Source organism: Equus caballus, chromosome 10 (genome assembly GCF_041296265.1).
Source record: "Equus caballus isolate H_3958 breed thoroughbred chromosome 10, TB-T2T, whole genome shotgun sequence".
Lineage (NCBI taxonomy): Eukaryota > Metazoa > Chordata > Mammalia > Perissodactyla > Equidae > Equus > Equus caballus.
Window position 1 is genome coordinate 3,865,258 of NC_091693.1, and position 121,896 is coordinate 3,987,153.

Sequence of the window (121,896 nt, forward strand, 5' to 3'; positions counted from 1 at the left end):
GAACCAGACTGTCAGCTGGAACAGAGCATACAGTAGGCACTTAATAAATGTTTGACTGGATGAATGAGAACCAAAGCACAGATACTGAAGAAAGGCAGTAACTTTTTCCCGGATGCGAGAGAAGAGGTCTATCGATAAAGACATAATAAAAACCTACATGATTTCTAACAAAATGCCAAGAGTTCCCGGGCAGGAACAAGGGCTAATATTCCAAATATTCCGCTGTTCCTCTGAGGGTCATTCCCCATAAAGGAGCTTCTGCGGTTCTTGTCTAAATTCATTTCCCTAACCCCAGTTGTTTAACTTTTTGGATTTCCATATTATTTTCCTACTGCATTTATTTGTAGATTCACATAGTGTGGCCACAGCAACCTACCCAATGTCATAAATGTGCAAAAGGCAGCCACAATCATATCAAAGGAATTTAAGAAACAAAATAAAATGTCAAAAATGTGACTTCTTAGACACAAGGGAAAAAAGGCGTCACAGACACGGCAAGATTCCGTAGAAACTGCTTCGGCTGAATTTAGACACTCAGTTAGGCACTTTTATCCTGAAGCTTCATTGATGTGATATTGGAAGCGGCCCCATCCCTTAGAATCAAATGGAAGATACGGGTCAGCTCCCAGGAGGAGCCGGGAGGCAGAGCTGATGCGAAAGGCAGGTCGCATTCAGTCAGCAGTTCAGGGCCCCCTCCTGCGGTCCTAGCCCCACCTCTTATTGCACAAACATTTTCCCCTCTCAAATCTGGATTTGAAATGTGGTTTTCTTCTAGGACTCCAAGCAATCACTCTGCACGGCCCCACTGTAAGGATGTCAACCTTCAGCGACGGCTGACCCCTCTCAGACCTCCAAGGGGCCACCATCCCAGCTGCCCTCATCAGCTGCTCCAAGTGGAACTCTGACTGATGGAGTTGGCAGCGTCCACGCCCCGCCTCATTAAGACCTGGTCCGCGGGCAGCCGGCTCCAGGTCCCTGCCCCGGTGTCACATTACAGGATAATTACGCTCAGATTAGTTTCTCACACCCTCTGGACAGAGACATGCTAATGTGGATTCTTAGACATTAAAATCTTATAAAGTTCTCTAGTGATTTTCAGTCCAGTTTCTTAATTTGGGTGCCCTAATGGAGAGGAAAAGATGTGGCTCTCGGCTTCCTACAAAGAGCCGATTCCTCAAATGACTTTCATCAGAAGCTCCTCAGGGGCGGGATGTCGCATCTCACACCAGATTCAGCGCCTTATTTTAAAATGTCCGTAACCTAATTACTGACCTTCTTACCACCAGCTCAACAGTCTTCACCTTCACAGCCCCAAACACTCGCGACCCCGGTGGCAACAAGAACCGGAGATCGATCAGTCACCTGGGTCAATCATTTATTCTTTCATCCTCGCCACCATCAGAAGCATAAGAGAACCGTCCAAAGGAGCCCTGAATAACTCACAGGTGTTGTGACACATCAGGCATCTCTCTTTGTCCAGAGCCTGTTAACAGCTCAGGCTCCGGGGCTGCAGCGCGATCTCCATCAGGAGGCGCTCAACCTCTGTGGACTCCACTTCCTCATCTGGAAGATGGGGCTGCGTGGGACTGAAAGGAAAGTGCCTGAGGCACACAGCACCGCGCCTGCCCCAGAGCCTTCCAGCAACGCTAGTTATTGTCAATGAAGACAGAAAAAGAAAAGGAGAAAGTACATAGATTGAATCATTCTAAAGCAGTAAAATGTATATTATATAATAATAGCATATATATATATATATAAATATGGTAATATACAAATATATATTATATAATAATATATAATATATAGTATTTCTTTCTTTTTCTTTTTTCTTTCACCACTTTAGAATGGTTCAACAGATAGCGACACTTCCATTAAATTCTCTGCCTTGTAGGCATTCTTGTCAACTCTTGCCTTTCCCTCGCTTGATGGAGTCTCTCGATGTCTGTGTCGCTGTCTGTCTCTCTGTCTCTGTCCCTCAGCCTTTCTCTCCGGGAACTCCCATAAGCTGAGCTTATTCCCTGAGGACACCAGCTCATCGCACCTCCACCTCCCCTGCTCTTTCCCAGGCCTTCCCAAACTTCCTGGCCTGGGTCCCTTCTCTGTGCAGATCCCACAGTCAAGCCCAAGGTTTCCCCTGCAGTGGCGCCCCCTCTGGCATCCCCAGGGCCCTGCATCAGTCTCACAGCCCACCTGCCCCAGTCCTACACCTGCCACGCTGCCAAGTCCTGCCCTGCGAGCCACACACCCCACAGGCTGGCCGGCGCTAGAAGCCCAGGGCCTCCGCCCCAGGTGGGCTTCAAGACACACAGCTCTTCCTCTGTCATTCACGATGCCAGTGGCGGCAGACTGTGGGTCTTGGTATCTGTGGTTAGTCAAAACTGTTTCAGGATAAAATTTTCTCACAAAAAATGTCTAAACGTTAACCCTGAAAGTCAGGTGATGGTGGTAGGACAGCAGTTCACAGAACTGCAAGCATCGCAGTGCCATCAGTTAGCGAGCAGACTCCGGACAACCAGATAGGTCCAGAGCCCCCTCCCTTTCAAGCTGGAATTCCGCACGTGGTTTGTGATGAAAATGGTCGACTCAATTGTCTTTAAACTACATGAAGTTCCACAAAGTACCAGTAACAAGCCTAAGGAATCTTGGTACCCAATTGTCTGTGGTCAGAACAAAGAGCTATGAAGGACAGGGCATTCTGTTCTTGCGCTTGTTGTCCTTCCAGCAAAAATTCACTCTTAGAGAAGAGTCTCTTTTAACAAACATTTTCTCAATAGACTCTTTAAAAATACTCCAGAAAAACAAAGAAGTTCAGAAATGGAGGATGCAGGGGGGCAGTGCAGGAAAAGGGTGGAGCGAATTTTGAGGTTGTCTTGTGAGGCCTCATAGAGATGACTGGCACTAAGACAGAGGCTGGAAGGCACTGGTTTGACATGGTAGAATCTTCAGGCCTTGGTGACTGATCTATCAAGAAAAAGGGTAAAGGAGAAAATGGAACTTAAGAAACTGTTACCCCACAAAAAGGGGGTTGTCTGCCCAATGCACATAAAAAAAGAAAATTATGCCACTGGCTTTTGCGAAAAGAAATGGCTTTATTTTGAGGTCAACCAGCAAGGGGACAGGAGGCACAGCTCGCAAATCTGTCTCCTTGATCCAGGGCTTGGGACAAAATATATGGGATGAAGGGCAGGACAGTCTGAAGTGTGGACATGATGATTGGAGGTAAGCAGAAGTGAGTTAATAGACACTCTGTGCAAGTGTGGTCCAGCTTCATGGCTCTTCACAGGATGCATGGTCACAACATTGGGGCGTCAGCATGATCTGAGGGTAGAGTTTTCAGCCCCCTGTGGTGAAAGGGTCACCTATCAGGCATTCAAGCAGGCCCAGTTGATGGGTTGGTGTTCTCAACTGGCCTGAACTGGACAAGGAGTCAACTCTCAGCTCCTGAAAAACAACTCTTAATTAGTCTGTTGATAAGACGGGGTCAATTTGAACTGGGCGTAGTGGGCCCTTGGTTACAGTATGCCCCCCATCACACTTGAGGGAAAGTGGATGTGATATTGTGATTTATAAGTAATGTATTCTGTCACAGAGCTCCTAAAACCCTTGGAATTGCCTCAGCAATGAGAGCAATAAAGGTGTCTTTTGTTATGTTAATGAGGTGGCTTTTGTGAAGCTCCTGGTAACCTAAGGATGGGAGCTGGTTGTCAGGAGAACCAACCTCGAGATTAGAGGGTTAGAACTTTCAGTCCCACCCCCTGATCTCAGGAAGGGGAGCGGGGCTGGAGGTTGAATCAATTGCCAATGGCCGGTGAGTGAATCAATCATGCCTCTGTAATGAAGCCCCATAAAAAACCTAAAAGGACAGGGTTTGGAGAGCTTCCATGTTGGTAAACACGTGGAGATGTTATCGGGTCCTAGTTACTATCAGCCCTGACATTGGTTCCCCTACATGAACCCAGCATATATGGGTCAAAACTAAAAACACACGTTCCCAGTTCCCTGGGTCTCTGGTTACACTCACATGTAAATGTTTGTTTCTTTAACCTCTGACTCCTTGAGCTTCACAAACAAACAGAAGTTACAAATTGTTAAAGTCCAGATGGCCTCCCGCTGGGCTCCCACTAAAGTTGTGGCTAATCCCAGGACCTTGAAGTTCTTTCGCAGAGAAACTCACGTCCACAGACCATCAAGAAACCGAAGCTTCCCAGGCTCAGCTCCTCAGCTTCCTGATGTCAGAGTCCACCTTCCACCATGGAGATAAACAGCCGAGGACACACATCTGAGAAATCCTTTGTCTCCTCTGCTGGAAGCAGCCCCAGACACAGGCTGATGGGAAAATGCTGACCAAGAGGACCACGGCCCCCCTCCCCTACCTAAAACCCCAAAGAAAAACCCTACCCATTTCTTCACGGGGAGCTAGCAATTCTTGGGGCACTAGCCCTTGCTTTGCTCCCTCTGCCGGGCAAAGTAAAGCCTTGCCTTTTTCACTCAACACTGCTCTCGTTATTTGGATTGACATCGGGATCAGAGCCCGAACTTTTGGTAATAGAGATGCGGGGTAAACAGCACGCTCAGAAAGCACAGACTGTCTGAGCCCCTTTCCCCATACCTCGCCCAACACATCTCGTCCATCTTGCTGTTCCTGAGTTATATCCCTTTATAATAAGCCAGTAATCTAGTAAGTCAAATGTTTCCCTGCATTCTGTGAGCTGCTCTAGCAAATTCAAACCCAAGGAGGGGCCCATTCGAACATCCACCCTATAGCCCACTGGACAGAAGCACAAGTGGCAACCCGGGATTTCGATTCCCCCCTGAAAGGGGCAAGTGCGGGGGGGGCAGTCTTGTAGGACTGAGCCCCTAACCTGTCGGATCTGATGCCATCTCCACGTAGCTGGTGTCAGAATTGAGTTGAATTTTAGGACACCCAGCTGGTGTCACAGAATTGCTTGGTGGTGGAAAAAAACACATTGGAATTGGTGTCAGAATTGCAGTAGACAAGGAGTTTGGTTTTAGACTTGAAGGATTTGAGACACCTGCACAAGGCCCAGGTGGAGAGAAATCCTATAGACAACTGGATCTCCAGCGGGGAGCTCAGGAGCAACACGGGGCTAGAGACACAGGTTTGGGAGCCATCAGCATCACAGGTGATACACAAAACCCTGGGAAGAAATGAAATTGTCCAAGGAGGTCAGGAAGAGAAGAAGGTGGCTAAGAACAGAGATGGGAGGCAGGGTCTGAGCCTGGGTATACTGGTTATGGGAAAGCGGTGGAGAAAAGCCCACCAAGAGACTGAGAAGAAGCCAAGAAGAAAGGGAAGGAGGCCCCAGTGCTGCAGAATGGAGAGTGGAGAGAGCGGTCGGCGGGGCCTCAGATCTCACCTCTTCAGTAAGGTGAGACAGACCCCACTGCGTTTGGCAACCAAGAGTCATTGGTGACCTCAGCCTGAGCCATTTGTTAGCTCAAGCCCAGAAAGCATCCTTAATTTCTCCTCATCCTTCACGCTCCACATTGAACCCATCAGTGGTTTTACTTTCAAAATGTAATTCACCGACTTCTCCCATTACCACCACTGCCGCCCGGCTCCTAAACCGCCGTCATCTCCAGCCTCAACTTAGCCCTCTAGAAGAAACTCTACAACCAGCATCTAATGGGAAATCAGTTTGAATTCTCTGACTAGATTTCCAACCATGTGATTTGTTTTCATATCAGTGAACCTAAGGAGAAAATTATAATCATTTCCATAAAAGCTAAAAAGAAATATTCAATACCATTCTTAATAAACATTAAAATAAGGAAATATCTATCTATTTACAATAAGATTAAAAAAAACCCTCAACCCCAAAGCCAGCATCAACACAGTGGGGATTCACTCGGGACATTCCCACCCCAGTCATAAAGAAAACAAGGAAGCCCTGTCACTCCTGTTACATAGTATTGTCTTGGTTGTGCTAGCCAATACAATTAGTAGATAGAAAGAAATTAGAAGTATAAAAATAGTAAAAGAAGAAGTATACCATCATTATCGGTAGGTGATGTGTTAGAAAATTCAAGAGAATAAACTAAAAACTATAAAAATCCAATAAGAATTCAACAAGTACTTACCAGATATGTGAGTGAGGTCATCTTAGACCATCCAGCCCCAGGTGAACCACCAGATAACTACAGCCACTTGAGTGACCCCAGGTGAGACCAGCAGAAGAACCACCCAGCTGAGGCCAGCCTGAATGCCTGATCCACAGCATCACGAACAAATGAAAGCCTTGGTGTTCTGAGCCACTGTGTTAGGGTGGTTGGTTATGGAGCAACAGACAAGAGATTCACCAAGGAAATCGGATAAGATGTTATGTTAACTGTGCCACTAAGCACAATTGCTTATGATAAGAGTGACCCCTGGTGGCTAAATTGCGTCTGAACTGGGAAGAACTAGCAGTGCACGCTAGTCTCCTGATAGGAAGCTAGACCTTCGGACTCCCAGCGGGCCGACTCTTGCTTTTGGCCTATCCCTCGCAAGAACCCTGACGTATGCCCATGGAGCTGTTACAAAAGATTTTGAGCCTTACGAGGCGTGAGGCTTCTGAGCCAGGGTAGATGACTGATGAAAACGTATTTATTTCCTTGTACCTGAACTGTCACCTGAGGGACCAAAGAAGAGTCCTCGCGTGTCAGATGGAGTCTCGCCTGAACTGCTATGACGACTCCCACTGAAGAGGAGCACCGGATGCTGCCCTGTCTCTGTCCTGTGTCCTTCTGAGTAGCCTAATGCCGCGTGGTCATCTTCTGAGTCCAACTGTTTAGTTAGATCCAAGAAGACCCCCGGTGGGCGTTTCACTCCCCTGGGATAGGCTGCCTGCTCTGAACCAATGACTGTCACATAGAGATGCTCTTTGTGCCCCATCCGGATTCCATTCCTTGAGTGTAATTCCTGTGAATGCTGGCCGCTAACCACTGGTCACTCACTTTTCTCCGAAGAGTGACCTCAACCAAACAGAAGCTGCCTTGCCTGAAGGGTTGTATCTTGCTCCCTCACTCCCGCCCTTGAGACTGCCAATGGCAGGACTGAGTGACATGGGGCACACGAGGCCAGCCTGTCACGTCTAGGTAGGTCCAATCCTGCGCTGCTATTTGAGCTCCAGAGTCTCCTGAGCAACCGGGCTAGGCCAGAGTCCCTCCAAGACCCCACCCTTGCTTGGCTTTCCACTGCTGCCCTGTCCCTCAGACCCTCCTCCTGAGAGTCATCCCTCAACTCAGCACTTCCACGATAATCCCCAGCACAGGCTCTGCTTCTAGGGAACCCAACATAAATGTGTTTCTCCCCCAGCCAGGAGTCACGGGTCCAGGAATCAAGGGCTCCACTCACCACACTGCTAGTGACCCGCCAGCCAAATGTTTGCCTCCCGTTCCCGCGACTTTGCCTCTGCTGGTTTGGAGGTCTCAGGCCCAAGGGAGGAATGCTTCCACCAGGGCACCCACAATGGTTCCCTCCCCCTGGAGACAGGACGCTGCCAACCCTCATATTGCTGAGCCAACAGGCAATGAGGAAGGTTACTGTGCTGGTGCAGGGATTGGTCCCGACCCTCACGGGGAAGTGGGCGCTGTGCACAGCAGGGGCGGGGGGAGGACATCTGGCACCCAGGAGAGTCTCCATAGCACCTCTTAGCGTGCCCTCGTTCTGCAGTAAAAATGTGTGAAAACTACCACAACCCAGTTCTGGCATGACTGTGAATGGTCCAGACCCTTCAGGAATGAAGGTTTGGGTCAGCCACAAGACTGGAAGTCGCAACCAGCTGAGGTCCTTGCTGAGGGCAAGGGGAGTGGAAAGGGCAGCAGCAGAAGTTATGTCAGTGCCACCTACATCCACATGACCAGTGGTTTGGAAAAAAAAAAAAAAAAGGCCCAGAGTTGGTATGTTTTCCTTGCAAGATATAACCCTTAGGTATGAATATATTTGTATTCATGTACATAAATTTCCCTTATCCCATTCCCCCACTATCTGACATAAAATGCTTGTGTCCCACTGAAATTGATGTGTTGAAGCCTAATCTCTAAGGTGACAGTATTTGGAGGCGGGGGCTTGGGAAGAATTAGGTCCTGAGGGTGGAGCCCTCATGAATAGGATTATAAGAAGAGACAGAAGAGAGCTCTCTCTGTCTTGCTCTGTCTGTCTCTCTACACACTCTCCAGATACAGCAAGAAGGTGTCCGCGGCAAACCAGGAAGAAGGTTCTCTCCAGGAAACAGATCTGCCAGTGCTTTGGTCTTGGACTCCCAGCCTCCATTATTACGAGAAATAAATGTCTGGTTTTTAAGCCGCCCAGTCTCGGGTGTTCCGTTATGGCCGCTTAAAACGCCTAAAACAGTAGTTAACCCTCCATCTCAGTATGTAGGTTACGGGGTATCCAACAAAGGGGGATTGTGACTTGGGTAGGAGAGGGATAAACATCACCGAAAGATGAGTAAAGCGACAAGCAGGATTGTGTGCCCTCTTTTGAGGAAAAGAGAGTGCACGCTTTGGTTCTGTGAGGGGTAGCTGCATCCTGCTTGGTGAAAGGTGATTCTCTTACCGTCTTTATTTGAAACTTCAGTACAGTGTGGGTAAAGGATGTGAGTATGGATGACAAAGGGGTGGAGTATACTAGATTTTTTCCACTTGGCACCACCACTCCGGTCTAAGGCTGGGAAACTAGTTTTCTGCATGGTCTTGGGGTAGAGCTGGCCAAGAAAGGCACACATGTGACACGCAAAAGGATAGAAGTGAAGCAGAAGCCTTATTCCTGGCAGATCTTGGGAGACACCTCCTGACTTCCAGCGCCATTACCAGCAGCGGGCGGCACACTGCAGGGTGCTAGACTGCTGCTCCTGCGCAGCACGGCTTACACAGACCTCCCCTTTCACACACCCAGCTTCAGGGATCTTCCCACAGGCTCTGACCTGCCCACCTGCACCAGTGTTTCTGGCTGTCCTGACTGGACAGACTTTTGACATTCCTATTCCAAACCTTTAATTTCCCACATTTGTGTAAGCTCTTAATTCCTCTAGTGAAGCCCTGTTCCCATACACTATAACAGCACAAAAACCTCAGAGAGACATGCAGCCACAAGATGGAGGGTGGAGAGGCTGAAGCCTCCCTCGGAGGAGCTGGAGCAGGGTAAGAGAGAACTTCGCTCCCTCCCCTAAAGACTGCGGGTGCTGCCAGGGAGGATCCATGAGGGAAGGAATCAGGGAGGGGTCGCATGTCCGCAGGATCACCCAGGATTAGCTAGGGCCCTTGCAGCCTAGAGGGAAGCTCTCTAACGGGGCAAAAGCTTGCACCCAGATGACCTCATCAGGCCAAGGCCCCAGGAGGCCAGATAGTGAGAGCGGATCAGCAAACCCGGGACTGCATGCAGGAGAAAGCGCCCCTCCCCTGACCCAGGCCAAGCCATCTCAGCTGAAGGCAGAGGGCTCAGAACATGCAGCTCTAGACCCCCATCCAGTGGCGATAGGCTGTAACTGCAACTGAATAATATCACAATGGGAACGTCCCATCCTTCCAACATCAGACACTACATCAAATCTCCAGACGACAGAGAAAACGACAGGCACCCAGAACTCAGTCCTGAGGACACAGAAATATGTAAGCTGAACGACAATGAATTCAAAATAGCTATCATCAAAAAACTCAATGAGGTAAAAGAGAATATAGAGAAACAGTTCATGAGTTCAGGAGCTACTTCACAAAAGAGATTGAAACTATAAAGAAGAATCAATCAGAAATGTTAGAGATGAAAGACACAATGGAAGAGATAAAACAAAATACGGATTCCCTGAATGCTTGAGTGGACACCATAGAGGAGTGAATCAGCATAATCAAAGATAGACATGTTCAATGGCTCCAGACAGAGGAGGAGAGAGAACTGAGACAAAAGAAATGAAGAAGGTCTCCGAGAAATATCCGACTCAATGAGGAAATGCAACATAAGAATTATAGGTATTCAAGAAGATGAAGACAAGGAGAATGGAGCAGAAAGTGTTTTTAAAGAAATGATAGCAGAGAACTTCCCAAATCTAGGGAATGAGAGGGAAATATGTGTGGAGGAAGATTCCAGATCTCCTAGATTTGTCAATGTAAAAAGACCTACTGCAAGGCATATAGTAGTAAAACTGGCAAAAATGAATGACAAAGAAAGAATACTCAGGGCGGCAAGGCAGAATAAAATAACCTACAAAGGAACCCCTATCAGGCTTTCAGCAGATTTCTCTGCAGAAACCTTGCAAGCTAGGAGAGAATGGAACAACATATTCAAAACTTTAAAAGATAAAAATCTTCAGCCAAGAATACTCTATCCAGCAAAAATATCCTTCAGATATGAGGGAGAAATTAAATCTTTCCCAGACAAACAAAAGCTAAGGGACATCATAGCCATGAGACCCCCCCCCCCCCCCCCCCCCCCCGCCCAAGAAATCCTCAAGAAGGCTGTCATACCTGAAAAAAGAAAAAAAGGGAGAAAGGGCCACAAAACACAGAGTAAGGCGAATCAGAATAGGAGAGCAGATATTCAACTATAGCATTAGGCTAAAGGGAAGGAAAACACCAAAAACAAAGACAATCCTGTCACTTTAACCACAAACTCACAACACAAGTTGGAATAAGCTATGAGAAAAATAACTTAGGAGGGGAGGAGGAAAGGGACTGAATCAGTTTAGACTAAGGAAATGAGACCATCAGAAAATGGACTATGTTATACACGAGATTCGGAATACAAACTTCAGTGTAGCCACTAAACTAAAAAGCAGAACAGAGACACAAAAAATAAATAAGGAAAAAACAAAGAAACACATCATAAAAAACTACATAATTCAACGGGTAGACCAAAACACACAGGATGAGAAACAAAGGAAATGCAGGACAACCAGAAAACGAGTGACAGAACGACAGCATTAAGCCCTCATGCATCAATATCACCCTCAATGTAAACGGATTGAACTCTCCAATAAAAAGACACAGAGTGGCAAGATGGATTATACAACAAGATGCAACAATTTGCTGCCTCCAGGAAACACATCTCAGCTCCAATGACAAACACAGGCTCAGAGTGAAGGGGTGAAAGATGATACTCCAAGCTAATGGCAAACAAAAGAAAGCAGGTGTCACAATACTTCTATCAGACAAAGTAGATTTCAAGATAAGGCAGGTAAAGAGAGACATAGAGGGCCAATATATAATGATCAATGGGACACTTTATCAAGAAGAAATAACACTTATAAATATCTATGCACCCAACACAGGAGCACCAAAGTTCATAAAACAGCTATTAACAAATCTAAAAGAAGATATTAAAAATAACACAATAATAGTAGGAGACTTCAACACCCCACTCACATCAATGGACAGATCATCCAGACAGAAAATCAACAAGGAAAGAGTAGAATTAAATGAAAAGCTAAAACAGTTGGACTTAATAGACATATATAGAACACTCCATCCAAAAACAGCAGAATACACATTCTTCTCAAATGCACATGGAACATTCTCAAGGATAGACAATATATTGGGGAACAAGGCAAGCCTCTATAAATTTTGAAAAATTGAAATGATAACAAGTATCTTCTCCAATCATAGTGCTATAAAGCTAGAAATTAATTACAAGAAAAAAACTGAGAAAGGGACAAAGATGTGGAGACTAAACAATATGCTATTGAACAAGCAATGGATCATTGAAGAAATTAACGGAGAAATAAAAAAAATATCTGGAGACAAATGAAAATGTAACACACCATACCAACTCATATGGGTTGCAGCAAAAGCCATATTAAGAGAGAAATTTATTGCAATACAGGCACACCTTAACAAACAAGAAAAATCCCAAATAAGCAATCTCAAATTACACCTAACTGAATTAGAAAAAGAAGAACAAAGCCCAAAGTCAGCAGAAGGAGCTAAATAATAAAAATCAGAGCAGAAATAAATGCTATTGAAACAAAAAAGGCAGTAGAAAGGATTAATGAAACACAGATCTGGTTCTTTGAGAAGATAAATAAAATTGACAAACCCCTAGACAGACTTACAAAGAAAAAAAGAGAGAAAGCTCAAATAAACAAAATCAGAAATGAAAGAGGAGAAATAACAACAGACTCCACAGAAATACAACAGATTATAAGAGAATACTATGAAAAACTATATGCCAACAAAATGGACAACCTAGAGGAAATGGATAAATTCTTAGACTCTTACAGCCTCCCAAAGCGGAGTCAAGAAGAAACAGACAATCTGAGGAGACCAATCACAAGGAAAGAGATTGAAACAGGCATCAAAAACATCCCAAAGAATAAAACCCCAGGACCATATGGCTTTCCTGGGAAATTCTACCAAACTTTCAGAGAGGATTTAATATCCATCCTTTTCAATCTATCCAAAAAAATTAGGGAGGATGGAACACTTCCTAACACATTCTATGAGGCCAACGTCACGCTGATACCAAAGCCTGGCAAGGACAGCACAAAAAAGGAGAACTACAGGCCAGTATTGCTGATGAACATAGATGCAAAAATCCTCAACAAAATGTTGGCAACCCGAATTCAGCAAAAGGATCATACATCATGATCAAGTGGGATTCATACCAGGGACACAGGGATGGTTCAACATCCGCAAATCAATCAACGTGATACACCACATCAACAAATTGAGGAACAAAAACCACATGATCATCTCAATAGATGCAGAGAAAGCATGTGACAAGATCCAACAGCCATTTATGATAAAAACTCTTAACAAAATGGGGATAGAAGGAAATTACCTCAACATAATAAAGGCCATATATGACAAACCCACATCCAACATCATACTCAATGGGCAAAAAACGAGTGCCATCCACCTGAAAACAGGAACGAGACAAGGATGCCCACTATCACCACTCTTATTCAACATAGTGCTGGCGGTTTTGGCCACAGCAATTAGGCAAGCAAAGGAATAAAAGGAATCCAAATAGGGAGGGAAGAAGTGAAACTCTCTCTGTTTGCAGACGACATGATCTTATATGTAGAAAACCCCCAAAAATCCATCGGAAAACTAATAGAAATAATTTAAAACTATAATAAAGTTGCAGGGTACAGAATCAACTTACAAAAATCAGTTGCTTTTCTATACTCCAATAACGAACTTACAGAAAGAGAACTCAAGAATATAATTCCATTTGCAATCGCAACTAAAAGAATAAGTACCTAGGAATAAATTTAACCAAGGAGGTGAAGGACTTATAGTTTTCATTGTATAAGACATTACTGAGAGAAATTGATAATGATTTAAAGAGATGGAAAGAGATTCCTTGCTCATGGATTGGAAGAATAAACATAGTTAAAATGTCCATACTACCCAAAGCAATCTACAGATTCAGTGCAATCCCTATCAGAATCCCAAAGACATTCTTCAGGGAAATAGAGGAAAGAATAATAAAATTCATGTGGGGCAACCAAAGACCCCGAATTGCTAAGGCAATCCTGAGAAAAAAGAACAAAGCTGGAGGCATCACAATCCCTGACTTCAAAATGTACTACAAAGCCATAGTGACCAAAACGGCATGGTACTGGTAGAAAAACAGACACACAGATCAATGGAACAGAACTGAAAGCCCAGAAATAAAACCACACATCTATGGACAGCTAATCTTCGACAAAGGTGCCAAGAACATACAATGGAGAAAAGATAGTCTCTTCAATAAATGGTGTTGGGAAAACTGGACAGTTACATGCAAAAGAATGAAGGTAGACCACTATCTCACACTATACACAAAAATAAGCTCAAAATGGATCAAAGACTTGAAGACACAGCGTGAAACTACAAAACTCCTGCAAGATAATATTGGTAGTACACTCTTTGACATCGAACTGAAAAGCATCTTTTCAAATACCATGTCCTCTCAGACAAGGGAAACAAAAGAAAAAATAAGTGGGAATTCATCAGATTAAGGAGCTTCTGCAACGCAAAAGAAACTAGGATCAAAACAAAGAGACAACCCACCAACTTGGAGAAAACATTTGCAAATCATATATCTGACAAGGGGTTAATCTCCATAATATATAAGGAACTCACACAGCTGAATAATAAGAAAGCAAACAACCCGATCAAAAAGTGGGCAGAGGAGATAAACAGACATTTTTCCAAAGAAGATATACAGATGGCCAATAAATACATGAAAAGATGCTCAACATCACTAATCATCAGGGAAATGTAAATCAAAACTACACTAAGATACCACTTTACGCCTGTTAAAATGCCTATAATCACCAAGACTGAAAACAGCAAATGTTGGAGAGGGTGTAAAGCAAAGGGAACCCTCATCCACTGCTGGTGGGAATACAAACTGGTGCAACCACCATGGAAAACAGTATGGAAATTCCTCAAAAATCTAAAAATAGAACTACCATATGCCCCAGCCATCCCACTACTAGGTATCTACTCAAACAATTTGAAATCAACAATCCAAAGTAACATATGCACCCCTATGTTCCTTGCAGCACTATTCACAACAGCCAAGACATGGAAGCAATAGAAATGCCCATTGATCAATGATTGGATAAAGAAGATGTGGTATATATAGATATACAATGGAATACTACTCAGCCAGAAAAAAAGACAAAATTGTCCCATTTGCAATAACATGGAAGGACCTGGAGGGAATTACGCTAAGCGAAATAAGCCAGTCTGAGAAAGACAAACACCAGATGATTTCACTCATATGTGGAATATAAACAAATACATGGACAAAGGAAACAGCTCAGTGGTTCCCAGGGGAAGGAGGGTGGGGGGTGCACAGGGGGTGAAGGGGAGCACTTATGTGGTGACAGTCAAGAAATAATGCACAACTGAAATCTCACATTGATGTAAACTATTATGAACTCAATAAAAAAAAAAGAAATTTAACTTTACTCTGAGCTATTCAACAGCCTGTGTTTAAATTTCCCAGATTCTTCCAGTTGTGCCCTTTATACTTGACTTTTTTTATCCAAGATCCAGCCAATGATCACACGTTGCATTTAGTTGTTACGTCTCTTTAGTCTGTTTTAATCCAGAACGGTTCCTCAAGTCTCTCCTGGTCTTTCTTGCCACTGACATCTTTGAAGAATCCTGGCCTGTTGTTTTGCAGAAAGTCTCTAAATTTGGATTTTCCAGTTGATTCCTCATGACCAGACTCAGGTTAAACATTACTGGCAAGGACACTGCAGGCGATGCTGTGCCCGTCATCAGAAGACCCATGGTGTCAGCTGGTCCCGTTCCTGGTGATGAAGTTGGATCACTTGGTTGAAGTGGCATCCACCAGATTTCTCCATTGTAATGACTCTCCTTCCACTCTGTAACTAATAAGTCTTGTGGTGTAATACTTTGAGACTGTGTGACTATCCTATTCCGACAACATATTACTCAATGGTTTAGCATCCACTGGGAAGTTTTATCCAAATCAATTACAAGAAAATTTGTTGCAAAAAGTGCTTTTCTAGTTTTACCATTTCTTCTACCTTTATTAATTGCTCTTCTTTTTTATGGGGGAGGGTATGAGGGGCAGTATTATCATGACTCAAACTATTTTTTATTCAGTGTGTTACAATCCATTACTGTCATCATTCTTTATGCTCAAATTGTCCCAGATTTTCCCAGTGGGGTTGCCTCTGAGCTAGCCCCTATGTCCTTTTGCCATGTTCCCATCAATCTTGGAACACATCCTTGCATTTGGGAATAAGATGTTTCAGCCTCAGTTTGCACATCTTCTGCTCCAGACCTGGAATCCACTATTTTCCACGAAGCCTGGTTTACTTTCAGTGGGGGATGGTATTTAGAGACCACAATCTGGGTGCTAGGGGTTTTCATTGCTCCCAGGCCCTTCTTACTCACTCTGCTGAAGAACTAGTCTTTGCTGTTTAATCACCTCTCAACCATTTGTCTACCCCACTCTCATTTTCTTTTCCTTTTTCTTTGGCATCAAATCCTTGACAAAATGTTGGAGGCTCTGAAGACTAGAAACTGTGGACCTAAATGGTACAACATTTGAAGGGAGACAACTTCTTCACTTCTTTCCCAGTATATCCCCTCAAGCTGAGATGGGTTATGACTGAGCTATTTTAAGGACTATGTATAAAGAAAGGAGCCCCCAGCAGCAGTTTCCCATTCAGATCTTTTTCTGCTTGGGGATAAAGAAGGGGAGGAATTTCATCTAATACAAATATGATTTGAATTTTAAAAGTATGTGTCTAATTACTACTTATGACTATAGTAAAAATTGATTTTATACACTGTAATTGTATGATTTGAATATGTAATCAGAAATGCAAAGCTTGATGCCTTTGATTTTAATTTCCATAACCAATGCCTCTCAGTTCGCATATTTCAGTGGTTTCTAGGCGGAAGCACCTTTTTCTAATTAGCAATCAAGATATGCATAGTAGTTCAAGATCTTCTCAGGTTTAGACCACCCTGCATAATGCATTTTATTCCACATCATGATTATGCTTGGCCCTTTATTGAACTGGCCATTACCTTGACCATAGAAAGACATCCTACAGGGAGTCAGGTCTTGAATTCTTAAGTAGCCTAAGATTTGCATCACCCTAGCAGGTAAAAGTGTCCGATTTAACCATGAACTAGCAAACATTTTCGGAAGACAAAACAATAAATTATAGTTTGCAACAACTGGAGCTGTGCCCCAAGGTTTTAATAAAAAGTGCTTCACTCATGATGAACATGAGTTCTCTGAGGACACCACAGCAATCACCATGTGATTCCATGAGCCCAAGGACAACCCATGAGGTCCCTGTCACGGAAACTAAACTCTGGCCACCCCCACACCTTTGTTCAAGATCAGCCTTTGCTGTGCTGTATGTCGAAGTTCATAAGGTGTATCAACTGACACCAGGAACTCAAAGCAAAATGGCTCAGCCACAAATGGGAACCTTCAAGTTCACTGGGAAGCCTAGTGGTGACTCAGATTTAAACTGCTTTTGTGGTGTAAGGGCTCAAGCAGCAACCTTTCCCCTCTGGCCAGAGGCAAGCCTGCCCAGGCTTTAAGCCAGTTCTGCAGGCCCAGAGCCCACCCTAGCCCAGAGGCTCCCCCTCCCGACCCCCCTCCCACAGCCGTCCTCATCTCCATCACTCTCTGGTTCACAACTTTTTGCTGCTTCCCCTATTTTCCCTTCTATCTTTGCTATGTTACTTTTGTCTCCCCAAGTCAATCATGTAGGTCCATCGCCAACAAAGATGTGCATCATATTGTCCTCAGTATTTCTGACATTCTTTGAAAACAGCACTCTTGTTTCTGTGGCTGTGGGCATTGGTAAGGATATGAAACACAGATAGCTTGTGTTTGAGTTTTTCACGTGTCTCCTCTCTACTCCAGAGTTGTTTTTCCCCTCCCAAGATTAAGTGATTACAATGAAAATCATGATTTATTGATTTATTTCAACTCCTCCTCACTCGACATAATGCCCCCCAACTCTGCCTGCCATGAGAATCCTGTAGGAAAGTGCCAGGATACACTAGACAAGTAGAGAAAGCAACAGAGTGGACATAGGACGTTTGAACAATGTAAACCTATAAATCTATCAATTCTGCATTTTTTAAACAGAAAAAATACAATCTTTTCAAATGTTCATGGTGCATATGCAAACAATAATCACAAACCTTGCTACAAATAAAACCTAAATTAATTCACAAAATAAGAGGGCACATACTCTTACCACCATGAAAAAATAATAATAATAGTGAAATGATTGGTTAAACAACAACGACAACAAGTCTAATAACTTGTAAACCGAAAGTCACTCTCCTGGTCAAACTGAAAATCAACAGAAGTCGCCATCTATAAATAAATGACAGTAAGAGCAACACATGTCAAAATTTATCAGATAGGACATAGCTATGTTAGCAAAAGTCTGATCCCTGATCCTGATGCCAGTCCAAATAACGAGAGCAGTCTTGAGTGAAAAAGGCAAGGCTGTACTTTGCCAGGCAGAGGGAGCAAAGCAAGGGCTAGTGCCCCAGGAATTGCTCGCTCCCCGTGGAGAAGTGGGCAGGGGTTTTTATTTGGGATTTTAGGTAACGGAGGGGGCCGTGGTCTTCTTGGTTAGCACTTTCCCATCAGCCTGCATCTGGGGCTGCTTCCAGCAGAGGAGACAAAGGATTTCTCAGATGTGTGCCCTCGGCTATTTACCTCCATGGTGGAAGGTGGACTCTGACATCAGGAAGCTGAGGAGCTGAGCTTGGGAAGTTTCGGTTTATTGATGGTCTGTGGACGTTAGTTTCTCTGTGAAAGAACTTCAAGGTCCTGGGATTAGCCACAACTTTAGTGGGAGCCCAGCGGGAGGCCATCTGGACTTTAACAATTTGTAACTTCTATTTGTTTGTGAAGCTCATGGAGTCAGAGGTTAAAGAAACAAACATTTATATGTGAGTGTAACCAGAGACCCAGGGAACTGGGATCGTGTGTTTTTAGTTTTGACCCATATACCCTGGGTTGACGGTAGGGGAACCAATGTCAGGGATGACATTAAATAAGAGCCAGTAACAGCTATACTCAGAAAAACAGCTGCCTAGACTGAAGAACAGAGCCATGATATTGTATACGTCCTCCTATTAAGAGGCAGAGTTTGCTTTCTCAGCCCTTGAGCCTGGACTATCCTCCATTTACTTCAGATGATAGAATGCGTGGAAGGGACGTTGTGTGAATTTCTGAGCACAGCAGTTTCCATTTTTGCTCTCTTGCAATGTTCCCTCAACACTGCCACTTAAGGAAAAGTCTAGCCGACCCACGTGAGAGGCCATGTGGAGGAGAACGCAGGGGCCCGCAGAAGCGCCTGACACCTGAGTGAAGCCATCTTGGACCTCCCTGCCCAGCGGACCCACCAGCTGAATACAGCTCCGTAAAGGATCCAAGTGAAATCATCAGAGGAACCACCCAGCCAACCTAACAACTTGTGGGGCACGATAAACCGTCGAGGTTTCCAGCTGTAAGTTTTAGGATGATTTGTTATGCAGCAATGGTTATGAAATGATAACTCTGTTTTATGATAAATCATGGAATTTGGAACTAATCATAAATAAATGAAGCTATTGTTGTGGTCATTCGCTGTTTTGGCCAGTAACCCAAGTTGGTCCAATCAGTGAATCCCGGCAGTTTTCTGGACGCTCCGGCGCTGGCTCCACCTGGCGGCGGGAAGGCTGCGGCACGCCCAGCCCGCCCAAGTTCAGGCAGAGGACAACCTCACGTCCCTCCGTGGCTCCAGGTGGGTCCCGGGAGATGAAGACCCGCTGACTCCTCCGCCCGGGCCCCGGGCGTCGCTGGAGTTGGGAGCGGGGCTCTCAGCACGTGAAACGTGCACAGTCCGCATCAAGTATTATTGTCTATATTATTCCTGTTACCCGGGAACACTTTGCTGGTTTCCCAGGAAACAAAGAGGCACTCTTCAACTGTCCCTGACTTTCCCCTCTGGGGGCCGGGACACAGGACTTACTTGATGTCCCAAGAGGTGAGGGGCATCGCTCCATTTCGGCTAAAATAATGATTTCAGGACAAATATCTGCTAGCTCTAAAATGCAGATTTACTGGGGGAAATACTTTTCTTTTTCCTTCTGAAAAGTATGTTTATGTAGCTATCAAGCAGCCAAAGGCTTCCTCTCTGCGGGGGGCTCCTTACAGACAACCCTGCGCCGCAGACGGCGGGGCCCCTGCGGAGTTCTGCAGCGAATAGAGCGGGAAGATGCCAGATCGACAGGGGCCGCGGCGTCCTCTCAGCTCTGACTCTCCCTACCTGCCCGACCGCAGGAGCCGCCCGGAGGAGAAGAAGCCATGCCTGCGAGGGCAACCCGGAAACAAGGGCTTGGCCAGAGGAAGGCTACCCCGCTGTTACAGAGAGCCCTCGACGTTTCTGTGCGGCCCCAGCCTCTCCTCCCCATCACCGGGGAGAACCGCGGCTGCTGCGCCCAGGACGCAGTCGCGGTGGCGCCCTCATTCCCCCGGCTTGTTGAACTGGGGCCCCTGCTGAGGGGAGCGGGCCCTGGCCGAGCCCCTGACCCTGCACGCGGCGGGAGGGGGGCGCGTCGCCGGCGGTCCCGAGATCCGAGCTCGGAGCGCGCGTCTGCCAGGGCTCCTTTCTGTGGCCTCCGGCAGCCGCCCAGCCCTTCCGAGCCGACGACCGCGGGGAGGGGAAGTGCTGCGGGAACCCGATGTGGTTTCTGCTGTGCCCATGCCCCTGCTGCAAATTGATCCCATAAGTGGTTGGAAAAGGGAAGTGCTGGTCGCGGTTCCTGGGAAGTGGCGCCGGTGCTTGCAGTCCCCGCGCGACCCGGGGGGCCCGCGGCCGCCCCAGTCCCGGCGCTTCCGCCGCATCCCGACAGCCTCCGACACAGGGCTGGAGGCCCCAGCCCCCGCTTCCTCCAGGCCTTGTCAGGGCCTAGACTGTGGCGAGGAGGCTACCCAAATGCGGTGGGCAGAGTCCAGGGCAAGGCCAGGCGCTACCCCTGCCTGACTGGCGCAGGTGACATGTCGCCGCTGGGGGCAGGGGTCCTTGCTGCAAAGGGAAAGCCTGAACCCTGCAGCGGGGTCTCTGGCCTGGCCCACTCTGGGCTCTTCTGTCCGGTGCCTGGAACGCAGGAGAGCTAAGGATCTAAGAACTCTCGTCCCTCATCCTGCGCTGGCTTCACTGCCCTAAGGGGCTGGGAGGTGAAGGGAAGACAGGTGTGGGGTCGCCAGGCAGAGGCAGGCAGTGAGAAGGACTGGGGGGACCCCTCCCACAGCAGTCCGGCTCAAGCCTTGGGCTGTGTAGGCCACCTGCTCCCCCTGGAGGCCCTGGAGAGAGGGGCAGGCAGGAGAGCCACACCAGAGGTCAGCACTGCAAGCTCAGACCAGGTTCTGGAGCACGGGGGCATGTGGATGAGTAGGTGTCCTTCCAAACCGATATTCTTTGACTTTCAAAAAACATATAAAATATATAAAAATATAGAAATAAGTTCATGTCTATTTCCAAACTTCTGGAACGTTTGGAGGCTTATTATACTAATTAAAATGTAGATTATTAACTCATTTGTTTCCAGTGAAGCAGGCCCAGTCCAGCAGGATCCAGGTTGAGCGCAGGTGTCAGCCGGCCTCCGTGGGCTGTGCACCTGTAGCTCTGCTGCTTGTCCTGAATGTCAGAGACACCCCTCGGACCTGTGAGCGAGAAAAGGGCCTTCCACGGCTACTGCCAGCTTCCGTCCACCTGTGCAGGAGCGGGACTGCTGGGTGGGAACTGGCCCTGGTACAACGGCAGCCTCACAGGGCACTTCCAGGCAGCCCGTCCCAGAGGTGACAGCAGAAAGGCTCACAGACCGAATTAAGATGCTTGATTCATACCGTTGGTGGGAACAACAGAAAGGAGAGCTGGAAGCAAAGGGGGAGAGATGGGGCAGGTCAGCACACATAGAACAGGGCACGGAAGTGGGTGGAAGGACCAGCTGCCTGAACCCCGGCTCATTCTCAGCGGCATCGGCCTTCCCCGCTGACGGGGACCAGACGTGAGGGTGAGCAGCGGGGCAGGCAGCAGGTGCCTGGGGCCCACGCACACTTGCCCTTGAGGGAGCTACAGGGGAGGATGCGTGGCCTAGACTGAGCTGGCCAACAACTCGCTGAGCAGCCGTGGCTTTTATCTGCATATCTCAGGCAGGGGGCGCACTGTGCCAGAATCAATGTCACCAATGAAGAAGGTCAATGCTTCCAACACAAAGCACAGGAGATAACTGAACACGTGTTGGCTGACACCAAAGAGGGACTTTGGCCTTGAAAAGACAATTCGAGTCCATGGAAAAGAAACACAATGCCTGTAACCACATCTTCTGGACACAAGTCTCACCCTAGGACTGAATGGACCTGTGTGTTGTGGGTGGATTGTCTAAAGATGTCAGATTCCCGCAGTGGGCTGTAATTTTCATGATTTATAGTCTTCAACTTAACTAGGAGATGCATTCAAATGAGAGAATTGAATACCTAGGAGTGGATCGTAAGGGTGTTGCTGCGTTATTGAGAATACTCAGTTCTGCTGTATAGAACAAGAGAAACAAACGAGTAGAGAGAAAACTCCTAGTGTTGGTAAATTAGTAATCTGTGAGATACAGGAGAGGAAGAACAGAGCATCTGTGCCGTGAGCTTGGAAGGAGAGGATGGAACCAACCAGTGCTACCTTTATAGAGAAAGGGATGAAGGGCCGAGCGAGCCTCACTTATCCATGAGGCACAGATCATGTCAGCTCCTTATTGAGCTCTGTCAACTGTGCATCAGCCCCCACTGGTGACACCCACTCTGGCCCCATGAGTCCCCTGCCTGCGACATGCAGGCAAAAGTCATGGGTGCAGCAGATCACCTGTGAGCAAGAGCTATGGCCATGCCCCTCCCTTCTTCCAAGAGGACAGGTGTGTGTTGACCCCAGGCACCTTCCATCTATTGGGCCCCTTCTCTGTTCTGTCTTATTTCTTGCTGCATGTTTTAAATTGATTCAATAAAATGGACATAACAAGCATCTGAATTTGGCCTGTGAGCCTTTCGGTTCAGTCACTTCCGGGGTAGCCTGGCTGGTAGTGAAAGGGGAGCTACCATTGCATCAGGTAAATTCCCACCATGCAGAGTTGAGTGTAGAAACCTGAGCTGACTGGCATCACATTTCTGGTGTGTTTCAGTGATATTGCAGCATCCCCTCCAGACTGGTGCCCAGGGAAGCTGCCTGGCTGTCCCATCCCTTCATCTAGTTCTTCTCCTGGGATGCCTCTCTCCAGCATCTTCCACATGGGCTTTCTGAGAACATCAGCCCAGCATCCTGGGCACACTGGGCACTGACTTCATGAGCTTGGGAACTATAACAAAGGGTAAGCACGTTCTGGAGCTTCTACTGTGGCAGACAGGAAGGGCTCCAGGTGATACACGTGAAGTGTCTCTCCTGGAAGATTTTATCAGTTAACATGTTCAAATGGTTGGACATCCAATGACCTCAGGCCATCTGAGAGCCGGCTCTCCTGCTAGGCTGAGTTTCTGGAATAAGACTCTGAGCCTATCAGAAAAATATAGGACAAAGGAAGACAAGCCTGGGCGTAGTCCCAGTGCCCTGGTTCATCTGAGAATATTCTGGTTCTTCTTTGTGATAGTCCACTTACATTCATCTTGCTCAGAAACAGATAAAGGAACAAAAGAATTGGATTCCATCCAAGAAACTGCTGCCTTCAGGAAAGGGGCGGATGAAAAGAGAGAGGCTCCACTTTGCTGGAAAGTCAGCTCTTTATAATCAGTCTTATCAAGCAAGATTCTTGAAATCAGGGAACTGGTCTCACACACATAAACAGAATTTAACACGATGCTTTACAAACATTATTGCCATAAACAAAGATGCTGTGCTTAATGAAAACACACAAAGGTGAATCTGACTCTCAGTTTTCTTACTGTCACCAAAGTCTTATTCTAGAACCTAGCAACAAGTAGTTGGAAAACAAAAATTTTAAATACCATTTTAAGTAGCATCAAAGATAATCTATAGTGATAGAAATCAGATAAAAAAAAACATGAAATACTTGGGAATATGTTTAAGTAAATTTGTGCCAGACATCTATACTGAAAACTACAAAATGTTGCTGAGAGAAATTTAAGAAGATCTAAATAAACGGAGAAATGTTAATGAATTAGAAGACTCAACGTTCGTTAAGATGTCCATCCTGCCCAAATGGATGCATAGAGTGGATGCAGTCCAAGTCGAAATCCCAGCAGGCTTCTATGTAGAAATTTACAAGCTGATTCTAAACTTCATGTAGAAATTCAAAGCATTTAGAATAGCCAAAATAATTTTGAAAAAGAACACATTTGGAGGACATATGATCCTGATTTTAAGACTTACTATAAGCTACAGTATTGGCATGAAGATAGATGTGTAGATACATGGAACATAATAGGGATCCAGAAATACACCCACACACATATGGTTGATTGATTTTTTACAAAGGCACCATGATAATTCAAAGGAGGAAAGAAGAGTCTTTTCAACAAATGATGTTGGTAAAACTGGATATCTGTATGCAGAAAAATGAACCCCAATCCCTACCTCACACTGTACGTAGAAATTAACTTGAAATGCGTAAGAGACCTAAATGTAAGACATGAAACTATAAAATTCCTAGAAGAAAACATAGGAAGAATATTTATGACCTGGAGTAGGCAAAGATTTCTTAGACACAAAACTAAAAGCACTAAATATAAAAGAAAAAATTGATGTTAGACTTCATCAAAATTAAAAGCTTCTGCTCTCCAAAAGACACCGACAAATTACTTGTATCCAGAATACACAAAGAACTTCTACAAATCACTAATAAAAAGCTAACAACTCATGCTTAACAGTTTCATTGAGATATAATTCACATGCCATACAATTCACTCATTTAAAATGTACAATTCAATGGCTTTTAGTATATTTACAGAGCTGTGCATCCATCCCCACAATTTTAGAGCATTTTTATCACTTCAAAAGGAAACCTTGCTCATTTTACCTGTCCCTCTCTAACCTACCCACCCCCCAGGCCAGGCAACCACTAATCTATTTACAATCTCCATAGTTTTGTACGTTCTGGACATTTCATGTAAATAGCATCATACACTACGTGACCTTTTGTGTCTGGATTCTTTCACTTGGCACATTTTTGAGCTTCATCCATGCTGCAGCATATATTAATACTGTATTCCTTTTTATTACCACGTAATATTCCATTGTATGGATCAGATTGCATCTATCACATTGTATTTATCCATTTATCAGGTGATGAACATTTGGGTTGTCTCCACAACTCACTTTTTTAAAAAAAATGTGCAAGAGACTTGAACAGACACTTCACTGAGGAAAATATACAAATGGCCCATAAACACAAGAGAAGGTGCTCAGCATCATTCGTCACTGGAAACATTAAAATTATAATCACAATGCGATACCTCTACACACCTACTCAAATGGTTAAAATTTTAAAAGACTGGCAATTCCAAGTGTTACTGAGAATACTGACCAAATGGAACGAGCTCTCAACCTGCCTTTGGGAAAGCAGAATAGTGCGACCACTGTGGAAGACAACTTAGCAGTTTTTGTAAAGTTAAAGGTACACTTACAGTATGACCCCAGCAATTCCATTCCTGCGTATTTAGCTAAGAGAAATGAAAACATGTCCACACAAAGAATTGTACACAAATGTTCATCACACCTTTACGTATAATAGCTCTAAACTGGAAACAACCCAAATGTCCCTCAACAGATGAATGGATAAATAAACTGGAATATTCACACAACGGAATACTCAGCAAAAAAAGAGAACAAACTACCCAATCACACATTATGAAAATGTTATGTTAAGCAAAATAATTGAGGCAAAAAAGAGTTCATGCGCTATGATTCTATTTAGATGAAGTTCAAGGACTAACAATACTAATCTGTAGAGACAGAAATCAGGTGGAAGGTTGCCTAGAGCTGAGAGTGGGAGTGAGGATGGTTGGGAACGGAGAACTGGAGAAGCTTCCTGCTGGCTCACAAGGGCCAACTGTTAAATTCTCAGGAGTGTGGGGAACCAGTTGTTAAACACAGCCATTGTTTAAAAATCAAGTTAGATAAACTTACAATTAAATGTCATATTAAAAACAAAGATAATTAATACTCAAATCTTCTCTCTTCCCAATCTTTTTACTCTATTTTGCTGTTTTCTATGCTCTTGAAGTTATTTATAGCTACTGTATATACTAGAAATGTTCTAGAATGGTGTGCCTCTCTTCCCAACTCCACATTCAGTCACATCCCGTTGGCAGCTTGAAATCAGCTACGGTGGGAGTATTAGAAATTGGCAAACACGACGAATCAGGCCTTGATTTATTTTTTTTAATTGTCTAGACTGAAGAAAGTGTTGAAAAAATGTTAATAATGCCAATTAAACTTAAAAGTGAGTGGTATGTAGAGCTGTTACATTGTGAGTAGCGCAAAAAATTAAGAATATTCTTCCGGTATTCAAAAGCTATTATCTGACTCAGCAAAGGAGTTGCTATGTCTCCAACAAGCAAGTGACATTCCAACAGACATCTTGTTTCGCTTTTGTCTCACTCCTTAAAGTAAACGAAAATAAACAAGCAACAGCTACGTCAGAATTACACTAGTTAGTTGCAACCATTGGTTGGCTACAGATACAAGACTCCAGCAAAAACCAGTGAAAACATTAGGTGATAATCAGTTGACTATATGGAATTTACAATAAGGAATATCATACTTTTTTATTATTTATAAAGTACATAATAAACATCCCTCATATCAGTAAAATTTATAATACTTTTAATACATTAAACTACTAACATGGTAAATAAATAGATGTTAAATAGATGACATTTTTCCCCAGAGATCATGCTGTTAAATACTTACCAGCATACTTCTGGGCACAAGAGAATATTGTGAGTGATGGAAGTACATACTGATTGAAGTGATGGTTTCATGGTGTAAACAGTTGTCAAAACTCATTGAACCGTATACTTAAAATGTGTGCATTTTATTGCATGTGACTTATACTTCAATAAATTTGATTTTTTAAAAAAAAAACAGGGGCTGGCCCAGTTGCATAGTGGTTAGGTTCGTGTGCTCTGCTTTGGCGGCCCAGGGTTTGCAGGTTTGGATCCTGGGCACAGACCTACGCACTGCTCACTAAGCCATGCTGTGGCAGCATCCCACACACAAAAAATGGAGGAAGACTGGCATAGACGTTAGCTCAGGGCAATCTTCCTCACTGCAAAAAGAAAACCAACATAAAATTGAAGCTAACTGACTGATAAGCTAAGGAAGACCTCAGTGAATTCCACAGCAGCTGGGCCTTGAAAAAACATTTTGGGGGCCCAGCACAGTTTGTTTGGGTTTTTTTTAACTTTAAGCCCAGACAACACAGAAGTTGAAACTGTCCTCTAACCACCAGCCAATTCCCGAGCCTGCACATTGCTGGAACCGGGGTCCTCTGTCCTGGGCCGGCACACCTTTGTCTCTGCCTGAAAACATCCCGGCCTCACTCGTCTGTTAAAGGAACGTCTGAGATGAATAGCCTTTGCAGTCACCATCAGCTGGGAGTGAAGGAAATGTGCGTTTTGCACGTTTCAAAGCCTCTTTTCTCTAAGTCTTTGATGAGCTCCCCAGAGAGCGCCCCTCAGCCCCAGCCCTCTGTACAAGGGTGAAGGGAACGACCCCATTCACACGGAGGCTCAGCTCAGTCACCGCTCGGAAGGGAAAGCCAAGTCCAAAAGCTAAAGTAACTAAGGTGAGGGAAAAGTCAGGGATCTTCATGAAGCCCAAAGCTCACAAGGTGTTTGCAAACAGCCCGCCAGCCCACTGACGCTTTTGTTTTGTCGTCCAGATATTTCAGTCACATAACCTCTGTCATACACGTACGTATGTATGTGATCTATATGTCACATACATATGCACATAAACACAGATATGATACAGATTATATCTGCAAGCTTTTATATCAAGATAAATGCCTGTTGTGAAAAAAGACAAATTGGTTTTGCCCGTTATCGTTGTGAGTTAAAATCCTATAGCCGGTCTTGCCTTCAGCAGCCCAAGTTGAGTGTTGAGGTTTAATATCAGTCAATCAATGAGCCGCATTTATAGAGAAGTGCCTGCATGTTTGTGAGGCCTTCCTGGAAAGATGGGCACTTATTGCCTCGTGCTTCTTTAATTGACCCGGGTAATCCCAGCTCGCTCTTTCCATCATACTCCTCTTCTAGATCCAGCAGAGGAAGAATGTGCCTTGAAATTGTCACTTTATTGCTATTACTACATACTGGCTAGGACTATTTTGTTTGATATATTTTAATTACACCTTTGATCTTTGGATTTTCATTCTGAAATGATCCTATCACAGAAAGAATCTTTATATATATATATATATTTTTTTTTTAAAGATTGGCACCTGGGCTAACAACTGTTGCCAATCTTTTTTTTTTTTTTTTCCTGCTTTATTTCTCAAACTTCCCTCCCGTACATAGTTGTATATCTTAGTTGCAGGTCCTTCTAGTTGTGGGATGTGGGACGCCGCCTCAACGTCGTGCCCTGACGAGCAGTGCCATGTCCGCGCCCAGGATCCGAACCCTGGGCTGCCGCAGCAGAGCGCGCGAGCTTAACCACTCGGCCACGGAGCCGGCCCCATATATTTTTAATTAATAATAATAATTCAAGTAATAAATCATATTAATGGTGAATTTTGGTGATTTCCCAACAGTAGTGGATTGTAGCAAATGCACTATTATTTAAGGAATAAGGGATACATTTCTCATAAATCAAAAAAACAGATGTGGGTGACCTGCAGGGAGGACGTTCAGCCCAGAAGTCACCCTGCTCTGTAGCGTCACACAGGAGAGATGTGGGCCCCCTGGCACAGAGTTTTGCTGTTCTTTGTTGTTCAAAACTAATCCTGGTCACAGTGCCCCATGTGCTCCCCAGTCCAGGAAGGTCACTTAGGCCCCAGAGAAAGCCCGGGCACGTCAGGGTGCTGTAGCCTGGGGTCCAGGCATGGCAAGTGGATGGAGGTGTGCACCTGGAGCGTCCACCTAGAACCACCAGGACATGTACAGTCAGGGCATGGAGCCTGGGCTTAGGCTGTCCAGGAATAAGGCTGTGGCCACGGAATTTGGAAGAAAAAGGAGCTGTGTCACAGCGCTGGCCCTCATTCCCGCTGGAGCCCTCCAGGTGGCTGTGCGTTTGTTCATGCCCACACGCTCTCAAAGACTGGGCTCATTCGCTCACCACGCCTGCCCCTTTTGCTGTATCTACACACCATGCTATTCTACCCAGAGGACTGATACCCACGCTGTGGGCTGGACCAGCTCCTACTGCCTCACAAGAGGCAATTTTGAAGTTTTTTGAAATTCTGCAAGCTAGTTGTTAAACTTAGTCACTATTAAAAATTAAATTATATGAGCTTACAAGTAAATAAATTGCATTAAAATACAAAGACAGTAAATACCCAAAACATCATTCCTACCTATTTTACGTTTTACTCCCCTCTTTGTTCTTGAGGTTGTCTACGTCTGCTGGCTCTCGATGTCGGGAATGGTGGTGTCCTGCTGGACGTCTCTTCTCAGTTCAACTCCATGTTCAATGTCCTCACCATTAGCCTGAAATTGGCCATGATGGGAACATTTACACCACAGAAGTGGCAAACGTGAAAAATGTTTGTTTTATTTTCTTTGTGTGAGGAGCCCGTTACACGTCCACCAGCCCGCCGCTGGGTGGTGGCACCTCCCTCAGTCCCAGTGGGACTGGAGCAGGTTGAGCAGCGGGTGGGCTGGTGAACGGCAGAAGAGTGGGTGGTCTGAACAGATGCCCAGCGGCAGCAAAGGGCCAGCCCGTGAGCTTTGCAGGACCTGAGCACTGCCCAGGGGTCAGGAAGATGAGGACAGAATGTGCCCTGGAGCCCGGCTAGACGAGACGAAGTGAAGCCCCCACTATCGTCCTCCCCCAGGAAAGAACAGACTGGAAGCTCGAGAGAGAAAAATCACTGTGGCTGAGGAAACAGTGCCCCTAACCCTACCCCTTCACCCCCAACTAAATCCCCAAACCCCGCTGATCTGTCTACACCCGGAGGAAGCAGTTTGAGGAGAAGTGAGGCTGAGGAGGTCATGGGTAAATGCACAGTGGGGTCACCCTTCAGCAGGAGCTCCCACCAGATGGGAGGGCTTGGCCGAGGGTCTCCTTCTGTTGGGAGAAATCCAAGGGAGACTTCCAGGCCTCCTTCTGGGCCGCTGTCTGAGTTTGCGGGGCCACCATAACAGGGTGTCACAGGCTTGGGAGTTAGACACCAGATCTGTATTTTCTCACCGTTCTGCAGGCCGGAAGTCCAAATTCAGGGTGTTGGCAAGACGGCTCTCTCCCGGGTTACAGATGCCGTCTCCTCGGAGCGTCTTCACACGGCCCTCCCTCCACGTGTGTGTGTGTCCTAATCCGCTTCCATAAGGACAGGCTCACGCCGGATGAGGGCCCACCCCTGGCCTCACTCAGCCTTAACCGCCTCTTCGAAGGCCCCGTCTCCGAGAGCAACCACGGTCTGAGATGCTGGGTTAGGACTGCGACACATGGACTTTTGGAGGACATAGCTCAGCTCAGAGGAGCTGGAACGTCTGAGGAGGGTCTGGAGGCAAGGGTGGGGTCCTGGGAGGCCGGCCGAGAGCAGCCAGCCCTGACGGAGGGAGGAGCCAGGCGCTGTCTCTCCTCTGCCTCTGTTTCCCGAATGCCCAGCACTGTGCCTGGCACTTGGTGGGCTTTCAACACAATGTTTCTTGAATGAATGAATGAGCATGTTGCTAGAAAGAGAAGAAGAATCCCCATCTCAGTGCTCATTCTACAGACAGGGCAGTCTTTCCAGTTTATCTAAGGACAGGTTTCCTTTAAGTTTGGTTCTCTCTGGACTGGGCAGGTGAGGGCTAGGACCAAACTTCCTCTTGGCCCCCAACACTCAGAACCCACTGTCTGCATCAAGTCCCCCAGAAGTGGGGCCCAGAACCCAGAGCTCTGCAAAGACCCGAGGGAGTGCGCCAAGCCCAGAAGGAAAAAGCATCTCTGCGCCAAACTACAGAGAACAAAGCGCCAGGTCAGGATTAGGACGCTTGATGGGACAGAATGTCAATGACTTTCCAAGCCAGGGATTGCCATGTGTTGTTGACTTATAGGGGAAAGGGGTGAATTTCTATATTTTGACATTCATGTAGTAGGGGCTCCATAAGTGACAGCCCCGGGGGCCCCGGAGGCTCTTGGGCTGGCCCTGTGCCTGTTAGCTCTCCAGCTCGGGGAGGAAGTCCTAGAGAGGTTGACAGCGCGTGCCCTCGCCCCCCGGCATGGAGGTGGTCCTGAGGGAGCTGCCACCCCAGCAAGGGGCTGCAGGAGCCAGAACAGCGCTGCTTCGGAAGTGAAAGATGCTACCGCTGGTTTTAGATGAGAGAGTCCTTGTTGCCTGTGGCCCATCCCCCAGGCATGATGACAACTGCTCCGCGGATCAGGATAAAGAAGCTGAGGTCTTTCCTCCTAAGAGTGGTTTCAGAACTTGGTCTGTGGCTTTGGGAGGGAAATGATGAAGTGGGAGTGTTTCAGAAAAAAGCAGACATTTTTCTTTTTCCCAGGAAGAGCACCGTGGAAGAACAATTGTGGTCCTTGCTCAGTCGAAGAGTAACCCTGCGTGCTGACACCTGCCATTGCACCTGGCTTTCACGGTCAGCCGGAAAGGGTGCTGGAGCAACGCCATCCTGTGTCCTGTATGCAATTGTGTGGAAAACAGCTCTGCTCTGAGCGAAGCAGCATCAATATCTACTACTTAGAAACAGATGAGAGGGCGACTTGGCAGCTGCTCGACAATCAGACAAAACCTCACTCCGTTGTGTTTCGTGCCTCTAGATTTTTTTAAAAGGGCCAAGCTTTCCTTCTGCCTCCTGCATCTCGTAATTGTCAGTGAGTTCAGTGGTACCTTTCCACAACATAACTGATCAACTGCAGGCTCATGGCTAATAAACTGACACAAAAGAACTTATGAAGACATAACCTTTAAGTGTGTGAGATAACATGCAATTCAACACGCAGCACAAAGAGCTCCGACGCCCAAGTGAGCCGCTGAGCTCGCAGTGGTTTCTCCAAGCGAATCTGAGCATATGGTCCATAATGGAGCTTGAATTTACAGCAACAGAGATGTGCGAGGGAGATTAAAGCTTCATCTGTAAGGACATACTGCCTGGCAAAAAACAACAATTATTGTATTTTCTGCTTTGTATTATAAGAGACACTCAATCTGTTTTGGTAGAGTGTGGGCTCCCTCTGCTGCTGGCAGGAGACACCGGGACTCCAGGCACTTGGGGCTCCTTGGGGACCTGAGCAGAGCAGGTGGCCTGTCCTGGGAGGAGAAAGATGGGGCTGAACATTGCAGAGGGACAGACTTGCTCTGCAGGCTCTGGCCCTGTGGGATACGGGACTATCTGTGCTGCCGCACCAAGGAGAAAGAAATGGAGGGAAGGGAAAAACAACAAGAAACCATAAGATGTACTGTTCACACGCCCTGGGTCCGTTCTGAAATATGTCACAGAAGGGATGCTGAAAGGCAGCCGCCCAGAGTGGCTCCTCTCTCTCTTACACACACACACACACACACACTCATTTCTCTCTCTCCTTCTTTATTCCACACAGCCACTGCAGAAGCTCCTCTGGTTCTGTTTCAGACCCTGCCATCAGTTTTGCTAGTTCTCTGGGTTCTGCCTTGTCCAAGGACGGCCAGCAGCTGACTCGTGTGGTGTCAAGGAGATGCATCACCCAGGCTTATCATGTCCTGCATCAGCAGGCGAAGCATCTCAGTAGACCTGCCGCACCCCACTCCCAGCCCCCACCACTGGTTCTTCTTCTCAGCAACAGGACGTTCTAACGCAGCAGCCATGCCAAGAGCAGAAGCATTTTAATGCCACAACTTTGATGTGTCCGTTTTGACCAAACCAAAAAATAAAGCCTTAACCCAAGCTGTTTCTATTACCAAGATACAGGTGACAGATCATAAACCCTAAGCCCTGGAGACAGACTGGGGCGTGGGGAGTGGATGAGGCTCAGGGGCGGGGGTCAGACAGCACACTCTTTGAAACTAGGACCATGCTTGCCCCTCTTAGAACCATCAACCAAGAAAACCGCTCATTCTCTGAAAATTTGGTTATTTACATCGTCAGTATCTCAGATTCTCTGATTTCTCTCTTAAAGTTCTAACAGCGGGGCTGGCCCGGTGGCACAGTAGTTAAGTGTGCACATCTGCTTCGGCGGCCTGGGGTTCACCGGTTCGGATCCTGGGTACCGGCATGGCACTACTTGGCAAGCCATGCTGTGGTAGGCATCCCACATATAAAAAAAGTGGAGAAAGATGGGCACGGATATTAGCTCAGGGCCAATCTTCCTCAAAAAAAAAAAGTTCTAATGGCCACATGAATTTACTTTCAGTTAGTTAATAGACATGTCATGTGTGGGTCTGCAGACCTCCTGGTGAGGCTGGCATTATCTTACTGGGTGTACATGAGATTCTGGGTGACAGGGGAGTGGGGATACTGGCCAGCTGTCTGGGCTATTTATCTCAGTAAATGATCATCTATTCTCACCTGCAGCCTGCAGAGAAAAATGTCTAATTACATTTCTGACAGTGTCCTCAGGAATGCACAGGTATATGTCATATCATTAATTTCAACACCCACAGCATTTATTCACTTGTTCCTTTAGTTGTGAAGCCATCACAGTCATCAGATGAGAAAAGAAGGTGGTCTGGCCAAGGCAGGTAGTAGAGGAGGTAGGGAGAGATTCTGAAGAGAGAGAAAACAGGATATTCAGGTGAGTTGGATGAGGAGTGAGACAGAAAGAGAAGAGTCAAGGCGACTCCAAGGTCTTTGGTGTGCAGTTATGGGGGTGCCTGTCTCGGGACCTGGTTGCAAGGCGGTGCCATTTAATGAGATTGCAAACAACAGAGGGGGGTAGATTCTGAGGGAGAAGTCAAGGGTCTGTTTCGGGCATGTTGAATTTCGTATGCCTGCTAGATATCCTCAAGACGACGCTGAGTGATGGATGTTCTGTATTGAGTTCCAGAGAGGGTGGGCTGGAGGCAGGACTTGAGATTCACCAGTGTATGGCTGGCACTGGGTGTGGTGGCCAGGGGGTGAGTAGAAAGCCTGGGGCAGAGCCCTGGGTCTCTCACAGACAGAGTCGGGAGGAGGAGCCGAGCAGACCCAGCAGAGGAGAAGCAAGAGGAAAACCAAAAGCCGAGGGGCCAGTGTTCAAGGAGGAACGGGCGATCACAAATGCTGCTGATGAGCTAGACTTATGGCAGCAACCCTGAGCACAGCAGTTTCAGAAAACCCTGACTGGGATGGCTCGAGAGAAAACGAGAAGTGAAGAAGCAGAGACAGCAAACAGAAACTAGTCTTTTCAGGAGTTTTACTCAAAAGGAGAGCAGAAAAATAGCACTATAGTAGGAAGGCTTTGTAGCATCAAGGGACATTTTTGTTTTGTTTATTTTCAATTGTGGTAAAGCGTACATAACATAAAATTTACCATCATAGCCATTTTTATGTGCACAGTTCTGTAGTGGTAAGTACATTCGCATTGTTGTGCAACCAACCTCCAGAACTCTTTTCATCTCGCAAAACTTAAACTCTGCGCCCATTAACCACTAGCTCCCCATGCCCTTCTCCTCCTTGGCCCCAGAAACCACCATTCCACCTTCTGTCTCTGTGAATTTGACTACTCGAGTGTCTTAGTCGGCCAAGGCTGGGCAGCTTAAACAACAGAAATGTATCCTCTCACGGTTCTGAAGGCTACTAGTCCAGGCGCAAGGTGTGGGCAGGTTTGGTTTCTCCTGCGGTCTCTCTCCTTGACTTGCAGATGGCTGTCCTCTTGCTGGGTCCAGACATGGCCTTTTCTCTGAGTGCGTGCATCCCTGGTGTCTCTTTTTTTCCTATAAGGACACTAGTCATATTGGATTAGGGCCCATCCTAATTTACATTTCCCTAATGATTGGTGATGTTGAGCATCCTTTCATGTTCTTCTTGGCCACTGGTATATCTTCTTTGTAGAAATGTCTATTCAAGTACTTTGCCCATTCTTGAATTGGGCTGTTTTGTTGTTGTTGAATTGTGGCAGTTCTTTATATATTCTAGCTATCAATCTCTTATCAGATATATGATTTCAAATATTTTCTTCTATTCTGTAGATTGCCTTTTCAATCTGTTTATTGTGTCCTTTGATACACAGAAGTTTTTAACTTTGATGAAGTCCAACATATCTATTTTTACTCTTGTTGCCTGTGCTTTTGGTGTCATAGCCAAGACATCACTGCCAAATCCAGCATCGTGCTTCTCTTTGCCATCCTTCCTCTTCCTCAGCAGCTGTGCCATGAAGGTGGAGCTGTGCAGTTCCAGCAGGTAGCAGTTCTGCCCCAACTGAGGAGGGGCCACACCAGGACCAATGGGAAGGTTTTCCAATTTTTTAATGCAAAATGCAAATCAGCCTTCAATTCCAAGAGGAATACTCAGCAAACAAACTAAACTATCCTCTACAGAAGAAAGCACAAAAAGGGACGGTCAGAAGAAATTTAAAAGAAAACCTGAGTGCAGTCAAATTCCAGAAGGCTGTCACTGGTGCATCTCTTGCTGATATAACAGCCAAGCGGAATCACAAAACTGAAATTAGGGGGCCAGCCCTGTGGCCGAGTGGTTAAGTTCGCGTGCTCTGCTTCGGTGGCCCAGGGTTTCACTGGTTTGGATCCTGGGCACGGACATGGCACCACTCATCAGGCCGCGCTGAGGCAGCGTCCCACATGCCGCAACTAGAAGGACCCACAACTAAAAATATACAATTATGTACTGAGAGGCTTTGGGGAGAAAAAATAAAAATAAAATCTTTAAAAAAAGAAAAGAAAACTGAAATTAGAGAGGCTCACTAAGAACAAGCTATCAGGGCTGCCGAGAAAGCAAAAAAGGCTAAGTAAGCATCTAAAAAGACAGCGACAGATGCCGCTAAGGCTCCCACAAAGGCAGCAATTAAACAAAAGATTGTGAAGCCCATGAAGGTTTCTGCTCCCCGAGTTGGTAGGAAACACTAAGTTGGCAGATCAGAGTTTAAATAAAGATCTAACTATAACTCTAAAAAAAAAGGAAGTCCAACATCATGAAGCTTTTCTCCCATGTTTTCTTCTAGAAGTTCTACAGTTTTAGCTCTTATGTTTGGGCCTTTGATCCATCTTGAGTTAATTTTTGTATCTGGTGTAAGGTACGGACAGGTTTTCTTTTCTTTTTTAAAGGAAGGAGATACTACAAAATGTCTCTCAGCTGATGGAAGTGATCAAGCAGAGAGAAAAACTATACGCAGGAGAAAGGGGGCCAACCGTAGCAGCACAGTCCTGGAGTAGCTGAGAGAGGCTGGGACGCAGTGTTTGACAAATACTCTCTCCTTGGCTACACTTTAGTCGGGCTCCTCTGAGCTCTCTTTTTGATCAGGTCTTGACCTTGGGCCCTGTCCTGTCTTTGGCCTGCCTAGCCCAGTCTTAGCAAAGAATTCTGCTAAGTCAACCCCCTCTCCTGAATATCTGGTCAAGTTCCTCATCCCCCACCCTTGACGTCTAAGCCCTTGACCTGCCTTTAGCAAGAATCCTGTGAGGCCAGTCTCGCAAGAATTCCCTACCCTTGATGTCTCCTCTTAGTAATCTTCCATCCATGGACCCCTCACTCTGTTCCTTGGCTGTAAATCCCCACCTGTCCTTCTTGTACTCAAGCTTGAATTTGCAATGGTCTTAAATAGTCTCCTTACTGTGTCAGAATAATTGTTTATTTAATATGTTCAAATGGAGGTTGGTCTTAGTAGGAACAGGAACAGTTCAACCACTGATCTGAAAATTAGCTCCTGCAGAATCCAGAAAAAAAATTAGGAAGCAGTTTGAGATTCTAATAGAGTATAGAAGACATGTGGTCAATGGAACAGGAATTTAAAAGCCCCATTAACTGAGACAAAGAAGGTTATTTAAACAAAATAGAAAATGCACATCTACTATGAACTGTTACAACATAAACACGAGTGCAAAACTGTCATAAAAACAAGGAGAAACGTAGAGAAACACAATACTAGGTAAGAACTTTAAATACTTCTTTAGTCTTTGAAGACCTAGTAAATGAAAAATTAACAAGTATACAGAAGATATAAACAGCTTCTTGTGTATGCATCAAACTTGTCCACAACAAATAAATAATACATCTTCTTTTCCAATCCCATAAAACATTCATAAAAATTAATCACAAATGCAATGAAAAAAACCTCAGGTTTTCTACAAGCCCACATGGAGCACAATGCAATTTTTAAAAATCCAAGAGTTAAAAGCTTTTCTAACTCAACCATTTGAATTTTGCAGTCTTCTGGTGGTCCCGAGTACTGTCTGACGAACACCTCAGCCCTCCATTTTCCAAGCACAGGGGAGATGAGACTTCTCCACCCACTGTGATGTTCCCCGCAGTAAAATGATTTGCTTTGGCCAATGAAATACGAAGAGAAACAACGGGTATCATTGCTGGGTGGAAACTTAAAGGAACAGTGCACAATTCCTGAGATTATCTCTGCCTTGGCAACTGGTAACACTGAGAAGGAGCTGCTCTGGTAGCCTGGGTATCAGAGTCAGGAGACATGGAGCAGAGCTCCCAGCCCACCTCAGTGGACAGGCAAAAGAAGCAATAAATAAACCTTTGTTGTCTTAAGCCACTAGGATTCTGAGTTTTTTGTCACTACAGCACAGCCTAACCCATCCGCACTGATGCAGGACTCTTAAACAACTTCTCAGCTAAGCAGATCAAAACTGCAAGTTGGAGACTAGAAAATAAGTGCTATTTTCAAAATGGTGGAGCGACCACTCAGTTTTTCTCTGCTCCCTCCTAAGATCCTACAGAAATTACAGTAAAGGACAAAATGGGAATACATTCATAATGACAAAGGGAACAGGAAGTTGCCCATAAGTGGAAGAGAGCTTTAAAAAAAATTCTGACACTAAGAAAAGCTGATAGAGAAGGGATAACAGATGACACATCACAGAAGAGGTTGCTGATCTTTCCTACAGAATTCCAGAGAGGGACAAGACAGAGGACGCAAGTGAGTCTGGGCCAAAGAAATTGGAGCTACTTGAAAGACTCTGTCTTAAACAGTCTGGGCCTTACGCCCACCCGGCCGTCCTTGTTCAGAATGCAGGGCCATTAATCATCAACGACAAACGGAACATCAGAGAGTTCCTCCATGAAGAAATTTAATAACTCAAAAAAGAAGGAGAAGAGAAGGAAGGAGAAGGAGAAAGAAGGAAGAAGGAAGGAAGGAAAAGACAGAAAGAGAGACAGACAAGTGTATTAGTTTGCTAAGGGCTGCTATAAAAAATGTGCCATAAAAAGGAAAAAAAAAAAAAACCTCAAAGGAAAGAGAACTAATTCAGGAAATAGAAGAGAATTAAAAATTTTCTCTATTATCACAAGTATACTCAGTGTTATTGCATTTAAAATCAAGAACAAGATACTATGTAAATGGCACAATCAGAGAACAAGGAAGGGCTCGTATAAAATAAAAACATGATGCTGGAATAAACTGAGCAGCAGGCTCAGAAGATAAAAATAGAAGAAATCTTCCAGAAAGCAGAGCAAAAAGACCAAAGGTGCAAGACATGAAAGACAAGAAACAGCTCTATTGAGGAGGCCCAGTTTTACAAGTATTCCAGGTGAAGACAGAAATCAAAGAGAAGACAATTATCACATGAACAATACAAGAAAATCTCCCAGAGGTTAAAGATACAAGTTTTCAGACGGAAAAGACCTACCAAGGAAAAAGCACACGGACTTTTAAAAGACCTACATCTTTGCAAAATTTTACAACACTGGAAAGAAAGAAAAGATCTTAAAAGCCACAGAAAGAAAAAAAATACCACTGTGAAGGAACAAATATCAGATTTTTCATTATTAACATGAAATGTTAGAACAGATGAGTATACCTTCATAGCTCAAAGGGAATGCCTACAAACACGACCAAATCATGGATGGACAGAAAACTTGGGTGAAGGTTATTTGAACAATTGGAGAGATATGAAGGTGGGTTGTACATCAAGCAGATGATACCATTTTATCTACATTAATTTATTGGGTGCATCAACTGGATTGTAGTTATGTATGAGACATCTTTGTTCATAGGAGACACATACTTAGGAGTGAAGTGACATGATATCTCCAAGTTACTTTCAACTAGTTCAGAAAAACTGTGTGTGTGTGCATGTGCACGCACACACGCAGATCACATGTGTGTAGAAAGAAAGAGATAAAGCAAATGTGGCAAAACCTTAATGATTAGTGAATATATGTGAAGGCTATAGGTGTTCATTGCACCTTCCTTCCATTTTTTATAGATTTGATATTTTTCAAAATGAAAAAGAAGGAACTTAAAAAATACTACCAATACATAACAAAGCTGGAGGGGAAAATATCAAATAATTTATTTTTTTAATTTAAAATAATTCGAAGGGAACATTGTTTTATCTAGAAGTCTATAACCAGCCAAACAATTAGCCAAGTGTAAAAGTTGATTAAATATTCAGATACACAAGAACACAGAAAATTTACCTACCACACTCTTTTTCTTAGAAAACTACTTGAGGATGTGCTTCAACACAACGAGGGGTTGAACCAGCAAAGAAAATAGGGAATCTAAGAAACAAAGGACACAAACAAGACAGTAACAAAGGGAGATCCGGAATGACAGGTATGCAACAGGCCTAGAGAGAAACCTGTCCAGACTAAGCAGGGAGGAGGAAGGCCTTTATAAGAGAGCTCTCTAATAATAAAAGTGGAGCCTGTCAGCATGTGTGATATGACGGAGAGTTCAGAAAAGAAATGTATAATAATCTTTGATAAGTAAAAACAAAGGTCACCCCCAGGTTCATCGTTCACATTAGCCAAGAAATGGAAACAAACTCAAGTGAAAATGTGGCATATATACACAATGGAACATTATTCAGCCATAAAAGAGAAGGCAATTCTCCCATTTGCAACAACATAAATGAACCTTGAGGGCATTATGTGAAGTGAAATAAGTTAGACAGAGAAAGACAAATACTGTATGATCTCACTTATATGTGAAATCTAAAAAAACCAAACCCACAGAAACAGAGAATAGATTGGTGGTTGCCAGGGGCTGGGGGTGGGGGAAATGGGGAGATGTTGGTCAAAGGGTACAAACTTCCAGTTATAAAATGAATAAGTTCTAGGGATCAAATGTACAGCATGGTGACTACAGATAATAATCCTGTATTGTACACTTGAAAGTTGCTAAGAGAGTAGATCTTAAATCTTATCACATACAAAAAATAACTATGTGAGATGATGGATGTGCTAACTAACCTCAATGTGGTAATCATTTCACAATACATACATGTATCAGATCACCATGCTGTACACCTTAAACTTAGACAATGTTATATGTCAATTACATTTCAATAAAGCTGCGGAAAAATACTTTTAAAAATAACAGGCAAAACTACAAAAAAAAAAAAAGAAAAGAAAAGTAGGCACAATTAGAAACTCAAAAAGAAGGAAAATTTTGTACAAGAAAAGAAATAGCACAGTACACTACTTGGCACTGTGCTGAATAATATTTAAAAGTCATACCGAGGGAATCAAAATGTGTCACTATAACAAAATCAGCTAAACATAAAGAAAGTCAGTAATGGAGGAAATTAGGAACAAAAAATTATAAGGCATAATAAACAAATAACAAAATAGCACAAGTAAGTGCTAAATAAAAAGCAGGATTCAACTAAATACTGTTTACAAGAGACTCACTTTAGATCTAAGGACACAAATAGGTTGAAACTGAAAGGATGGAAAAGTGCATTCCATGCAACTAGCAACTGAAAGAGAGGACGAGTGGCTATACCAATATCAGACAAAATAGACTTGAAGTCAAAACTGTTGCAAGAGACAAAAAAGGACATAATGTAATGACTGTCAATTCACCAAGAAGATATGACAATTATATATGCATCAAACATCAGAGCTCCCAAATACTTGAAGCAAACATCGACAAAATTGAAGGGAGAGAGACAGCTCTACAGTAACAGTGGGAAACCTCAATGTCCCACTTTCAAGAATGGAAAGAACAGGGGTCGGCCCCATGGCTGAGCAGTTAAAGTTCCATGTGCTCTGCTTCAGCAGCCCAGCCTGACGGGTTCAGATCCTGGGCACAGACCTACTCCACTCATCAGTCATGCTGTGGAGGCATCCCACATACAAAATAGAGAAAGACTGGCACAGATGTCAGCTCAGGGCTACTCTTCCTCAAGCCAAAAAAAAAAAAAAAAAAAAATGAGGAGGACTGGCAACAGATGTTAGCTCAGTGCAAATCTTCCTCACCAAAAAAAAGAAGAAGAATGGAAAGGACAATGAGACAGAAGATCAATAAGGAAATAGAGGACTTGAACATCACTATAGACCAACTGGACCCAGCAGACACATACAGACCACTCTACCCAAGGACAGCAGAACACACATTTTTCTCCAGTGCACAGGGGTACTTTCAGGATAGACTATACGTTAGGCCAAAAATAAGTCTTAATAAGTTTAAAAGGCCGAAATCATACAAAATATCTTTTCCGATCATAAAAGAATGAAACTAGAAATCAACAGCAGAAGGAAAACTGGAAAGTTCACAAATTTGTGGAAATTAAATAACACACTCTTAAACAACCAGCAGGTCAAAGAAAAAATCACAAAGGAAATTAGAAAATATCTTCAGACAAATAAAAATTAAAACACATATATCAAAACTTATAGGATACAACAAAAGTGGTGCTAAGGTGAAATTTATAGCTATAAATACCTTCAAAAACAAGAAAGGGGATGTCAGCACCGTGGTGGAGTGAGTTCTTCCCTTAGACTCTCCCCACTAAGACACCACAGAAAGGACACTCATAAACCAACAGAGGGCATTCACACAACACAACAGACGTTTGAGAGACCCACGCAGCCACACGTCTGAAGGTGGAGGTGCTGGGCCCCCGGGGAGGAAAACATCAAAAATAACTATAATCTCGTCATTTTAACCACAAACTCACAACACAGGTTGGAGTAAGTTGTGACAACAACAACTTAGAAGGGGAAGAGGAAAGGGAAGGAATCAGCTTAGACTAAGGAAATGAGGCTATCAGAAAATGGACTATCTCATCTACAAGATCTTTTAAACAAACCTCACAGTAACCACTAAACAAATAATCAGAACACAGACACAAATGATAAATAAAGAGGAAACTGAGAAAAGCACCATAGAGAACTACCAAACTGAATCAGGAGTCCAAAAATCTCACGAGGAGAAACAAGGGACATGCAGAAGAACCGGGAGACAAGTGATAAAATGGCAGTATTAAGCTCTCACATATCAATAATCACTCTAAATGTAAATGGATTTGACAAAGGAGCTAAGAGCATACAATGGAGAAAGGAAAGTCTCTTCAATACATGGTGTTGAGGAAATAGGACAGCCACATGCAAAAGAATGCAAGTGGACCATTATCTTACACCATGCACAAAAGTTAACTCAAAATAGATCAAAGACTTGAAGGTAAGACCTGAAACCATAAAACTCCTAGAAGAAAATATAGGCAGTACACTCTCTGACATTGGTCTTAGATGGACCTTTTTGAATACCATGTCTAGTCAGGCAAAGGAAACAAAAGAAGAAATAAACAAGTGGGACTTCATCAGACTAAAGAGCTTCTGCAAGGCAAAGGAAACCAGGAACAAAATGAAAAAACAACCCACCAACTGACAGAAAATATTAGCAAATCATATATCCAACAAGGGGTTAATCTCCAAAATATATAAAGAACTCACACAACTCAACAACAAAAAAACAAACAACCTGATCAGAAAATGGGCAAAGGATCTGAACAGACATTATTTCACAGAAGACATGCAGATGGCCAACAGGCATGTGAAAAGATGTTCAACAACACTAATTATTAGGGAAATGCAAATCAAAACCACAATGAGATATCACTGCACACCCATCAGAATGGCCATTATTAAAAAGACAAGAAATCACAAATGTTGCAGAGGATGTGGAGAAAAAGGAAACCCCAAACACTGCTGGTGGGAATGTGAGATGGTACAGCCACTACGGAAAACAGTCTGGAGATTCCTCAAAAAAACAAGCATAGAATTACTATATGATCCAACTATTCCACTTCTGGGTATTTATCCAAAGAACACAAAAGATATCTGCACCCCACGCTCATTGCAGCATTAGTCACAGCAGCCAAGACTCGGAAACAACCTAAGTGCCCATCAACGGATGAATGGATGAAGAACATGTGGTTCACACATACAACAGAATAACACTGAGCCATAAAAAAAGAGACCAAATTGTGCCATTTGTGACAACATAGATGGACCTTGAGGGTATTATACTAAGCAAAATAAGTCAGAGGGAGAAAGTCAAACACCATATGATTTCATTCATATGTGGAAGATAAAAACAACAACAACAAACAAACACATAGATACAGACAATAGATTGGTGGTTACCAGAGGGTAAGGAGAGGATGGGGGAGGGTAAAAGGAGTAAAAGAACACATTTATATGCTGATGCATGGCAACTAGACTTTGGTGGTGAACAGAATGTAGGCTATACAGAAGTCAAAATATAATGATGTACACCTGAAATTTATTGTTATAAATCAATGTAACCTCAATAAAAAAATAGAAAAAAATGAAGTTGGACCCTTACTTTACACCATATACAAAAATTAAGTCAAAACAGATCAAAAACGTAAACATAAGAGCTAAAACTATATAACTTCCAGAAGAAAACATAGGGGGGAAGTTTCATGACATTGGATTTGGCAATGATTTCCAGGATATGACAAGAAAAGCATAAACAACAGAAAAAAAGTAGATGAGTTGGATTTCATTAAAATTAAAACGTTTGGTGCATCAAAGAACACTCTCAACAGAGTGAAAGGGTAACCCAGAGAATAGGAGAAAAATATTTTCAAATCTTATATTTAAATATAAATATATAAAGAACTCCTACAACTCAACAACAAAAAAGAAAGAACCCAATTTTTAACATGGGTAAAGGACTTGAATAAACATTTCTAAAGAAGATATACAAATGGCCAATAAGCACATGAAAAGATGTTCAACACCACTGATTTAAATGCATATCAAAACCACAATGAGATACGACTTCACATCCAGTGGGATGGCTATTATCCCAAACCAGAAAATAACAAGTGTTGACAAGGATGGGGAGAAATTGGAACCCTTGCGCATTGCTGGTGGGAATGTAAAATAGCACAGCCACTGTGGAAACTTGTACGGCAATTCCTCAAAACCTACACATAGAATTACCATATAATCCAGCAATTCCTTATCTGGCTATATGCCCAAAAGAAGTGGAAGCAGGACCTGAACAAATATTTACAAACCGTATCAGCAGCATTATTCACAATAGCCCAAAGGTGGAAAGAAACCAAGTGTTCACTGATAGATGAACAGATAAACAGAATGTGGGATATACACATAATGGAATATTATTTCATCTTAAAAAGTAAGAGAATTCTGACGCATGCTACAACACAGTCACAAAAGGATAAATATTCTATGATTCCACTTATAGGAGGTGCCTAGAGCAGGCAAATTCATACACACAGAAAGTAGAACGGTGGTTCCCAAGGGCTGGAGGAAGAGATTTGGGAGTTATTTAATGGGTATAGAGTTTCAGTTTTACACGATGAAAAGAGTTCTAGAGATTGGTTGCACAAGGCGAAATGTTTTTAACACTACTAAACTGCACACTTAAAAGTGGTTCTAATAGTAAATTTTATATTATACTTTGCCACAACTTAAAGAACAGCACGTAGATAACGCGCAGGTCACATGGTTCGGGAGCTGAGCATCCTCTCACACACACACCGGCGCCCCCACCCCGGCATCCTCCGAGGACCGGCGCCCGCGTGTGGCGGGGTGGAGGGGGCCGTGGGGGTGGAAGGGGTCGCGCCACACCTCGCGGCCCCTGCTCCAGCCTCTCGGGAAAGGCCCCTCTCAAGCCCAAAGTTTGCTCTATCCTGGCTTCTTAAGGGTCGGTGACCAGCGAGTCTCTTCTTTCCCCGCAGCCTAACTCATTTTATGTGTACAACTTAGTGCTTTTGAGCAAACTGAGGCGTTGTGCAACCATCACCACAATCCGGTTTTAGAACATTGCCATCACCCCTTGGCCTTTCTAAGGCCCTGGAGCCTCATCCGTAAATGGCGGCACACGAGCCTAGCACATAATAGCGCACCAAAACGTTTTACCTATTATTACACTAGTTGGTGACGGCCTGTTTCTAGACTACCATCCTCTCCCTGCCGCAGGCAGTGCGCCGCCCGCCGATGGGCCGCGGAGGTGCCGGTGGTCCCAAACGCTCCGCGCCGCGCTCCCGCCCGCGGCCCCGCCCCGCCGCGCCGCCCGCGATCGCGGAATCGGGCCTCTCTCGGCGCCCTGGCTGCGGCGGGCGGCGCCGCTCCGGGCTGGATTGGTGATGCCTGGGCGCTGCGGGCGCCTGCGCAGTGGGACGGCCCCGCGCGCCGAGGGGCTGCGAGATCCCGGGGAGCGTGGTCGCGCTGCTGGAGCCGGACGGCCGCGCCATGGCGGAGGACGAGCTGGAGGCGCTGCGGAAGCAGAGGCTGGCCGAGCTGCAGGCCAAGCACGGGGTGAGCGCGCCCGCCTGGCCCGGCCCTGCGCCGCGCCGCCCTCGCCCGAGGGGGAGGGCGCGGCCCCGGGCGCCGCGGCCCGAGGACCCACGCTGCCCCGGCCCGCTCCGCGTCGCGGGGGCTCGGGCGGCCGGCCCACCACGTGCAGCCACGGGCTGGGGGCGGGGGGCGGGCGTGGGCCTGTCCCGGGCGGGGGGCGGCTCGCCCGGGCCGGCGTGGGTGCGAAGCCGAATGCCCAGCCCCTCGGGCTCCCGGACCCTTAGCTTTCGGATCCAGCCTGCTTCCACCACGGTTCCAACCGAGTTGCTGTCTAGAATTCGGTTGTTCTGACCCAGGCAGCCGGCGTTTCCTGGGCTGTGCTGTGAGCCGGGTGCTGAGGGGACAGCGGGGGACACCCGCTCTGTAAGGAGTTGACAGTCCCGGGAGGAGCCGGACGCTGCTCGCGGAGATGAAGCGCCCGAGTCCTGACTCCGCGGTACCCTGCGGAGCTGGGAGCAGCGTCAGGGATGGAGCGGGGTGGTCTCCAAGGAGGCGCCCTGTGCATCGTCAGCGTCCCCACCCCGAAGCACCTTTCATTTTCCAGAAAGTATTGTCACCGCGGAAAATACGGTTTCCCAGTACAGATGCCCCCCCGCCCCCATGGCTGTTTGTATTCTGAAGCATTCTATTAGATTGTGACTTTGGGAGCCTATCAGAACCTTGTAGTAAGTGGAGAGCCACCCGGTTGACTTCTGTGAGGCCCAGCTTTTTAAGTTATCTGGTAATAATTTGGTGTCTGCTCCTGCAGGAGCCTGTTAGGTATCGGACACAAAATAAAATAGTTCCTGTTTTTTTCCTCTGAAATGGTTCAACTAAAAGGTGGAATTATTTTTTCAGGATCCTGGCGATGCGGCCCAACAGGAAGCAAAGCACAGGTATGGGCTGGGGCTCTGAGCTTTCTCAGGGGTTTTCTCACCAAGTGGGTTTTTGACTTTAGTTATTTTAATAGATATGTGGATCCTAAAGTTTTTCTCAGCATCGTGATTTTTCCATGAGTCGTCAGGGTATCTTTGTTATTAATTTGTTAATTAAATAACCGTGTGGAGCCCACCGCACTTACTACTTTGTACTGCAATTACTGGTTGATGTTTGTTTCTCTGCTAAACTGTGATGACCTTAGAGTGAGCATCATAATAGGACTATTTCCTAGGGATGTTTTGAGGATTACATGGAAACAGTTTAATAAGTGCTCGATAAATATTAACTGTTAACTATTGTTATTTTAGCCAAGCACATGGGAGAGCACCTCACAAATGGCAGCTTTATTGAATGAATACCTGATTACCCCATCATGCTATCTTTTTTCTAATTGTGATTAAAACACACATAAAATTTGCTGTCTTAACCATTTTTAAGTGTACTGTTCAGTCGTGTTGACTCTATTCTGATTATTGTGCGACAGATCTCTAGAACTTTTTCATCTTGCAAAAGTGAAACACTATACTTATTGAGTAACTCCCCATTTCCCCCCCTCCCACCATGCTACCTTTTTTTTGGTGAGGAAGATTTGAGCTAACATTGCTGCCAGTCCTCGTCTTTTTTTGCTTGAGGGAGACTGTCACTGAGCTAACATCTGTGCCCGTCTTCCTCTAATTTGTATGAGGGATGCTGCCTCAACATGGCTGATGAGTAGAGTAGGTCCGCACCTGGGATCCCAACCCGTGAACCCAGGGCTGTGATTCGCAGCACGTAGAACTTCAGCCACTTGGCCATCGGGCCAGCCCCAAACCATGCTACCTTCTAACTCACTCGTTCAGCAAGCATTTGTTGAGCACCTTGCTCTGGGTCAGGCACTGAGCACTGCTGGGTCTACAGAAAGAGGCAAAGCAGAGAAGGTTCCTGCCCGAATGTGGCTTGTGTGAGTGGGAGAAGACAAAGTAAGCACTGGGATGGTGCCAAGAAGAAGAAAAAACTACTACACAAATCTCATTGACTCGGAGATGAACATTTTTTCACAGATTGGGTATGTCTCATTGATCACTCTTGCCCTGGATTCTTCCAGACAGGAATGAATTTTGCTTCTGCCATCACTTGGGTACATTTCTAACTTGAGACCTCTTAAAAGTAAATTCTCTGCTTGGGGTTCCCCCCTCCCTCCACCCCTGTAGTGTGAATTCAGACAGCAAACCTGCAAAACTAAAGTGTGAAACTCAAATTCTCAGAGGAACCTTTTTCTTCCCCCACTCAGGGCCACGGTTGATGCGTGTGTGCTGTCTTGCTGTCCCTTTCTGCATGGCGGGTTTATTTCTTGCTTACCTTGTACTGAGGATGTTGCTCTTGCTGCCCCAGCTGTGAGTGGAGGTCTCTATTAGATGCCTCATCTAGGGTGTTCTTTTGTTCTTAGAGATAAATAAAACTATGGTGCATCTTACACTGGATGGCATCTTAGACTCAGTGAAATATAGTAACAGTAGTTCATGGCAGCGTTGAAGTACTCAGGAGCAATAAGGAGTGGCCTGTGGAAGTGGGCTTCACGCTGTGTTCCATGAGCCCTAGGGCTCCTCAGATGGGTGGTTAATGGGCACCGCCAGCCCCAGCTCCCCCTCTCATTCAGAGAATCTCTGCTTCTGTCTGTGTTGCGTATTAAGTTCCTTGAAGGACTTCATTTGAAAAACAAATTTATCTGCTTAAAAAATTTGAAACCCTGGTCTTATGTGAACTGGTTCCTACTTGGATAGCTGGGAAAATGCAAGGATGCTTGCAGAATCGTAATTTCACTTCCCCTCCCCACCCAAAAAATAGAACTGAGAGTCTTGAAACATGGGCTCTGGTTCTAGCTTGGCCACGATTATCTGTGTCACCTTAACGTGGCCTCCCTGGGTCTCAGCTTCTTTTTCTCTGAGAAAATTACACGGATTGATCACTTGGCCCTTCTCATTGCCTGAAATCTCACTGCATATTTCTGGCATCTCTCACACCCTAGGTACTTAATAAATGTTGGTACAGGTGGTTGAACCGAATTATGAAAATGTAAAGTCTGACCTTTCAGCCCGGTAAGTTTATACCCACTTATTCTAAAGCTGGCTTTGAGGACAGGACTGGACTCTCCGCTTTGCTGTAGCCGCTGCCATCCACCCGGCACCCAGTACAGCACAGGCTTGTCTACAGCAGGCGTCCATCCTGAGAAACGTATGGAGTGATTGCATTTTGTGTGTTCAGTAGGAATGCTGACAGCTTCGTTCTAATTTTGCTTGACCTGTTTTCATTGTAGGGAAGCAGAAATGAGAAACAGTATCTTAGCCCAAGTTCTGGATCAGTCAGCCCGGGCACGGTGTAAGCATCTTCACTTTCCTCTTATTTCCATAAAATTGGCTTGAGTTAGTTGAATAGGGAGATATTTATGAAATTATTGCTATCTCTACATAAAATATTTGTGTAACCTAAAAACACTTGAGATACTGATTATTTGTGAGAAGTGTGAAGTTTATAAACCTAAAGAAACACACTTAAGTCATCATTGTAAGTGCTGGCTCAGTTCTGTCTTACCCAGGAGATGATCTCCCAGTGCATGTTGGGTAAAATTTATAGGAAACAACTCTTAAATCGAGTCAGTCACAAACTGTTGCTGGTAGTTGATGTGGGTGATGGGGGCTTGGCAGTTTATTGTAGTCTCTGTTTTATTGTATGCTCATAATTTTTCATAATAAAAAGTAGAAAGAAAACTGTGTAGAAAAAGAAAGAAAATCAGCCAATTGGAATGAACTAGTATCTTCTGTATTATAACTTGAAGCCCAGCTTAAAGAGGCAGCCTTAGATACATCACCACCATGTATCTGTGTAGTAATAGATAGATTTGCTTTCTAGAGGGCAATCATGTATTTTTTTTAAAAAAAGTACGGGGTTTGAATCTGAAGGCCCAAGTTTAATCTTGGCTCTGTGACTACTCGTGTGTGGCACTGACTGATGCCGCCAGGACTGACGTGTCGTTTCCTCACAGTTAAGGCGGTAACAACAGCATCTGCCCCGCCAGCCTAGCTAGTCTCAAGGCATAAGTCTGTGAAGTGCTTTAGAAATGTTCCTGCATAGTTTTAAGCTGTAAGTACATTGAGTTTTGACTCCTTTTTATGGATGTATATATTTTTCTTTTCAGTAAGTAACTTAGCACTTGTAAAGCCTGAAAAAACTAAAGCAGTAGAGAATTACCTTATACAGATGGCAAGATATGGACAACTAAGTGGGAAGGTAAGCTTGGACTGCCTTGAGGCACTCGACCTAACGTTACCTACTTTATCAAAACTTATCTTCAAGAAGTTAATTTGATCTTCTGGTTACAGAATTCTTGTTGACTATTTCAGTGAAGCAGTTGTTAAAGGAGAGATTGAATAGTTGTATCTACCATAAATCCTAAAATATAACTAATTGCCTTTCGTAAAATCCTCTGCTTCTTTCTTGTCCTGACATTGCTGTGGAAGCTTCTTGGTGTCTGTGTGACCCCATGACTGTTGAGGTCAGCTAGCTTAAACTGCTTCTACACTGGAAACACGGTTTGTCAGTAATACCAACTAACAGACTACCAGTGTAGGTAGAAGTTGAGCTTGTTTTGCAAATGAGGAGGTGCTAGACTTCCTTGGTTATTATGTGTGTTGCTGTGATGCCGTGATGGGTATATGCTGCCAAGCCTGACGTTCCTTCAGACCCAGGAGAGCCCCGCTCACAGGAAAGCCCTCTGCGGCCCCCTCAGCCTGCAGGGACCAGGCCTGCCCTGACTCCTGACACTAGGAACGTGTGCGGGAGCCACGACTGCTTCGTCTTTGTTGAGTGACTTACCGCCTGCATTTAAGCTTCTCCAGAGCTCAAGGGCAGAGGCCCGAGCGTCTCTGTCCTTGACACTTAACACAGTGGTGTAGGTGGTTGTCACTGGCTGCTAGTGGTGATAGAGCTGTTCTTAAATACCTCTTAACTTTGGATTTTTCTGAGGAAGCTAACTGATGGATACTTTTCCCCTTCCTCAAATGAAGACTTAGAAGAGCAGATTTTCTTTGGCACTTAAACCAGTAGTCTCAACCTCCTGTCCCAGCTCTCCTTCCCTCCTGACCTCTAGCCCATAGCCCAGAAAGACGAAAACAGTTCAATCTGTTGAGGCAAAAGCTTTGTTTTAAAGAAGTACTGTTTTTCTTTCTGATTATCCTAGGTATCAGAACAAGGTTTAATAGAAATCCTTGAAAAAGTAAGCCAGCAAACAGAAAAGAAAACAACGGTTAAAGTAAGTTTCCCCAAGTGCACGTGGCAAAAGAAAAAGTTGATAATTTAAATAAGTGTTGAATATACACCTACGTACGGTATCAAAACATGTTTCAGCCCATAGACATTTTCATTTTGTAACATGGAAGTTTGGGGAGAAAGGCTGCGTATAGTGAGGGGTCTAATTTTTAAGGCTCTTGAGTTGATGTTCTCTCGTTTAGATCTAAAACACTAAGTTGTTTTAAAGACAAAAATGTCTTGAATAATAGGTAGACAGTTTTCTTCTCAGAAAATTGAGTTATGCTTTATTAAACATGTTATGACACACATTTAATTTTCCCCCCAGTTCAACAGAAGAAAAGTAATGGACTCTGATGAAGATGACGATTATTGAATTTAAGATGTTTAGAAACTAGAACTTAATGGAACAATTCTAGGATAGCTAATACTTGGCAGAAGTTGAGATCTGACTTGAATGTTTACTTTGTTTATTGTCTATTTGCCTTTTAAAAAAATAAACTTGTTATGCAAAATAAAACAATTTGGGCCGAGTTGTTTTAATACCATAGCTGAATGAACTGCGTTTTGAGTTTCTCCTTTCCTACCGAAAGCTTTTGAACGTGTGTAGCAGCATGAATATATCCTTTGTAATTGTGACGTTAGTGTTAGATAGGCAGATGGCCTTCGCAGAAATAGAAGCTGCTCGAGCACTCTTCAGTCAGAAGAAAACAGCATCCAGCACCATCCTGGGAGTTCAATCCCATGGACTAAGCTGATCAACTTCAATATTAAACATCTAATATTTCCAAGACACAGGTTCGGAAAGCAAGCAAGCAGCTGTTTTTCTTCCTGCAGGTTGTACTTACATGTAAGAAAATTCCTAGCTTTGATTTCATTTATAATTTGTTTTTCAAAACCATTGAGACTAAATTATCTAACAAATATGACCCCTCTCGAAAACCTCTAATAGAGTGATACTTGAAAAAAATTACCAAAATAACTGGGACATACTAGTAATAACACTTCAACAGTAATAAACGTGTTTGTAAGAGAAATGACTTCTGATGATTAAAGTCTAGGTGAGCGGTTTAGCAGTTAAACATTTGGGTAGAAATATTCTGGGTTCTTCGCTCAGAGTTGCAGGTAACGTAGAGCAAGCGTCGTCTCAGATTGTGCTTTATTCCCACTAGTTACGAAAACCTTTGCCTCTAAACTCAAATCATAGCTCAGCTCTCCAGTGAGCCGTGTGGCGTAACCTTTAGGTGTCAGCCCTGGAGACCCGGCCCCGGAGTACGTTCCTGACGTTTAATGAGATGAGTAGGGTTAGTCGCAGAAAAGTGATGGGAAATGTGCTTGATAGTCCCAGTCGGCTTGAGCCAGCGTACTGCTGCTACATGTTCAAACTGTATTTGAGATTGTACTATATTTGAGACTTAAAATTTGTGACTGCGGTCAATGAAGAAAGTCAGTGTTGGAGTAAGTGTCTAGCATTCTTGAATAAAGTGAGTGAGAACATCAGAATATTAAAAACCACCAAAATTTTTTAAAGGGACAGAATTGATAAATAGTCAAAAGCAAAATTCGGTCAAGGATTTTGGGGGGAAAAATCCCAGTTACAGGTAGATTTTGCTTTAGGTCTCATTTACATGAAAATGCTGGAGGGAAACTAGCCAATTTGAGCCAGTTTGTTACATGCTTTCTCTCGGGGAATAGCACTATCCTCATGGCAGCCACTCATGTCAATGTGTGCAAAGACTGTCAGCCTCCTGCCCTCCAGAGACACGTGAGAATGGACAGTGGTTCTGAACACAGGGATGGGAGTTCTTGAAGGCAGCACGGGGTTAGGGAGTGGGGAGCGGTTATTCTAAACTTCAGTTTAACTCGGTGAACTGACAGTACTTTGAGTTCAGAACATTCTTACACAAAGTAGAAATTTGGGCATTACCAATTTCTGAATTGTCCAGTTTACTTTGGGGTCTTATTTTCACTTTATTTTTTTTATTTTTAAGTTGAGTTTTAAGTGGGGAAAGCAGTTGAAGAAAAACATATTTAAAAAAATAATCGAGGCAGTCACTTCATATGGTTCACACTACTCATTACCAGAACAACCCAAGGAGAAACATCTCCCATAATACTGACAGGCCCATTCACAGTATTTCTATCTCCAGAGGAAGGGCACACCAAGCTGGAAACTGCCAATTCAGATGACACTGCCAGTCAGGCCTTGACCCCAGTTCTGATATGTCAAGCAAACTGGCCCCCTTATTTCTCTGAACCTGTTTCCTCACTGAACAATTCTACCAGCTAGGGTAATTGTTAGAATTAAATAGGGGCAGACATGAAAGTTTTCAAACTTATATTGCATCATCCACAAAGTCAGGTGGTATCAGAAGTATGTATTTGCATCTTGGAAATGGCTGGGCTGATAAACTGTACGGGATATAGTTTCTCAATTAGGATGGTAGAGAACCACAGCAACTCAAGTCAGTACGGCAGTTTTGTTTAAAAGTGAGGAAAAGGAGAAAAAATAAATCAGAAGAAAGAAATTCACAAAGCAACTGCTCATTCCCTGCTTGGGCTAAGAAGCTGTATTGTATTCATTTTTGTTGAGTTTAAAACATTTTTGTGGGCACTAGGTACTGTGCGTAAGTCAGCCCTAGTCAGGTAGACAGATTATGATAATCTGCTCTGAATGATCCAGTTGACACGTTTCAGTCACACATCTATAACTGAAAAATAAAATGTATGTTCCTCCAATGGGGGAAGATTTTTCCAAACACAAAGCACATGTTTCTAGCTAAGAGGCTGAGAAACAGGTACCTCCAGAGCAAAACATTAACTAAAAAAGGTACCATGACACACTCAAGAATCATAAAGTTTACTGTTTCTTTTCCATCATTTGGCACATATCCAAGGCACATTAGAAAATTAGAAATCATAAATTACTTTGTAGAAAAATAATCAGCCCCTCCCTTCTGTACATACACAAGTATTTCCAAGAACATGCACAAAACCATTTCTCTGTTACAAAGGTATTTGAAAATGTACTCAAGATAAACCCATGTTTGCAGCTCGAGACCAATTAATAACATAAAAAAATAACAGTATAATCTATAGAAATTTATAAAAAGGAATGAATGGCAATAAATTCTAACTTAAAGTAAATTTGACCTGGTTTGTGCTGTAAGTTTTCAATCTGAATCAAAAGACTAAGAAAAGATGTGCCAAATCTACTCTCTAGTTCAGTAACCATCCATCAGGAGTGACATTTAAGGGAGGTTCTTAATGGAAAGGGATGTTTCTAGAGACACTAGAGGTGCATATGTGCAATGATCAAATATCTGTACTTTGCTGGAAGAAAAATTCTACCCAACTTTTCCCACGTACATAGTGTAAAAGGAACTTGAGAACGGCATTTAGGCATCTTTGGGTTCAAATGTTGCTTTGCAAAGGAGCATTTTCCAGGTCCTGTTTCCTTCATTCAAATGTGATGTTTCTGGCCGGCCACCACAGTACCATGAAACCTGAACTGCTTCTCTTCAGTTTGTCCCAGATGGAGGAGTTCTGTTAGCTTGTGGTTTGCTCGTTTATACACATCAGAGGCTTAGCACCTTCAGGAGGAGGAGGTCAGAATCTGGTGATGAAACCTCTCACTCTAACCAAGGAACCCTAACACTGAAGAAGTCTTAAGGATCTGGACACCACTGGACTTTCTGTCCATTCCTTTCCAAGTGTATTCCTCAGCTTTGAAGAGGAAGAAGATGGTAACAGTTTTTTGTTGCACTTTCCCTTAGCCAGGAAAAGCTTTCAGGAAGCTGCTGCTCTCTCGAGCCAAAGAGCAAGTATATTTAGTTCTAAGCTGTATTCACGCTCGGCGTCTTCTTATTGAGGACTTGCTGCCTGGCAGCAAATTGAACGGTTCCTTATTCCTGTTAAAACTGGGAAATACTGGCCTCGCGGGGAGTGGCCAGGCCACCAGCAGTCTCTGGGCCCTTGGCTCCGACTGTGTCATCGACAGTGTGTCTCCGCAGCATTCGCCTGGTCCCAGGAGCAGCCTTTTTCAGTCTGGGCCTCTCGGGCTGCTCACCCCCTCCTGTGTCAGCCGTCTGCGATCTGCTCTGCTCCGGCCGCTTAGCCTGTTCCCGTGTGACTGTGGGCCTCCCTGGCTGCAGAAAGGGTACAATTCAGACAGTTCACGTTTGCACTGTGCTTTAAAGCACCACCACACAGTAACAGCCACCCTTGGGTGCTTATTTGTGTCGTCAGTGTGCTCAGCACTTGCAGGCCTAATTTCAGCTCCACCATCCCTGTGGGGATGGTAGGACGTGTACTCCAAGTGTCAGACACAACGCCAGTACTTTACATGTTTGCACATTTAATCCTTACAGCTCTAACTAGTGTGTACTAACAGGATCAGCAAAGTCAAGCAATCCAGCCAAAGGCCCAAGCTAGCAAGGGAAAAGTTGAACCCAAGCAGATTTCAGAGTTTGTGGGTTTCCCACCCAGCAGCAATTCTATCAGCAAAGTCATGAAAGAGTAAATAAATCAAAATTAGTCATGTTTACAAAAGTCACTTTAATTTTCTAAAACAAGGATTTAGAACTGTTATTTGTTTCATGGCGCCTATGCCACACATGCTGTCAATTCTATTTCTCATCAGTAGTCAATGGATGGTAAACAGCATAAGAGGAGTCCTGTTTCTGAGAGAGTCCCCTAAGAATGGCACCAGAGAATGTGAAGTGGGCTTCTGTTTATAACTGATGCTCAGACAGTGCTTTAAGAGACGGCCACCGAGAGCACCATCCACAGAGTAACTCCACACCATAGTGGAGAAGTTTTCTACTCACCTATGCACAAACTTGCTTTCTTCCTTATGTTAGTGATTAACACATTAGTGAGTTTGCCCAGTGAAATTTCAGAGAGTTCACGTGACTATACACACCATGATCTGCGTCTGTCCACGCGTACAACCATTTTCCACTTTTTCCTCCCTTTCTTTCCTCAGCTCAGAAATGCATTGTTAAATAAAACAGTAAATGAAGTCTATACTCAACTGTCCCACTAAAGAGCTCATTTTAATTATTATCATCTCTTACAGTGAAGGGAATCATGAAAGGAGCAATGTATTTACCATACGTTAGATTTGAAAAAGCCAGGCTTTAAAAAGTATGATTATAAGCCAGTGTTTAATAACTCACCTCATGCACAGAACCTTCAGTAAGATTAGGGACACTTCTATCTCTTGCCATAATGTCCCTTGAAGTCCTTCCCCTGAAACACCAAACAAACTACAATAAACGTTTGGGATGGTGGAGCAAAGTACTCGGCGGCCACGAGGTGGCAGCATTGGATGAGGGCAGATCGTAACCCGTGAAAGCAGCGCATCCTGCTCCACTTCTAAGTCAGGCAGAGGCAAAGCACAGGAATCAGCTCGAACTTTATACTCACTCAAACTGACCAAGCGAGGGGACACAGTAAAACTGTCTAGGAAAAGGTTCATCTGGTAGGTCATACATTTTTGAGTTCCCTGTAGATAAAAGGATAAACATCTGAGAACTTCCAAAATAGTTGAAGTGTTTTAAAATGCAACCTCTCAATTTTATTTAACAAAATTTAGAAAATTAAGCACTGCATTTGCTTAAACCACCACATTAGTAGATAACTATTTATTACCGTGTGAACCCCCATGAAAAAGAAAGATAAATCCTTAACACACTGATACTCCCCAGCCACAGCCAATCTGGTGAGACAGCCTCAGGATTACCCAGATATGTGACTGGGTTTATCACATTGTACTGCAAACTCATACTGTAATTAAAAAAATAAGTGGCTAGCACAAGGACCCCCTCTGAACTATAACAACTTTTAAAAGAAGAAATACTTCAGCCCCACCCATTTGGCAACCGCTGTTCTAGGACCATCAACCTCTGTACACCTGTAAATTAAAAAAAACCTTAAAGGTGGCATTGACTGCGGAGGTCCAGGAAATGCTTAGAAAAAGGCCTGGCCTTGGAACACAAGGCATGAAGGGAACTACCCAGTTGGGCCTCCTCTCCAGCTGGGGAGTGGAGGCTTACCCAAGCTAACGCCGGGAGTGTCCATCTTACTTCCTCAGGAAGCAGTGTCACCGTCAACCAGAAAACGAGTATCAAAAAAGCTGAGGAACCAGGATGTCACATACATTTCTTTGGTGCCTACATCCCACCCCCAGTCGTGATCATAATTACATTCTACACTTACAATTAAACGAAACCAGCAACTGGTCATGAACTTCCACATAAACCCAAGTTGAGAATTACAGAAAGAATGTAACTTCTTACATTTTTTCCTGATCTTAACAGTAACGTATTCCTGGTGGTCTGTTTCGCCAACATCATCTAATGTGGCCACACAGTTTGGTACGACTTGAAGTAATTCCATTATTTTTGAATTCTACAATTTGGAAGGGAAAAGATAACAGGAATATTTTTTATTCTTTCCTACCAGGTAAGTGCCTGTTTTTGATCTAACTGTCAATATTGGTGTGGCTGGGCAGAAACACTAAAAAGCACAAAACCTGGAAGCCATAAGGCCCAGTGGTTAGGAGCAGCCCCGCATCTGGAGCCCGGCTCTGCCCTCTGCCGGTACTCCGGGCCGGGTAGTGGACTGCTCCATGCAAGTGGGCTGACAATAACAGGATCTATTATTGTAGAGGCACCGTGAGGTCACCGAGGGCCCCGTGTAGTCAGTACTCAATAAGAGACATGCATTGTTATCATCATCTGAGAAAGTGCTAAGTTGAAAGTTTAAGGTATTTCAATTCTGTTAAGGAATGTCACTGAGAATTAATATAATAAGCCTATGAGTAGGCTGGATTTATGGTGCCTTTGACACATCAGTAGTGTCATTTAACAGCCTACTAGTTGTCTACCTGGAGTAGAAAACTAGATAAAGATTCCACGTGAGCACAGGAACGGTAAAGAGCTACCTTCTCCCCAGGAGAAAAAGACTTTCTCCTCACCATTTCTCCATGGCAAACATCCACTGCGCTGGCGAGAGATGTCAAATCGTGATTCTCCTGACAGAACTCACGAGTTTTAAAGCCAGCAACTGAATGACCTTTCTCCAGTGTGCTGAGAACACAGCTGTATTCCCACTGCCTTCAGGCAGGGAGGGTTCTCAGCCCGCTGTGGCCCTAAGAGGCCCTGACTGCTCGTCGAGGGCCAGGCCAGGGGCCACACCTGCGCTTGTCGGGGGAGCACCTCTGCTCAGCCCCTGAAAGACTGACTCCCGGTTCCCCGAGCAGGCCACCTCTGCCAGGTGGCCAAGGAGCCGGTATTTAACTGCACTGGCTGACCCGCAGCAGAAGGACTCAGAGATCCGGCTCTTGCTGCTGCACATCTGCTTTAAACACAGGGAAGCGGAGGGAGCCCCCCACCCCGAGGCCCTCCCACCCACCTGCTCAGCACAGTCTATGGCTGTGCACTGCCTCTTGTTCAAGACCTGGACTGACGCTCCGTGAAGCAGCAGCAGCTCCACCACCAAGACGTGCTTCTCCATCACAGCCTCATGCAGCGCCGTGTTGCCCTTGTTGTTGGAAACGTTAATGGAGGCCCCATGCTAGAAGGAGGAACGACAGGATCAAAAGGAACACTAAGAGGCAACACAGAATCCAGGTGACAAGCCACCCGTTACTGACTCGTGCCAGCAGCTCCTGGGCTGTGGGCCCTTACCTGCAGCAACAGTGCCGCGACTTCGTGGTGGCCGTTGGAACAGGCGTAAATGAGGGGCGTGTTTCCACTTATATCCTTCTTATTGGGTTTTGCATTGGACTCTAATAGATACTTCACCACCTGGCAGAGAAGAAACATTTCAACTGTAACTGAAATTGGCAGGGAGAAATCCCCTCCCTTGATATCCTTCTGACTCCTCCCTGAGCTCACTTAGAGTAAGGCTTCTTGGACACGTCTGCTCCTTGGGAGAAAGCAGACCGGCTGAAGGGGGTTAATGTTTGCTGAGGGTCTGCTCTGTGCCACACAGCGTGCTGGGCCCCGGCTTTTCATCTAATCATTAGCTCGACACCATGGAGAGCTGGAATTACCACTCCAGCTTTACAGATGAGGGAATGGATGCTTGAAGCACTCTGCTGAGTGTTAGGAGAGAAATGGAAGACCTGAAATAGGGTTCCTGTCTTTAAAAGCTGACAGTATAACTAATAAGGGAAAATTTTTTAAAATAGATAACTTTCAAAAAGAAATATATGATTTTTAGAAAGTCAGTCACTCCACAATTATCTCTTGAACCTCCTCTGTGAGGCCATTCTCCACATTATAAAGTACTAAACTGTTTGGCACAGGCCAAGGGCTGCGGGAATGTGAGGTAGTAAGACGTGGGCAGAGCCCTGGATGACCAACAGCCAAGCACCAGAGATGCTCCTGCTGCGATCAGAATCAGAATGACAGCCTCTAGTGCCACCAGGTGTGAACGGCAATGGGGAAGGGGGCTTTGCCTCCACCCACAGAAGCACCAACTTCTGTGTTCTGTTGCTGAGTGGTCCTGCCACGTGCATCTCAGAATCTCAGGGCTGGGAGGAAGGACATGTGCCCGTCCTCTGGGCCAACTGACAAACTGTTGCCCCTCTGTGACATTCCCACTGAGGGAGGTTCTAACAGAAAGCAAGCACCCTGCACACTCTGCCCGAGAGACGGACCACACCTGGAAGTGGCCCTGCTGGCAGGCCAGGTGGAGCGGGACAGCCTGGCTGACGTTTCTGGCACCCGCACTGGCACCATGCTTCAACAGGAGGGGGACGAGCTCCGCTCGACCGTGCAGGGCAGCAACGTGCAGTGGGGAGGCGCCATCCTGGTTGGTCACGTTCACACCAAGCCCATTGGCAGGAATCTTGGCCAGCTTCTAGTAAGTGTAGGAGATGGAGACAGAAATGTCATTAGTATTAAGAAAGCCGTTTGAAGAAAGTGAAGCCATCTGCCCCCCACAGCCCCAGGGCAAACTTTGGGATCATAGTGGGATCGGAATCAGGTTGTCCACAGGTGAATTCCTACTACTTCAGAAAGGCATGATACACCAAAGGATTAATTTCCATTTCCAAGAAAGCACGTGCCCTAAAATGATACCCTTTCTGGCAAGGCAATTCAAGGGGAACAGAAAGTCTGTTCAACAAATGGAACAACCGACTACCCACACAGGGAAAACTGCACATCAACCCTTTCCTCACGCCAAACACAAAAATGCATCACGGACCTAAACATGAAAGCTACAACCAGAAACCTCTAGAAGCAAACACGGAAGAAAATGTGCAAAGATGAGCAAAGATTTCTGAGATAAGATACGGAAAGCAAAAACCATAAAAGAACAGTTTCATAAACAGGACTTACTAAAAATTTTAAATGTTTGCTCTTTGAAAGACACAATTAAGAAAATGAAAAGGCAAGTCATAGACATGGAGAAAATGTTTGCAATATGTCTATCTGACAAAGGACTTATACCAACCTGCATTTTAAAAAAACAAAAATTCTTATAAATCAATTAGACAATCCAACTTCAAAAAAAAAAACCAAGCATAAGATTTGAAAAGACTTGTCACAATATAAGGCAGGTAAATGGCCAATCCATAAGCACATAAAATAACATCTTTGGTTATCAGGGAAATGCAGATCAAAATCAGGAGTGACAAAACCAAAGCGTCAGAACACAGATGAGTGGCTGCCGGGATGCCTATAAAGGGGCAGGACGGACGGTCGAGCAGGGCGATGCAGATACTGATGGTGCTGGTGGCTACACGGCCATGTGCTAGTTTGTGAAACCTCATAAAACTGCTTGCTACTTATCTCCGTAGTTCACTTTCATTTCTATCATGAAAGTACCTTATTATTCACAGTGGTTTTAAACCCAGTCATGCCAATATAAGGAAAATCAATTAGTAATTAAAAGGGCAAACAAAACTGACTTATAAAGCATATAACTAAAAACGAACATATGTGATGTTGAATCATACATTTTGATAGTGGAATTAATATGTCAATGTTTTATGTGACTGATTAAGGACTAAAACTTTAATTATCTGGTTCACTTTTTGATGATTAAAAATGTTATCTCTTAGAAAAACTGCAAGCTAAATTAAAAGGGTGAATTTCACTCTATGTAAATTATACCTCAAAAATTGAAAACAAACAAGTGAAGAAGTAGGGAGAAAAAAACACAATGAAATACCAGTGCACACTTACCAGAATGGCCAAAGTTAAAAAGTGAGAAAGGCTGAAGTCACAAGGCGGGGCACCCAGAACTCACACTGCTGGTGAGAACGGAAAATGCTCCCTGCGCTCTGGAAAGCTGGCAGTTTCTTAAAAAGTTAGACACATACTGACTGTATAATCCGGCAATTAGACCACTAGGTATTTAGCCAAGTAAACAGAGACTTATACAAAGACATGTTCACAGCAGCTTTCTTCACAAAGCCAAAAACAGGCAGCTACTCAGCTGCCCGTCAACAGGTGATCAGACAACCAATTATGGTACATTCAACAAAATACCCCCCAGCAATAAAAAGAAATGAACTGCTGATCCACACGGGTCTCAAAAACATTCCGCTGAGTGAAGGAAGCCAGACTCAAAAGAGCGTGTACTGTGTGGTTCCATTCACATAAAACTCTAGAAAATGCCAGGGAGTCTGTGTGATGGGAAGCAGGTCAGTGGCGGCCTGGGCCAGGGAAGGGCGAGGAGGGCAGGAAGCGCTCGGAGGTGATCCTGACTGTGGTGATGGCTCATGGGTTTCTGCCTCTGTGGAAACTCAGCAAACTGTACACTTTAAATGGGTATGCTTTACCGTGTGTAAATTACACTTCAATAAAAGTTTAAAAAACAAACTCAACACAACAGTGGGCTAGAAGAAGATGGGCTTAGGGGGGAGTTTCAGTTTAATCACAGACATGGAGCCATTTTCGTTTGTGTCTTTTTGAGAAATTAGAAAAAAAGAAAAGAGGTTTTAAAAGAACAGGATGTCTAAGATTTTTATCCAATAAATCCGTAGTTATTTTAATGTGTAATTCAGTTTCTTGTTACAACTAATCAAGTGTGAGGTGGGGAAGAACAGAGTGTAGGAGATAGACAAAAAGAGCAATAACAGAGACGCAGTAGCCACCTCCAGCCATGCACAGTCAAGGACAGGGCCTGAAGACTTTGGTACTGCACGCTGTGTCCTTGAAACATCACCTGCCATTTTAATCCCTGTTTTCCACAGCAGCCCACATAGGGAAGTCAGTTTTTAGACTGTACATATCCACCAGCATGGGGAAAGAAGAAAAGTTGCAAATCCTCAGTGTACACAATACCCTGCGGCTGAAAAGCTACATGTGAATGAAAAGTTTAGTCATTTCAATATACTTGGATTAGAGTCACCCAAGGTGAAGCTTTTTAAAATAAGGTAGTATTGGGGCCAGCTCCGTGGCTGAGTGGTCATGTTCGTGCGCTCCGCTGTGGCGGCCCAGGGTCCAGATCCTGGGCGCGGACATGGCACCACTCATCAGGCCACGTTGAGGCGGGGTCCCACATCCCACAACTAGAAGGACCTGCAACTAAGATATACAACTGTGTACAGGGGTGGGTGGGGTTGGGGAGATAAAGCAGAAAAAAAAAAATATTGGCAACAGTTGTTAGCCCAGGTGCCAATCTTTAAAAAAAAAAAAAAGGAAGATTGGCAACAGCTGTTAGCCCAGGTACCAATCTTTAAGAAAAAATAAAAAAATAAAATAAAATAAGGTATTATTATCTTGCAATACAAAGGACAACAACACTACATCTGTTTTGTAAAGTCAAATTAACTTTCTTACTATGGAGCATACACATCAAGATAAATTGCTAGCATGTGAGTGCATACTGTGTACAAAACACCATTTACAACTGCTCACAAGAAAATGAAATACTTAGGTATACACTTAAGAAAACATGGCCAGGGTCTCTATGCTGAAAATCACAAAAGGAAGAAATCAAAGAAGGCCTGAAGGTATGAAGAGATATACCATGTTCATGAAGACTCAACATAGTAAAGACGCTATTTCTCCCCAAACTGATCTGCAGTTTTAATGCTGTTCCTATCAAAATCCTAACAAGGTTTTTTGTAGACAGAGGCAAGCTTATTCTAAAATTTATATGGAAAGGCACAAGCCCTAGAAGAGCTAAAATGATCCTGGCCAAGAAGGAGAAGGTCGGAGGAAGGACTCTCCCCACACTAAGGCTTCCTCTGGAGCTGCAGTAATGCAGGCAGTGTGGCCCTCGTGGGGGGAGAGACACGTGGATCAATGGAATGGACCAGAGAGCCCAGAAATGGACCCACACCATATCCAGTCAACTGGGGTGCAAAAGCAAGTAAATGCAAGGATGGCCTTGTCAACAGATGGTGCTGGAGCAGGAGGACGTCCATAGGCCAAAAAATGAACCACCTCCTCAAATTTCCTATCTTATACAAAAATTAACTCAAACTGGATCACAGACTTAACTATAAACTGTAAAATTATAACTTTTAGGAGAAAATCTTTGGAATCTCGGGCTAAGCAAACAGTTCTTAGACTTGACACCAAAAGCATGATCCATAAAAGGAAAAACTGATAAACTGGACTTCTAAATTAAAAACTTCCTCTGTGAAAATCCATGTGAAGAACCAATAGATAGATACAGAAAACATCTGACAAAGAGCTAGAATCGAGAATATATAAAGAACTCTCAAATCTCAATAGTAAAAAAAGCAAATCAGTAAGAAAAGGGGCAAAGGAAATGAAGACATTTCACTGAAGAGCATATATGGATGGCAAATGAGCACATGAAAAGATGTTCAACATCGTCACCCACAAAGGAAATGCGAATTTCAACTGCGATGAGACAGCACTACACACCTAGCAGAATGACCAAAATAGAAAATCATGGCAACAGCAAATGCTGGTGAGGACGCTGGTGAGAAACTGGATCACTCAGTGCTGGTGGGACTGCAAAATGGTACAGCCACTCAGGAAAACAGTTTGTCACTTCCTTATAAAACTAACCATAGGATGACCATATAATTACCATATGATCCAGCAGTGGCACTCCTGGGCATTTATCTTACATGAAAACTTATGTTCTCACAAAAACCTGTAAACTAATGTACGTATAGGTATCAATTTTTTTCTTTTTCTTTGGCTGGGAAAGATTTGCCCTGAGTTAACATCTGTTGCCAATCTTCCTCTTTTTCTTTTTTCCCTTCCCACAGCCCCAGTACGTCTAGTTGTAAGTCCTTCTAGTTCTTGTACATGAGCTGCCGCCACAGCATGGCTACTGACAGAGGAGCAGTGTGGTTCCACGGGATCTGAACCCGGGCCGCTGAAGCACCGTGTGCCAAACTTTAACCACCATGGCATCAGGGCTGGCTCCCTATCAATTTTATATGTAATATTCTAAAACCAGAAATAACCCACCTCTCCTTCGTCAGGTGAATGGTAAACCATGGTACCTACACACCATGAGCTGCTCCTCCATAATAAAGGGAGGAATTGTCGACTACGTGCAGCAACTTGGAATCACGCTGAGCACGAGCAAAGCCAATCCCAACAGGCTCTATGCTTACGAGCCCATTTATAGAAAATTTATACAAAGTGACATGAAATGACACAGAGATACAGACGGAGCACATCAACAGTTGCCGGGGTTAGGGATGGTGGGGTGGGGGTGGCAGCAAGAGAGGTGGGTGTGATTATAAAAGGGCAACATGAGTGATTCTTGTGGTGAGCGAACTGCTCTGTACCTTGAATGTGGTGGTGGATACACAAAGCTACACGTGACAGAACTAAACACACACACACAAGCACAAGTCAAAGTGGTGACGCCTGGAGAGACGGATGGATCATATCCACGTCGACGTCCTGGTTTGGGTCTTGTGCTGTGGTTTTACAGGCTGTTACCACTGGGGAAAGCTGGGTAAGGGCACAGGGGATCCTCTGTACTTGGCGGGGGGTCCTCCCGCAAAGGATGTACCAACGAGAGCAAAGGCAGTGGCAGGGACTCCCCAGGGGACTGCAGCTCATGGACAGAGACCTCGGGCGCGTCTGCTCCTAAGCTCCTACCTTGTCACTCAGGGGCCCAGAGAGCAGCTGAGACACTGAACACATGTGCACGTCCCTGCTCCCTGCCCTGCCCGTTCAGAGTGCAGGCAGCCCACGCCAGACCCGGCACTAGTGTCCACTCCTGTCCACTCCTGAGCTAACCGATCCCACCACCTCTCAGGGGAAACCTCTCCCAGCCACTGAGCGATGAGCTGGCTGAGAGGCAGACAACCTTCCTAAAGGGAAAAAGAGAATCTATCTGCCTGTCCACCGCCATCCCCACCGACGGAAGCAAAGCCAAACCTTCTGAGCTGGAGCACATTTGGGGCACTGGCACAAGGGGTGACACAGTTCAAGATCCGCGGCACTGACAGCATCCTCCACTTCATCCAGGTCCTCCTCAGTCCACTCCAGAAGGTAACGCACCTGGTGGGCAGGCAGGAGAAACAGGGACTCAAAACTCAGCCTTGACTCCTTTACCGGTGACAGTATCTTCAATGCACACCCTCACCTGTTCCCAAAGCAGGGCCTACACTCCCTTCACCACCAAGTAATTTCTATGTGATGGCTGCTCCCTCACGAAGGTTCCAGGGCTTGTCTGTGCTGGACCTTTCTAAGTCCTTTTAAAGGTGACGCAGAGAGATTAAGCTGCCACTTCTGCAGCTTGTGTCAGCGAGTCTTCTCTCTTAGCAAGGGGCAGAGTGGTGCCGCCTCAGGGTGCAGCCTTAAATCCTCGTCCTGGAGCACCTTGGGAGCACCTCCTCGCAGGTGACCTAACAGTACGCTTTCGACAGCCACTCCGTCCCCTCGCCTGGAGAACACTCACTGAGAGGTCAACAACTCGTTCAAGGCCACACAGCAGTCAGCAGGGTCTCAACCCCACGCCAGTGTCCTTTCCACTGTAATGCACTAGTCCACAGGCGAGAGCAATGGAAAGACCCCCAACAGGTCAAACTTACGTTCCAGAAAAGACTAGTTTCTAGGATATTAAATTTGAGAAAAGAAAACAATATGAATACATTCCTAGGCTGAGTTCTAAGTGCTAAGGCAGTCAGCATGTGTTCCAGGAAGACCCCTTCGACCCCAGGGCCTTTCCACACTCCCGACAACAGACACACCTCAAGGTGGAAACACCACAGGCCTCGACTCGGGGGCCTCACCTAGCAGGCCAGCTGGGGCACACTGAGGGCAGCTCCTCCTGAGAGGAGAGGAACAAGGTTGGGGGCGGGGAGCGGAGGGGCAGGTGGCCTCTGCAGGGGCTTGGAGGTTGTCCTGTGTGTAGATTAGTTTGGATGGTGACTTCAGGGCAGCGGGCAGCTTGTCCCTGCTCACGTCCTTCAAGAGTGGCCTCAGCCCCCTTGCCAGCCCACAGAGGGCAGAAGAGCAGCTGTGTCGTGACACAGACGGTCGCAATCTCTTCTCCACACAGGCTGTGCCCCTGGCTCACGTCGTGGCTCTCAGGGTGCCCGAAGGAGTCCTCCTTTGCTTCCCCCAAATGCTGGGTTCTCCCGGGTTCTCGTGCAGGAGCAAACCACACGGGCCAGACACAGACGCGTGTCCCACCTCGCACAGTAACTGTGCGTCGGTCTGCCGGACGAAGAGTGGCCTCCTGGCAAAGGCCAGTCCACCGTGACCATGCTCAGCTTCTTGACACCCCACAGGTGGCTGTAACAGATCCCACTCATCTCTGCCCACCACCCCAAACTCAACATCCGCAAACGCTCCTGAAACACACGCCATGGCAAAGCTCTCTTGTACCACGATCCAGTCAGAGCTCCTGATTTGGTAAGCACTTAATTACTCCTCCTTTCAAAGTGGCAAGCCAGGGAAAACTGCCTGTGGGAATCTCACAGGGCTGTCTCCACTCCCCGGTGGTCTCATCGTATGTGGTCCCTGTCACTCGACAGTGGAGGTTAGGACAGACCCCTTCCCTCCCGCCAGGACATCGTCTCCAGGTGCCAAGCCAGAGCGCTCAGCGCCATCTCGCCCAGACACCTGCTTGTGACTCCCTGGAGCCCCAAGCCTCAGGCCCCGGCCCCCGCCCCCGCCACGTCGCAGCCACCCACCACTTCCACAGGCCACACGACGCCCGTCGGGCTCTGCCGCGCCTCCGCTGCCTCCTCCTCTCCCCGACCCATCTGCTCATCCTGCTCCCGCCAGCGGGCCCGGGCTCTGAGCCCACCCTCTGTGCCCCCGGACACAGGCTGGTCCTCTTGCCAACATCTCAGCACCCTGCCAGAACGCGAATGTCCGAACGGCTCGAGGACCCACTCCCCATGCAGCTTCCTGTCCACCTGCTCGTGACTCGTAGGGAAAAGTGAACATCTCATTACCAGGTATTCACGACACACCCCTTCTGAGTGAGAGAACGACACCCACAGCTCCAACTGGAACCGGAACAAGACACACGGTGCGGCTCTTTTAAGCCGAGAGCAAGCTTGTTTAACGCACTTGTAAAAACTCACCATTTCTAGATCTCCATCGGCAACTGCTCTTAAAAGTTTTTCTACCTTAATAAAAGGAAAAAGAATGTTAGAAAAGTGATTTTAATAATAAAATAATAATAGAAATTGGGGCCGACCCCATGGCCAGGTGGTTAAGTTCACGCTCTGCTTTGGCGGCCCAGGGTTTTGCCAGTTCGAATCCTGGACGCGGACATGGAGCCACTCATCAGGCCATGCTGAGGCAGCATCCCACATGTGACAACTAGAAGGACCCACAACTAAAAACACACAACTGTGTACTGGGGGGGCTTTGGGAGAAAAAGGAAAAATAAAATCTTAAAAAAAAAATAATAGAAATAATAAAAATAACATTCTGAAAACCTAGTGGCTTTCATTTGTCTCTTGATTTGTGGAGTTTTCACATCCCACCCAGTACCTTTCAAACTCAACCCTGAAACTGCTCAGACAGGACCCCCAGGAGGGTGTAGCATGCGCTGAACCATTAGCACTTGAGTCTCTAAAGTGACACTGCTGTTATGTGGCGAGGGTCGATGACAGTCACCTTGAAGCACAAGTGCTTCCCAAGAGGCCAGCCACCCTTCAGAGCGACACCTGTTCAGCCCTCCTTGTCTCCTGGCTGAGGGCACACCAGCGGGACACCCCTCCCAAGAATGACTCCAGGGCTCGCTCAGACTTTAGAGCGTGTTTCTCGTCTTCTCTGCTGTGGTTTCGCATCGAGCCAAGCTTACTGGGCCCTCCAAGAACAGGTCAGGGCTTGGGGGTGCAGGGGAGGAGGGCCCTGGGTGGAGCCAGTGAGGGTTCCCCATGCACAGGGGACGGGCAAAGGAACCGTGGCCCATCCATGCAATGGCCTGCTCTGTAGGCCAACAGTGGACAAGCTCTGAGACAGGTCAAATGGAAAGAAACCAGGCTATAAATCAGCCATTATAAAACGCAGTGTGGGAGTCCATGCAAATGTCTATGTGGATTTTGCAAGAAGTTGGGAATGAAACATAGCAGGTTAATGGGCGCTGATGGAGTGGAAAGAAGGGCAGGGAAGCTACATTGTAGAATTACCTTAAATCAGGGGACCTGTAGGTCCCTCTCTCTCTCACATTCACTCACACACACACTATCCACACAGCAAAGAGCTGCTGAGGGAGCAGACTGTGAGGGCGAGCAGGGTGACCACGCTGGGCTCCCCTCAGGGGCCGACCTCCCCACAGTAGACACGAGTGTGCCAGGAGCAGCAAGCAGGCCGACCGGGCGGCCCTCGGCAGGCCGTGGCTCTTTAACTGGTGGTCGTAACACAGGGCCGCCCAGCCCTAGTCTCCGCCCTCCCGCCTGCGAGCCTCACCTCTCTGTAGTCCTTCTTGGCCTCCTCTGGTCTGGAGCTCGCTGACACGGAGGAGAAGCTGGAGGTGGAGGACCCCTGGCTGACGGAATCCACGGAGCGCTGAGGGGGCTGCGCAGGGACCTGCAGCACGGGAACCCAACAAGAGGAGGGACGTGTTGGGGCCAGAGAGGAGACCCTGGTCTCAGAGGGCCAACAAGCACAGCCCCGGACACTCACCTCTGAAGACTTTTGCCTCCTTTCGAAGGACAGGTGCTGGGCTTCCATGATGGACAGAATCTAGGAGGACGAAGGGACATGAAAAGCACTGAACGAGATGGGTCGCCAAGTATCATCACCCATAACACCCCATGCCCACTTATCTCCTCAGAAGGTCACGCAGCCCAGCCACAGCCTTGGAGAGCCAGAGAAGCCAAGGCCCAGAGCGGGTGGGAACTTGCTCAGGATCACCCTAAGGCGGGCTTCCTTCCGCCGTACCACCGCTCCTGCTGTTCCACAGAAGCTGGTGCTTCCCACGAACGTGCTCAGAGGACAGGGGCAGCCTAAGACGGAGGGGCCACAAAGGCTGCCTTGTCTGGCCCCGGCTGTCTGTCCACAGGTATAAAGTGTGACCTTTGCACTGGCACCTACGTGTCTCAAGCCGGAGCAGCTCAGAACCAGGCCAAGAAGGCAGTGTGCCCCTTCCCTCTGCAGGCCTGCCTCTGGAAGGGGCCTTTGGTAGCAGCTACAGTGGCAGAGGGGCCGTCTGCTCCTCACAGGCATCTCAGGGCAAGGGTGGCACAGCCCAGTCCTGGCAGACTGGCCGCTGCACAGCTGACAGCTGTGGACGCACAGTAGGGCAGTAGGGCTGAGGCCCCCCCCCCAGGGGTGGGAGCAGGGGTGTACACCTTCTGAACCTGTGCTACTGTAGAGCCTATGTTAACAAAAATAACAATCATAAATAAGGTGGGTGGAGGAAACCTTGGAGGGATGGATACGTTTACGGCATCCATTGTGTGCCGGTCTCACAGGTGTATACTTACCTCCAAACTCATTGAGTTGTATATGTTAATTATGTGCAGCTTTCTGTAGTTGATCACACCTCAATAAAGTGGTTTATAAAAATATCAACCAAAACTGTGCTAGAAGACAAGAAGAGCAAACTGAAAGAACTCCCAAGAAAGAGCCTGAAGCTGTAAAAGGAGCCAGTAAAAAATCAAGAGGCAGAGGCAGGGCCTGTGGAAAGACAGGCAGCTGGAGAGCTGTGTTCAGACGGAATTGCTTGTGTGAGCCACAGATCAATGCTGTTCTGGACACAGCAGTCTCACGACCTTGGCTCCACTGCGCGTGGCCCTAGGCCTCCTCTGGCCAGCTGGCCAACACCATCTCTGAAAGCGTCCTTCAACCACAGCTGCTGCTGGGAGACGAGGCACGAAAAACTGGTCTCCATGAGCCCCTCCATCCCTACCCACTCACGAAGTGAGCTCTTTCACAACACGCTGCCCCGAACTACATGTTTCCCGAAATTACTGCCAGGAAGGGATGAGCAGTTCATGAACACATCACTTATAAGAGAAACGACATGATGTTCAAAAGTGGCCAATTAGAATAAGGTTTTTAGGAGCTGAGAGGGAAGAGACAGGAAAACAGGGCCCCGACACACTGCTTCCACGCCCCAGGCCAGGTCCCTGCTTTTCTCCGTCAGGGCCACTGTCCCCTCCCCTCCCCTCCAAATGCTCATGAAACAATAGCACTCGGAGGCCAGGGAAAACAAGGCTGGGAGCAGCTCTTGGAACAGCACCAAGAAAAACTGCTAGTAAACTGACAATAACATAAATAAGTAAAATCCATTAACAATCAGCGCCCAAACGCAGCAGAGAGGCTGTGGGCCAAGTTCTGTTCTCAGGCACTAATGCACGGTTTGCCCAGCATGGCCAAGACCTAATCGGTGGACACTGATTTTTAAGTCACATTACTGCTCCGAGATGAAGAAAGCTACCTTTGAGTTTAGCGCACACGCGAGGGGCGTTTCTTTCAGCCTGTTCTGGATCTCCGTGGACGCTCCGTTTTGTAGCAAAGTCTCTATGATGCCCTGGTATCCCCATCGGGCTGCTATGTGCAGGGGAGTGTCTCCTTTCTCGTTACCGATATCGAGTCTGCACGACTGCACATCGTAGTAGACCAAAGCCTTCACGCACTGCAAAGAGAGTGGGAGAGCCATCATGGACCCCCAGGCCGAGCCTCCGCAACGCCCGTGCACACCACAGCCTCAGCCTGCACTCACCACGCAACGGTGCAGGGACAGAGTCAGACCTCAAGGGGTCCCGGTTACCTGATCAGCACACATCATTCTTTCAAAAGAACCCAGCAGCCAATCAGTACGAAAAGGCTGAACAACACTGGGATGTAGGAACCAGGTGCAGGAAGGAGCCACCGGAGCAGCCCTGAGGCCGCTCTCCCACGTGAGGCCTGCCTGCAAGGCTGGCAGTCCCCTAACTGCTCAGACGGGCTCACTGCACCTAGTTGTTTGTGCGACAACGTGGCTTATGCGGAACACCTGCTTTCCTTCTCAGAGTCTGGAATTTGGGTACATGCTAGGCAGGGGGTGTTTATGTGACCAGCCTCCAGTGAAAATCTCAGGCCGAGTCCCTAAGGAGCTTCCCTGGTAGACAGCACTTCATGTGCTGTCACAACTCTTTGCTGGAGGAATTGAGCTGTCCTGTGTGACTCCCCTGGGAGAGGGGGCCCTTGGCAGCCTGCGCCTGGTTTCTTCCGGACCTCACCCCCACCTTCCCTCTGCTGATTTTGCCTTGTGTCCTTCCGTGGAACAAATCAGAGACAGAGGACAACTACATGCGGAGCCCCATGAGTCCTCCTAGTGAATCGTTGAACCTGGGGTGCTCTTGGGGACACTAACACAACACACATAATAAGTGATTGCTGTGTAGCGACTATAGAATGGGCTAGATCTACATTTATCGGCCTAGAGGATTTCCATGATGTACTGTTAAGTTAGGAAGGCAAGCTGCATAAACATGTGCAGGGTGTGGTCCCGTTTTTGCACACCAACCACTAACCGAGCCTCAAGCATACGTATAAGTTCACCTGGATGTCACTATGGAGAGAGGGGAGGAGAGAGGAGTTAGCAAAAAATAACACACACACACAGGTAAATATTAAGTGAAGATGGAAATTACAAGACTCCTTGATATTACTATAAAAATTGAATATGAACAAAGGTAAGAACCAGATGGAAGCAGGGATAAATGAAAATGATTTAATTTCAGGATAAGATAATGGGCAATTTAAGTTTTAGATTTCTGTTATTTCAACATAGCATCTGTAACAAATTTAAAATTTTTTTTTTTTTTGAGGAAGATTAGCCCTGAGCTAACATCTGCTGCCAATCCTCCTTTTTTGCTGAGGAAGACTGTGCCTGAGCTAACATCTGTGCCCATCTTCCTCTACTTTATATGTGGGACACCTGCCACAGCATGACTTGACACACAATGTGTAGGTCCACACCCAGGATCCGAACCAGCGAACCCCAGGCCACCAAAGCAGAATGTGCAAACTTAACCATGGCACCACTGGGCTGGCCCCAAATGTTAAATATTTTTAATTAAAAAAATTACACACCATATGTTCCAATAATTATCAACACAGAACACTACATTAAACTAATGAGTGTCACGAGAAAGGGTGAAGACAGCGTCTTCCAGACGAGGAGCGCCACTTACGTCTTCGTGGCCGTAGGTGCAGGCCAGGTGCAGAGCGGTGCAGCCGTTGTTGTCCTGCACCTCGGGGCTGGCTTTGTAGTGCAACAGCAGCAGCTGCGAGGAGAGGAGAAGGCGTGTGAGCACCCACCCAGCGCAGACACGCCCCTCCTCAGGAATGGCGGCCAGGGTGCCCCAGGGGAGGCCACTTGTTTCCGTTTGGATCTCATTCACCTACGCTACAGTCACTCTCACCCTCCCTGACACACGCGCAGAGATCACAGGTCTACAGCCCCACCCTTCTTCCCCCGTCATCGTTTCAAATCCACACCTCCCAGCTCTGTCCTGCAGACCCACGGGGAGGTGCCCCAGACTCGCGGCCCATCCTGTGCAGCCGCAGCAGAGTGCGTGTGGAACAGAGGAGCGCAGAGCCCGGCTCTGCCCAGCCCGAGAGCACCTGCACGCACACGGGCCCCTGCCGGGGCCACTCCTGCTCACCGTCACGCTCTGATAGCCCTTCTGGCAGGCGAGATGAAGCGGAGTGGCCCCGTGGTAGTCCGTGGCATTCACCACAGCGCCTTTGGAAACCAGGAGGTCGATGAGGGCCGCCTGCCCTGCAGAACAGAAGGACGTCGCCATGGAGAAGGCAAGAGAAGAGGCTCTCCAAACCCCAAATGTGAAGCCACATTATTTTACCCTCTTAGTCCCTCTATGCCAGAAGTATTTTTCTGCCTGAGAGGAACCAGACTGACATCAAGTCAGACTCTGCAGGTTCAGGACACTTTGGAGTGGCCCTTGGAGGGGACTCGGCTCCAGTCCACCTCTAGGCAAGAGAAGTTAGTGGAAAAGAGTCTTAGATGCCCACAGAAGATTCCACGGTTCCTCAAGTCATAGGATGGAATATTACACAACTATTAAAAATACTCACAAGACGAGATGTTCTTATATGTTGCCAAGTGAAAAAAGCACAGTGCACAACAGCATGATCCTAATAATCTCATATATTTTATAAACATGTACACACAAGCATGCCAAAATCCAAGACACTCACAAATCCAAACCATCTCTGGGATATAAGATGGCAGGTGATACTGGAGAGGTCTGTGTTTCCCACTTGGAATGTGTACTTTACAAAACAGTAAAATTAATTTTTTAAAAGCAGGACCATAAGAACCCTAATTCTCAGACCATGCTGATAGCTTGGATTCAAGCTGTCCCTTGCTGGACCACCAGCCCACAGGTAGTGTCAGACATCCACATAGTGAGAATACAGACAGGCGCTTTCAGCCCAGGCGCAGCACACAAAGGCCCTCGGGGGGTGGACCCATGACGCAGCCCCTTCCACCACCCCAATCCACAGCCCCTGGCCAGCCAGGCCATGGCTGGGCTACCCTTGGCTCCCTCCCTTTGCCTTGAGAGCCCACAGAGGCCAATCCAAGACTACATACCACAGAGGGCAGCCACATGGAGCGGTGTATGACCCCTGTCATCTCTGGAGAATGGAGTGACAACTGAGGGATCATTCAGCCTCCTAGGAGAGAAAAAAGATACAGAAAAATGCACCCTAGGAACGACATGGCAAAGCCTCTTCCCGACCAGGATGGCCATGGGTCCTGGGACTGGAAGACAGAGCTCAGGGTGTGATCCAAGCTCTCTTCAGCTTGGTCTCCTGCAGAGAGGCATCTAATTCCAGGGTCCCTCCCCTCATCCCACCTCAAAGTAGCCTGACAAGGGTAAGGGGAAACCAAAAGGCTGCTGGGAGAAGGTGACACTCCTCCCATCCTAAAAGGACTTTCCGAGGCTGGGCAGGTGGTCTGCCGACCCAGCTGGAATCCAGCCCAGTGGTGCCAAGTATTTTTAGGACCTTTGTTCCATCTGATTCTCCAAACAGGCAGAGGGTACTGTCTCCACTTTACAGCAGAGGAAGCAGCGAGGATAAGTTCCTCATTTAAAGCCACATGGCAGATAAGTGGGCAAGTCCCGCCTGGGCCCCGTGTCTGCGCTTCCTGGCACGCTGAGCCTCTGCGAGGACCCGCGTACCCGGAGACCAGCTGCTCGCAGTCGTCACAGAAGCACAGAGGGTGACACATCTTTTGGACAGCATCTTTGTCTTGGTCTTCTTGGCTCAAAAGTCTTTCCACTTCCTTCTGGTTACCCGATGCAATGTGCTAAGAAGTGACATCAAAAACATTACTGACATCAAGGAATTATTTGCTTTTTAAGGCATGAAGTTTTTGATGTCCTTAGAGAAACACGTGTCTGTGTATGGAGGGATGAAATGACTTGCTCTCTGGGATTTGTTTCAAAATAATCTGGGCGGATGGGGGAGTGGTGGGGAAAGAGGAAACAAGACTGGGAGATGGCTACGTAGGGGTTTGCTCATTCTACTACGCTCTTCTATTTTTGTAAATAATAGAAAATTCCCATAATTAAAAAAACATCATCACAAAATTTCCAAAGCAACAGGAGTCGAGGGGCAATGCATCCCGAACCTCAGTGTGGATGTGGACGCTCACTAGGACGAGCCTTGGTCCCGTCCTCTGTGCTCTAAGGGAGCCTCAGCTGGGGGGAAAGGAACAGCTGCAATTAGCAGGAGACCTCACGGACAAACCAACCCACAGGGCTCACCCCGTGATTCCTGGACGTGCTCCCCTCAGGAAGTGAGATATTCTGGAGAGCACGTGGCCCCAGGGGGCTCTCCAGGTCCTCCATGGAACCCACTCTGGCTCCAGGTAGCCTGGAAGCATCAGCAGGCTCCCCTAGGAGGTAGGTCCTCACCCAGCTCTCGCTGACTGCCTAGAGCCCCTTGCTAGCCCCCAGCGGTCGGTCAGGTCTGAGCAGGGAGCTGCCTGCACATGCCATGTGAGCAAACCACCACCGGCGCTGAGCCCCGAGCCTGGGGCTCACAAACATTTGTGACACGGGCTCCAGGAGCCCAGGAGCCGCATCAGCTCTGCCAGGGCTACCAGTGAGGTGCCCTTGAGCCAGCCCTGAAGAACAGGTGGACAGCCTGCACCCTCCGAATGCCGTCCAGCGTGGCTCCAGCGCAGCACAGACTGGGGGAGACAGGCCGATGTGCTGACCCCGGCCGTCAGCCTCAGCACTCCCGCCGCCCGCTCCGACAGAGCACAAACACACGGCAGTGTTTGACCACGCAGAGCGCCCTGCGGCTGCCGCGGCTGCAGGCACGTGGAGAGATGAGGGCTTGTCACACCTCTGTGCCCACAGGACTGCGTGGTGTCTTACCTTAAACAGGCAGTCAGTGGGAGTGGAAGTCATCTGAGACAGCAGGCTCATTCTCTGCTTAAGGAACAGTCTGTCACCAAACCCCTCAGCCTCCTGCAGGAAAAGCCCAACAAGCTGTTTAATCACCATCACGAGATGCCAGCGCAGACCCTTGAGAACAGACGACCCAGGAACAATCTCGGCCGTTTCCCTCAGAACAGAGTCAGCGGGGCCTCGTCCCCTCACTGAACCAGAGAGCTGGCGCGCATCAGGCTGGGAGCAGGGCTTCCAGTGGGGCCCGCGGAGAGTGGTAGCACACGGGCTGTGTGTGCGTGTGTGTGTGTGTGTGTGAGGGAGGGTGTCACCTCTAAGTGTGGAACGTAACACGCTCACACCATCCTCCTCCAGATGGAAACCAGCACCATCCCGGCCTCCTCCTCTCAAACCTCTGTCATGAAGCCTGCACAGCCCTGGCCCCTGCCATTTGAGCTGGGCCTCCAGAGAGGAAAACCGCCTGACAGGCTGGCCTGCACCTCCCTGTGTCAGCCAGCAGGAGAGTGCCGGGTCTTGCTTCATGGAATCCTTGTTAAACAGCAGACAACATGACCACTGGCCCAAAGGCCAATAAGATACTGCGGTCCACCCCAACTAATACATTCAGGTCTTCATATTACAGATAATGTTCACCCACATACAAAAAACTAAAAATGCATCCTCCCTTTATGAGGTAATTTCTAGTAAGACACTTCAATGCTCACTTGAGCACGTGCCATTCAAGTGTCTAATGACAAATTAACCTCCTCAAAGAGAGGCTTGGTGGGAGGTAAAGAGGCTCTTTTCCAGCCAGCTGCTTCTGGAAGAACTCACCAAACCCTGACAAACAGTGGGATCAGGCTCTGCTTACAGCCTCTAAGTTCTGACTGAGAGGTCCAGCTAAAGGGAGAGCCCACAGCACCTCGGGGGGGACCGTTTCCGGGGTCCGCTGTCAGCAGAGCCCCTCCCACCAGCTGCCCTAAGAGGGTGAACTTGGCGAACAAGCACCAACTCCCAGAATCAGAGCCACTTCTGCTCCCAGCCACTCTACGCCATATAATGTTCCAACAACCTGCTTTGTAAGGTCCGAGAAACGTCAAAGACATAGTGATCATTTAGGGGCACTTGGGGCTCTGTCCTCAAGGCCGGGTGACTATTTGCAGGGCAGTGACGAAGAGAGGCAAGTGTTCAGGCCTGAGTCTTCGGGGAAGAGTGAGCTACCAGAAGAGACAGCACATGAGCTCAGACCCACCTGGGAAAGAGGCAACAGGCCTCATCAGAGACCCAGTGAGTGAGAAAGACCAGGAGCCGGCAAAGCTGGAGCCAGGAGGGGCAGACTCTCCCAGGGTCCCCTGCCGGCTTCAGAAGGGAAGCCCCTCAAACACTCCCCGAATCCCACTTGGAATATTTTCGGAAGTAAAAGTGGGGGTGGGAAGCCGACTGATACTGTTTGGTCAGCCACCTCCCTACACATCAGCCAAAGGCCTTCAATTGCTGGCCTTACTGCCTCCATGCCACAGAAAGTAAGCAAGCAGGATGGCCGTGGTAAAAGTCTCGGGGCAGCAAGAGGACAGAGCACCCTCAGGAGGCGAGCACCTCTCTCCAGGTGACAAGTAGCACCCTGATCCCATCAAGAAGCACCAGGCGATTCCTCTGCAGGGTGGTGGAGCCAGTAGGGGAGCAAAGTCTCAGACCGATCAGAGGAAAGAACCCGAAGGGGACCAGTCCAGGCACCACGGGAACAACACATGTTCCTAGAACCTCACAGGTGACAATCCAAACTAGGAAATCTTACTCCCCAACTAGGGAGTGAGCAGCAACTCTGCTTCTGCAGACATACGTGCATGTAGAGGGACAGGTGCACGCACGTGTACATTCCAGAACGTCAGTGATTTCCGTCTAAATCAGAAAAGTTTCCTCAAGAGTCACAGGCAGCTAGAGTTCAGATGAGATGGACAGCCCCTAATTTCACCCGCTTGTGCACAGGAGATCAAATCAGACCCCAGACCAGAGCAGAACTAAATTCTTCAGTGAGCACGATACTGTCAGGCTAGATGCCAACAAGTGAGGCAGGTTCTCAGAGTTTAGTCAAAAATAAAACTGCAGAGGCACAGAAAAAAGACATATTCCAAAATGTTAATGAAAGTCATCTCCAGCTAATGAGTTTATGAGAGGCTTTCGTTGTCTTCACTGCAACTTTATATATTGCAAATATTGTTTATAAGCAAATAACAGTCTTCTCATCAGAAAACATAAAACTATTCTTCTGGGGAAAACAGAGTATACAATACTCTTTACAACATAATTTCAATTACATAAAGCATACATTGCTAAGAAAAGACTGGGAAATACATAAACACGTTAAGGATGAATGAATTCAGGGACAGGCCCATGTTCTTGCCCAGATGGTTTAACTTACCATTACTTTGGGAGATTCTAACATCAGTAGAAAATTAAGATCAAGAGAATGTTGAATCCTCAAGACTCTTGGTTTGTAATACAGAAACCTCTTCATTTTACTAATTTCAACTTTGTGATGTCTGTGAGCACCATCATGCCTTGCTGGTTGGTATATAGTGAAATAGGCCAGCAAGGCAATGGTGGTTTAAGATTCTCACAATTCACATAGAAATATAATTGCCTCCCCCAGCCAAAGCTCACCAACCAAGAGAATAATACTAAGGTTCTGAGTCCTAAAATTCCATACATTAATAATCTCGTTTCTTGCCTAGATATCCAAATTCACCATTTCTAGCTCCCCTTCTGCCCTCGTGCTTCTGAGGATAACGAGCACCGAGGAAGCAGGACACGAACACATGAGTCCCGATCAGAACCCGCCAACTTCTACAACTAGTTGAGTGCTGGGTGTTCAGTCCGCTCAGAGGTTGTCAAGCCTCACAGCCCTCAAACGGCCGAGGCTCATTCTTGGGAGACCATTTAAGAATCCCACCACTCCAACCTCAGAACCCTATCAAACCCGTCAGGACACCCCCAAAGACAGCCCAAGGCAGGAAGGAGAGCTTACGGGCGGTTTAGCAGAGAGGTTTCCTTGCCGAATGTATTCGACTGCAGCCTCAACTGAGGTCAGGCAGTATCCCAATTCATCTTTTGCTGAGCTGCAAAATCTGAAGTTTTTGATATAACTCAAATTTGCCATCCTAACCAAAAAAAAAGAGGAAGAAGCTTTATTGTTGTCTACTAAATGAACACTTCTGCAGAAACAATGCTAGTGGCTTGGGTGACTGGAGTCGGTCAGCTCCAGGAGCACTGACTGCTACCCCCTCACTCTCTATTTACAGAGTGTGTGCAATTAGGAAACTAAGTAAAACTACTTGTTACTTTCCTGGAATAAGGTAGTTTTTAGAAAGCTGATTATCGTAAAGTGAACTGTGGGTTCCTGTGGGAAGGGAAGGGCTTTGGATCCAGACAGAACTGGACTCAGCTTCCTGCTCAGTCACTGACTAGCTGTGTGTCTCAGAACGAGAAATATCAGCAATTTGGGCCTCAGTCTCCCCATCTATAAATGGAATGATAGCCAACCCCCTGGGGAATGAAGGCTGAGCAGGCAATTACAAGAACAGTTGCTCTGATGAGCAAGTGACTCATAAGAGACGCTCAGTTTCCTGGAGTTACACTAAAACCACCAGAGCACTGTGCTGCCATTTTGAAAAAGTATTTTAACAAAAGAGGATTACCAATTAGGGATCTCTGTTTTCACAAGCAGGTATAACAGGACTGACAGCAGGTCATCAGCACACATGGTCTCCAAGTTAACTGCAGGGGAGACATGTTCAAAGCCATCAGGAGACGAGGACGGACCAGCAAGCGTATCAACTCCCCACCACCATCCAACCCACAAAACCACAGCCCAGTAAGACTACACATCAGGGAGAAATTCAATTGCGCAATTTCCTTTGCAGCGTCCTGAATAGATGTCAGATTCAAGGAGAATACGAATGCCTAGCATCCTCAGAACATGTGCAAAAGAAGGAAGTTCCAAGCAGACCAGCCCTTGGCCCCTTGCGGGACGGCTGAGAGCTCAGGGAGGTCAGTGACAGTGGACACAAGCAAAGGGGTGCCCAACAGCCACCTCCAAGAGCTTCTCTCCTCCTGAGATCATTTCCATTTTATACACTACGGAGACTAATGCTGACGTGCAGCTTGACTTTATTGTTTTCATTTTGAAATTCTGTTTAAGTAATCCATGCGCACGTTTAGAAATTCAAACAGTACAAAAGAGTGAACCATGTGCATCCTTCCCAGCCCTGCCACCAGGTCTTCCTTCCCAGAGGCCACTGCTGCCGCTTCCTGCACCTTTCCAGAGACAGTCTCCAAACTCACCACCATGTATGTGGATGCACAGCCCTCCCCCTCTTTCTGTGATGCTGCTGAAAGTGTACCAAATACACTTCTGTTTATTTCATTTAATACGCTTTGAGGACCATCCTCTATCTGCACACATACATCGGCCTCCTCATTACTTTTTCTTAGCTTATTTTGTTTTGTTTCACTTTTTATAACGGAAAAACTTAAACATACACAAAATTAGGAGAACAGTCTAACAAACAGTTGAACTGCCATGTACCTATCACCAGCTTGGCTCATTTTTGAGGTAGCTGCTTCTCTGCCACCATTTTCTTACCCTAGTCTTACCTAACCCCCGTCTCCCACCCCCCATTACTAGGCAGCCACTCATCAGCACAGACTCCGGGGGCTCACACCTGATGCTTGGCTGCACGCCAGCCCATCTGTATGATCCTTTAAGACAGCACTGCTCCTTAACAGACTTTTGCATCTGGCCGTATGCATCGACCCCATTGCCAGGCCCCTTCCCCGAGCACAAACCTCTGTGACTAGGAGACTGCGTAATGAGCTGCACGACCTTTCGCAAACAAACCAGCTTCTGTTGTGGGGAGGTGCACTTGTTCAGCTGAGCCAGCTCCCTCTTTGCACGAGGTATGTTGAAGCTGTAAAATCAGTGGGAAAGTGACAAGACCCCAGTGTGAGGGCCCTTCTTCCTTGATCTAACACGAAACCTCAGATTTACAAACCACAGGTAATGAAAAACAAAAACAGAAACTCAGAAGGAATCTGACTCAAGTCAGTGGCAAAACACTGCTGCTCTAAATGTCCCATTCAGGCTGCCAGGTGACATGGCTGCCCCAGAAAACTAGAAAAAAATCAAACATCCTCAGTCCCAGAGTAAAACGGCCCAAGAGAGGAAAAAAAAGTTGAAACATAAACCCTTTAGATATTTTCGTATCCTCGTGAAACTTAAAGTAATTCAAAGGAGGTGCCTCCATGGCAGGGTTCCCTCAGACGGGCAGGTGAGGAGAGATGTCTGCATGCAGGACCCACCTGGGCGATCACGTGCCCACCTGGAGACCAGTCCTACAAAACCTCACCCCCTTTCGCTCCCACGCAGCCGGCATGCTGGCAGACAGGCGGAGGAGGTGACGCCTACAGTCAGCTGCCAATTCAGCCCTTTATCTCGGGTCCTCAGTAAGAACCAAGTCAACCCAGCGTGCTGCCACTGCTGCTTCCAGCAGAGACGGCGCCCCAGCCTCAGGACCCTGAGCTGCCACAGCTCAAACCCTCACCTGAACTCAGGCTTCACACCAATATCTTTCTGCTGAAGGTCTTGAAGGCTTCTCGTGATTTTGTTAAAGGCAGCATCCTAACAAGAGATTTTAATGAAGCTTCAAATTTCTTCAAAAGCTCAGAATAGAACAAGGCTTCCCCCTGGATGATGATGATGATTTAGAACCTACCTCGCTGGCCTCCATGGTCCCGACGTATTTAAAGATCAGATCATAAATATCGTGCTGGACGTACACCTGTGGAATCAACGGGCCCAGCTCAGGGTGGGGCTGACAAGGAGACCCCCAGCCCGGCCGCCTTCTCTCCCCGCGCCGCCCTGGCCGCCTACCTCCACCGCTTGCTTCATCAGCGTCATCTGGGCCTCCTGCTTGGCGAGCACTTTCTGGAGGACACAGAAAGTACTGTTAAAGAGCTGAGATTTGCACACGGCAAACCGCCACCCTCTCTTTCGAAAGCCCTGCAGCTCACCAGGTGGGAGTCCCTCAGCAGCTGCTGGAGGCATTTGGTGTAGAGAGCGTTCACCGAGTCCTGCACAACAGAGCAGAGAGACGGGTCACTCTTGTCACCCGCGGCCGCCACCCCCAACCCAGAACCTGTAAGGCAGCCGGAGCGAGGAGAGCATTCACACGAGGTACTTCCCAGTGACAATTATGTGATTTTTCTCAACTTTTTTTTAGGTGTATATGCATTAAGAGTAGTAAAAAATTCCCCGTGGGGTTAACATAGATCACAGCAATATTCATTTTTACACTTCTGCATGATTTTCAAGTTTTCTACAGTGGCTGGCACTACTTTTAGAGTTAAAAGAAATATTCAAACAAAACTTTCAACAGTGGAGGCAGCAAAGTTTCAGAGTCAACTGAGGGATCCCAGAGCTGTGAATGGGCCTGAGAAGGGCACGCCTGGCAAAGCAGGACACAGCTACTGACTATGTGATGACGGAGGCTCTTCCTTTCACACTCCCTGAATGTTCGCTGGAAAGAGGTGATGTTCCTGTCAAATCTCTCCGAGTGTCTTCCCAAAAACTCTCTCACATCTTCGATGGTTTTCAGAGAGAAGGAATCTGAGGGTGTTGAAGGCTCCTCTGAAAAAGAGACAGAGGGTCAGGCCGGCTAATGCCTTCACTGTTTCCTAACGGGGGAAATGCCACATGCTTTGCCCTGCTCCCCTAGGGTCTGGGGCCCCATCTTCCAGGGGAGGACAGGGATGACCTGATTTCAAGATATTGCCCAGGAGCAGCCCACTTACAGGACAACCCAGGGCCCAGAGAGCCGAGTCCTCTTGAAGCCCTTTCCTAGGACAAACCTGGACTATTTGGGACCTTTGGTATGACTCATGAGGCTCTGGTGAAGAAGCCTTGATTGTGGACAATAAGAGCCTCAGAGTGCATTTGGCACATCGATTGTTATATCAATTTCCTGGAACAAGTGAAGAATTATTATTCATTAAAAATAATGAGATCTCAGAGAGGCACAACAGTGGGGCTGAGTGGGTACTCCTGCTGTAAGAGCTAGCCCTAAAGCTGAGGCTCAGAGACAGAGCCAGGGCTGCCACTTCGCACAAGTCCACGGGGCGACATGTACATTGAGGTCTATGTGAATGATGCCTCCTGGAATTGTGTAATACCCAACCTGTGCAACCATACGCAGCAGCCCCAATCCACATCTCCTTAGCTCAAGACAACTTCTCTTTTTCTTTTCTGCTTTTTAAAACCCCCCCATTCTATTTTTTTTTTTTTTTGCTGGGAAAGATTCGCCCTGAGCTAACATAAAGGTGACTTTTTAAGTTCTATGAGGAATTATTGTAAACAGTTACACAGGATTCTAGTGGGTTCTTAAATATTTTATGGGATGTTTATAACAGCTATGTCAGGAGGAAGTTCAACAAACACATTTCTCCAAAACAGGAGAAAGGGGTTTTCTCCCAGAATACCTGAGCTCTCTCTCTTTTCCAAAGGATGAGCTATACACAGTATGCTGAAACTTTCTTCTTTTTCATTGTAGAAAGTTTCTTCAAAGAGAATGGGCACTGAGAGAAGACAGGCGAAACCAGCTCCTAATTTAATCCTGTTTCCTTGTATAAAGACATCCTGGAACAAGAGAGCATCACTGCACCAGCGGCCGCTGGTGACCGCTGACCCCTCAGCCTGGCTCCCGACCGGCATGTCGCCCGAGTGGCCACCGCAGCTCCAGCGTGGTCTGCGGGGACAGGCACACTCCCTGTTGCTTTTTTGAGACTAAAATGCTTTCTTTCGTCTCTGCTCACCCCGTAGCTGTGGCTACACAGCACCCTGATCCTTCTGAAAAGTGGCAGCAGAAAGGCATCAAGCTGCTCCTTAGAGAAGAACACCCGTACCTCCCGGGGAAGGAGAAGGCGGGGCGGCTCTGCTCCCCGAGGCGAGCTCCGCGCCGCGGGGCCCAGGGCAGGCCAGCATGGTAAGCCTGACCCCTCTGCTCTCTTTGTGCATGTGGGGACCCCGAAAGAACGCATAAACTAACAAGTGATGGGCACCTGTGGTGAGCAGTTCCCTGGCAGGAAAATCAGGTCACGCCTCGTGAGCCACGGGGCTGCTGCCCCCCAGCTGGTGGCCTGGCAACCCCATGCCCTGCCCCTCCACGGTGCCTCAGTGCCCACAAGCCCCAGGGGCTAGGTCAGAGGGGCCAAGTGCGGCACCCACCCCAGGAGAAGGCAGCATGGCCCCTCCCCTGACTGGGGTGGGCTGGGGACCACGGCCAGTCCCGACTGGGAAGGGGACCTCCCGCTCTCAGAACCCATCTGCTTCCACTCAAATGATGAGAAAATGCAAGCCCAAAGCTGACATCGACGATGACACAGACGCACACTGTGTGCCTCCTGACCCGAGGCACCGAGAAAGTAAAACACCCTTCCGAGGCCTTCCTGCCCAAAACGCACGCCTACGGTGCACCACGAGGGAACTGAGACCCCACTCTGAGGGGGAGGCAACAGGGCAAAGCAAAGACGTCAGTGTCACAGAAGACCAGACACACCGAGGACTGCTCCAGACTGAGGGAAGCTAGAAAGACCAGCACCTGAAGGCGCTGCATGATTCTGGGTCTAAAAAGAAAAAATGTGTTCTTTGCTATCAAAGGATGTCATTAGTATAATGAGCATAATTTGTCTAAGGACAGTATGTCGGAGAACAGCATTCTATCATTGCAAAATTTTCTGAGTGTGATCACCGTGCTGCAGTCACGTAGGAAATACACACTGTTTTGGAGTAAAGGGACATGCTATCTGCAACTTAGTCTTATTCCTTCTGAAAAATGTTCAGAGAAAGTCATAATAACGTGTGCGTGTGCACATGCATGCGTATGTGGATACTCTCCCTCAGAGAGAAAGAGAAGACGAACATGGCCAAAATGCTAACAGCTGACCAATCCACGGGGATGGTATACGAGAGTTCTCTGTCCTTTACTGAAACTTTCTGCAGGTTTGAGATTATTTCAAAGCAAAAAGTTTTTAAAAAACAAAAGATTCATCCCTGATGTCCACTGTGTGGCCAAGAAACCGGCGAGCTCCCAAGGGCACTGGGATGAACCAGCCCACCCCGACAGGCCTCGGTGAGGACCTGCTGTGCGACACCCCGCTCCCGCAGAAGCCCGTGGCTGGGGAGGGGGCCCAGCCACTCCGCACCCTCCGAGGCCACAGCCAGGGCCCTGCTCACCACCTCCATCTCCTCTCTCCTCAGACCCAGGGGCCCTCCAGCCCCTCCCACAGGGCTGCTGACTGTCAAAGCCATCACTGAACACAGACAGGCGAGGCTCAGAAGCCGATTCTCTCCCCGCCCCCATCCTCGGAGGGAGTGACCCTGGGCGACCCCCAGAGAAAGGAATACCTTTCCATTTAAGGTCTGGAAGTGCTCTTCCACTGGTCTCAGAACATAGGACTCGAACTGACACGCAGACTGAACACTGCTGGACAGGCTTCCTTTGCAGGGTACCAACACCTGGAGAAAAAGAAGTGGGGTGAATGCTAGAGAGATGTATCGTCCACAACAGGATGTATCCAAAGACGCCCCAGCTGGAACTGCTGTGGGGACCCGCCAGCAGAGAGAATGCCTGGGGTCACTCACCACAATGGCAGCAGCTGGGGCCAACTGAGTTAATCTGTCGTGGTTGTGATGGAAGCCGCCGGTCTCCACCCTGGCAGAGCGAGGTGGCACATGGCCTCCTCCGTCTCAGAGCTGCAGAGGGGCGGGCTCGTTCCCACACCTGCTGGGCCCCCGCCACTAACCCCAGGGGCCCCGGTCTATTCTCAAGGGCTCAGGAACGATTCCAGATGACACAGGAATAGTTTGGAAAGTACGGAGAAGTAAAACTAAAAAGTCACACGTAACCCCACCACCTGAATGACAACCCTGCACTTTGAAGACAGTTTCCTCCTCACATTTTCCTGTTGTTGTTTTAGGCTACCTGTGATCACTGTCTGTAATACCAGCCACAGGAACAAGTCTCCTACTGCAGGCTGCCACCCTCACCAGGATCTCTCAGGTGCCAGCCTCTCTCACTGGAGCAGGCTCCATCTGAAACATGCATTTTGGTCCAGACATGGCCGCCACGCTGACCGGGCACCAGCTTCCCAGCTCAACGCAGTGGTGGTGGGAGACGGACTCTCATGCCACCTTCTGCCCTGGCAACCACGTGCGGACCCGCGCTCGGTTCAGGGACTCATGTCTAAGAGGAATCTCCCAGACTCGAGCGCACCTGGCAGGAAGATGACCACGGCGGCCAAGTCCCTCAGAGCCCCATCTCCTAAGCAGCCCAGCACAAAGCAAATGGCTTCTACACTGTCCCCACCATACAGACAAGGAAACCGAGGCTCAAGGGAGTGAAGTAACTTGTCCAGGGTCACACAGCCAGTGAACTCCTGCCACCTTCCTGACCACTGCGCCGTCCTGCTGCCTCCTGGAGCCATGGTGGAAGCACAGCCCCACGCCCGCTGGAGTTCCTCTGCAAAGACTGCGTGAAACTCTGGGCCTTCGAGAGCAGCAGCTGGCATGAGCTTCCTCAGGCAGGGCAGAAAGAGCTGCACGGCCTCTCTCCCCACGGAGGGACAAGCCAAGTCCTTACCACAGGGAAGGGAGGCCCTGCGGCTGGGAGAACACAAGCCTGGCTGTGAAGCGGCCTTGCTCCTCCCCAATCAAGACTGGATCCGGCCAAGATCTGGACTCGACTCCTGATCTCAGGAAACACCACAGGGGACCATGCGAAACACCACAGGGCTGCACCTGGCAGAAGCCCGAAGGCAGGAGCACCGGGATCAATGACACGGATAGGAAAGGAAGAAAACGCAGAAGGGGAGACAGAGCCAAAGGAAACCTAAGGCTGCGGGGATGGTCTCACAGGTTCACACACGTCGAGGCTGACAAAGTCCCCACACTCGGCACAGGCAGGCCATGAGCCACAGTGCAGCTCAGTAAAGTGGGGAGGAAAAGAGACTTAAAAGACTTCTCAACCCAGTACACTGTGTGGATCTCCTCTGGACCCTATTTGAACAAACCAACTGTGAAACAAACCAACAAATAAATTATCAGATGACTCGGGAAATTGGAACAGTGACTAGATATTTGACAAAACTGAAGAATTATTGAGGAATTTTTTAGCTGTGATAATGAGATTGTTGTTACATTTTTTAAGAGAGTCCTTATCGTTTAAAAATACACTCCTTATACCACTCGTCAGCCATGCTGTGGCAGCTGCCCACATGCAAAACAGAGGAAGGTCAGCACAGACGTTAGCTCAGGGGGAATCTTCCTCAGTTAAAAAAAAACAGAAAAAACCCACTCCTAAATATTTAGAGATGAAATCGTATGACAACCTTATATAAATTTCTGGGATTTGTTTCAAAATAATCCAGTGGCTGAGGATGGAGGGCAGGAAGGGGTAGAAATGAGACGTGACTGGCCATTGAACTGAGCACAGTTGAAGCTGGGTGATGGGTGCATGGGGCTCATTATACTATTCCTACTTTTTTATGTTTGAAATTAAACATAATAATTTTAAAATTTTAATAAAAGCAAAACTTAAAATAAAGAAGGAAAATGAAGGCCCTCAGGTACGAGCGTCAGGGCTCCCAGGAGGACTCACGGCAGCAGGGAGCACAGAGAGAAAGAGGGTGCTGCCACCTGAGAGTGGCCATAGGCAAGGGACTGGCACGAACGGACCTAGGGGACGTCTAATGCCCAAACTCAGAGAGGCCATGAGATGGCCCCACTGCCGCTTTATGGATGGAGGAGTCACACAGCCCCACATGAGGAAGGGAACTTCGGAGACCTCCACCCCAACTGTGATTGCATTGTTTACCTGGAAGCATGCTCCTTCTCCACCTCCCTAACTCGAACAAAGCAAGACCAGCTCCTGCTGCACTGCATCCCCATTACCGAGCACATCACTCAGCATACAGGAGGTGCACGGTCAAGATTCGCTGAGCGGAGAGGGAGCCCTCCAACTTCAAGGACCCCCAGTTTTCAGGCAGGCCATGCTGGCCAGAGCATTTCACCGCAAGCAGAAGCCAGAGGCTGGCTCTCTCCGGCTCCATCCGTCTCCACCAGAGTCCTGCTCGGGCAGAGGAGGAGGCGGGACAGGCGGAGGGGGCAGAGCAGCTCTGAAGCTGCCCTGGGGGCTGGGGTCACGTGACCAGGGGCTTCAAGAGAGCGCTTCAGACAAGGTCTGGAGTAGACATCATGAAGTTTCAACAGCCTATGTGGGATACACATAGTTTACAATTAACAAGTAGACCCTAAGGTGGGGACCTACTTATTTCAAAGCTTAACAATAAAACTTTTTATTCTAGCCCTTTTGTGAAGAATTTTTAAAATAACGGTAATTAAAGACAAGACAGTAGAATAAAAGCAGGAATCAGCATCCGTGCCACCTACTCCAGGGTGCCCTCCTGACTCCTCCCTAGGCTGGGTTAGGCATTCCTCCGGAGCCTGTGATGACTTCTGTCCTCACACGCATTCCTCTGTCCTGCAAACAGCCTGTTTCTGGAGTTCCCTGAAGGCATGCCGTGTTCCCCACTCATCCGTGTAACCCTGGAGCCCAGCACAGGGCCTGGCACACAGGAGACGCTCAGTGAATGTTTGTTGGATGGATCCGTCCTGAAGGAATCCTGAGAACTGGAATATGGCCCTCCATGCCCTTAGCGGGGCTGTCCGGGTATTTTACTGGAAAGTCAGTTCTTTGGAACTTGGAAGACATGCTGCTAGATTCCCAGGCTAGCCCTCAAAAGCCTGCATACCCCATAATTAAAGGACCGCAATGAAAGGACCAAATTTAATCTCCCCCTGGGAAACCTGGAGGACTTTCCCCCGACGCCCCATGGACAAGAGCCCCAGGGATGCAGCAGGCCTGCCCAGCCTGCTCTGAGAAGCCACAGTGCCTAATTAGCCAGATGGTTGGAAGAACAGGCGCGACTATGAGAAGCAGTGCGTGGGCGTCACGGGCCTCTGGGATTGGAATCTGGGGAACATGGGGAACGAGCTTCCACTGCCAGTCAGAGAGCAGGTGACAGCTGGAGGCACCTGGCCGGACGCAGAGGCATCCCCATCAAAGGAGGGCTTGGGAAGGCCGGGAGACTCAGGAGGAGGTGGGGCAGCAGTCAAGCTGTACCCTCAGCTGCCACACACACCGTCACGCGAGGACAACGTAGCCCGCAAGCTTGGCGTGCAGGCAGAGATCTGAGAGGCCGTTAATTCTCGGGGACACACATGTTTAAAAGTGGTGATTTCACATTTTTAGAGCCCAATAAAGGACTCTCATCCCCAGGGCAGATTCAAGGGCGGCCAAACGTGGCCCAGCGCCCAAGGCCCATGGAAAGAAATTTGGCATCTACCTGCTGAGGCCACAAGGATCCCATAGAGGTAGCAGAAAGGATAAGAGCTCTTCTAGAAGCACTAGAATACTCTATCATTCAACCAACACTACTACGGATCAGACAGGAATGAGGCAGTGCTCCCGTCACACGGCCAACAGGGGGCAGGAGCCAGCCAGCGACATCTGACTGGGCTGAGAGGACAGCACAACCAGCTCCTTCTCGCTGCTGACTTCTGCAGAGAAGTTGGCCTCGCTGATTCAGAGTCCACCGAACAAGCCCGAGCAAGGCCAGAAATTCAGGGCTGCTGAATGTGGGCCCAAGCAGCTCCTCGTGGCTCCTGCAGATCTCAGCAGGGGCTGAGTAAGGGGCCTAGGGTACCACTGGGAGCTCGGGATGGACAGTTTAAGAAGAACCTCCCATTCCTCAGTGTACCCGAAAGGAAGGTGACCACGCTGCCACAGTTCTTTCTCAAACTTCCCCTTCCGCTAACGTGAGCTCGAGTGGGACTCTGCTACTCGCAGCTGGAAAAGCACCCACTGGGTGATAGGAGCCGTGGAAAGGACTGGCAACAGTGGTGAGCAAGACAGACAGGCCCCAGGGAGCTCCCCGACAAGTGACAGAACTCACTCCACAGCGCGGCATTTTCAAAAAGCAAGAGAAGGTGACATATGACAACACATTCCTACCTAAGTGGTATTCAAAAAACATCACAAAACAAAGATGGCAAGGACATATTTCTCAAATCAGGTCAGGCCCGCCAGTTAACATGACCGTGTGCATCCTGTTCTTTTTCTCTGTGACACTTAACATTACACATTCACCCAGAGTGCGATCACCTCTCCCACTAGAATGTCAGCTCCGTGAGGGTAAAGACGGAGATGTATATTCATATTCTTTGCTGAATCCCCAGCATCAGACAGTGCCCTGCCTGGGGTCACATTTAGTAACCGTGTGAAGTGAATCACTGACAATGAATGTCTTTGGTGAGCTTTACGAGATTTTCATTTTCTTCTTTGGAAACAGCTGTACTTTCTAATTTTTTCATAATGAACTTTATGACTTCTAAAATCCAAAGTAAAACAAAAATTCTGGGAGGGGCCAGCCCGGTGGCGCAGTGGTTAGCTGCACACATTCTGCTTCGGTGGCCCAGGGTTCGCTGGTTCAGATCCCAGGTGCGGACATGGCATCGTTTGGCAAGCCATGCTGTAGTAGGCGTCCTGTCCCACATATAAAGTAGAGGAAGATGGGCACGGATGTTAGCTCAGGGCCGCGCTTCCTCAGCAAAAAGAAAAGGATTGGCAGCAGATGTTAGCTCAAGGCTAACCTTCCTCAAAAAAAAAAAAAATTCTGGGAAAAATATATGAATCACAAAGCCAATCATAAAAATTGGAAGGGACTTTAAGAAACCAGGCTCCTGATGGCAGAGGGATGGACTGGGTGAGGTGAAAGCCAGTTCCAGTTTCCAGAGGCAGCTGAGAACCTGAAGCTAACAACATGAGCTGACTTCTCCTTTGGCTCAAATCCTCGGCCACCAGACTTCGCTGAGTAAAGTCACACCACTCGGTAAGAGAAGCGGGGACACAGCGTGAGAAGAGGACAAGACACAAAAGGGAGACAGAGGACTCCTCAAGCAGAAGCCAGAGGCGGACGGCACAGAGGCACCCAGCACACTGTGTCTTGTGGTGCTGTGCAAGTAAGATGCCTACCAACATTACCCACTGGGACCTGGAAAGACCTGCCAGGCGGGGCCTGCCCTCCCTCCAGGCAGCAGGTACCCAGCGCCAGGCCACCGTCTCTCTCACATGCTTCTCTCATTCCTGTTCCCCGGCTGCCCCTGTGGGCTCTTGAGGTTGTGGCCTCTATTACATAAGTTCTTTCACCACAGCTCTTCCCCTTTAGGAAATGCCTTTGAAAGCAACATACAAATGTGCTCCCACGTTCCCTTATTCTCCGGGAGTGAGCACCCACCTCACAGACGAGGGCTCGTGAGGCCCTAAGGAGGAAGATGATTTTTGCCTCGAGAAGCCCTCACCGTCAACATGGAAACAGAAGAAACAGAGGTGAATACTGTGAGACCAGTGTCAACAGGGCTGAGAGGTCAGAGAAAGGATTACACCCTGGGCCAGGGCGGTCCCAGGAGGCTTCCTGGAGGAAGCAGCTCACGGTGGTCCCTCCGCTCATCCACATACAGAGCGTGTCTGAGGCTTCTTACACTGAACAGTCTGACACTGACTCCCTCTGAACTTATTCTGCTCTGAAGTCCACCATACTTCCAGCCTCGTCAGCACCGCTCGGTCCATGCCTAAAGGAGAAGGACAACCCTCGGGATCCATGTACTTACAATGCCATGGATTTGGGCCACCTTGCTGCACAAGTCAGGACGCCACTTCTGAAGAGCCAGATAGAAAGGATTTTTCATGAGATCTTCATCATACAGAGCCATATGGACTTCAGATGGGACAAAGTGAATCTCCTGGGACAAGGGAGGAAAAAGCAGTAAATGACCACTTTCGCATTTATATAACACATAAAGGTCTTGATCTGGCAATTTCTAAAAAGCATCCCCGACTCGTATTACTCTACTCTACAGACTGAACACTCCATCAGGAATTACCGAAGATAACCCACCAATTCCAAGACGTCCTTTTTCTGATTCAATGTACAAATCATGTGCAGAAAATCTTCTTGAACTCCAAGTCATTGCAACAGTAAAAATGGCTACTTTTAGAAGAACCTACAGGGCCAAAATTATGACCTTTTAAAGATATGCACATATTTTTAATGAAATATTTTAAGCATACAGAAAAGTAGAGTTAATTATGCAAACCCACTGCCCAGAATTAACAAATCTTAACACTTTGCCACCTTTGCCTCAGATTTTCTGTAGGAAATAGAGTAGAGTAGACTGGAATCCCCCTGTGCCCCCCCGACCCCATCCTCTCCTCCCTTCAGAGGCAACCACTCTCCTGAAGTTGCTGTACATCCGTCTTGCCTATGTTTCTAGTCCTTTAACACTAACGTCCTCATAAATAATATAAAATATTGATTTATAGGCATGAAAATGTACCTAAATGGTACCACAATATAAGTATTCTGGGACATAGCCTTTTCCTTTTTTTTTTTTAAGAAATTTTTTTTTTTCTGCAGGGAAATATTCACCCTGAGCTAACATCTGTCGCCAATCTTCCTCTTTTTTTTGCCCCCATCCCCAGAGCCCCAGTACATAGTTGTATATTCTAGTTGTAAGTCCTTCTAGTTCTTCTACATGAGCCACAGCCACAGCATGGCTACTCACAGACGACTGGTGTGGTTCTGTGCCTGGGACCTGAACCTGGGCTGTCCAGGCAGAGCGTGCCAAACTTTAACCATTAGGCCATCAGGACTGGCTCTGGAGCATACCCTTTTCAATCAACATGTTTTCAAGTTCTATCCATACTGATCCATACAGCTCTCATTCATTCTCTAATGTCTACTGTGCAGTGTACTAAGTGAACATGACACAATTTATTCATCTAATATCCCACGTTTAAGTTGCTCCCACATCTTCAGCGTTACAAACAATGCTGGAATGAACAGTCCTGTACCCTACCGTGTTCCTTGAGCACGTTATCTAGGGATGTCCCTAAGAGAGGCACTAAGGAGCATCCATCTGCACCGTCACCGGATGCTGACAACGCTGGACCACTTTCTACCTCCATGAAAAGCACATGAGCATTCCCATTCCTCACATCACATCCTAGCCACCACTCCTCAGCACTGTCTCATCATCTCACTTCTGCCAGTCTGTGAGCATAAAATAGTACTTTGCTGTCTTTTTCATTTCTCTAATGAAATTAATCATTTCCCTATGTTCAGAAACTACCTTATCATATCTTTTGCCCACTTTTCTAATGAGTTGTTGGCCTTTTTCTTATGATTTAGAGTTCTTTACATATCTGGATACTAAAAGATGTTGTAAATATCTTCTCCCAATCTGTGACTTGTCTTTTCATTTTTTCAAATGTCTGTTTTCAGAAATAGAAATGTTTGATTTTAATGTAGTTGAACTTGTCAATCTTTGCCTTAATGGTCAGTGTTTTTTGGATCTTAGGAAACCCTATTATCTGGCATGCCCCTTTGCAAAGTGACTTCACCATTCCCACTATCAGAATTCACCACCCCTTGAATCTGAGCCAGCCCTGTCATTTGCTTTAACCAACCAACAGAGAGAACTGATGCTCTGTGATTTCTGAGTCTCAGCCCCAAGAGGCCTTGCAGGTCCCACTCTCATTCTCTTGAGAGTGGCACCCTGAGAACACCGTGCTATGAAGAAGCCCCCGGGATGAAAGACCACAGGGAAAGAGAGAGGCCCAGGCGCTCCAATGAGCACAGTCACCCCGCCCGCTGAATGTAGCTACGTGAGTGAGTTCAGGTGACACCAGCAGAAGAACCACCCTGCCAGCCCACAGAATACTAGGAAATAATAAATTGCGGCAGTTTCAAGCCATAAGATTTGGACTGGTTTGGTATGCAGCAAAGAGAGCTACCTAAAATCACATCCTTTCCAACTCCAAGGCCATAAAAATAGTCCCTATAATTTGTAAGAATCTTCAAGTTTTTCATTTTCGGTCTCTGATTCCTCTTTATTTTTATATATACAACAAACTGAGCACCTAAACATGGTAAGCTGTCTTAGCCTGCTCAGGCGGCTATAACAAAATACCACAGAGTGGGCGGCTTAAACAACACTTATTTCCCACAGCTCTGGAGGCGGGCAAGTCCAAGATCGAGATGCCAGCAGATGTGGTTCTTGGTGAGGGCCCTCTTCCTGGGCAGTAGACGGCCATGTTCTCGCTGTATCCTCTCGTGGCAGAGAGAGAGTTCTCCTGCCTCTTCCTCTTTTTATAAGGGCATGAATTCCATCATGAGGGCCCCCCTCCTCATGACCTAATCGAAGCCCAATTAGATCCCAAAGCCCCACCTCCAAATATCATTACAGGGAAAGATTAGAGCCTCCACATAAGAATTCTAGGGGGGACACAAACATTCAGTCCACAGCATAAGCCAACCGTCCCATCATCATCTTCTGAATGTCTATCCCTTCACACAGGCTGACAGTGCTCCCCAGGTCATACTCCAAGTTTCCATATGTTTGGCCTGTTTCTGGGCTCTACTCTGTTTCAATGGTCTAGACCAGTGCCATCCAACAGATATCTGTGAGAAATGTAATTACATATACATTATGCATAATTACATATGTGATTTTAAGTTTTCTAGTAGCCGCATTAAAAAAGAAACAGGTGAGATTAATTTTAATAATATATTTTATTTATCCTAATATATCCAAAGTATTATATCTTCAACATGTGATCAATATTTAAAAATTACTACTGACATATCTTACATTCTTTTTTACTCCTACCAGGTCTTCAAAGTCTGGTGTGTACTTTACATTTACAGCACTTCTCAATTCATACTAGCCATATTTCAAGTGCTTAATAGCCACATGCGACTAGTGGCTATTACACTGGAGAGCAGGGCTAGACCATATTATTTTCCATGACTATAGCTTCATAATAAGCCTTGCTAACTCACAGAAAAAGGCCTCCTTCCTTGTTCTCGAAAACTGTCTGGTTATTCCTAATTCTTTACAATGTCACATGAATTAGAATCAGCTTATTAATTCCATGAAAAATCCTGTTGAGATTTTTATTGAAACTGCACTAAATTTATGGACTGGAGAGTCAACATCTTTATAATAATGAATCTAATCATCCATGAATATGGTACGTCTTTCCATGGATGTCTTCTTCTATGTCCTCCAATTAAATTTTCTCCATAAATATCACAGATCATATACAACTTTTATTAGATATTATTTATATATTCTGTATAGATTTGCTCCTGTTGTGAATGGGGCCTCCATTGCCCCTGCTCCCCTTACCACACATCAGTGTGGTTTTACTGAGTTATGACTCTCTGAAGGCTCGGACAGCATTTTTTTTTTTTTTTTTAAAGATTTTATTTTTTTTTTTTCCTTTTTCTCCCCAAAGCCCCCCGGTACATAGTTGTATATTCTTAGTTGTGGGTTCTTCTAGTTGTGGCATGTGGGACGCTGCCTCAGCGTGGTTTGATGAGCAGTGCCATGTCCGCGCCCAGGATTCGAACCAACGAAACACTGGGCCGCCTGCAGCGGAGCACGCGAACTTAACCACTCGGCCACGGGGCCAGCCCCTCGGACAGCATTTTTTTTAGCAATAAAGTATTATTTATTAAGGTATGTACATTGTGTTTTTAGACATAATGCTATCGAATACTAAATAGACCACAGTATAGTGTAAACATAATTTTTATCTGCACTAGAAAACCAAAAAGTTCATGTGACTTGCTTTATTGGGATATTTGCTTTATTACAGTGGTTTGGCACTGAACCTGCAACATCTGAGGTGTGTCTGTATGAAAAATGGGCACAGAAAAGGAATTAGAGTTCTAGCCATGTCATTCCACCTCTCTGAGCCTCCATCTCAGTCTGTGCAACGGAGAATATGAGTACCTGTCTTGCAGGAGGATTCCCAGTTACATGCCACCTACACTATTTTTGCCACACTGCATACCTGCTGGCCCACACGGTGCCTTTGAGAGAATTAGAAAAAGGCACCTCATCTTCCCAGCACCACAATCCTGTGCCAGGGCACATGGCTTGGTAAGCAGCTCACAGGCTGTATCAGCCTGTTTGCCAACACCTCCCCTCCCTTGGGGCAGGGCACCTGTGCAATGAATAACCTGCACAACTGTACACAATGGCTCTATTGCTAGCGTCTGACCTTTTCTTTTAAACACCTACTCCCTTCTAAAATGTATTTTAAAAAGAACCCTATTACTACTTTAAATGGAAAAACAGCGTCACTTCCCATAAAGAGAAGATAATCTTAAAATTAAAAATTATAAAAACATTTGACATTATTTAGAATCTTGCTAGATACCATTTCCTGCCAAAGGTTCTGAGCTTGAGCCTGAGGCCTCTTCTCTTCATTAAAAAGAGAAAATTCTCAACTATTAATGACTACCAAGTAAACTCATCCTTGATAGAATCAGATGAACAAAATATGAGTGAAAAATTGAATTACTTTTTCACTATTTAATGATATTCCAAAATGCCTCTTTGGGGAAACACCAGAACAGTATGGATAAGGGCACTATAAATTCTACCCCTTATGGCTAATGATAAAGACAGCCACCATTCAAGAGCACCATTGGTCCAGGCACTGTGATAACTTCTATACATCCTCATCCCATTTGAACGCTCATGATAACTACAGGTAACTAACTATAACTAATGCTCACAATAACTATAGGGATCATTAGCTCCTTTTCACAGATGAAGAAACTGAGGCTCAGCTGGCCAACTCGAGGTTACACAGACATCAGAATTTATTCTAACACCCATCCCTTTAACCACTAGACCCATCATGTAAAATAAATACACCTGGATTAGGGGTTATCTCATGAGCCACAGAGGCCCAGGTTCTATACTTCACTTCCCCCAAAGGAAAAGTCCCCATGGCAGACAGCCACACAGAATTCCCTCAGCCTGGCCTGGCCGGACTGTCTGGGCTGCGGCCCCCCTGGGGACTGCCTAAAGGAAGCCCCTCAGCTCGGCAGATCCTCTTAGGGCAAAGATCCCAGCAGGAAAATGGCTCCGGATAATCCCTGCCTGGACCCCAGAGACAGCTCGGCAACAATTCAGAGATGAGAATTGTTGAATTCAATTATGACCAGAGCCCAGATAATCCTTTTATGAGCCCCCACCACAACAAGTGGATAATGTGATTTTGCTGGGACAGAGTCACAAGAAAACAAAATTCTTCCTGGTTCCTGACATAGCCGGTTCTACATGGCAGAGCGTAAAAGTAAAGATGGCTGGGCCAAAAAATACACGACAAACAGGACGAGATATGGTCAGATTAAAGCTGGGAAGGGACACTCCTTCTGCTCCTCAGGCAAGACGCTGGCCGAGCACCAACACCTCTGCCCCCAAGATGGAGGTACTAACAACCTAGCTGGGAGGCAAGGAATGGGCATCAGAAGAGTAAAACAAATCTAGAACAGTGCTGGGAAAGGGAAGGACCAGATAGGGAAGGGAGCAGCAGGAAGGGAAGGGGGTGGGCAGTGCGGGAGGGATCCCTGGCAGGGACCAGAGCAGGGCCAGAGGTTCAGGAAGCAGGAACAGAAAACCTAAAGGTAAACTTTTTTTGACGGGATGAGAAGATGAGTCCAGGGAAATAATAAGAAGCCAAACAGAGAGGGTCAGAGAGGGAAGGCCCTGAATGCCACATCAAAACATTCCATTCAAATGCGTCAACTGTGTCAGCACGCAAGACCCCTAGCAAGCATTGCTGGTGAATGGAACAGAGCTTGCTGTTTTTCAGTCCCAAGTCACCTGCTTTCTCTTGGACAGCAGTCCTCCAATGACTGAACCCTCTGTCCAGGAGCAGGGCTTCAAAGAGCTCTGTCCAGCACTGCTCTCAACCTTTCTATCCAGTGTTAAAAATATATAATAATCGCATACTATCCGGTGCTTAATGCCAGAGTTGAACTCTCTGGGGTACACAGATATTAAATATGCATAAATATTTATATATATACAAATAATATAGGGGTACATGCTTAAAAATAATTTAATATCCTGACAAGTTTACTTGTAAGAATTTTATATTTGAAAAATAACATGCAAAGTAAACTGACTTTTCCTTGTAAAAATGGAAAGACGAGTGAACTCTCTCATAAAACTCCTTTAAGAAAAAGTTCCACCTCTACCTAAGCTTAAATGATGGAGTGATTTACTGAAAATCCAGTGAAGCTAGTGAGAGATACCAAATGCCCCTGAACATGAGTTATCTGAGGTTACTCTCTGAGCAGGAGAGCCAGGCGAGGCCTCAAACCAGTATCAGGCGTTTCAGGAGACAGTGTGGACACTCGTGGTTTTGTGGTCTTCAACCGTCCTGCCAGCCCGGATGAGTCTGAGCGGTCAGGGACCATCTGGTGACAGCATGCAGGCTGGCTCTGCAGAATCCAGCACAGGAAAGTCTGCGCCGTGCAGAGACGCGCTCCCTGCTGAAACCTGACTGCTGTGGCTGCTCCCCCTTCCAGAGCCCTGACCCACGACCCTGACCAGGTATATTTTCCAACTGATGAGCAATATTCTCCAGCTGATTTAATTTGTAATTCAGAAGGAAAACGCAAAAAGGGAAAACTTTCTATTTATCTATGTGTAATACCAAACGGAAGCAATCTGACGACGTAATGTATGGTATTACAGTCACGTGTGTCCTCTGGCCTGTGTTGTCTATGGATCCTGTCCATATTTTTCTCAAAGCTCTTCTTCAAAGCACGCAGACTGCCCCGGCCACCTGGGTCACTGTAAGTAACCAGTAACTGTGCATCCACTTGAACAAAATGATAGCGGGGGGTCAGAGGAGGCTCGAGTTCCCAGAGAGGGATCATCTCTCACAGGAGCTGGAAATCCACTGGCCTTATCTAGGGGAGGTGATGGGCTGGCCGCAAGCAGCCATGCAGGCACCGGCACAAAGCCAGGAACAGAGTGCCGGCTCAACACAGCGACAGCTGGAATGTGGAGGGTCACGGAGGGAGAGAAGGGCTCAGGGCTGGAAGAGGGGTGTGACCCCCGGGAGAGGAGGAAAGTGTGAAGGAGCACAACTGTCCTCAGAAAGCCACTTCACGGCTCTGCTCCTGGAGTCGCAGGCAGAGCCACCAGCACCCATCTGCCTGCCAGCATCTTGGGCAGAAGAGCAGGAGCTCCACGGGCCACTTCCCAGTGTCTCTCAGGTGTGGAAGCAACTCCACGACAAACCAGGTCTGGGTTCCTCAGGTCCGAATCCTTGCTAGGTCTGTATCTAGCATCACAAGGTCACATTCCTCTGCTCCTCTAGGAGAGGATGAAGTCTGTGGACACCAACCTAATCCTGGCAATTCATAAACAGGGGGAGAGCCGTGACACAAACACTAACAGCACACAGACGTGTGCACGACAAGCATCCAGCAGCTGCCCTCACAGGGCAACACAGTCCAAAACTCAAGACCTCGACCTCAGCCCTATGCAGACACTACTGCTCACTCCCCCAGCAACCCTGTGAGGCAGGATTATTTCAGGTGACAAGCCGAGGTGGAGAGAGCTCACCCAAGGCATCTACCAACTTTAGAGCCCCAACTGCTTTCCTGCCACTAAGGCTCTTCAGAAGTATGTTTCTGCTCCCGTCCTGCACTTCCTCCTCCGAGGCCTAAGGGCTCTGCCTTCCAGATCTCACCCGAAGCTGTCAGCGAAAGACAACGAAGCTATCTTTCCAATGCTGAGATCTGTACAGGATTCTTCTGCGACCTCCCCCTCCACTCCCTACTAGAGGAATTCTCAACTTCTCTACTTGGCATCGCCGGCCTCTCACTTCTGGTCTCCCTCTGTTATCCCCAAAGCTCCCCAAAGAGATGGGTTCTCCCTCCTTTACACACTTCATCCTGAAAACTACTCTTCCCCCGTCAAGGCCCCCTTTCGGCCGGGGAGCAGCTGAGACCCTTCACCGAAGAGAATGGCCAAGGCCCAGAGCGTCCAAGCCCTGGCCACAGCCGGCCGCCTAAAGGATGCACCTATGGGCAGTCCAATTTCAACGAAGAGAACTGAACAGACCCAGAGTCCGGAACATCTCCTGGTACTTAAGAGTTTTCCTGGAGTAATCTTCACCCAGCAGGACCAGGAGACCCCGCCCCGCGAGAGGCAGGGAGGCAGGCAGGCAGGCAGGTGGGGATTCCCTCCTCCCTTTCCCGCGCCTTCATCACCCCTGGGGACCACAAAAGCCCGGCCCGAGGCGCTGGACCCCCACCCACAGCCTCTCCTCCACCGGCCCGGCCAGGCCGCCCGCAAACCACGGAGGCCACTCAGGGCACAGCGACGGACCCGCCCACTGCCCCCAAGTCTCAGCTCCCGGGACCCCGGACCCGCAGACCAGTCCTGGAGCCGCGGAGGTCAGAGGGCGCATTCTTCGCCACCCCGACCCCAACGGACACGAGGGGCAGAGCGAGCCCGGCGGCAGGCGGGCCCCGCAGAGCGAGGACGCGGCAGTGCACCGGCGCGGGGCCAGGGCCTGGGGGGCCCGGGGCTGGGGGGTACCCGCCCAGCCTGGGGCGCCGGCGCGGAGAGGAAAGAGCCCCTCCCCCTTCCCGCTCCGGGGCCCCGCCCGGGCTCCGGGCCCCGCGGCGCAGCCGTCTCGCGGGAAGGCAGGCGCGGAGCAAGCGGGAGAGAGGACACTTACTTAAAAGGCTACATAGTTTCACTCCTTGCCCTTCCCTGAGCGGCGGCGACACCTCGCGGCCCCTAGGCTCACGCCTCAGAGCTCACGACCCCAGCGCGGCAGCTCTGCCCCACCGCCCACCCCTTACTCCGCCGTTGGGCGGAGCCGCGCCTCAAGGCCCCCGGTCAGCCCAATACGCGGCCGTCCTTGTCCGGAGTGACGTGTGCGCAGAGCAATCATTGAGCCCACCCAGCCGAGGGTGGGGCTCAGGCGGTGCACAGCGCTTCCTACTCGGGCTGGACCAGCCCGGAGCCGCCTACTGCGCGTGCCCGTGACGGGAAGGGGCGGGGCCTAGAGCAGATCCGACACTCCGGGTGGGGTCCAAGCTCGCACGCTGGAACGCGGGCTCGACCCGGATGGGGAGACCCGGGGGCCGTCAGGCCCGGCAGGTCGCCTTTTGTTGCTCTCTTTAGAAGATGGAGGTGCCCATTCCTATGAGGCACACCACTCCTGTCGCTGGCAGGGTCTAGGAGTCAGGGTCCCTGTGTTCTACCCCTCAATTGTGTGGACGTCGCGTGACCTAGGCCCCCTTTTTTACCTGGGCCTCAGTTTCCCCATCCGTAATACAGAGGAGGGCTGGATCTGCCAAGCGCTAGTATTCCAGAACTTACAGAATTTACGTGGGGTGCGGAAGAGGGGGAGAAGGGGACCTACACGTGACCTCCCCTCGCGGGGCCCCGCCTATCCCTGGTCCAGGGGCTGGAAGCGCCCAGCAAGGCCGGGCGGGGGTGGGCGGATCCTAAGAAACGCGACCCAGCCGCCCTTGGCAGCGGCTAAGGCGGAGCGCGGCTCGGCGGCCGGCCAGCCCTGGCATCGGCACCAGAGGAGCATGGGGACCGCAAACCGGGCCTCGCACGGGACTACCGTGGAGGCGAGGGCCCTGCAGAGACTCGGCGTGTGACGTGGAGCGCCTCTGGGGAGGATGGACGAGGGGACGGGAGGCAGCTAACGGAGCTTCCTCTCTGCTCCCGGTCTGCGGAGGCGCACGTCGCGGGTCCCGAGCGGGCTCCGTCGACAGCAGCGGCAGCGCCGACCTAGTCTCGGGCCATGAGGAGCGCTCGGACCGCCCAGCCAGGGGCTGTCGTCGGGTCTGGCCGCGTCCTGCCGCGCTGAGGGCGTGAGGCCGAGAGGGGCGCAGGACGCCGGGCTGCGGCGGAGCGCACCGCCATGGCGAGGGAGGAGTGCAAGGCGCTGCTGGACGCGCTCAACAAGGCGACAGCATGCTACCACCACCTGGTGCTGACCGTCGGCAGCTCGGCGGATTCGCAGAACCTGCGGGAGGAGCTGCAGAAGACGCGCCAGAAGGCGCAGGAGCTGGCGGTGGCCGCCCGCGCCCAGCTGACGGCCGCGCTGCGCGACCGGGGCCTGGGCGCCGAGGAGCGCGCCGAGTTCGAGCGCCTTTGGGTGGCCTTCTCCGGCTGCCTGGATCTTCTGGAAGCCGACATGCGGCGTGCGCTGGCGCTGGGCACGGCGTTCCCGCTGCACGCGCCGCGGCGGCCGCTTGTGCACACGGGCGTGACGGGCGGTGCGGCGGGCATAGCGGCGCGCGCCCTGAGCGTCCGCAGCCTGCGGCATGAGGCGGAGCGCGACTTCGACGTGAACGACCTGCGCGAGCTGGAGCGGGAGGTCCTTCAGGTGGGCGAGATGATCCACGACATGGAGATGAAGGTCAACGTACCCCGCTGGACGGTGCAGGCGCGGCAGGCAGCGGGCGCCGAGCTCCTATCCGGCGCCGGCGCCTCTTCGGTGGGCGGCGTCTCCACAGAAGGGCGCAGGAGGCCCTGCGATCTGAGCAAGGCTCTGGCCGCCGCGGTTTTCAGCGCTGTGCTGCTGGTGGCTGTGGCCCTAGCTGTGTGCGTGGCGAAGCTGAGCTGACCGAGACCCGACGGCTCACCAGAGCCACCACCTCCTCCCCAGGGGCACCCCTCCAGGAAAGACCGCAAGCGGGATGGAAAGGGGATCTGGCATGTTTAAGGGAAGCGGTTCTAAAACCCTATGTGTGTACGTCTACACGCGTGTTTCAAGCACACATCTCCTTGGGGAGAACCTGGTTTCCTCTTGCTGGCCGGAGAGGAGTTAATTTTTTGCGGGCCGCCGAGGCATTACCGCTAATGTATGCAAGAGCTTTATCCCCTATTAATAGAAAACCGGCCACAGTGACCCCAGATTCCTCCGAGTTAATGGGTTACCCCATGTGCTGCTGGGGCGTTTCTTAGACAGGAAACAAATTGCAATAAGATGTAAGCAGTTTTTATTACCTTAATCCTTTGGGTCCTAAGTTTAGGAGAGTATGCAAATAGAAGGTCATCAAAGTGCTTTCTCTATGGCGCGTGATTGCGCTTTTTGGTGGATTTTATCCGTTAGTCACCAAAAGCGGCTAGAAGAGGTTTGGGGTCACGATCTCCCGCGCAGGGTCTGACTCTGCCTAGGAAACCAGGGAAGGGCTGGTGAACCTGCCCTCACGGGCTTGGATCCACTGCACACTCTTGCGCGTTGAAATGGAGGGGTGCAAGCTTTGGAAAGAGCTACATGCTGTTTAAACAGGCACTTTCTCCTCCGCTGGGGCTTATTTTTGTTCCAGAACTAGAGCAGTTTTTGATCCTCCGTTGGGGGAGGGCTGGGGAATCCTCTTTGGTGTCCTTAATCCTGTCTATCCCTTGGAATTTGCTTGCTGGCCAGTAGGAGAGCCGGCTTTGGAAGGGAGCTGCACAGCTCCCTGACCCCAACACCGCCTCCTGAGACGGTGAAGTGGCATCACTGGCCACAGAGGTTTTGAGCCAATTAGCCCCGAGACTGGGTTAGAATGTAACAGCTTTAACTTGGAATTTCAGAAGCTTTTTAAAAACAATCATTTGAAAGAAAAAATCACGTAACCACATTGTGTACTCTCAAAGCTGGTTTTTTATGAAGGACATTTGGTCACGAATTCATACTTGCCAATAAGTCAAACATAGAAGTCTTTACTTATATACTTACGTTACTAAATATACATCTGCATCTATTTTTAAAATCGATCTTCTGGAAGGCAGGAGATCATGGCATAACCTACTGGAACCACAGGTGTAAATGACAGAAGTTAAGCGGCCGATGCTTCTTTTGGTCACTAAATAAGGAAATGGGTCCAGGCTGGAATTTACCAGAGAGGAGCCACCGGCTCCCACCTGTGGTCCTAAGAGAGAATCATTGGGGAAGTAAGGCTGAGAAAACAAATGCATTTAACTCTAAAGAGAATCTGAAATAAAATCCAGAGACTTTGGTTTGGTTAAAAACTGACGAGGATTTTTTTCTTTCTTTTTTACCCCCGAAGTGAGAAAGGGGACCAGGAGGAGGGACCTGGCAGTTTTTCACAAGGGCAAGTTGGAGGGCCAAGGGGCAGAGACAAATAGCAGCAGGAGTGCTCAACCAGTCCTGAGGGCCCCACTCCCAGCCCAGCCCACTCCACTCCTCCTCGGCGCACAGACTCCAGTACCTGTAACAGTGGAAAGGTGGGATCTGTTTGTTTGTGTCTGTGATCATGGCTTTAAAGAGAGCCACAAGGTCAAAAATTTTACAACGATAACTAATAAAAAGAATTCCTTCTGCCTCATTCAGTCTGGGTGAATCTGAATAGGGGCCATGTCAAATTCTTTTGCACCTGCTGGCCCAGGGTAACTTCAGAGATGATATGGAAAGTTTTCTGACTCCTGTCTTCCTCCTCCCACACACAGCACAACATGGCATCTCTGTCTCCTTCCCCAAAGTCTCATCTCTCTCAGGTGAGAGGAAGCTGAGGCGTATGGTGACCCAGTGTTGGAAAATATCACTGAAAACCAAGCCCTAAATATATTCTGTTTCTAAGACCATGACTCTCTGTTCTTATCAAAGTGTTTTTGTTCATGGAAAAATAATTGTTCAGCAGAACTTATTAAAGAAACCACCCATGAGAAGTTGTGTAATCCTTAAAGCAATTGGGGCAAATTTCTTTGTTGTCACTTTTTCCACCCACTTGGCAAATCCTTGAGCATTTACTTATATGTGTAATCAGATGTGTACCTGAGATTCTGAGAGTCCTCTGCCAACTGAAATTAGTGATAAAATGTTGCAAAAAAAAAAAAAAAAAAAAGCTGGGGGCCGGCCCGATGGCGCAGTGGTTAAGTGCGCCTGTTCCACTTTGGCGGCCCAGGGTTCACCAGTTCGGATCCCGGGTGCTGACATGGCACCGCTTGGCAAGCTGTGCTGTGGTAGGCATTCCACATGTAAAGTACAGGAAGATGGGCACGGATGTTAGCTCAGGACCAGTCTTCCTCAGCAAAAAGAGGAGGATTGGCAGCCAATGCTAGCTCAGGGCTACTCTTCCTCAAAAAAAAAAAAGCTGAATTATAATACATATTTATCCCATGGACCTGTTAACCTAGACAACTCTTTCACCTTGAAGATTTTAAGCATTCGTAATATTTGGCATTATTTGGAGTTACAACATTGCCTAATAGAACTTTTGCTGTATATGCAAGCAAAATCACTTTCTGCTTGAGCATCAGGCTGCTCTCTCTGTCTCTCTACTCTTATTTCTATATATAATTCAAGAGATTGCTTTCTGACCAAAGCCTGATTCAATTTAGATGTTTGATATTAAAGTCATTAATTTTCTAAAATCATTTAGTATGATCTTATGCTATGATACAAGTGATAGAAAAAGACAAAAAGGCAAAGTGTTTAATATAGGGTATATCTGATGAGGTCAATGTTAAAGTCTATGGTAGAGAACATCTACTTGCTCAAATTAAAGACACAAGTAAAAGGATAGATCTTTACTTCCAAAGTTAAATACTGTTATGAATCTCTTGTAAAATTAAATATCTGAAAAGAGAAAACATCCTGGGCTTCTCTTTTGGGAAAACAGTACTGCTTTATCTGATATGAAGAAGACAAGAACTTGGAATGTCATGGCACTTAGCATGGGAACTTTGACCCATTGCTATTAGTAAAACAACAACAACAAACACCTAATAATGTTTGGAGAAAAAAAAATGATGCCTGGCAAACTCTTTTTTCTGTGCTGTAAGAACTTCTGCTATTCAATGCTGAAAGGGAAAGTACTTTTGGTAAATAAAATTAGAGCATAAACTTCCTGATTTACCTAAGGTTTACAGTAAGCTGCATGAGCTATGTGCGATGGTGAAGGACTGAACAGTAGCTTTGGTTAAAGAGAGTTGTGGGTCACACGAGGACTCTGATAATGCTGCATTTTCCTTTTCAACGTGCACACTGATACATTTTTAGCTACTTGGTTTCTTTTCAGAATGTAGTTCTCTGTTCTGTAAATGCTTGTTAAGAATTTGAGCCCCAAAGTGTGAGCCTGTATGTCAGCCTGAGAAATAAAGGGCTGTAGGACTCGCCTCTGCGTTCCTTTGGGGAGTGCCTCCTCCTTCAAGGCCAGACCAGCTGTGCTGGCTGGGGGCTCTACCTCTCTCTCCAAGTACCTCAGACAAGTCACTGACCTCCCAGTGCCTCGCCTTCCTCATTGGTGAAATGGGGGAGTCCTGAGTGATTAACTCAAAGGTCCCTTCCACAGCTTAAAACATTTAACAATCCAATTAAACAAGAAAGGGTTATTTTGTATGTTTGGATTTTTTGGGTTCTTGTTGGTTTTGGTACATACTGAAATGGAATCTTACACTTTGGTGGTTATTGTCTAAAATTAGTCTGTTGGTAAAATTCCATGTGAATTTTAAAAATCAAGATGAATTAAGCTTACTGTGAATTTAGTCCATATCAGAATTAGTGGATGGACTTAAAAGCAAATTTGTGTAAATGCTGCTTATTTATAGTATTTAAATTAGATTAGGAATTTAAATTCAGACTCTATGTCTGAGTCCAGGAAAGCCTAGCATTTATTAAACAGTTTGTTTTACCCAGGAATCGGGATACGTAAAGTGACTCTAGTGAATTACAGATTCGAAACCGTGTCGTTTGTCATGGAGGCTGGGAGAATCCTATTTTGGAAGTAACCTGGTGCCCTCAGAACTGCCTGCTATTGGGAAACTAGACCAGCATGGGGTGCTTTGTAGGTGGAATCATATCCAAGGTGGAATTAAAGGTTTCACGTCTACTGTTTGAATGACGCTTCTAACTAAAACTATTAATCAGTAAAAACTTAAAGACAACATGCAGCATTTATGACTTAGTCGGAAAAGGCACCTTCAAATGACTCAGCTATCAACTGTTGTGATTTTTTTTTTTTTTAAAGATTCTATTTTTTCCTTTTTCTCCCCAAAGCCCCCCAGTACATAGTTGTATATTTCTCGTTGTGGGTTCTTCTAGTTGTGGTATGTGGGACGCCGCCTCAGCGTGGTCTGACGAGCAGTGCCATGTCCGCGCCCAGGATTCGAACCAACGAAACACTGGGACGCCTGCAGCGGAGCGCGCGAACTTAACCACTCGGCCACGGGGCCAGCCCCTCAACTGTTGTGATTTTTTAAAAAGTATCCTTAATCTTCTTCATGCACCTTTGAATTGAAGTGAATGTCCTGATCAACATATTTACCCTTCAGAGATTTCATTACATAAAGAGATGTTCAGAAATACCCTAGGATTATAAATCTCCAAGTGCTTTTCTACAATACGATTATACTCATCTTTTAATGCAGGGTGGAATCCGGGAAGCATAGTAGGTTTCCACATGAACGGTCTTTGGCTGTAAACACAGGTCAAAGTCATATTCAAATACTGTTTCTTTGGCTCTTAGAAATGATCAAAGGTGCAGGAACTGACCACATGCCACAGCCCTGTGTCCATGAAGACAAGATGGAGTCCTGGAAACGCATTCCTCTCTTTCATTTACTTATTTTCATCTCATTCCACGGAGGATTCTGGGTGTTTTCATTGCAGTACTATGACATCTTGGGCATCCTTGTTCTTTGGTGTTTAGCTTTAGAATTTTATAACCATAACAGTTATATGATAAATGTAAGTAAGCCAAATGAGAGCTCCTGTTGGCAAAATGATTTTGGACAGTGCTTTTAATATGCTGTTGCCAGAAAACAAAGGTGAATGTCCCCTGCCTATATGTATGTGTTAGGCATGTACAGAAGAGCTACAAGGAAATATAAAGAAATCAAAATACTTGTTAAGGTTGTGGGATTATGAATGGTGTTTTTTCAGTATTTTTATTTTATGTTGTCATATTGTTTTTACAATAAAATTTTGAATGCTCTTATCGTCTAAAAAATGTTATTGTTATTAAAATATAAACTTTAACAGTTAGGGTCTCAATCATAATAAGAAACAATTTCAGAACCTTTTCCCAAAAAAAGCAAAGCAAAACACTTTTGGAATCTTACTCCCAGGGAATCAGAAGCATTTTTTTCTTTTAATTGAAGTATAGTTGACATTACAAAATGATCACCCTAATAAGACTAGTAACCATTTGTCATCATACAAGGTTATTACGACATTGTTGACATATTCCCTATGCTGCACGTTATATCCCACGACTTATTTATTTTATGATCAGAAGTTTGTACATCTTATCCCCTTCATTCATTTTGCCCTTCCTCTGGCTACCACCAATTTGTTCTCTGTACGTATGAGTGTTTCAGAAGCATGTTTTGAAACCTCAGAACAGCACTGAGGTTAAGAGCACTGACTGTGGAATAAGGTGCACCTGAGTTCAGATCCGATCTCACCGAAGAAGTTCCTTAATCCCGCTGGCCTCAATTTCTTCATCTTTACAACAGGAGTAATAATAGGATATACTTCATAGGGATATTGAGATAAGACTTCAGCCTAGAAGCACAGCACTCAAGAAATGTTGGCAGCCACTCCTGTTATTATTTGCATACTACTTTAGAAGTCCTAAAAATGGGATGGTTGGGCAAAAAATATATATATGAAAACATTTAACTTTCCATAACAGGTAAACTCTTCTAGAAATAAGTTTGAAGGTTAAAACTAGATAAACTTGTTAAATGAGAGAAAGTATGTCGTAAAAAGGTTACAGAGGGAAATTCAGGTTGATCTGGAATTTGGAATCTGTACATTTCTAAAGTCAAATTTATTGAGGTATAATTGAAATACAGTAACATTCGCCCTTTTAGGCGTGCAGCTTTGCGTTTTGACAACTGTATACAATCATGGAACCACCACTGCAATCAAGATACAGAATGTTTCCATCAGCCCCCATAAGTGCCCCCATTTCCTTTTGTAGTCAGTCTTTTCCTCCCACCCCAGGCTCTGACAACCACTCATCTGATTTCTGTCGGTATAGTTTTGCCTTTTCCAGAATGTCACACAAATGGAATCCATACATTTTTGAGAAAACAATGTTGTGAACCTTTTCAAAAAACATTCTGAGAAATAATTTTTCCGTGGTGATTCTCGGCGCACAGGATGGAACTGCCATTCATGGGTGAATTTTGTGTCACTGTGGTGACAAGCCCGTTTCCAGGCAGGCTGAGCAAACTCTCCTGTTACCGCTGAGGCTCCGAGCTGAAGTCATCTCTCCACAGCTAGCCCTGCAGATCACATTCTCTTCCTTTCTTTCTTTTTCCACAGAAAAACCTGATAAAAAATCAATAACAGAAATGAATTTGGGCTGGCTGAACTAGAGATTGAAATAAAAGCCTGCATGGAGCTATAGGTAAGAAGCAATATGACATGTTTGTAAAGTTTTTTTTCTTTTAGGATTATGCGTGTTCTAATAAACCAAATAAGAAAATTTCTCATTGTAAAGATAGCTGGGGAGACCAGTAGAAGCTAGGAATGGAGTCAAGTGTCCTACTTATGAAGTAAGCAACCGTTGTCATAAACAAAGCAACTCACTCTCTCGTGACCAAGTGGCACATGGTATAGCTAGCGCTTGCAGGGGATGGCTGTGTGCACTTAGTGTCAGGCCTGGGGTAGCTGGCTCTGTGCCCCTGGCAGAACTGGGCTGAGCAGGGCAGGGCATTCTCAGCACATGATGATGGGCTTGGGGACAGATTCTGACACTTGCTGGCTGTGTGATCTTAAACAAATCACAATGAACTGTCTTTTCATATGTCTTGCCCATTTTCCTACACAATTGAAGATTTTTTCTTCTTCATTTTTTCTAAGTCTTAATTTTTTGTGACAGGCATTACTGATAATTTTTCCAGTTTGTTATATCTTAGACTTTCTTACTGTGTTTTTTTGTCATAATAAAGTTATAAATATGGAGTACGTCAAATTGATCAATCTTTTCCCTATTGTTTCTAGATTTTGAGGCAAGACAACAGAGGAATTCACCTGTTTTCTTCTTATGAGTAGATGGTTTCATTTTTTATCCACTGTGGTAAGACAGCCTCCAAGATGACCCCAGTGATTCCCACTTCCAGGTATTTTCATATAGTCGCCTCCCTCCTACATTGAGTAGAGCTGACCAGGGTAACAGCGGGATACCGTGGAAATGATGGAGTGTGACTTCTGAGGTGAAGTCATCAAAGGCGCCATGCCTTTTTCCTTCCTCTCTTGGACCACTCTCTCGGGGGGGAAGTTAACTGCCAAGTCTTGAAGACATTCAAGAGCCCTATGGAGAGGCCCCTGTGGTGAGGAGCTGAGGCTGCTGGCTGACGGCCATGTGAGTGAGACATTGTGGAAATGGATCCCCCGGTTCCCAGTCAAGCCTAGGCTGACACGCTGACCAGTCTCACAGGAGATACTGGGTCAGAACCATGCAGCTGAGATGCTCTCAAATTCCTGCTCCACAGAAACTGTGAGATAATAAATGTTTATCGTTTTAAGCCACCAAGTTTTACAGGAATTTGTTAACACCAGTAGATAAGTAATATCTCCATAAATTAATTTTTCCTGTGAGCAGAGCACATTAGATTTGAGTATGACATGTGTATCTCTTTGGCTGCTCAGGGTCTGTTGTTTGCCTCTGTTCTGGTTCTTAGCTACAGCTCAGATACCTGAAGTGTGATCTCTGGATACATTCAGGAGCTGGTTTTATATGACCATAGAGCCTCCTGAGGAAGACCGACATGGCAGGATGCAGTTCTGCAGACTGTCCTGCATGGGCTAGGATCCACCGAAAGTGCATCATTTTGCTATGCACTCCAGGACTCGGTCATCTTACTCAGGAATAACCAGCTTTTGGGAAAACCAGCTGATATAGAAATAAACATTTATCCCTACAAAACAACGGTTACTTTACAGTGAATAGCGTGTCTTTTCTTAAGGTAGTTAACCCCTCCTGTGAATGGTTTCTCATCTGTAAAATGGCAATAGCTATTTCCACCTTATAGGGTTTTATGAGGATTATACTGCTAATACTTAGAAAGTTCCTAATGCCTCACACACAGTGCTTAGTAAATATTCTTACTCCTAGGATTGAAGGGCTGTTACTTCATTCTCCCAGGCTAGAACTTTAACTCCTTCCTCTCCCTTGCTCTGCATAGTCAACCAATTACCACATTACATCAAGTGAAGATTAAGTACTCTCTTAAGCATTCCCTTCTCCCCACCTTACTCCCTCTCCACAGCCACTCTCCTAGCTTAGGCCTTCATTGTTTCTTGCCTAGTGCATTCCATGGGCCTCTGGTCCAATCCAGTTGAGTCACCATGCTGCCGTCAGGGTGAACTTGGAAGATAGGAACTTGATGGTGTCACCACCTTCCACAGCTTCCAATGACTCGTAGCACTGGGATGACCTGGGAGTAGGAGATTGTTAAAATACAGGCTCCAGGGCGCCACCGCACACTCTACAAGATTCTGAAATGACCGTCTCAGAGCAGAGAGCTGTATGCAGTCAGGAAGCAGTTCAGGGAGAGGGTCCCCAACTGTGGATTCTGTAGACTCATGGTGGATGAAAGTTGGCAGACCCTCCCAGTAGGCCATGTGTCTTCCCTTGGCCTCCACGTGTGCCTTTCTCAACGTGTGGCCCCACTCTTTGTTTCTGGGATGCAGTCAGTACACAGGGATTTGCACCTTTAGAAAACGATGCTAACAAAAATCAACCTAAATACTGATGGTGCCATCTGTGGATTCTCTCCCCGGAATTAACCCACATCAAAATGATAGTTTGTACATGAAGCTCAGCAAGAGTATAATTTATATCTCATCTAAAAACATAACGAGCGTGTGATCTGTTATAATAGCAATTGTGAGAGAAGCTGTTGGCAACTGACAAAGAGTTATAAAAGAGAAGGCAGACTTAAACAGCATCTTTCTAAGAGAGAGTAATGTTTCTCTTGGAGGTGGGAGTATTACAGCCACTAAAAAGGTAGAGCCGAGAGAAACTCCCACCTCTAGGCCTGAATAAAAATCTCCCATGAAAGGGGAAATCATCAAATGACCCAAGATGCTTAAGGTGGTCCCAAGTGCCCTGCCAGTAAAAGGAGTCCAGAACACAAGACTGATTACCCTGGGAAGCAGGGATTCCAGGAGGATCTTTCACACTCAGGCTGTGTAGCAGGAAATTTTTATTTGGCGCGTGGTTCATCCATCAGTCTCCTATTGGTGGGGCTCACGTGAGGCTGCAAAGCTCAGACACCTGTCCTTTGGACCTGCCGGCCCGCCAACCGCCAAAGGAGACACACCCTCGCGTGGACCCGTGGTTTAAGGGAGAGAGTCCCGGTGCTCAGGTCTTGGTGGGGTAGGTGTCACGACACCCGGGTTTGTATTGCACTTTTACCGCGACAGATCATGCGCGCCCCTAAGCATTCCTGCTCTTGATCCGAGTGTCCTGAGTGGGGCTGAGGCAGCCTTCTTTCCAGGCGACTGTGAATGACAGTCCCTGGCCAGCGGCTGGGACAGCCCTTGTCCCGCGAGAGCGAGCTTGCTCGCGCCGGCGCCACGCCCCTCCGCCGGTGCAGGACAAGCAGTCCCGCGTCACCGAGCGCCCAGTGCCCGCCTGGTCCGGAGTTCCTCGCGCGACACACCGGCCTCCAGCCTCTAGTCCGGGAAGGCCGCTGCGGGCGGGCGGGTCGGTGCCCGGGGGCTCCCGCCGCGCCAGAACCCGGAGCCCGGAAGCAGCGCGCCGCCGCCGCCATGAGCGGCCCCCTGCGGCCGAGCCCGAGCAGCTGGCGCCGGGCGGCTTCCGTCGTGCTGGCGGCGGGCTGGACGCACCCGGGGCCCACCGCCTGGTCGCCCGCCGAGGGCTTCCGGCTGCTGCTGCTGCAGCGCTCCCCGAGGCAAGGCTTCATGCCCGGGGCGCACGTCTTCCCGGGCGGCGTGCTGGACGCGGCGGACCGCTCGGCCGACTGGCTGCGCCTCTTCGAGCCGCACCACGCGCCGCCGCGCTTCGGCCTGGGCCCGGCGCCGCCGCCGCCCTCCGCCTTCCCGGGGCTGCCCGCCGCCGGCGCCGCGGACGGGGACGCGGGCGGCGCGGCGCTGCCCGATGACGTGGCCTTCCGCATCTGCGCCATCCGCGAGGCCTTCGAGGAGGCCGGCGTGCTGCTGCTGCGGCCCAGGGGCTCGCGGCCGTCGGCGCCCGAGCCGGGCCGCGCCCTCGCGCCGCCGCCGGGCCTGGCCGCCTGGCGCGCCCACGTCCGCCGCGACCCGCGCCACTTCCTGCGCCTGTGCGCGCACCTGGACTGCACGCCCGACGTGTGGGCGCTGCACGACTGGAGCGCCTGGCTCACGCCGTTCGTGGTCGGCGGCAGCCGCCGCTTCGACACGGCCTTCTTCCTGTGCTGCCTGCGCGAGCCGCCGCCCGTCCTCCCCGACCAGGCCGAGGTGGTGGGCTACCAGGTGGGGCGTCGAGCGGGGCGCCGCGGGAGCCTCCAGCCGGCCGGGGACCGGGCGTCGGGCCGGCAGCCTGCAGGCCGCCGCCAGGACCCGGGGCCGCGCCCTCTGCTCTCCCGGCCTCAGGGGCCCGGGGCCTCGTCTGTCGGTCCCCCGCGGGGCCGCTGCCCCAGCCGAGGGCCGCCCGGCTCCCCGCCAGCGCTTCACGAGCTGTAACTTATGCCATCCCCACGGCAGATTCGTTCTTTTGTGTCAGAGAGCATAGTTTGTGATTTCAATCGGTTAAAATTTACTGAGACTTGTTTTATGGCCACGAATATAGTCCATCTTGGTGAATGTCCCCTTGCACCTAAAAAGAAAATGTATTCTGTGTTTGATGGAGTGTTTGTAAAGATGTCATCAGGTTAAAGTCTTCGGCGGTGTGTCAGGCCTCCCGCATCAATTACTCGTTGCATCCAATAGAGAGGGATGCTGAACTCTGCAAGGAAGACCTGGATTTGTCTTTTTCTCTCTTCAGTTCTGTCAGGTCTTGCTTCATGTATTTGGAAGGTCCCCTGTAAGGTGCTGCGTAGACGTTTAGGGCTGTTAAAGTTTCCTGGGTTGGCCCTTTGATTCTTATGAAATAGCCTTCTTTCTCCCTGGTGGTGTTCTTTATTCCGTAATCTGAAGTTTATTCTGTTTGATACTAATATAGCCACGCTTTTAATTAGCAACAGCATAGTATATATTTTTCCATCCTTTATTTTTAACATATATGTGCCTTTATATTTAAAAGTGTGTTTCTTGTAGGCAACATATAGTCTTGGTTTTTTTAGTCCAATATGACAATTTCAGCCTTTTAATTGGAGTGTTTAGATCATTTGTATTTAATGTTATCATCTATAAGTTAGATTCAAATCTACCATCTTGCCGTTAGTTTTTTTGTTTAATCTGTCCCATCTATACTTTGTGATGTTTTTCTTTTCCTAACTTCTTTTAGATTATTTATTTTTAGGGCTCCGTGTTATCTCCATTATTGACTTATTGAAAACAAACAGGTGGTTCCTGTAGGGTTTGCAGTATTTGTCTTCCACTTAATGTATAGTGCTAGAACCTCACAACCATAGACTTACGTTTCTCCCCTGCTGTCCTTTATGCTATTGTTGTCAGGCATATGCCTTCTATTGCTATTGTAAACTACAATACACTGATTATTTTTGCCTTAAACAGTCAAAGACTGTGAAAATGAGGAAAAAATGTCTTTGATGTTTACCTGCATGTATTCCGTTCTTAGCACTCTTCATTCCTTTGTGTGGATTTAAATCTACATCTGGTTTCTTTATACCTGAAGAACTTTCTCTAATATATCTTGTGTTTCAGATCTTCTGACAGTGAATCTTGTAAATTTTGTTTATCTAAAAAATACTTTATTTTGCCTTCATTTGTTGAAAGATGTTTTGGCTGGGTATAGAGTTCTAGGTTAACAGGGTTTTTTTCCCTTTCAGTACTTAAAGATGTTGCTTCATTATTTTCTGGCTTGCATAATTTTCTGATGAGAAGTCTGCCTTTACCTCTTATCTTTGTTTTTCTGTGCATAATGTATGGTTTGTTTTGTTGGTGTGTGTGGCTACTTTAAATATTTCCTCTTAATTATTGATGTTCAGCAGTTTATCATGTGCATGGTTTTCGTTTTGTTTTATTATTATTTTTTATTTTAGTTTTTGAGGAAGATTAGCCCTGAGCTAACATCCACTGCCAGTCCTCCTCTTTTTGCTGAGGAAGACTGGCCCTGAGCGAGCATCTGCGCCTATTTTCCTCTACTTTATATGTGGGATGCCTACCACAGCATGGCTTGCCAAGCGGTGTCCGCACCCGGAATCCAAACCGGTGAACCCTGGGCTGCCGAAGTGGAATGTGCACACTTAACCGCTTTGCCACCAGGCTGGCCCCTGTTGTGTTATTTATTTATTTCTTCAAATATTTTTTGCTTGCCCCTATTTTCTGGGATTCCAATTACATGTATGTTGGACTACTTCTTAATGTCTCGTGGGTCACTAATATCTTATTCATTTTTTTGTCAATCTCTTTTCCTCTCTGTGCTTTATTTTGAATAGATTCTATTGCTATTTTCAAGTTCTCTTTCTCTTTTCTTATGTATATCTAATTTGCTGTAAATACCATCCAGCATATTTTCATTTCAGATATTTTTCATCTCTGGAAGTTCCCTTTAGTTCTTTTTACGTATTTCCTATTTCTCGTCATGTTCATGTTTTCCTTTACATCTTTGAGCCAATGGAACATACTTAAGACAGTGGTTTTAATGTTCTTTTCTGCTAATTCCATCATCTCTGTAGTTTCTGGGTCTGTTGCTGTTGACTGATTTTTCTTCTAGCTGTGGGTCATATTTTCCTGCTTTGTCATCGGTCTTGCAATTTTTGAGTGGATATTGGATATTGTCATATTCCTTTAGAGATTGTTGGACTTTTCCTGACAGGAAGTTAAGTAATTGCAAATTAACTTGATCCTTTTGAGATTTGTTTTTTAAGTGGTTTTAAGGTAGATCTGTGGTAGCCTTTATTCTAGGGCTAATTTAGCTGCACTTATAATGTGCGACCCTTCTAGGATCTACTGAATGCCCCTTATAGGCAGCAAGGTCTCTCCACTGTGCTTGGAGGGAGTTTGAAAAATTCCTGGCCTTAAGTGAGCCCTGGGAGTTATTAGTCATAAAGCTCCCAGGTCATGGTTCTTTTTTCAGGAATCCTTGTTTTCTAGTGTGTGCTCTGGTCTGGGGATTCTTTAGGCAGAAAGTGTTGGCAATGGTAGAGGTCACCTTATTTGTTTTTGTTTTCTCACAAATTACAATTCTGCATTTTTCACTGTCCAGAAATGATGGTTTCATAGATTTTATCTGCTTCTCTATTGTTTACATTTAGTTGGGGGAAGGTAATTCAGTGCTCATGGCTGGAAGAAGAGGCTCCAATCCACAGTTTTTAACCTGGTCTGGGCTAGTGGTTCTCAACGGCAGGATTTGCCCACCCTAGCCCCGTGTACATTTGGCAATTTCTGGAGACATTTTTGGTTGTCACAACTGAACTTCTACTGGGTAGAGCTGAGGGGTGCTACTAAACATCCTTCAGTGCACAGGACAACCCCTCACAACAAAGAATTATCTGGCCTAAAGTGTCAATAGTGCTAAAGATCAGAAACCTAGTGGAAACAGGGTGCAAATTAGAACTGCCCCCCACCCCAGTCCCCGCAGTTTAAAGTCCACATTTTCCTATGAGGGGAGCTGCCTGAGTTTCTTCATCTGTAAAATGAAAGCATGCAGGGTTGTCCTAAGGATTGGAAATATTTTATGAGCACTGCTTTACTGATAAGTAACCCATAAATGATGAATTCTTTTAACCTATGGACTGGACTAACCTGAACAGGTTGGATTATGTGGGTTGATGCCTATTGTTCAGCCTTTCATCTTGATTGTTATCACTGAACTCACTTGGAATTGACGAAGCAGAGTGCTTTGTAAATAACTTAGAGGTTGCATAGTTCTTTGAAGCTTGAGCTTTGTTTTTCAGAATGGAGCATTGGCCAACTTCCGAATAATCTGGGGTGCTTGTTAAAGGTAGATTGCTGGGCCTCTAGATTGAAGACTGACTTAACAGGTTTCTCAGGGGATGTTTAAGCACATACAAGCTTGTAAACCTTTGGCCTAGAGTTACTCAAGGCAGCAATCAATTTCAACTGCCTGGGTTTTGGCGTGGGAATCAGTTTCCCCCACCCAGTGAAGTGGATATTTAGTAAACCAGTTAAAGAAAGATCTTTTGGGGTTACTCCATAGTTATTGAATCAGCTCTTTTTATCTAAATGTGTATGGAAGGAAGGCTTGGGAAGGAGGGCACATCACAGCAGTGAGCTCACTGAACTGAAATAGGCAAACAATGTCTGGCTGATGCCCTGCTATTTTATGCTTCTGGGACTGTAGACTGAGCCAGGCCTCTTGACCTTTCTCAAAGCGCCTGTTGCTTCTGACTCTTTCCCCCACTGTAACATGTGACGCATGTCATGCTACGCTGTGGTTACTGAAGGCCCCGTACGGCCTGAGAGAACTTTGTCTTGCTCACCACCACATACTCATGGCTTAGTGGAGGCACCATTTATGGGAGGAACAAACGGGCACTAAATTCTCAGTCTGCTGCCATGAGTTTACACTTCAGAGTCTTCTTTCCTTCAGGAGTGACCAGAAGCACCTCACCTTCTCAGCACGCCCTGCCTTTTATGCAGAACAACTCTCCCAGGCCAACCCTTGGTTTATGTACTAGTTCTCAGGATCGGTGTCCTAATCGTCAGCCTCTTAAGGGGATCAGCCCAGCTTTCTTCACTGAATCTTTTCATGTTGTCTCCGAGGAACCTAGCAAGGCACGTTAATGATCATTGTACATCTTCAGTTAGATCTTAGGTGCCGATCTGATGATCTCAGATCTTGCATTGTCTGTGGAACAGTTAGGAAATCCTCCCTTTGTCTTCCGCAGTGGTCATCTCCGTCAGAGGCAACTGAAAGTTTCATATCAGAAGAGATTTGGTTGGCACCCCCACAGTTCTACGAAATAAGAAGACTCCAGAACTTTGCCTCTCTCTCTGACTTGCACAAATTTTGTTTGGATCGTGCAATAGAAGGGCCGGAAAGGTGGCTGCCGATCACGTGCTTAACTGCTGATGGGAGGCTCCAGCTTCTACCCGGTACGTCAGTGGAGCACCAAGGCTTCTGCTAGTGTTCACCTTTAACGCACTGGGCAAGGTGGCAGTATTGCCCAACATAGACGTGAGTTCCAGTCTGCGTTTCACACGCTACAGCGATATTAAATAATGTCAAAGTCTATAAAATATCCATAGTATTTATTATAACCAGAGTTCTGAATAAGTCACTTTATAGACACACATATACATTTATGTAAATATATTTCCTAGGCATTGACAAAGTTCTTTCCCATATATTATCTCACTTTTTTATACTTTAATTTTGAATCATGAGAACTTGTAAGTTGTCCGCTTATTTGCATTAAGGAGTTTGGGAGGTCAGTTATTGTTGGGCAGGTCTGGGATAGAGATTTCGTGGCAGTTCAGAATGGGGCTTTGTGACTGGTCTTACTAACGGCTACCTGTCTCGTTTTCAGATTAGTGATAATATTTGTTACTTATCCTACCATGGGACATTTTAGCAGTTTTGATGTGTAAATGATAATTTCTCTAATTTAACCTTAAAATTATCAGAGCAGCTCACATTGAAACACCAAAAGTATATGGATATCAAGGCCAGTATTAATATTGACTAGGCTAAAGAGAGTCATGAACTAGTATAAAAGTTATAGTTCATGATGAAAAAATACCAGTCGTAGATATTTATGTGCCCAAAGAAAATTCTTGGCTGGGGATTGGGGAGCTGGGGGGGGGGGTGGGTATTAAAAACACAAGAAAGAAATTGAGGTAAGCACATAAAATTAGGGTTATTTAACAACTATCTCAGTTCCAAATACATGAAATAGATAAAAATACAGATTTATATGTCACTAATATATTGGAATGTTTTATAAAATAACCCTTTCTGGAATTAAAATATTTTTCAGGAGACGAACTGTACTTAGAAGATTCATACTTTTTAGAAAATCCTTTGTCCACTGAAAAAAAGACTGAAGAAGTTATGAAGGAAGGCAAGAAATTTCACCGAATAGTAATACACAGCCCTCATGTTTACAGTATCCACGTGACTGTTCAGTCAAAGTGTAAACACGTCTATCCTAAGAACTATGTAGTAAGTAAGAGCCGTTTGTAGAGTACTGCTTTGTGTAAACTGACTACCTGATGTTGCCCTGATGGCTACTGAGGCTTCACTGGACTTGCTTGGAACTTTGGGCCTGTAAAAGTTATAGTGTAGCCTTTCATATTTCAGGTGTGTTATGGAGCACTCTTGCTTATTTATTCTTTAAACCCTACAGGAATTAATGGTCTTGTTACCAAAACAAGAAAAAAATTCACCAGGTTTTCCACTCCTGTATTGTTTCATTATCAAAAGTGTAAACAAGATGTTCTCTCGCCATTATCTTTAACTGTCCGGTGGATTAGCACTTCCCGGATGTGCCTAGGAGAATGATCCGTGAATTCTTTAAATTTTATGCTGAAATTAATTTCAGGGTGTCTGATTACATAGGGAACAGTAGACTGAGATGACCTTCAAGTGACAATGTCATTATTTTCTTACGTCTTTAGCCTGATGGTTAAGATACAATTCTGTTCAAAACCAAATGGCATTAGTTATTAGGTTTACCAAATTGGAAACCGATTTCAGTTACTATTTTAAAGAAATATGAAGGCATAGAAAACCATGATTCTTTTTACTCTGCCAGTAAGTGAATACAGAGAGGTTAGAGAGATGCAGAACTATGCATCATTTACTGGCATTTATTAATGATGTTTATTTTCAGTATTTTTAGTAGGGGTAATTTTTTCACTTCCTCTTATGGGGAAAAATCTTTATTGATTAAAGATGAGAAATGGTTAAGATGCTAATTCTGTTTCAGATCTTTGACTATTATGCTGTGTATAATGGATGTCGTTTTCCATGAAATATCTTAGTTTTCCTACCTATAAAATAGAAGTATTGATAAATAAAGTTTATGTGTATTATTTAATCCTGATGAGAGGAATACGTTTAATCAGTGCTTCTCAGTCCCAGGCACTTTAGCCCTTCAGGGGACATGTGATAATGTCTGGAAACATCATTGGTTGTCACAACTGAGAGCAAGATGCTACTACCACCTAGTGGGGAGAGGCCAGGGGTGCAGTTAAATATCCTCCAGTACACAGGACAGCCGCCCACAAGGAATTATCTGGCCAAGGTTGAAAAACTCAAATCTAGAATAAAATCTATTTTCTTCAGTAAATGGTTCCAATATCTAAATTTTGAGAACCGCAGATACGGTTAGCATTCTGAATCTACAAAAGTTCTCCTTACTGACTTTTGGCCTTGGCATAATATTCTTTCATTTTCACGGAAAATACAGTGTTACAGCTGGAAGAGACTTCAGTGAACACCACGATTTTACTGACGGGGAAACTGAGAAACAGATTATTCCTCAGATTAACAGCTAGTTAGTGCCACAGCCAAGAGTAGAGCCTGATGCTTTGTGGAGCAAGTGACATCTGTTGCTTGTCACCAGAAGCAGAAGTCTGAACACTTCTGCCCATTGCATCTTGGTATTATAGTCACCAAGGAGACCACAACGCAGCCAAGCATTGGATGGAACAGGGCTTTACTCAACATGGAGAAGAGGCAGAGCGAGATCGGCTCCAGGAGTGCACCTTGGTCCCCCGTGGCCAGCAGGTCCCCTCCCGGCTGCTCACACAGGGCACTTGGCCCACACACACCCCTCTTGTGCTGCAGGGGAAGGGCCCCATCTGCTCCCTGCATGGGCAGATAGAGTGCTGCAGGGGAAGGGCCCCGTCTGCCCCCTGCATGGGCAGATAGAGTGCTGCAGGGGAAGGGCCCCGTCTGGCCCCTGCATGGGCAGATAGAGTGCTGCAGTGGAAGGGCCCCGTCTGCCCCCTGCATGGACAGATAGAGTGCTGCAGTGGAAGGGCCCCGTCTGCTCCCTGCATGGGCAGATAGAGTGCTGCAGGGGAAGGGCCCCGTCTGCCCCCTGCATGGGCAGATAGAGTGCTGCAGGGGAAGGGCCCCGTCTGCCCCCTGCATGGGCAGATAGAGTGCTGCAGGGGAAGGGCCCCGTCTGCCCCCTGCATGGGCAGATAGAGTGCTGCAGTGGAAGGGCCCCGTCTGCCCCCTGCATGGGCAGATAGAGTGCTGCAGGGGAAGGGCCCCGTCTGCTCCCTGCATGGACAGATAGAGTGCTGCAGTGGAAGGGCCCCGTCTGCTCCCTGCATGGGCAGATAGAGTGCTGCAGGGGAAGGGCCCCGTCTGCTCCCTGCATGGACAGATAGAGTGCTGCAGTGGAAGGGCCCCGTTTGCTCCCTGCATGGGCAGATAGAGTGCTGCAGGGGAAGGGCCCCGTCTGCCCCCTGCATGGGCAGATAGAGTGCTGCAGTGGAAGGGCCCCGTTTGCTCCCTGCATGGGCAGATAGAGTGCTGCAGTGGAAGGGCCCCGTCTGCTCCCTGCATGGACAGATAGAGTGCTGCAGTGGAAGGGCCCCGTCTGCTCCCTGCATGGGCAGATAGAGTGCTGCAGGGGAAGGGCCCCGTCTGCCCCCTGCATGGGCAGATAGAGTGCTGCAGTGGAAGGGCCCCGTTTGCTCCCTGCATGGGCAGATAGAGTGCTGCAGTGGAAGGGCCCCGTCTGCTCCCTGCATGGGCAGATAGAGTGCTGCAGGAGAAGGGCCCCGTCTGCTCCCTGCATGGGCAGATAGAGTGCTGCAGGAGAAGGGCCCCGTCTGCTCCCTGCATGGGCAGATAGAGTGCTGCAGTGGAAGGGCCCCGTCTGCTCCCTGCATGGGCAGATAGAGTGGTGGCGTTGGCTGGGTGCCAGACAATTCGCACACTTGAGCAGAGCAAGGGTGCACACGTTGAGTCTGAAACGAGGAAGGACATCCCCATACAATGTGGCAGGGCCAGCACAGGTTGTGAGGGCTCTCTGTCTTTTGGTAAGGAAGTGTTCCAGGCCCAAGGCCCATCCTTAGGCAGCTGAGACAGAGGGTCAAAAGACCGTGCGTGACGCTGCCTTTCCCAACACTCCGAGCCTGGTGCCCTCTTCACTGGAGTTAGATGGCTCAGTGGGTGACTTTAGGAGATATAGTGATAAGTACTGTGACTGGGTTTTCTTCATAAAGATAGATTTTTTTTCTGTATCATTTATTTATTTATTTTTTTAAGGACGTTTAGCCCTGAGCTAACATCTGCCACCAATCGTCCCCTTTTTGCTGAGGAAGACTGGCCCTGAGCTAACATCCGTGCCCATCCTCCTCTACTTTATATGTAGGACACATACCACAGCATGGCGTGCCAAGTGGTGCCATGTCCACACCTGGGATCCGAACTGGTGAACCCTGGGCTGCTAAGACAGAATATGTGAACTTCACTACTGTGCCACTGGGCCGGATCTGGGTTTTGTGTTTTTTTTGTTTTTGTT

The 121,896-nt window shown here is 46.9% G+C and overlaps 4 protein-coding genes, 2 long non-coding RNA genes and 1 pseudogene across 11 annotated transcripts in view; 5 read left to right on the forward strand and 2 right to left on the reverse strand.

Annotated features, from left to right (window-relative positions):
- LOC106782022 (uncharacterized) overlaps window positions 1–1,084 on the forward strand; it is a 2,770-nt gene extending 1,686 nt beyond the window's left edge. Inside the window, exon 2 of the long non-coding RNA XR_001378859.3 lies at window positions 776–1,084. This is a non-coding gene — a long non-coding RNA (uncharacterized lncRNA). The remainder of the gene's footprint in view (window positions 1–775) is intronic.
- A 33,838-nt stretch (window positions 1,085–34,922) lies between these two features.
- Window positions 34,923–35,247, forward strand: LOC100629320 (large ribosomal subunit protein eL24-like; annotated as a pseudogene).
- An 8,945-nt stretch (window positions 35,248–44,192) lies between these two features.
- On the forward strand, window positions 44,193–51,047 carry PDCD5 (programmed cell death 5). The gene is made up of 6 exons (XM_023649482.2): window positions 44,193–45,289; window positions 46,166–46,203; window positions 48,540–48,601; window positions 49,419–49,510; window positions 50,460–50,531; window positions 50,856–51,047. Exons 1-6 carry the CDS (start codon window positions 45,224–45,226, stop codon window positions 50,901–50,903), a joined length of 378 nt encoding a protein of 125 aa, XP_023505250.1. The 5' UTR covers window positions 44,193–45,223; the 3' UTR covers window positions 50,904–51,047.
- Window positions 51,048–53,371: 2,324 nt separating this feature from the next.
- On the reverse strand, window positions 53,372–100,369 carry ANKRD27 (ankyrin repeat domain 27). Of its 5 annotated transcripts, XM_070224001.1 has the most exons (30): window positions 99,758–99,969; window positions 91,392–91,497; window positions 91,105–91,236; window positions 84,784–84,894; window positions 82,860–83,016; window positions 81,857–82,011; window positions 81,396–81,455; window positions 81,256–81,309; window positions 81,098–81,163; window positions 80,927–81,003; window positions 80,172–80,293; window positions 79,022–79,100; window positions 78,352–78,484; window positions 75,315–75,407; window positions 74,109–74,236; window positions 73,517–73,599; window positions 72,567–72,682; window positions 72,093–72,185; window positions 70,352–70,549; window positions 68,593–68,652; window positions 68,377–68,496; window positions 67,041–67,085; window positions 64,879–65,001; window positions 59,204–59,401; window positions 58,222–58,341; window positions 57,947–58,108; window positions 56,830–56,941; window positions 55,958–56,036; window positions 55,708–55,780; window positions 53,372–54,675 (listed from the first exon to the last, which is right to left on the reverse strand). In XM_070224001.1, exons 2-30 carry the CDS (start codon window positions 91,431–91,433, stop codon window positions 54,442–54,444), a joined length of 3,225 nt encoding a protein of 1,074 aa, XP_070080102.1. In that variant the 5' UTR covers window positions 91,434–91,497; window positions 99,758–99,969; the 3' UTR covers window positions 53,372–54,441. The 5 variants fall into 5 exon arrangements, with proteins under 5 accessions (XP_070080102.1, XP_023505247.2, XP_001489768.4 ...); XM_023649479.2 differs by lacking the exons at window positions 91,392–91,497; window positions 99,758–99,969 and adding an exon at window positions 100,064–100,369; XM_001489718.5 differs by lacking the exon at window positions 99,758–99,969 and having other exon boundaries at window positions 91,392–91,515.
- Window positions 100,370–100,381: 12 nt separating this feature from the next.
- RGS9BP (regulator of G protein signaling 9 binding protein) lies at window positions 100,382–103,688 on the forward strand. The gene has a single exon (XM_023649481.2). It carries the CDS (start codon window positions 101,270–101,272, stop codon window positions 101,975–101,977), a length of 708 nt encoding a protein of 235 aa, XP_023505249.2. The 5' UTR covers window positions 100,382–101,269; the 3' UTR covers window positions 101,978–103,688.
- Window positions 103,689–108,104: 4,416 nt separating this feature from the next.
- LOC106782002 (uncharacterized) lies at window positions 108,105–111,357 on the reverse strand. Its single transcript, XR_011422280.1, has 2 exons — window positions 110,566–111,357; window positions 108,105–108,640 (listed from the first exon to the last, which is right to left on the reverse strand). It is a non-coding gene; the product is annotated as an uncharacterized lncRNA (long non-coding RNA).
- Window positions 109,355–119,429, forward strand: NUDT19 (nudix hydrolase 19). 2 transcript variants are annotated; one of them, XR_011422279.1, is made up of 4 exons: window positions 109,355–112,792; window positions 116,997–117,181; window positions 117,295–117,502; window positions 118,387–119,429. XR_011422279.1 is itself a non-coding variant. In XM_023649483.2 (3 exons), the coding sequence occupies exons 1-3, from the start codon at window positions 111,827–111,829 to the stop codon at window positions 118,590–118,592; spliced, it is 1,380 nt and encodes a 459-aa protein (XP_023505251.2). In that variant the 5' UTR covers window positions 109,355–111,826; the 3' UTR covers window positions 118,593–119,429. The 2 variants fall into 2 exon arrangements, 1 of the variants encoding a protein (XP_023505251.2); XM_023649483.2 differs by lacking the exon at window positions 116,997–117,181.
- Window positions 119,430–121,896: the final 2,467 nt, after the last annotated feature.

What these genes read in the sequence shown, in the direction of transcription:
- PDCD5 (XM_023649482.2), top strand. Translation starts at nt 45,224, where the DNA reads ATGGCGGAGGACGAGCTGGAGGCGCTGCGGAAGCAGAGGCTGGCCGAG. An exon ending in AGCTGCAGGCCAAGCACGGG is followed by an intron (nt 45,290 to 46,165) that starts GTGAGCGCGCCC and finishes TTATTTTTTCAG; the next exon opens with GATCCTGGCGATGCGGCCCA. An exon ending in CAACAGGAAGCAAAGCACAG is followed by an intron (nt 46,204 to 48,539) that starts GTATGGGCTGGG and finishes TTTTCATTGTAG; the next exon opens with GGAAGCAGAAATGAGAAACA.
- ANKRD27 (XM_070224001.1), bottom strand. Translation starts at nt 91,433, where the DNA reads ATGATTTGTACATTGAATCAGAAAAAGGACGTCTTGGAATTG. An exon ending in ACCTCTCTGCTAAACCGCCC is followed by an intron (nt 75,408 to 78,351) that starts GTAAGCTCTCCT and finishes CTTTTCCTGCAG; the next exon opens with GAGGCTGAGGGGTTTGGTGA. An exon ending in CCATGTGGCTGCCCTCTGTG is followed by an intron (nt 72,683 to 73,516) that starts GTATGTAGTCTT and finishes TCTGTTCTGCAG; the next exon opens with GGCAGGCGGCCCTCATCGAC.
- RGS9BP (XM_023649481.2), top strand. Translation starts at nt 101,270, where the DNA reads ATGGCGAGGGAGGAGTGCAAGGCGCTGCTGGACGCGCTCAACAAGGCG.
- NUDT19 (XM_023649483.2), top strand. Translation starts at nt 111,827, where the DNA reads ATGACAGTCCCTGGCCAGCGGCTGGGACAGCCCTTGTCCCGCGAGAGC. An exon ending in CCGAGGTGGTGGGCTACCAG is followed by an intron (nt 112,793 to 117,294) that starts GTGGGGCGTCGA and finishes TGTCTTCCGCAG; the next exon opens with TGGTCATCTCCGTCAGAGGC. An exon ending in GAGGCTCCAGCTTCTACCCG is followed by an intron (nt 117,503 to 118,386) that starts GTACGTCAGTGG and finishes AATATTTTTCAG; the next exon opens with GAGACGAACTGTACTTAGAA.